General features: G+C 40.1%; 1 long non-coding RNA gene across 1 annotated transcript; it reads right to left on the bottom strand.

Moving 5' to 3' along the window:
* Positions 1-36,630: 36,630 nt before the first annotated feature.
* Positions 36,631-123,114, bottom strand: LOC146518888 (uncharacterized). Its single transcript, XR_014874168.1, has 5 exons — positions 122,332-123,114; positions 119,624-119,737; positions 47,361-47,417; positions 47,053-47,169; positions 36,631-45,450 (listed from the first exon to the last, which is right to left on the bottom strand). It is a non-coding gene; the product is annotated as an uncharacterized LOC146518888 (long non-coding RNA).
* Positions 123,115-144,179: the final 21,065 nt, after the last annotated feature.

Raw genomic sequence — 144,179 nt, 5'->3', positions numbered from 1 at the left:
TTATGTGGGTTTTTGTATGTTGTATGTGGTCTTTTTGGAGACAGGGAATATGTCTGTATGCCTTTGGGTCAACTTCTGTTGTTTGATGGCTCCATCACACTAGTAGAAATTGGACAGAACTTCCTTACCTCTAGGAAAAATCTGTGACTACGCAGTGATTAAATTAAATTTAATAATTTAAGCTGCATGCAAGTACAGTTGCAAGTACAAATTGCAGCCAACTTGTTGCCCAGCAGGGGTTGAGCTTGCAACACCATCGGCCTCTGAATGACCACTTTTGATCACATGGGTCTCATGGTGGCAACCAGTTGGGATCCAACTCAGGTTGACTGCAGTCACTCTCAGACAGATTATAGGTTTGCAAATAAGTGGTGCCTAATTAATAAATGTAGATGGATTGCCAGCATGTTGCAATTAATCTGAGTCTATCTGAGCCATCTGAGTGCAACCCGTCTGTGACAGGTCAACGGGGAACTTGATTCAGCTGGTTGCTACTTGAATGTATTCTGATTAAACTCCTATATAAAAGTCACTGTCCTGCACCCTGTATTTTGGAAGAATTTCTGAATTCTTTTTTTTTCCAATTCTGTGGACTTACCACTTACTACTTATTGAATGTACGTTATTTTGAATGTCTGTTTTATGACCATTTCTGTGTTTGTAAATGGCAATAGATTTTCACCACTTTGGTGCAATCTGTGTTTGGATATACAGATGTAATGCATGTAATTGCTAACTTGACCACATTCAATTGCAAACTGATAGCAGACTGACCCTGTCTTATTGCCATTTTATTATTAAGGGTTCAAGTTTATTGCACACTTTTATAATAAAGGTATATTTGGCCATGCCGCAGTTGCCAAATCAATCTTTACAGAGTGTGACTGTAGCATAAATAGAAATGACCTGACTTGACTCGATATGTTTTTACCATATTTTTAAAGTTTGGGGTTTTTTGGTTTTTGAAAATCTGTAGCATCACCAAAATTATCAACCCTATGCTTTGATTATACATATATGTGTGCTTAAAGAAACATATCCAAGTTAATTAACCAAGAAATGTTTTGCTTTAGCTTTCTGTATATCTGTCCTACTGCTGAATGTCAGAGGTATAATGTTTGAAATTCATTTCATGTATTTTTTTGAAAAGGTCCTGGTTCAGTGTTAGATATTGTTGCATGAGATGAGGATGGGCAATGTAACACAGCCTTGGAGGCAAGGCTTCTCCCATCGTTTCATTCACAGGATTGAATTAATGTGTTCTGCTGACCCCCTGACCTGCTGATTTACATTGCATCTCAAAGACACGATGTAATAAAATGCCGGCAAAATGTATCTGCTCTCTCTTGGCTAACCGGCTAATGCAATGCATGGTGTGCGGAGCTCCAACAGGGAAATTTAATGAAAATGAGGAAGTATGGAGAAAAATTGGAAAAAGCCTTTCTGAAATTAATCGAGGACCTCTATTAAAGCAACAAAGGTGGAGGGAAAAAAAGATCATAATTGAAATCCCACACAGAGGGCTTGTCTTTCTTTTACCCTTTCTAAGACAGAACTTCTTTATTCAATAACTTTTTGATGCCGTGCTCCACCAGTGAGCCGAGACGCAGCTCAACATTACACAGGTACATTTTCCTTTAGGTGGTTTTAAACAAAGTGAGTTCTTTTGACAAGACACACAGTGGAGGTGACATATGTTCATCTGCAAGCATATGATAAACATCTCAAAAGGGAACAAAACCAAAGAGACCAAAATACAGCTGGAAGGAAACTCAAACTTTAAAGTAAACAGATTTTTGTAAAACTCTCATATGGGTGTATGCGATGCCTAAACTTAAGAAGTAAAAATAAAAGAGAGAGAGAGAGAGAATATCTTAAGAGTGAGTAAAACAGAACATCAACCACAGTTTCTTGTGTATTCTGAGTTACAACATCATAACAGTCATCACTTCTTTCTGGGTACATTGCCATGGTAACTTGTGCTGCTAACATCACCTGCTCCAGAGCAAGTTAGGTTGTAGATTAGAGATCACAAGGCATGAAATCACCACCCACTGACCCATCAAGCGTCACCATCCCTGGAAGATCCAGGAATACAGACAGCGATAGGGCCAAGTGTGTTTCCCTAATGAGCATTATTAATATATTTATTATTAATATATATACATACAACATACATGGAGCTTAAATCTTGGCTGCAAACAATTTAAATACATTTTCATTGTTCTATAAGGATTCATATCTGATCCTAAACCCCGTACAGTGCTTTTCCTCTCACCTAGTCACACTCAGCAACTGTGTTATGTGTTTATCTTCCATTGTAAAATCAGCCACTCTGCTGCAAGTACACTTACCCATGTTTGTGATTGGTCAGATACCGTCACTCCCACCATTTTTATGTGAATGCGCAAAACCTGAATTAACTTAGCAAGCCAATAACAAGCTTCTTTGGACTTCTTATCCTGATTGCCACTTTTAGAGTAAGTAAATCGAGAGAACGGAAAGATGCCCAGGGTATGTTGAAGATGGTTCATGGTAGAGGTTTGATTGCAAAGGTATTTTTATATTTGCATTGTTTTTGTCTTTTTTGTCTTTTGGCCAATAGATGCTCCAGCAACAATCATTGGCAGTCCGTTAGTGGCCCAATAGGCAAAATTCGGAGCAAAACCGTAAGCAATGCCTGCAGCACCATTGGTATAAGGCGTAAGTGTGTTGGTCAGTGGGAGGTTAATAAGGCTCGATAAAAGCACCTGTGTCTCTTTCACTTTGTTAGTGATGTGACTGAGGCCTGGGCAGGACCCCAAATCCCAAGGTTGAAGGGGATGTCTGCTGATTGGTGTAGACACTTTCCAAATAAGGGCCTCCACCTGCTCCATTCTCTCACACCCTATATTTACCAGTTCACACAAATATAGAGGCATGCACACAGACACACTGTAGTTGTATAGACACAGACAGCGGTTACAAACACTCCTCTGGGAACAGGTGGCACAGACCATGCGTGGGTGATGCAGCGACCACAGAAGTGATTCTTTTCTGCTACCATCCTATCTGATTCTACAGGATAACCTTTGTAAAGCAAGGACACAGGAAGACAGAGACACTGTCTGACAACATCAGCCTCTTCAGATGCTGAGGTGAATAGAGGAGTTTTTCAGTGCACCTGCGCTCAGTTTTGTTTCCTAAAAGGAGTATTTAGCTTTGTTTTTTTTTTAAATCCCTAGTTTATATCTTTTATCTCATTCTGTTTTTTGTTTTTTATGGCGTGGAAGGGGGTGCTTTCTGTAAAATCATATGAGGAAGTCTATTTACATGTGTAAGAAACAAAAAAAGTAATTACTGGATCATTTCAATTCAACACACAACAACTACACTTCTCTCCCCCCCCCCCCCCCCCCCCCAAAAAAAAAAAAAAAAAATTAAAGGAACGCTTTTAAAACACATCAGTGGGGAAAACATGCTGGATATCTATACTGGTGTGGACGGAGTAATGTGTTAGGAATGAAAGGATGCCACACTGTCTGATGGAAATAAAAATGATCAACCTACAAAGAGCTGAATTCAAAGACACCCTAAGAATCTAAGTGGAAAGAAATGATGCTGCAGGCTAGTCTATTTCACCCAAATTTCATTGCAGCAACTCAAAATGTTGCTCAGTAGTTTGTGTAGACCCATGTGCTTGTATGCACAGCTGACAACATCAGGGCAGGCTCCCAATGAGGCTCCCTGGGGGATCTCCTGCCAGATTTTTACCAGCATATCACTGACTCGTGGACAATCTGGGGTGCAACCTGGGGGCACCGGGCGAACCAAAACATAATGCTTTCCATGTACATCAGGTGGAATCCAGGACCCACTGCACCAGGTCTGATAGTGGGTCCAATAATTTTATCCCAATGTCTAATGGCAGTTAGGGTGCTGTGTCCTAGCCTGTCTGTGGGTTCCTCCATGGATATTCCTCCCCAGAGTATCACCATCAGACTGGTCATGCTGAAATATGTTACACATCATTCTCCACAGCTTCCTCAGACCCTTTCACATCTGTCACATGTGGTCAGGGTAAACCTGCTCTCATCTGTGAAAAGCATAGGGCAACTCTGGTGGACCTGCTGACTCTGGTATGCTATGGGAAATAAGAATAGGGCTCCATGGTACTGGGTAGTGAACACACAGCCCACTAGAGGACGTCAGGTCTCAGGCCACCCTCATGATATCTGTTTCTGATTGTTTGATCAGAGACATTCACACCAGTGGCCTGTTCGAGGTCATTTTGCAAGGCCCTGGCAGTGCTCATCTTGTTCCTCCTTGCACAAATGAACAGATACCAGTCCTGTTGATAGGTTAAGGACCTTCTACAGCCCTGTTCAGCTCTCCTAGAGTAACTACCTGTCTGCTTGAATCTCCTTCATGCTCTTAAGGCTGAAGAAAATCTCCTAACAATGGCACATATTGATGCGCCATCCTGGAGGAGCTGGACTACCTATGCTCCAACTGTAATGCTACCAGCAACGACCAACGCAAGTGAAATACAAATCTAGTGGAAAAACATTCAGAAAAGATGAGGAAGGAAAAAAATGACAGTGGCCTCCACCTTTGCATATGCTTCCACACCCTGTCAAACTGGAATGTCTTGAGACCGTAATAATCAAAGCGTAAGATGCAGGCATTTAAATGGCCAAGGCTGATAACTGAGATTTTCAAAGCACATAATTTGGAAATCTGTTAGGAAGGAATCAGAGTGGGCAGAGGAGAATGCCATACTGGAAGAAAAATATCACCTATGATGTGACATTTGAATAAGAATGGAACACATTAAACAATTGCTGAAATATCTCAAACTTTAAATAAAGGAAAAGTGACATGACCTGAACCTGTCTACAGATTGCACACCTGCAAGTGATCAATACTTACATTGTACTTCGCTGAAGCCTGAAATTATTGCATATGCCGTAAAAGGCCAAGATGTAGAGGTGGGTTTTTTTGGAAGAACAAACATTTGAAAAGGAACAAATGTCAGTGAAATTTACATAAGTTAAAATGAGCCGCAGGAATTTTTTTCTTTGCCATTTTCTTTTATAACTTCTGCATTCTTATTTCCACAGAACACACATTCACTCGAAATGAAACTATAAATTGCTGTATAGTGATGAACTCAATCTTGGCAAAAGAGACACGTAGAGGGATAAGGATAATGAAAGAATTAAAATACAACACAAGTCTTTATGATGATTGCAGCACACACTCACTAGTTGTGCAATGTGACAATAATACATAACAGAATTGCCAGTAGCATTTATTTCATGCTGTGTTTAATTCTGCAGGAATAATGATAAAAGGAAACAATCAAAATGTGTGTGAACACAATAAAGAGAGTGACGGAATGGGCTATTGCTCTCCCACAGGGAATAATTGAGCCCTAACCGGGGGTCGGCGGAATAAATCACCCTCCTATCTACAGTAGCTTATGACCTCCAGTACACCCACCAGTTTCTCCTCTGAGGTTCTATCCTTACATGTGTGAGGGGCTGCTTCTAGTTCTGGATATTTCTATGCCCAGGAATCATTTTGTGATTATTACCAAAAGACCTTGTTCTGCATTAGGATGTAAAATTCAGATGAAAAGTCAATGAGCTTTATCTATATAGTGCAACTAAAAGTGAAAGTTTTTGCAATAAAACATGTAAATAGTCCCCTGAATGTGACTGCTATAATTCTTCAGTACTAACATTCATTTGTGTCTTCTGGTCTCAGATTTGCTTAAAAACCTTTCATCTAATCAGAAATCCCAGTCTTCAATTAATTCAATACAAAATACTACATAGAGTGCACTATACAGGTCATCGGATGTTCAAGATGGGCTTTGCATCTACCAACAACTGCTCACACTGCCAAACCAATTCACCGGACAATTATATCCACGCTCTTTGGTTCTGTCCACCAGTTCAGAAGTTTTGGCGCGAGATATGTGAAGACTTATCAAAGTGTCTGAAATGTAACATTCCAACTTCCCCCTTAGTGTGTTTGTTGGGCAGCTTAGATAATGTCACTTCAGAAAAGAATATAGCCCATATGGTTTTCACTGCTCTATGCATAGCCAAGAAAACAGTCCTCATGAACTGGAAAAATAAAAACAATCTTAATTCTAACCAATATAGAAATTATCTATTAGATTACATTAGTCTTGATACAGCCTCTGCCACCACATCAGATCAATCGCTCTGGGCTCCTCTGATCAGCTCCATCACCTAGTGGGGGTGGGGGGTCATATTTTGGTCTCGCCTTCACTGTTGTGATTGGTGTGGGGGTAGGGTCAGGCTTGGGGCGTCGGGGGGTTCCCCAGGAGCATCTTCCTTGGGGGGCTCAACCCGGGGTAGCGGTCATGGCCAATTAGGGGCTCTGTTGGCTCTTAGGTGACGGCTTCCTCGTGGCTACGTGCAGCGGGGCTAGGGGAGGGTCTGTGCTGACGGACGGGGGTTACTGACCTGGTAGCCTGGCTGCCCCTGGGTGGGTCCGGGACGGGCGTGAGGTTCTGGGGGCGCTCCGGCTCTGGCCTGGGGCCCTGGCCGGGCCTCGGGGGCCTGGGTCCTGGTTGGTGTGTTGCCGGGGTTGTGGGCCGGTGGGTATATGGGGGCCCGCCACTGGCGCAGGGTGCCGCCGGTGCGCCGAGCCAGCTGGGGGGCTCTTCAACTGGTGGGGGGGGGGTTGTCACATCTTGCAGGGGCTTTCCTCTCTCAGGAACTCTCTCTGCAAGAGGGGGAGATACAGGAGAGGTGGAGGAAGATCTCAGCCTGGGCGTCTATTGTCTTATGTAGTCTGGAAGATGAGTGGATGATGGGGTGGGTGCAGTTTTCTCTGTTGTGGGGTTGAGTGGACTGCCCCGGGCTCTGTGGGGCCGGGCGGCGCCGCTGCGCTGGTCCCCGGTTCGGATGGGCCTGGGCCCCCCTTCCCTGGTGGGTCGCGGAGTATGGGGGTGCCTACTGGGGTCAGCGGGGGAGCTGGCCCCAGGGAGGGGTCACTTGCTCCTCCCTTCCTTCCCTCCCCATCTCCAGCTGCCTCCCTCTTCCCGCTCCACCACAACCACCCACACATGCAGGGCCTTGGAGTGGGGGTGTGTCACCAGGGTGCAGAGGAGGTAACCCCCCCCCCTCTGTCCCCTTCTGGCTGCCTCTGCCTCAATTTTATCCCGCAACTTAGACATTCACATTACTCACATTCTCATTACACATAAATATAGGATCTTGGGGGTGGGCACGCTACACGGAATCCCAATTACCATCAGGGTGTACACCTCACCCCCGGCGTCGTTGCCCACCTCTCAATTTTAAATACACGTAGACATTGAGGGCTAGCAGGAGGGACTATGCGCTTACCTGCTGCTCTCTGGCAGGTAGCTCCATGCCCTCCTGGGTTTTAAACGCACCTTAGAACACACATACATCAACACTACAATGAGCGGGTGGAGGGAGGTTAGGAGTCTTCTCTCACCCTCGTTCTCTGCTTTCTGCTGGAGCAGGGGGGCTAGGAGGAGGAGTTGGCCGTCCGACTGGGGTCCGGAGTGTGGGGCCTCCCTGCTGCTGCGGAGTCGGGGCGGTCTGCTTCTCCCCACTGCAGGGAAAAGGGTAACACAACCTGGGTCTGGGTGCAGTTCCCCCCTCCAGGGGCAAGGGTACCTAGACCCGGTTCGTAGAGTACGCTTGGGGAGTGTGATTGTGTGTACAGCGTCTCTTTATGTCTGTCTCCACGTTGGTTGAGTGTGGAGTAAGTGCATATGAGAGCATGAGGGTGGGAATGGATGTTTGTATCTGTGTGTGCCTGTATGTCTGTGTCTGTATGTCAGGTTGGGTATCAGATGCCACCTCTCTGAGGACAGCTCAGGCCCTCCAAGGTTTGGAGGCCTATCTCCCCCCACCACTTCCCCTGCCGGGGGCGGACTCCCTCAGACGTCGGTGCGTTGGTGGTTCTTTGTGTCCGGGGGTGGGCGTCCGGGTACACACCGGCTCACTCCTTGGCGGCTGCTTATCGGGGCCTGGAGCCTGGGGCTCGCTTGGGCCACTTCGGAGGTGGGGTGCCCCCGGCCTCTCGGCCTGGGGCTCGGTCACTCAGGCACAGCTGGCTGCCGGCGGAGCTCACGGGCACGTCACTGCAGCCCCCCCTGGCTTCTGCTCCGTGGCTGCTGGGTGACCCCTCATCTGGGACTCTCCTCAGCTCTTTCTGGGACAGTGGCGCGGCTGCCCCTCTGTTGGTCTTCCTTGGTCTCTTGTGTTCTGGGGGCCTCTGGATGTCTGGGGTTTTGATCTCCTCCATACCTGCTTCATGCCCTGGAGGACGGGGCAGTGGCCCCCCACACCCTCTAGCAGATCATTACATGAGGGAACCTTTTAAGAAAACAAGCGCGTCCATGCTCACAGGTGTACACACGGGTGATCACACACACAAACTACACCCTTTTTGGCTCCTACCTCAATGCACACTGTGCTGTCGATCTTACGTGCTGCACAATAATGTTTAATATTTAGTATTTACTGTCATATTCCCATATATCATTGTGATGTGGTTTATTGTATTACTCTCGTTTTCTTCTGCTTGTTTTCTTTTTTCTTTCTCAACAGGTGATCCAGGTGATCGATATATGTATTTTTTTTTTTTTTTTTTTCTTCTGCTTATTCTGTTGGTTTTTGTTTTTTGCCCTTCTCCCCCGTCCCTCTTCTCAACTGTTTTTCTTCCCCTCTTTCTTTCTCCCTTTTCTTTCCCCCAGTCAAGTCTGTCCCGTATTCAGCAAGTGAAAATAAAATAAAGAATAAAAGGTGAATCAAATGGACCATTACGGCAAAGCTGGGATGGTCAATTTGGTAAAGAAAATCCGTTGGGCATCTTTCTTCGCCTTTAGACAATAATTCTGATGGCAAAAGAACCAAACGGGACAGGCAAAAGAAAAAAAAAACAAAAAAAAAAAAACAAAACAAAAAAAAAAACATTCATTTGTGTCCCCCTTTCCATGTTTCAAGTTGTGTGTTTCTTTGTGGGTGCCGTGTGCATGTTCTCGCTGAAAAGTTGTCTGCTTTTGAATTATCGTGTGCCTCTGCATGCCATTGTGTTGTTATGCTCACATCAACCTGTTTGTGTGTGTAAGCGTTCATTTACGCACGCCCGTGTTTGCGCGTATGCATTTGTCTATGTATTTGCATGTGTCTGAGCTTGTGTCACCTACTCCATTTCTATGGAAATCAAATGCGGCAGCAGCCACAAGTTTACACATTCCCCCTGTTTTGACTCCATTCAATCAACTGTGTGCATAATTACCCTGGTGCCGTATGGTAATCTATTGGGACCCAAATATTGCAGTTTGACAAATCCTTCATTTGTATTCAGTCGCTACACAAAGCATCAATCGTGCTTTAGCACACATGCTGCCCACCAACCCCCAGACTTTCTCTCCACACTCACACACGCACACCACACACTACACCAACCACGCCCCTCCCCTTTTCCCCAGAAACACAGAGCGGTGTGGAACCAAAAGCTGGCTGATTAGAACAGCGAGACACGCTGGGATCTGGGTTTGTCATTAATATTTCTCTCTTTCAGATGGTACCTCCTACAATGCAAAAAGATACCACCACTGGGCCAGAGACAGGGATGGGCCTTTTTATTGGGGGAGAAGGACAAACAGAAAAGAACAGCACAGAGGTGAAATAAACATCTTTTTTCATCCTGAAGCTGGAGGGTTAGTTGACAGCTGTTGAATACTGCCTCTTGTTTCAAACGCTCATAATATTAAAGCAGTTTTCTCTTCACTTTATTTATTGTTCACCCTTGCTATTCTTGACAAAAGATGCTCATCGTGTGACAGTTATGTTATATAAGTGGTTTTCATCTGTTCTCATCTCAACAACAAAGAAATAAAGAGATCCTTCCAACAAACTCCGGAGTGATTCAGCTCTTTTAACCCTCCAAAATTATGTGTACATCTAATCAATGCACAAACGTAAATCCCCACAATCCCACGCTGCCTGGGGGTGCCTGATTGAACTAGTGACATTTTGAGCCTTATTACATGCTCACAACACAACAAGGCACAACAAACAAGAAGACCAATTTCAGTTTTCTCTCTCTCTCCCTCCCGCTTCAACCCCCTCACTGTCATTTTCTTTCCTCTTTCATTCTGTTTGGGATTGAGGATGAGGGTTTGGGAGGAGAGCTGCGGTAAACAAGGGCGGAGAGAGAAAGAGAGATTAGCACCAGCTAATAATCCTCTCTTTCAACACGTGCAGCTTCATATTTCCAAATTAAAGTGGAGTGCAAGGAAAGGGGCTTATTAAACATTAAACGTCATCTAGCTCCGTCGCACTGTTCACATTCAACCCCTCCCAGCTCTGCCCTGGAGGCTTGCGGAATACTGTGCAGTGCTGGATTTGCAGTGCTGAAGTAAACTAAAGCCATACATCACCCAACTGATCAGGCCTTGGGAGAGGGGCCTGGGCCAATCATTTTGAGGTTAAACAATGTAATTTGGATCTTGTAAGTGCAATTTATTTTGCCCGTCAGACAGAGGCATTGAAACATTTTCTCTTTTTTTCTCCTCCTCCATTAGATAAAAAGAGGATGGTATTTGGAAGAGAGTGAGGAGGTCCCACAGAGGTGAAACATCAGCTGTCATTTGCTCATTGGTGAGAAAAGAGTAGATAAGGCAATGGCTCACTAGCTCAAACAAACATAAGAAATATTTGTCTGGGAACAATTACAAAAGATCTGTCCTTTTACAGGGATTTCAAAAGCAAAATACAACAATACTTCCATCATTACGGTAAATAAATTGGGGCGACCGTGGCTCAGGGGGTTGGGAAGCATATCTGTAACCGGAAGGTCGCCGCTTTGATCCCCGGGCTCTCTGTCCTGGTCGTTGTGTCCTTGGGCAAGACACTTTACCCTACCGCCTACTGGTGTTGGCCAAAGGGGCCGATGGCGCTATATGGCAGCCTCGCTTCTGTCAGTCTGCCCCAGGGCAGCTGTGGCTACAACCGTAGCTTGCCTCCACCAGTGTGTGAATGCGAGTGTGAATGAATAGTGGCATTGTAAAGCGATTTGAGTGCCTTGAAAAGCGCTATATAAATCCAATCCATTATTATTAAATATGCAGGAATTATATTCTATATAAGACGTACATAAAGTTAAACTTGACTTCTTTACCTAATTTACCTCATTTTAAGACTTTCAAAGGACCAAACGATTTTGTATCATGTCTTGTGCTGTGCTTTCCTTTCACCTGGTTTCATGGCTGTAGGTTTATTTCCAAAAATATTTATGTGGTGTTATCTATAGCTTCTATAGATAACACCATTAAGTACTGCATGTTCTCTTCATATACTGACTGTAAGCATAGTAACACAGCACATGCATACTCTTTATGTAACAGGTAAATGCAACTGAAAGCTTGTCAAGTTTAAGCCATCCTTGTTGTAAAATGCTTTTTTCTCCTTTTACTAGCACTAAAACTTCTCCAAGGTCAAAAACTAAAAGAACATATCTGTCTAGTACCCACTACCACAGTATATCACTCCTAATGACAAAATATCACCAATTATCTCCACTGAGACATCGCTGGTTGTCTCAACAAGAATGGGATTATACATACTCTCTGAATCCCTGCTGGAGATTTGCTGACCAGAAGCCCAGTTTAATGTCCCCTCCAGTGAGAGCTGTTATCCTCTCCTTGTGAACATATTGTGGTTATGTCTCTTAATGTGTGCTGGGGTTGGTGCCGGTCAGAAAATCTCCTGCAGTTTAGAGGATTAGAGCTACAAAGTGCCGCTGGTGGAAAGAATGAGCTAGCCATTTGAGTGATACAAGTGAATTAAGAGATTAAAATGGTTTAGAAAGACTGATTACAAAACCATAGGGGTTTAGAAATGGAAAGACAAGCCTTGAGATGGGAAAAATCCCTTGTACTTTTCTTGTAGGTGGTGGCTATTATTTTGCTCTTTTGCAAATACCAGCGCTCGATCTTCACCAAATCCTTTTGAATTCATCGAGTTGCTAGATTGAGCAGACTGATCTCAATGAAATAAGCACAAGGACTGCAACCTCTTACAAACACATTGTCAAGAACATTGTATGTTAAAATTACTTTCTGGCTCTTTATTTCATATTTAATCTGCAGTAACTGCAATAATTGTAAAGCTTGTGAGCAGATATTACTATAAGTGTAAAAGTCACTAAAACACTTTGATGCTCACTGAAGTATCGCAGGAAATACTGCACAGACTGACATGAAATTCAGTGCTGCCCACAATGAATCGTATTAATCCTTTAAGACCTACCATAGAACCAAGTCCGCCAGAGCTTATCTTTATATTTTTACATGTTGTAGTGCCATTTTTGGGAGCATTTCAAGTTGCTATACGTCAATACAACCGTTATAGCCCAAATTTTAATAATATGTGTGCATTAAGTCCATAATAACTACATAAATTGCAAAAAAGTGCAATAAAAAATTATTGCGCTAGCTTACGTGGTTCCGGTTCTACAGGGATTTAAAAATAGTTACGCAAAACGGAGCGTGCCGGCTTTAAAGGGTTAACTCCGGTGATCATCTGGGTGGCCAAACTCCTTTCAGTTTGTGGCTTACAGTTAAACTTGTAAAAAACTTTTTAGATGTAATTTAGATGTAAATTGGTTGATATCAGAGGAGGCCCTGATATCTATAGGGTGTTCATAGGTTGCAGCTTCTCTATTTTGAGAGGCACAGGGGATTTCATAATATAAAACAAGGCTAATTGGTTGAAACACACCAGAATAATTCATAATTAACTGTTTCTCTTCTTTGAAACAAATCCAGGTCCAGTACTGAAATTGTGATTTAAACGATGGATATATTATAACATTTAAAGCGACTGACTTTTTATGCGAATAAAAAACACATAAATATTATGCACCGATGGATGAAATTCTCTCTAATCAATCAACAATCAATACTGATGTGCATTAGTCTAATGATCATTTTCAGATATTTGTTTAAGTTAGCTAATGCAAGAATTTGTCGAATCAGCCTTACAGGACTGTTTAGTTAATGGAGAGCATGGATTTGGATAGGGGATGTAGCAGAATGTGACAGCCTGGCTCCTGGCATAGTCCTGGAAAAGAGCTGATGCACAGGAAGTATATCCTGGAGGATGTTCAAGTGACTCCAAGACATCAGATGAGATTTATAAGTGTAAACAGATATTTTAATGAATTTGGGATCGAGCTACTATAAAAGTACAATGTTTACCATGTTGTTTCCAGGGAATACCATTGCCAGGGTCCATTAAAACGGACAAGTGCTCTATGAAGTACAGCCAACCTCTTGGATGACTGGATATAACAAAACTCACAGCATCTATGAAAATGTAAACTACTGGAGTACTGTCACAGGCAGAAATCAAAACACACTACATGTTTCATTTAAATTGATTTACATATTTTTAGAATTTTATGTTTTGTTTTTCTTCTTCTTCTTCTTATTATTAGCCTTTATTGGATCATACAGCATGTAGCAGCTTCTAGTGCTGCAATGTGTGCACACAAGGTTGTAAGTTGCACCCGTACAGGTAGAGCTGTACTGGTGTTTTGTGCTATTAAGTGTTGGCATGCTAACACAGTAGATACTACTTGCTAAATCCAGTCCATCCATACAAAATAATATTAACCAAAGTAGAGCCAAGAATTCCCCAGCACCCAGAAAGCAGGAGAGATCCCTCCTGTACCTTACACCGATTTCTTCTATCAACACTGTTATGCTAAAATGGATCTATTATAGTTCTGCTCTATGTTTAAGTTCCATGTCTTGTGAACCAAAACTTTTTAATGACGTATATGATGGGAAGTATATTACTGGTTCCTCATGACCTTGCTCGCTGTCATTTTTTTTACAAAATTTCCATGACCCTGGTGATGTCTTCTACTCACCAATTCTTTTTCTGGTGAGTGTTTTATTGTGTCAAGTTTTAGCACAGCACATACGGTGGCCCTGAGAGGCCAAACGGACTGCAACTTAAGAAAACACCAGCAATAAGAAAAACGCTGCAAAAGCACACAAAACACAACGGAAATAGGAAAAAATAAAACAGAAACAGGAAAGAACACAAGGGAAGTTTTTCTGGGGAGACAATAACCCGACAGACCAGTTCCCAGAACCGAAAAAATCATGATTCATGATTATCATGATTCATATGATACTGATGATTGATTTTTAGGCTAATAGTTAGGCTAACACACTTCCCTGTCATCTCTTCTTTCCTCACAAAACCGATAGATCCTCCACTTCTTTTAAATGTCTCCTAGTGCAATTCTTAGCATATTTTCGTTCCTGCAACTGGTCCGTCGGGTTATTGTCTCCCCAGAAACACTTCCCTTGTGCTTTTGGAAATCAGTTTTTTCCTATTTCCATTGTGTTTTGTGTGCTGTTGCAGCATTTTTCTTATTGCTGGTGTTTTCTTAAGTTGTAGTCCATTTGGCCTCTCAGGGCCACCGTAAGCACCGGAGTTAAATGATCACAAAATTAAATCTATTTCAGAATGAAACAGATGAAAGGGCAAAGGTTATCATTCATAATGTTAGTGCAAAGGTGTACATTTCCCATGTGTTACAAAGTACCTAAATTACTATGACTTTAAATAAAGATCATATTGGACAAATTAATATTAGTCTTAAAGGAAGAGATATAATTATCTTGAAAATCTAAATGAATCAATGTTACAAAGTTACATTCTGTTTCTCTGAACCTTAATTAGGAGAGGTCACATGTTGGTGTTGTTGCAAAAAGAACTTTAATAAATCAAACACATGGCAGTAGGGTCCTTTTGTGTGAGATGAAACACTCTCCTCGTGAAGAAAGAAAAAAACAAAAACAGATTTCCCAGTTCCAAACAATGGCCACATTCCCACAGTGAAACACTGCTAATACAAAGAGCAACAGTAAACTTTAGCCAAAGCTATACTGCCAGAGATTATTCTGGAACAAATCGATCCAAAAGTAGCCTGCCAGGCGTTGCAACTGTGTCCCAGGAAAGTGTTGAGGAGAAGAAGAACAAACAGAATGAATAAGAAAATGAAAAAAAAATGGAGAACAGATAGGGGGGGAGATAGAAAGTGCTGGCCACTGCAAAGTCTCCAAACAAAGAGGATATGTGAGGCGTGTACCTCAAGCCTTTCTCCTTTACAAGAAGAGCCAGTAAGCACTTTTCTCTGCGCTGAAAAGCTAGCTCTCGCTCTTCGTGTCACATCAGCAGTTTTTTAGCGAAGCTCACAAGCACCATATCCAGGTGAGGGGTGTATGTTAAGGATTTCTTCCTTTCCCCTATCAGTCTTTTTCACTCTTACAGTCCTCTTCCTCAACCCGCCCCCGCCTCTCAGTTTCTCTCATCCTCTGCCAATATGTCTCTTCCTCGTGCTCCCCCTCTCCTTCTTGCACTTTACAATTCTCTTTCTGTCTCCCTCAAGATGTTTCAAAGCTCATATCACTCCTTTCAATCTCTTCATGTGTGCTTATGTGTAAGCAGATTTCTTTACATTTAATGTCCATGTTTGCTCTTTAGCATCTCCTGCTATCTGATCAGTTTCTTTGAAATAAAGAAAAGAAAAATGAAATCGATAAACTGCATATTCGAAGCACTTAAAAGTTATCCTATCCTATCCTATCCTTCTCTTATTGTTTGTAGGAAAATTAGTATTTCTTAAAATTATTATTTCGCTTGATGTATATTCATAGCTATTTTTTTTTATTTCTTTTTAAAAATGTTTCTTTGATGTATAATGGGTAATCACATTGTGAAATCTTGTGTACTGAGGAACGACAAACAAAATATATGAAATGACTTTGTGCTCACACTTGGACACAAAAAATTGGCATATAAGCTTACATACGCACACATGCATGAAAGGGTCCCTGGGTGGCTGAATAGCAAAGCTATTCACGCGACTGGAACACTCCTGACTGTGAACACCACTTTCCCTAGAAAGTGAGGCTGGGGCACAAATCACATTTTCTGCACAATTAAAGCAGGGCTGTGGCTAAGTGTATCAGAGCCTTGCTCTCTGCAGGAGCCCAGGGAGTCAGCAGGCCCGTCCCCTCTCCCCTTGTAATGGCAATGTGATGAAGATGGTTTCCCTGTAATTAGTTTCTGAAAGTTTTCATTCAGTGAGTGAGGCCACAGACTGTGCAGCACAGAAAAGACCAGTTCGTTCTGCAACCCAGCGCTTACAACACAAACCAACTATAAAAGGAGGCTGATGATTAATCATATTGGCCAGTTGTGACTGTAAAAAAAAAATCTGTTTTTTTTAACTGAGTAGTGTTTTAACTAAAAGTATTTCTATTCCTTAATAAGTCATCTGTGCGCTTGTAACAAGGTCAGTGTATTTCTCCTGTTTATTTTCCAGCATGTTTAACATAATAGACTGTAAAAAAACAACTGTAACAAAACCCTAAGTAATAAAAGACTGCCAACTGCAGACTATTTCCTGATTCAAGTAACATAAATAGCTATTAGCTTCTCTATCTAAGGACATAGAGCACAATAGTCCTCTAGAACGCCGTAGATTTGAAACCTGTCACTTTACTGTAAGTGTAAAACATGAACAAGGGCTTTGGGCTTTGAGATCACTTGCAGCAATAAAAGCCAGGTAGTTAATATTATATTACCCCATTACACCATCTCCTACTATTACAGTGGTCTTATAAGGAGAGAGTTTTTATGAATTGAAACTTTCATAGTTTTAACGTACTTGTAAAGCAAAGTTTGGTGTAGACTCTGTTTTAAGCTTAACGTGTAATCATGGGGAAGAAAGTCCAAAGTCAGTCAGCAAAGCAGAGCCTTTTACATTTATGTGGATCCTTTTAATTTATGGTTAGGAATACATTGTGCATACAAAGGATGTGACCAGGGTCTGGAGTGTGTCTCTAGAGTCCTGTTAAGGTTCAGGCAACAAAAGTACTTGAGGTTAGCGAAGGGTTGTGGCTTTGATTTGATGTAAATAAGCATGGTGGACTATTTCTGTATTCAAACTAGACCTATCTTTAACCACTGCTTCCTAAACACAGTAATAAAAATTATGAATACAGTAATGCTTTGTTACTTGAAGTGAAAAGTGCACAGAAAGATCAGACACTTTGGATAAGTAAGTAAATTTGTTTCTTATACATTCAGAATTAGGGTATTTGTGTTTCCAGCACAATGTTGCCTCTATATATTAATAGAAAACACATTTCTGTCACATTTGAATTTCCTTCAAAGCATATTTACTGGCTGAGATCAACCTTCTGCAATTCAGTCTGGACTTTTGGTGAGGATTGAGGTTCTGAGTATCTAATAAGTTCTGAGTATCTTCTGTATGGGTTCATTTTATAGTAAATTTACTTTATTAGGTGATGTGAGGACACTGGAGGATCACACTTTAGCAATCATTTCAGGGTCACTGGAAGAACAACAACATTTCCAATCTACATTTTTGTGAGTGTGGACAAATTTTCAAACTTTATAAGATTTTATTCTGATAAAAATGAAGAATTTTTTAAGGCGGTTTCCTACTTTATTTCTATAACAATATGATTGCTTCTCATCCTGATTTGTCTATTAAAGTAATAGTTGGTGTGTCGTTGATAGCTGTGCGCTCAGATTTCTAAAGATGGTCCCACTGGTTGATGAGCAGCATTTGAGCACCCACAGCCAACATGTATGATGAGTGTAAGTACTGAAGATGATAAATGTAGCTGAGCACTTTGCAAATGGGCATGGGAGAAGTTTCTGGTATAAAAGAATGGAACTCATTGATAGAAAAACAATAGTGTAGTATAGTGCAATGAAGCCATAAGTATGAAAAGTCAATGTTTCTTGCTAAGCAAAGGCTGAATCATCTGGCAAGGACTTTCCAATATTGTGACACCCCTTGAAAAGGGAGTGCTACAGGTCTAACTCAGCTGTGAATCACAGCGGGAAAACTGGGTTGTGGGTGAATTGGGACCATGCTTCTTCCTTTGTGAATGTCAGAGCAAAGGTGCAGTCTATCTAGCGACAGAGGCAGAATGTGCAAGAATTATTTTCTCTACAGAGACATCTTGAGTGTGACAGAAGCCCAGATGAACAGAAGATGCTCATTTCATAAAATAAAAGTGCCTTTATTAGCACCTGTGTGGGTAAACGACAGGGAGTGGAAATTTTTTATTTTACGTGATTGCATGATTCAAAACAAAAGCGAGTTGCTGCTTGAATTTTAAACTGACTGGCAATGTGAGACACAGAGGAATTTATGGGGAGAAGCCGAGAGGTGTGGCTTTACTGATTGGAGAATAAAACGGCGAGCATGAAAGATTTAAGAGGGAAGTCTTTCTGATTGAACTACTGCGAACTCCATAAAGTGATGCTATATTTCACTGCAAGCAAAACCTCAATGGAATCAATAGAAAACAGGTTTATAGTGACTGTTCTATTGTTAACTGCTGTCATTATTAACATTGTCGTTATTGTTTTCTATTATTAGAAAATGAAATAATTTCAACACATTTTTTTCTCCATAGTTGATATTTAAATTTGAAGCTCTGAGTTTTATTGTAGACCCATGATGACACACGGTTTGTGAGGTAAAGAGGTAAAGTTACCGCCAAGGATCCGTGGTTGAAAGCTACATCCATAAATGCTTGACTCCAATTCGGTTCTCAATATGACATCTGTGAAGGGGGAGATTAGAGCATGAATCACAAATACTTCCTGCTGCCGCCTGGGATAGCCCAGAGGAAAATGCATGTGACCCAAGCATGAGGAATTCTCAGGAGCTGTCAGCCGAGATCAAACTCATTTGCCGACCACAGGCTTCAGTGTGCAAATATCCCGCTACCGTGGACAAAATGTCGGATTGCTGTTGCCCGTTTTCCTCCCCCCTCGTATTCTCTCAGTTTCCATTTAGAATCTGCACTTGTGAAAGCAAAGAAGACGGCAATTACAGGGCGAGGATTTGCACTTTTCAAGAGCTAAAAACAAAATGTAAAAAAGGTTTAAGGTTTAACATATTTCACGTCACATTTAACGAGTATAGAATATATGAAAGTTTGCCTTTTTGTGTTAAATTGATATTTGAGATTTTTCAGATGCACAAGTGGATTGTCATAAACAAAAACACACAAAGTGTGCACCTTTGTCTACGTTTTTCACCCAAGGGCAACCTTAAAAACAAGCAAATAAAAAAACTTGAACAATGAAGAAAAGAAATTGGACTGGATTGTCTGAATGGTACGTTAGTCTCCATTCCTGTTTTTATGCTTTATTACTCTACTCAGTTTTTATGCGCGTGTTTGCATGATTCTGCAATTACAATGCAATTCTTGAAACATCACAGAGGTGCAATCATTTCTCATCTTTTAGGTTTTAATATTCTCCCGCTCCTTCCTGGCTAAATCATGCCCTGTATCTACCTATTCCAAATACAGATAGCAGCTACAAGACACAAGCTGCCTGGAGAGGATACACAACATACAGCTGTGATGGATGGTGTCGTACAGGTGTGACTGAGGCTGTTCTTTTCTGTAACCAAGCCCGGAGTAGAGGAGATGAGAAGAATGTATGTGACCGGCAAAACTATGATGGCAACACGTTGAGCGAGACAGAGCGGCAGCAGGGTTGAACAGGTGAAGCCCGCAGGTTCAGTGATAATCTCGACGCACACCTAGCCCAGAGCTTGGGGCTGGCGGCCTTCGGTTTGCGGTGATGCTGCGCCTGTCACGTTTCTGCAAGCTCCCAGCAGAAATAACCAGCGTTGGCAGAGCTGGTGGCCGGATGCAAGGAGGTGCCAGTGGCTATAACAGCAGATATATCGCTTATGAGATCAGATGTCTGCGGGGCTGGAGAAGCCATGAGAGACTGTGAATGAGAGAGAGACAAAGGGAGACGGTGAGAGAGAGACATACGGCATTCACATCAGGAGGAAATTGCTTTGCTGCCACCAGCCCCTTGGTGGTAAACACAGCAAGTTAGTGTGTGCGGCAGCGAGTGGTTATAATTGTCTTGACGTGAACATTGTTTCGATGGACAGAGTGAGGAGTGAGAAAGGAAGAAAGGTGGTGGCGGGGAGGGGGAGCAAGGGGGTGCCTGTGAAGTATGGATTCAGGAAATTGGCATGGCGTTCACACAGTGCCCGGGTAAAAGTGGCTCAACGGCAAGGGGAGAAAATTGTTTATGAAGCTTTCCATCCCCGAATCTAAACTGAACAGCAAGGGGTAGGAGGGGAGGGGCAGATGGGAGAGAAAGGGAGAAAATTGGATGGGAAAGTGTCTTGGGGAGAGAGCTTTGAATAAGGAGGCAGCAAGAGGAATATATGGATTACAAATCAGATATAGCCCAGTACGGACTGTGAATCTACTGCAGCCTAGGCTACAACTATTCCAGCATAGGAATATTTCCTCTATCCCTTTTCTTTCTTCAGAACCTATGGTTATGCACATTACATTATACACTCTCGTAATAATTACTACTATAAGTCACAAGCTCAACCATTGAGGCTAAATTTATGGCACCGTCATTTACGGTTACACAAAAATGACGCTGTATAAAAAAGCAATTGCGCAGTATAGAGGCCATTTTGCAATGTGAGAACCACATTACCTCGGTGACAAACATAATGCTTCTGTGTGGCTTTGATATCATTAAATATTGAAACATTCAGTACTGATGAACATGATATTATCATCATTACTGTTATTATATTTATATTATGGGTTTTTATACTCTGTATATCACAAACAGGACTTCCGACTGTCAAAATCCCCAAACTTACATTTGAATTTCAATCTGAATGCATTTATTTATCAAGTAACAAGATTGTTGTTTGTATTACTTACAATCTATTGTATGAAACTGCACGTTGCCCGTATGAAAAGAAAAATAGATCACATTTGTAAACCAAATATTGTGCATCAGTAAACAAAACATACCTTTGGAACATTTTTGGTGGAAGACTTTGTTGCAGTCGATTTGTTCACCTGCAAACACTTTATTCTAAATAACGTCATCAGCTGCTTGTCAATCACAACCTCGAAGAAAACATACTGTGGCATATCACTGCATGTGTGCTTCAGCGTGGGCCCTCTGTTTCTCTCCCTCGTCACGATCCCATCTGCACAGACAGTAAAACACAAACAGCCGTGCCAGCTTTGGCTCACTTGGTGGGACCTAGCTAACCAGCCTTAGCAGTTTGTGTGCTGGGTTTCCCTTTAGCTGTGGCACTGGGCCGTGGGGGCTGTGGGGAGATAATCCCGGGCACTGCTGAGTGGAGCAGGCATCAGACACATAGGGAGAAGTGGATTACCCCGACTGGTAGAGATAGCAACAAGCTGGAAGGGTGGAGTGTGGGGAGTAGGAGCTCCAGCCCAGATAAGAGTGCAGGAGAAGGAGCAGGGCTACAGGAGGGGATAAGAAAGGAGAGGAGGAGGAGGAGACTAATATTGAAGTAGCAAGCAGAAAGTGGGAGATGAGGATCTTATGAAAAGACTCTAAGGGGGGAAGGATGGATTTAGCGAGACTGTTCGTGTGTCTGCACTTTCACTTTTAATAAATGTTTTGATACTTGATATTCTTTTGTTATTGAAAAAAAGAAGAATGCATTGCACTATATGCACCTTATCTTAGGAGTAATTTCACTTTGCTACCACTAATAAAAAAAGGGGGGGATTAGTAATTCTGATAGACAAAAAAAGGAATAACGTCAGTGGTAGTAATGACAGATCATAGCAGACCTCAGTTCAGTGGAACCTCAGACACACTGAATTTATTTGAGCTCTGGGATTGGTCAGTATTCTTTGTATAATTCACAGCAATCCAACTATTGATCATCTCCATTGTGTGGCTAGCTATAGTCATTGACTCATTGATTCACTTTGTTTTATAGATGCAAACAGTGTGCTTTAAGTGGCCTATGTAGTTGACAGATAGTGATTATATGTATAATGTGACACTTATTTTTTACTCTCCCTTCCAATTTTCTTTAGCATCCTTCATTTTTCCTGCTATTATTAACAAGTTTAAAGCATCAGGATTCTCCCTTATTAGAGCTACATTTTTCTTTTCTTTTTATATTCTCTTGTCCTAGATATGCAGCATTTAAAATCTCCTCATAGAGCTATGAGTCACTGTCTAGTTATCACTAATGCTACCTTCAGGCACTGAACTATAAATGTTCAAAAACTAGGATCAGTACTGTATTTCAGATAATCAAATAAGATTATGCAGTTGATGTAGTCTTAAAAGATTTTTCAAAATACTAAAACAATTTGCAAGGTTAATGAGAAAAAGCTGGACAATCATTCTTTCTAAATTTAAGGGATACTGAGATTGAATGGACAGTAAAGAGTTAACCTAACACCATTTCCCTCCTTTATACATCATTGATCTTTTCACACTAATTAAAGCATAGCCAGGACTATTTAACCAAGCTAACGAGAATAGGCAAATTCGGCCTTCATAGCGCTGGGAGATCATAGCAATGGAGTGCGCTCTACCTGCAATTTAAGACAGAGAGAAAGAGAGTGTATTTGTGTGGTCTGTGAGTGTGTGTGTGTGTGTGTGCATGTTTGAAAAGGGGAGTAATAGCAAACTGAAGATAATTCAGCAAAACTCCAACCTAGCTGCAAAAAAACTGAGAGAGCAAAAAAAACAAAAACAAAGAAAGACAAGCAAATATATGAAACACGACATTTTGGAAACATCCATATTTGCTTTTTTTTAATGCCAAGATTATAAAAAGAAGAGGACTCTCGGTATAATGAGGAGGTGTTCCAAGCAGCTCAGTGACTTTGATAAAATTAACTTTCTGTGAGATACCGCCTTGCAAGTTTACGTATTTTGAAGAATAGCTATATGTGCAAACTCTACATAGTTTCACCATTACCTTCTTCTACTCATTAATTGTTTATTCTGTATAGGTAACCTGCTCAATGAGACACAGTAGCTCATCTGGTGGTGTGCACAAAGAGGCATCTAGCAGCTCGGGTAAAATCCCCATACTATGAGAAGTCATGATCAATAATGCATCGGCGTAGATGTGAGGGATGCTGCTCAAAGGCATTTGCTTATCTCAGATGCCAGTTACCGCTTTCATCCCAGGGACACGCAGCAGTTGTGTGTGCATGAAAGTGTGTGTGCGGGGAGGTCGAGAGGATGCAGTATTTACACACTTCCCATCATGTGTTATTTATTTCACACCTTGATGTGTTCATCTAGCCTATGCCTCTGAGGAAATCAGCACTCATAATGCAAGAATCAACACAGAGCTTTTAAGCCACTATGCAACTGTCTGTTTTTTTTATCTATTCTCCTAGTTAGAGAATCTAATTGCACCGAGTGTTTATTTAACTGTGTTTAACTTAGCCTAAAGAGGCGTGGAAAGACTATAAAACACTAGTTTCGACAAAAAAAAATAAGTATAGTAAATTTTACTCTGTGGAACAAACAGGCTGCAAGAGTCTGCAGCCACTATTTGACTTTGCGTTATTTATGGGAACTGCTCTAGTACTGTTGCATTGGATGAAACAACACTTTATATGTGTTTTTCCTTAGAGCTGTCAACAAACTTTTGACAGCGTCATGGAATACTGATTATACACATCACACATCAAAATCTCAGTGATTAGTATAACTGAGATATGGGTAAATCTAGAGACAGCCATACCACAGAGCCCAGTACCACAGGGAATTGAGAAGTCAGATAATCTGATAGGTTGCTTTGCCATTTTGTCTAAACCCTATGAAAACTAGCATATGAAATATCCATTAATATATGCTTTATATATATGTGTGTGTGTGTACAACACTCATCTTGTGACTGAAATGGATCGTAACTACAGGAAGGATGAAAACCTACAAAAGCAAGCCCGAGTTGCTGATAGAGGTTTCTGCAGAGTCCTTGTGAATGTGGCTTAAGTGAACCTCCCCCAATAATTTCTCTATGCTTGTTTGTGAATCACACAGAAAAACAAATCACATGGCCAGCCGCTGAGAGAAGTAGTAGGGGAGCAATCAAAGAACAGATGCTGAAACTCTTCAGGCTACATTTTCAATAGAGTAAGGAAATTGCTGTTGTGGTGTGGTTGTACCGCTGTATGAGTTGCCAGCATGCATGAGGAACGCCAAACTGATAGGTGCATATGTAAAGATATTGAGAAACAATGTCTAATCAAGTATATTTCTTTTTCCTATATAATTATCCTGCTTTCAGAAAATGCTTTTGTGTTGACTATTCATGAGGAGTCAAACACTATAATTTTTTTTCTTTCAAAACAATCTGTGTGCTACACTGTTGGGTCCCTGATTAACAAAATATTGACCAATAAAAATGGTAATTAGAAAGGAAGCTCAAGACTGCATGCATTTCAGGCTAAGACACTAGCTGGAGGTGACTATACCTAATTAAACTACCCCGTATCTTCTGTTTAATAAATTAAGCAAAACTTCCCTTTAAAAAATGTTATTTAACAAGCTTGAAGTCAGTCGTTGCAGTAATGATTATTATATCAATTTGTACATAGACTGGTTTACCAGAACTAACTGTACAACTGGGCAGTTGGGGGAGGAGTAGCAGGAGGACAGGAGAGGTGGACATTGTCGACCCAGTGAAATAACTAACTAAACAACACAATGACACTTTGCCACTGTATTACACTTACACTTTAATCCCTGGACTTTCTTTGAATATTACCTTTTAAATTCTGTTGCTGCTGATATTTAGTTCTTAATATTCTATTCGTAATTATTTGTACCTGCTTGGTTTTTATTTTTCTTATTTGTGTTTCAGGTGTTGAGCTGCTGAAACCATAATTTCCCTAAATTCTATGTTAACTACTGCGACCTCCCTAATCAGCACTATTACTAATAAAATAGGGCAACAGGCAGTGAGATATGGATGAAAATAAATGTTGGTAGCACTTTTTTTATTACAGCTTGGTAAAAATGTGGTTATAGTATGGTTTTAAACTAGGAACAAAAGGTTATAACACTGACATAGATGTTAGTGCTACTTTATTTTCTAAAAATGAAGCCATTTCAAAAGTGATTTAAGCTGAGTAATATTACACTGGAACGTATTAATTGGATAATGATCAGTCTGAAACAAAAGAAACATATTTCTATGTGGCAAAACCATTTTGTAATATTATTGTAAGACCCTGGTAATAATAAGATAACTTAGCAATAAAATAGTGCCATCTGTGCATTAAGATTTTGAAGTACTGACTTTAAAATGATAGTAAGGTCATAATAACAATAAGGTAATACTGCTTCATGTTTTCCTAAGATAATATACTACTACCGTGTTATAATGCTGGGATTAGTCCTAGCTTGTGTCCCCAACATTAATATGTGTTTGAGGGTAAAAGTGTTACCGTCAAACACAGAACAAAATGTTTAATGCTGTGGCTTATTACCTAGAAACACCTGCGGTACTTTCCATGTTATAACCAGCTATCAGTTTGCCAAAATGCAAAAGTAAACGTTTGTACTAAATTCAATAAACCAGAAAACCATATCTGTATATGCTGAATGTAAATGTTATAATCATGAATCAAACATTGCTTTTCTTGCCATTTTACATTGTACCAGTGGGGAGTAAATTGTTTCTATGTAGCTATATAGGCAAAATGATGATCTAACTCTTGAAATCATAGTACACAAAAGATTTATTGATGAACAAGTACCAGATGCTGTGGCTCCATAAACACATTGTGAAAGGCCTGCTGTGCAGCAGTTTTGCCAGCTTACACAGTCTGACTTAGAGCACTGAAAATCTATGGAAAAAACAAATAATAACCAACCTTGTTCCATGTGCTCATAAAACCAAAACTGTCCCTTCGTTTTGAAGACCCGCCTGTCTAACATAACATGTGATTAGTATTCTGTGGTTGAATGAATCCTGTAAGCTATGTTGTTCAAGCATGTTTTACAGAAAACAAAGCATGTATAAGATCAAGAATCCTTAAATTAAATAAGAAAAACCTGCATTTTACACATGATGATACAGCATGATTATTTTAGTTAACGGCAACTGTACATTAATGAATTTTCATTTCATTATTTTTTGTTAAATTGGATAGATTTCCCAATAACACTTACCCAAAGATTGCCATTGTTGATTAAAATAGTGTTTAAAGCAGAATATTACTATTAATGTTTGTTTTCATTATTTTATGAGTATATAGCAGCTAAACTGAACTGCCATATGATCAGGATGTATAAAGTATACTAATGTTTTGCTTTTTTCTCTCTTTACATGTCTTAGGGTATGATTAGACTTTTTTTGAAGCCACAGAATCTTATATTTGCTCATCAGTAAATCTTTTGTGATCTATGGTTTAAGGAGTAAAGCCTGGATTATACTCTGTTGCAGAAACGGCTGGAGATCTGCCAGCCAAGTAGTCATTCCTGTTACACCTTTTCGAAACTCGCTTGAAGTCCGCTGCATGGACGCATGCGTAGTTTATGCAATGATGCAATTCTAATTCTCCTCAGATGAGTCTGCGCAAGGACCCAGACATCTGCACGGACCCTCATCCTTACCGTCTGAAGGGTGGACTGACAATGTATAATCCCTGGCATTAGGCTATCATTTAGCCTGTATTAACACATATACAGATACAGCCACTCAAAACTGCCTCTATGTGGTAAAGAGACTGAAATAATTTGTGCATGCTTCTCATCTTATCTGCTTTGCCACAAATGGTTCTTTAATTTATTTAATGACTGAGTCCTTGCCTCTGGTTTGATAATTAAAGGCTCCACCCTAAAACAGGCTGAATATTTTAAAATCTCTGATTATTCGTTCTGAATTATTCTTAGATGCTACAATAGGTCATCCAATTAATTAGGTTGTTTTTGAAGGTTTCATTGTAATGTTTATCCAGTTGAATTGAGGTTTGCAAATGTTAAAAGGGTTGATTACATTTGGAAACAGCATACTCCATTAATATTAATTACAAGGAACTGCATGCATGACATTATGATTGGGAGCTGAGCCCCCCTAAAAGTTTAAACCTAGAATTGCCCCTAGCCCTTAAAAAAATCATATTCTGTGAGGGCAGGGTGTTTGTATAGTCGCTCATTAAGACCAGGTGAATGCTAATGACTGTTAATTCTCACCTACCTGTCATCTCACATTTAGTTTTTGCATTTATAACTAACTAACTAACTAATTAAATAAATAAATACTGCGGGTTGGACACTTGTTGGCAGGACATAGACCCGTTGTTGCATTTGGAGTGTCTCTTTTATAGCTCAAAATTTTTCAACCAGGGTATTAAAATGAATCGCAAAAGTGAAATAATAAGTGGCAGACTACTTCAGTAAGCAGTCTGCCATTTATTAGCAGACCAACGCGTTTTGGCTTGTGGCCTGACCCTGATGAAGGCCACAAGCTGAAACGGGTTGGTCTGTTAATAGTTGTTGCCTAGTGCAGCGGTCCCCAACCCCCGGTCCGTGAGTCGTTTGGTACCGGGCCGCGAGAGTTGAGGCTCAGGTGTGAAATGTATAGTTTTCAGGGTTTTTATCGGTTTTCAGCGTTATTTTGTTATCGTTTTTAGCGTTAACTCGGTTTTCCTTGGTCTTTTCACGTGTGCTATGAATAAATTTTCTTTTTTTCGGTACCGGTACTGGTTTTATTTTGTTGTATTTATCCGCGACACCTTAAAGGCCGGTCCATGAAAATATTGTCGGGCATAAACTGGTCCGTGGCGCAAAAAAGGCTGGGGACCGCTGCCCTAGTGTTTCAAGTGTTGCTGGAGTCTTTACCTCACCAGAAATACACACACATGCATATTGTTGTGCAACTGAAGCGAAAATGTGTAGCAAGCCTGTAAATGAATGAGCCTCCACACTGTTCCCTGTGGTGGATACACAAGACATTACCATCGGTTTTCCTAAAAGCAGTATTTGGGAAAACCGATTGTAAAGTCTTGTGTATCCGGGGTGGATACACGGATCTGCTTAGAGGGGTTACTGCTCATGGTTGCCTCGCCCATGTCACTGATGGGGGATATCATTACCGTAAACCAATTAGCCAGTATTTGGTCAGGCTTCTACCAGGCATCCATCATGGTCCTTTCACTGATCATTTTAAGTGGCTGTATCTGTAGATGGTTTGCTTCCTGCTGGTGTAAAATAAAGTAGGCAGATATTTCAGTATAGTTATAGTTTTATTACCTTAAAGTGAAACTTTATCAAAGATGCCCACTGGGTCCATTGTTAGTTCTTACTGTTCGAATGAGTTTGACCCAAAGGAAGGACGGTACAGTCAGGTTGCAATGGTGATACAAAATACACAAAACCAGAATTATAAACCAAAGCACAAGCTATAGGCAAGAAGCAACAGCAACAAAGGAAAGATAATACAGAGGTAACAAAACATAACAAAGAGCGTTGGCATACTGAAAGCTTCAAGGAGATGTACTAGACCATAAATATAAAGGGACTATTACAATAAACAGTCACAGAAGGCAGAAAAGATCCAAACACAGGAAACAAAGCCACAGCAACAGACAAGGTGAGTGTGTAATAAAACAAAAACAGGAAATAAAGGGTCTGAAACAGTTTTATGATGTAGACACAGTTTTATGTAAAATGTTATCATTTAATCGTTGTTAGAAACTTAAAATGCTTACATTGTTTTACATTTCCCAGATGTATGCAAAATAGTCCTCGTTCCTTCAGAACTATTTATTTCTAACACAGACCACAGAATGAGGAACCATCATTGATCACTTGGTCATATACAACTGATTAGCCTTGTGTGATATATGTATATATTTTTTTATCAGAGAGACAGTTGAGAAGTGATGGACACAAATTGTATATATTTATTGTTATTAATCTTATTTTCTTTTTGTACAAATCAAAACGGAAGGCAGGACACATAAAATAGGTCAAGAGCTCAGAGGGGTATAAGAAAGATGACAAATATATTTGAATAAATTACTGCACGCAGAATATAGGTCAGTGTTCAGCTTGCTGATTCATTTAGACTTGGTCGTGTCAAAGTAGCTTGCACCATATTTCCATGGGCCGAAATCAAACGCCTACAGTTCTGTTCCTGTATTTGGGGGTTTTTTTTGGAAAATGTTTATAGTGATCTTTTAAATTGTACATGGACTGCAGTCTGCATTTCAGCAGGACTGTTAAGGAAATCCCTTATGGATCTGTAAAGTACAATCTCTTTTGGGTAATGCTCCAGTTGGACCAGTTCCCTGCAGCACCCCTCCTGCTTCCCTCTCAACTCCCTCTGAACTGGTTAATCACATCTCCTAAATCTGGGCCCAATGAGCCCAGCAGACAGCCTCTGGGGTTTTGCACACAGTTCAGAGAATACACAAAGGCCTTCAAAGTGTGTTTGCAGGTGTTGGTGTGTATATGTTGAGTTGCTCTGGACAGGGTGCGTTTCTAGATGTCATATTTGGTTTTCCTTAGCCAATGGATAACCTTGCACTCAACTACACATGCATTCACACTCGCACTTACACACACAGACACATGCACATGAATTCATTGCATCCCCTTGGCAATGTTTGGTGAAAAACCAAGGTCAAACAGAGTTCATTGTACACACACACACACACACACACACACACACACAAATTCAACAAATTCAGACAAATGTACACTGGCACACACATTTCTTGATTATTATTTCTTTTTGGTATAAGAGCATGTGGCCCCTGCAGTCAAATTTCTTAGATCTTATGCAGCCACTGAGAATAGTTTTCACTCTGTTAACTGGATTTGGTATTCAAAGAAATTCATGGTGTGGAGATGGCTGCTCAAGTAATGCTCACATGCACCATAAACAAAAAGGACATAAAATATTCATGCAGCTCAAACAAGGATGGGAAGTACAGTGTAAGCAAATCAACTAACTTTGTTTGCTTTTGGGCTCGCCTCTGCAGAAGTTTAGTTTGATTAGGTGTCTCTATATGCTTAATTGTGTGGATTAAGTTGTGTTCGGTATAAGCAAACTTTTTTGCGTGTTGAAAAATGCAGCACGGCAGAGGAGACAAATTGTACCACAAAGTAAAAAAAATGCAAAGTTGGCAAAGTAGAAACAAAAGGAGACTTAAAATGCTTGAAGAAATCATAGAAAAAAGAAACTTTTTTTCAGAAAATGCAGCACAGCCAGGCAGCATGAAGGAGGGAGGATGTGAAGGCACATTGATCAGTGCAGATTCGGGAACAACTTGGCTCGCTGGCTCAGTGTGATGCGGGCCTGGGCCCAAATCAGTCAGACGACACCTTTGAAATTCTCAATAGCTTCCTTGTGAATCAGCTGTCTCCTTTCACGGCTGCCTTGGGGAGATAACAGGCTCAACTCTGTTAATGATCTCACCTAATAGACTTCTCCCTTGTCAATCACATTTCAAAATACCAATACAGCCCAGAAGCCCATTCACTCATTCACACACATGCATTCACACGCTCACGTTTGTGCGCCTCACTTTCAATGAACGTCTTCTTCCTTACGTGAGTCAACAGCTGCATTAACTAAATGAATGCCTCACTGGAAATGTTGTGTAACCTTTGTATCTCAAATGTGTCTTGAATGTTCCTTTGTTTTTAACAGGTGCTATATACCATGATCTCACAATGTGCCCGTATGCTTTACATGCAATAACGAAACAAAAACAAATATACGATGAAATGCAACATAGTAATAGGATATGACACAGTGCGATACAATATGATAGATCTAAATACAAATGTAATGCAGTTAATTGTGGAACACAGCACAATAAAATTTGATTACTGGTCTATAGTATCCATAAGCAAAATCAGCTAATTTCTTTTGATTAAATGTAAGTCTCCCACAGTGGAAAAAAAAAAAGATTTTGCAATTGTTCTGCTTTTGTATCTATGTGTATGTATATGTATATGTATATGTGTATGTCTGTGTGTGTGGGTGTGTGTGTGGGTGGGTTAGTTACAGTTCATATTGTCTCAAATAGCATAAAGCCCCCAAGGTGACACCCCCCACACGCCTTTCTATCAGCTGGCACATTTCTACAGGATGCATACTGCTACAACAGACGGGCTCCTGACGTCAAACTGTGAAGGAGCCACATGCTATGTCTTCTCCTGCCCTATCAAACTGTATCCCAGTGTCGCGGGTGTGCATCAAGTGGAACTTAAATGAAGAGCATCTTTTAGGTAGCAAGGAACCCCTAAATCCCTGTCGTGATGAACCTCTTGCATTTATGTTTTATTTTATAATTATTATGTTGCCTATTATTAAATGTGCTACTTTAAGGATCGTTAGACTGCTTAGTACAAAAGAAAATGGTCATTAGCCTTGGCTAATATCATGACCATTGTAGCACACTGATGAATTATAAGAAACCCAATAAATGAGTCTGTCCCATGCTTCTAAAGATGTGCATGGTTACAGGAATATTACTTGTTGCCATTTCTTGTTCTGTTATATGACTTTACAAGAGAAAGTAAGAACTAGGTTATTCTTGAGCTCCCTTCTTGCAAAGCACATGAGGTCATCACATTGATTGTAAGGCTGTTTTTTGTAGTCAGCGAAGCTTGAATGAAAGGCTTTGAAAATGTGTCTTTCTACTTTTAAAACCTATTCTTGAAGAGAAAACTTCACCTTGATATTTCAAAACTAATAAGTCTTTTGCAGCTGGTTTATTTTGCAGCACACTAAACTCTGGCCCTTTCCATTTATGATCTTTATAGAACTGTGTGAAACAACAGTTTGAAAGCATCTTAAGCCCCAAAACATGTACTTTTCCAAATACTTAATAAACTTCACAGGAGTAAGAAGAGTAAGCACAATGGTTTGATAACTAAAATGAATATTATGCATGATATGGGACATACAATGCTAGTTATTACATGTAATACAATAATCTAAATTGAAAGCTCAAACAGCCCCTTAAATAATAATCTAATTCTTTAAAATTATTGACTCTCATTTTTCTATACTGTAATGATGAGAAGTAAAAGAATAAGGTGTATCAGTCTGAATAAAATAAAGAAGTTTTATTGTTGGTACTCTTTAACCTGTAATGGGTATCTTCTCTATTCTAATATCACGAGTGATATAGGTCTGAGAATGGTAAGAATGCAGTAAATACTGGTCCAAACACTGACAGACATTTTCTTTTTTGCTGACAATGTCTAAAAGTATGCTGATGTGTTAATTTTATTTTTGTTTTTGTGTGATATTTAAAGTTTGTGTGTAACACGCTTTATAGAACAACAATGGAGGCCAAATTTCTTCTCCGAGTTTGTCTCAAAGGCAACGCTTCTCCACGGACTTCTTGAAGTTTTACCACTTGTATTTGTGTTGCCCTGTAACAGACAGTGCTTAAAGGGTACTGTACATCTCAATTTTCCTCAGCGGGTCATACTTTAGCCTTTAGGTACCAAAATACCTTCAATAAGCTCTTTGTAGTTTGTAGTTTGAAGGCTTTACTTGTCATGACATAATAAAGATCTTCTGGTCCTTAGTGGGTCTTAAAATGAGGTAAATACAACCTCAGATGAGCAACAACACATTACACAGCACCTAGTACCATTATTTATTTAACAAATAATAAGCCAAAGTGCAGAAGCAGTATGTGATCATCAGCAAGTATGACCACCTTTATAAAAGCTAACATTTTGGCAGATTTCTGGCCTGGGGCATTCAGGTGTGTGTTAATGCAAAGGAAGAAAGCCTTCAGCAGAGATCTTAGAGAAGCAACTGTTGGTGCCCATTAATCTCCAGAAGGTTATAAGGTAATTTCCAAACAATATGAATTTCATCCTTCCACAGTGTATAAGCTCATTCACAAGTAGAAAATAAAACTTGTTCAAAAGTTAGCTCCGTAGTTACCATGCTGAATGTTAAACTTCAATTAGAAGTATGGCATAATTCGAAGGATTTCCAGCCTCTTCTCTCTAAAAAAGACACATGGCAGCATGGCTTAGGTTTGGAAGTTGTGTCTGAACAAACCACAAAATATCTGGAACAATGTCCTATGGACAGGCAAAACAACAGAGGAAATATTTGGCCATAATGTGTACACATGTCCACAATCACAGCATGTCAGCACAGACAACCCATTATAACTGGCAGGCATGGTGGTGGAAGGGTGATGATTGGGGCTTGTTTTTCAGCCACAGGAATTGTATAACAAAGTATTCTAGAGTCAGACGTGAGGCCAGCTGTCCGACAGCTAAAGCAAAAAAAGAAGTTGTGCACAAGTGAATGCCAATAAAGCTCAAAGAATTCAAGCTGCATTTTAAAGAACAGTGGGCAAAAATAATTACACAATGATGTAAGAGACAGCTAAATTCATATGTGACTCTACAAGCTATTGAATCATGGGGTGTACTTTATTTTTAATGTACCACTTCTGCATTTTGGCTTAGTCTTTACTAAATAAATGATGCCATATAATATGTCATCATTTACTCTTCATATGAGAGTTATTAAAATATTTTTAGAACCTAACAAAAACTGGATGCTTCTTTTCTTATAAGGGCCAGATACATAACGTTTTAGAGAGAGGGTTTACTTTACCATGACTGCAGAATTTGTGTGGATAAAGTGTGATTAGATGACCTGCTGCTGTTGGTTCTAAAGTGTAATGACTGTGGATTTAGGCAACTATACTCTACAGAATATAAGCAGATGTTATATAAGCTACTGTTTTATGGCTGATTTCTACATCTTAGCCAGCAAAAAAGAGCTAAGTGTTATTAAAGTCAGCAGCATACTGAAACACATCTGGGCACGTATTATGAAAAGTTATATAAGTTAGCTTTTATTTTCAGTGACCAAACCAAACCATGCATCTACTGTGTTGAACATCCAATCAAATCTGCTAAAACTTTTTTTTTAAGTTTGCTGACTTTGTACACAAATAAGCAGTTTTAAAAGTTTCTTCACCCAGAAGTTAAGCTTCTACCACCATTTTTGCTGTTCTCCACTGTATTTTCATTTAGAAGTCTTTGAGTGCCATAATATCTCTGTTGCTACTCTGGACCCAACTTAACAGCAATCATGGATATCACAGTCTACCCTGCACCATTGCAACATAGTTCATCATTGTGCAATAATATAAAAAAGAGGTTTTGTCTGCATTTATTGTCTGGTGTAACGACAGAATACCATGAAATGATCTTTTACAATATGATAGATAACCAGATAAGAACAAAACAACATAAACAGATCCTCTGTTTAAAATGGAATACATTAAAATTCATTGGCATATAACATGTAAGCTTCGAATTTCCAGATTATCAACTGCTACATGTTGAATAGCTTATAAACTGCAACTAATAAAAATGTTACTTGTTTAAAGCTTTTTTCTCTCCAGCTGAGCAAGATGCTGAAATAGTGCAACTTTACTGACATTTGTGTGCATGGAGACAAAATAGGGAAGGGAAGGAAAAATGATGAGTAGAGTGTGCAAGCAGGACCATGTCGTGACTTAAATGTCTCCATGGCATCAGCTGCAAGAAAGTGAAAAAATGATTGATTGATTGATTGATTGATTAATTGATTGATTGATTGATTGATAATACTTTATTGATCCCGAGGGAAATTGTTTTAAAAATGGGTTGCTTGATGGTATTTTATATTTAACCATCAGATATACTTCTTTAATTCCAATTCTATTGCATGTTCAATAGTTGGACATCACAAAAATAATTCTAAACTGGGAAGAAATTACACTGCGATCTAAATAATTGACCATGGAACATTTAATCAGTGAAAGAAAAGATGCACACGCTCATAAAAGTTGATGGAATGTCTTGTATAAACCCTAGACAGTATAAAACATGCACACAGCCTAAACTTGCATTCTGACTGAAAGCCCCCAGATGACGAAAGCTGAAGTCACAAAAGACTGTCTATCCTGTGGAGGTCTATTGGAAAATGGCTTTCTGACCTCACCTCTGTAAACAGCTTCCTGTTGGGTTTAATGGTTCAGGAACTCAATCTAAGTTGTACTGAAATTAATTCTATTTTGTAAACTTTGTTCCTACCATGTTTCAAATGAAAAATTATCTCTGCCACAAAACCACACGCTTTCTGACAAGTGAGATGTCATTCATAGGTCTTTAGCGAGTGAGCGTGTTTACACCAAGACCCGCCCCTTATCTATCCTCACAATCAGGTTCATGCAACCAAAATGGTGATGGCAGGAACACTCATCTCAAGGTTTCAAAGCTCAGAAACCAACGGCTGATATCATATTAGCTAATCTTTTATTTCATTTATTGGATAAACTTAAAACATCAGCATTATCTATGAAATTTGGAATCAAATTTTGTCATCTCAAATACTATTTAAGGATCAACCTCTGTGTGACTCACATCATCTGGCAGTCACTGAACTTGGTAGAAGGTGTAACTTTCAATTCCTGGAAAGATTTTGACATTCAGATAGTGCCCATATGCTTGTGTTTCTTATGCAGGGTTTAATTGGATATATGATTTGTATGAATGGTGGAAGTTGCATGCTACATTTATTGCAGCTGTTGAGTTTCGGCTGCTGCAGTTCAGCACCTGCCCCACATGCAAAATTATTCCCATTCACAACCTCGTGGATGAGCATCATTATCAGGACAATGTAAAAGCATCAACACCATCGTACCTCATGCCTTGCACGCCATTTCACACATCAATCATATGACTGTAATGACTCTATCTCTGACTGCTATGCAACTTCCCTGACATAGTGGAAGTGATGATGCATCAGCTATGTGAGATTATTTCTTTTGTAATCTGACCAGATGAATGACTGATAGGAATCTCAAAGAGTGCAAGCTTCGTTTCTCTTATGCTCTTGTGCTCTCTTCTGCCACACACGTGTGGTAGTGATGCATTTTTCTCTCACTGACACAAAGAACCCCCCCCCCACTGCAAGATTAACACACACACACACACACACACACACTGTCACACATTCACTCATACATGCAAAACTCTTTCTTTCTCTCCCTTTTCTGGCAGTTTTGCATCAGTGCTAAGACCACAGGGACGGTTGACATTTCACTCTGGCTCCGTTTCCATTCCCTGTGATCACAGCCATGCTGCCTCGCCTCCCTTAAAGGTCACTGTTGTTGTTTGTCAAAATCCCAACAAAAACACACCACGCGATGCTCTTTGTGTGTGTGTGTGTGTGTGTGTGTGTGTGTGTATGAGACAAACAAATAAATTGAGAAAGAGGGAAAGTTTGTGTGTTTAACCTGAAGGATCGTAAAACAAGAGCTGTCAGTCAAATTATATCAATTTTATCCAGACCTAACCATAATGCGGTGTGTGTGTGCCAGCAGTAGGTGTGATTTCTTCCTTGTCTGGTTGGTCACTGGTTAAGTCTCAGTTGTTGTTGCAGTTTTTTTTTTTAAATCTGTCCCAATCCTACCAGGAGTGCCAGTCTAGCACAAATTTAGCACAGAAATGTCATCTGGGAAAAAGATCATCTTATATCTTGTGAATTACAAGAATAACTCTGTAGCACACAATTTTACTAGTTTTTCTTAATATATATATATATATATATATATATATATATATATATATATATATATATAATATCGACTAATATCTAGTAATAATCAATAAAAAATACCATAGATTTTTTTTAAATTCTAAAATGTATACAGATCAGCCACAACTGTGATTTAGTTGGTGAAAAAAATCAAATCTATCTAGTGCAATAATTTGCTCAACTGGCATTAATGAGGATGTAACTTTGAAACACATGACCTACCTAACCATTGTTGGAGACCAAGCACAACCGCTCAAGGCAATGGCACTGCAAAAAAACAACAAAAAAAACAACAAAAAAAACCAAAACAAACAAACTGAGTAGGAACTGCTTGAAGATCATGTTAAACTCTCAACTGTGCAGGATGTTCTGGAATAAGCCACAGCAAAGGAGGCAAGAGGATGTTTTCTATTAGGGAGGTAGCTATTGAACCACAGCTTCTGAGTGAAGTAGGTAATAGACTTTTTTGGACATTAAAATTCAAAGAAAAATATAACCTCTTGTATTAAAATCAGTGTTGTTTATTTTCTTTTGCATTGTTTTGTTGTTTTTTTCATTCCCATGTTAATCCGTCTTTAAGTCTGATGCCATTAGCTGTTTCCAAGTCTAAACTCTGCTTCAGGTCCCAAAGTCAAATGAACATTGCAGCATCACTGAGCGTTACAAACTGTCTAAATTCTTATATCTTAATAAATGATCAGTGTTGCTGCTTTACCAGGTGTAACAATTAAGTTTAACATACAGGCATCCATGAAAACAGAATTTTGAAGTTTAACAGAGTTAGAAGTTAGCAGGGCGTTAGCTTGCTAGTTTCCACCAGAACATAATATACCATGTTCTGACTGAGGGATTTCTGAAAAAACATAAACGTATAGCTCTGCTATCACTACTGACAGGAATGAAGACCGAAAACCAAACAGCAGTGCCTTTTTTAGCGTTACTGAAGTTGGACTACCTGGTAAATAATGATGTGCTAGCTACATAGCTATGGTTAGCATAATATAAACACATTAGCACAGTGAAGCTAGAGGATGAACGCTAACTTTTTTCCATTCAATAATTCTTAACGTGAGGGTTCCTGATGGTTAGAGACAAATGCAGTCACATGGCAGTATCCTGTAAACAGACCAAACTTCAGTCAGGAGAACAACTGAGACAATCCATCCACAATATGAGGTTAGGTTATTCATTTACTACTGCATGGGCTGGGCTGTAGTTACATCATAAGGTTTTAAAAACTGAGCTTTAAACTAAATAGTGTTGATAAAAACTGAGAGAGGCCGACAGTGATCACTGCGTTTTTTAGGAGCTAATGAAAAGCTATATATAGTAAATAATGGGTGTTTCTTATGATATTGGTAATTAAATATTATGTATTGGAAGGTAACTATTTTTATTTACTGAGCCAAAAACTTTTCTTTGAAATCTAACAGCATCATTACGGTTATGGGAGGGAGGAAGATTATTTTCCTATGAGGGAACTGCCTGAGAGATGTTGCATGCCCAGCTACAAATTCTTGGATGTTTCCAAAATCAGCCCCAGGGAATCAGTAGCACATCTGCCAATGCTGTTCCTCCAAGACACGGATGGACGAAAGGGAGAGGAATCCAGACCGAGGTTCGTCCTGATTGTCTGCCTTGCTCATCTTACCCCACGGCAACTGTAGCTGTCCCTGAATAATGTGTTTTGAGTCCTGTCTGGTAAAAGTAATGTAAAAGTGTTAATCACACAGCTTATGTGTTACACATTAATGTACTGGACTAATGTAACAGACTTATCTTACTTAATAGCCTTATAGGTATATTAACAAGCACAATATTTTTAATAAATGCAAAATGCTACATTTGTTGCCTTTACAAACATGCCATTGCTTGCATTTATCTATCCTATCCACACTGAGTGGATAGAAAGAAAGAAAAACATTAAGCATTTATTTTCCCTCCTGGAAATGTACACTATCATTAGCTGATGTGGCAGGGAGCAAAATGGTGGAGCGTTTTTTAAGAGTGGCGATATGGACATTCCTTTTATTTTCATGTACAAAACAGTATAATTGTAAAGTGCAAACTACATCCACGACTGAACTAACTGCATGCTAGCAGAACATCGGCTCTTTGCAAACATCTGAATAGAGAACATGCTAACACAAAGCTTGCAAAGAACGCAAAGTCATGGCCAGCACCCAGAGCCTGATCTTCAACAGGTAACAACAGGAGTAATGAACAGTCAGAAATGCAGCACTGTAGCATCAGTATTTCTACAGATAAACTGCAGTAATAGTTGCTTTGAAGTTTATGGGGTGTTTTTCAATTTTGCTTTGTGTTGTTAGCTTTGTGTTCATGCCGCAACTCTAAAAGAAAGACCGTTTGTATTTCCTTATTAGGGTAGGGATTTGTGTGATGTTGTGGGACTGTAGCTTCAGGTTTATGTTGTTAAATGGTAATTATGTGACAATGTGTGTCATGCCACATTATAAAGTATAGTAATGAGTAGTATAACAGGGAGTAATTAAGTAACGTAACACATTACTTTTCTTAACTAATGTATATCTTTTTGTATTTTTTTATTTTTCAGCACAGTGTTAGCTGTGGTTTCTGGACTTACATTGATGATGAAAAAATATAAATTTGTTGATTTTGTGAAGTAATTAAAATCACAATAGGGTGCATTTGGTTTTCAGGTTTTATACTAATGAAGACAAAAAATACTAACAATTGCTTTACACAGACAAAACCAAGGTAAAGAGTGGGCTGTATGAACAAGAGATAGACAACTATTATCTAATGTTAATTATTAAAAACATGATGTTAGGTACACATATAAATTTATTGTCTCTTAGAGTTTTTAAATAATCCTATGTGGGTAGTTGTGGTATTGACATTATTATTAGAGCCAGGGTAAAATTTAGATTGGTATGACTAATTCATGCAAGCGCATGGGCTGATTTTTGCTGTGTACAGTCCAGCACCAAATTATGTTGTTAGCACAAGATGGCAACGTCCACATCAGCAATGGGTGGTGGCTGATTGGATCAAGCGACAGTAGGTGGATGTTCTATTTTATTTCGGTGTTATGCGATGTGAAGGCTGCTCGGTCGTAATCAGATATGACATAACTATTAATAGCCTGACCATCTGTAGGCACAGGCAATGGTCCCACCAAAAAAAAAAAATTTTTTCCAGGAGTTTCCCCTCTATATGCACAATTTGACTAAAATGAACAATGGTTTTCAGCCATTTCAGTAGTAACCAATCACCAGTCACAAGTCAGCATAGTATTATTTTCGGTAGCACTAACTTTTTATTTTCATGTGCATTCAAACTTTAATGTGCTTATGATATTGTAATACTTTAATCTACAAGCAGTATTAATGTAATACATAATATTATATGTAATATAATTAACTTCATACCTGATGTGTTCCACTTGTAGAAGATTTTGCATTAATAGCTTTTTTTTAGGTGTGTTAAGGGGGCATGCATTATGTACAGCAATATCTTAATTCTGTCAATCTAGTATCCAGACTGGATAAGATAAGCAGAGCACTGTTAAAGACATTTGAACTAGCATTTAATAACATTTTTAGACATTATATTGTGTTTTCTGTTATAATCATGGAAATAGAAATCAGTAGTGATCAGTGTTAGAGCATTTGCATCTTGCACTTGAATTTGAACTAGAGCTACATGTTCTTGTGAAAGACTCTGAAGCTCTACGGTACCCATTTTAATTGTCTCTCACATAATAAATAGAATGCAAATAAGGCACAATAACTCATCACATCAAATTCATATTCAGGAGTTGGACTTTTTTGTTCTCACATGCACATCAGGCAGATCATGTCTAGGAAAGTTCAGGAGTGCAGTGCATGTGTAAATCCAGCTCAAGTTATACTACTTTAATATCAATCCTCCTGACTGGACATGGGTGCATAACAGGGTACTTTTTTGGGTTTTAAAAATGTTGTTTTGTTTTGTTTGAGCACTACTAAAAGAATTCTTAACGAAAAATACATTTAGCATCCAAGATTCCTCATTTTTGCTAAACAGGTCAAAGTTTAAATCGGCAGTCGGTTTGTGCAAACCTTTTAAAAAAGCAATGAATATTTTCTTGAAAAAATATTGGATATTGTTTTAAAAAAGAGTTTCCTTTTAATTTTCCCACAATGAATTCAAATTATCATCATTAAATAACAGCATTTAGTTGAATTCTGAAGAAACATTTCTACTCATTTCTGCCTAATTGCTAACATTGAATGAAGAATAATTACAGTAATCGGTAGCCAGCATTCCAAGTGTATTTGCATTTGCCAAGTTATGACTCACCAAGTCTTTATATTCATATTTAACTGTTTTATTTACCCTTTTTTATGTCATTTTAGTTAAAAGGATCTTTGAAAGAAAAATGTCCACAAAAAACAGGAGCACATTATTAAGTATAAAACATAGGGGTTTAGAAAATTAATTAATACGTTTCACTGAAGCATTAATTTAGTTTGGGGGTCTAATGCTACTCTTTGTGCATGGGCTGCTGTTGTACGCACAGCAGCAGTAGCCTTAGGCGGTTAAGATTTGGGTAGCATTGTACTGTTTTGTTCCTGTTCACTCTCTCTACACACCCGAGGGGGAAATATGATGTACATGTCTCATATAACTTTAAATTTAATCTGGTGTTTTTCTTATCAAACAGATAGGGCAATGTTACCTGTAAAAAAGGATTTCCATTACAATTATGGTAAGCTGACAACAATGCGCACATGTGTGTGTAACTGCCACGTATAGGCACATTTTCTTTCAACACATTGATTTAAACCCTATGATGATTTCTTATGGATGTTTCTTGTACAGAGACAGCAAGACTGAGAGAAAGGGGGAGAGAGAGAGAGAGAAATGGAGAGTGAACACAACTCAGCCCAAAGTGCCTTGAAAAAATGAAGAAGGGGAAAAAAAAACAATTCAGATGACTGATTGACACAGCACCCAATTCATCACAATGAGAGATGGTGGAAAGTATCTGACAACCAAAAACCACAGTTGGAAGGTAAACATGCACACACTGCGCTTGCACACAGAAACCAACATAATCGGGTGCATGAATGCACACACACACGCGAACGCACGCGCTCATGCACGAACGTCAAAATAGTTCAATAGCTATTACACTGTAGCTTTGTACAAATCTGGTATCAATGATTTGCTGCAAACAAAAAAAAGTGTCCGCACTGTTGTGCCTGTGTATGCATGTGTGATTTGTGTGTGCACGTGCAGCAGCAGGCTTGTGTGTCTCTCCCCACCTCTCCCTACCCCTCTGTCGCTCACGTCCATAGCCATTAGTGAGGCGGCCGTTGAGGCTGCCTTGTTTTGACAGATGCTCACTGTGTCCAAATGCATCTCAGAGGACGTTATGGCGCTTGTCACACTCACCCACCCTCTCTCACTCTTTCTCTCTATTTCTTCCCTCGTCTTCTTTACTCTTACTTTTCCTGCTGTTCCTTGACCCATTCATGGGTTCAAATACAGTATTCTTGGTCCACTCTTGGTAGTAATGCTGATATATTATTCAGTATACCCTGCACTCATTTTCCTAACCCCAGTACATATCTATGTCTTCCTATATGATCTTACTGTGATATATCCATATAACTCATAAGTCAAGGTTAGCACTGTGTGTGCACTCAGGCGCTCCGAGCCCCTCAAGGCCTAGATGTGGATGAACTGTAGTGAACTGAGTGGCAGGTCAGCCTTTCATTGTTTCTTTCGTGGAGGTTGGGTTTTGAAGAAGGAGGGGGAGGGTGAACAGAGTATGAGGCAGAGACGGTCTCTTGGTCATTCAAGGAGCACCCTGCCACAGTGATGTCTCAATGCTAATCTACCTGGACACAATGAGGCTAATGCTAAAGCAGACATCCTATTGGCTTTAGGACAGAAAAAGAAGCTAGTCTGGGATTTAGAAAGAAATATAAGCCCATATATAGTAACCAGTAGTTCAGTAATGTAATGCATGTATTATTAATGTATAAAGAATAATGTGTGTAATTTGAACTGATTACTTTTTTTAAATAAGGGCCCCAACACTGGCAGTGACATGCTTAATGAAAACTTGACAAGATAAACCACAATAAACTCACCAGGATTGTGACCTTTTGGTGCTAAATGTGAAGTAAAATGTAACACGAGCACACATTCAGTAGACTGACTGAATAGACTTTGAAGCTGAAGAATGTGACATGAGTTATTAGGTCCTGTGAAGTGGGAGCACCTGCACGTGGTAAACAAAGCTGCTTGTCATCAAGCTGAGTGCTAGTGGCATGTCAGACTGCTACCGCAAGAACTGCTGAATCCAGGCCATACGAATATTTGAAGATTTATGTATTTATTTGCTTTACGAGCAAATCAGTCAATATTGTGAAAGGAAAAAATCTTGCTCCTTAATACAACTTGCTATGATACCTCATGTGTTAAAAGAATAATGCGTAATAGAAATCTGTCCATAATATTAATCTAGCATTTGGAATTTGAAAATAATTCTTTATTTAGCTTGGGATTGGCTGCATGGGTGGGTTAAGAGTGTTAGGGTACGTTGACCCAGGGTTTTCAGTTTTGTACCTTTATTTGTGTTCTCATCTTGGTTTATTACTGTGAATGCTCTGGTATCTGTTTTGCATTTCTATTTTCCCCGGTTCTTCTTGGTTTGTGATTTTGTAATTCTTAAATTTGGGTTTCCATACTCCCTCTGTTCTGTGTCCAGTCGGTGTCTGTGTCTGCCCTGGTCCCACGTCTCTGTTCCTTCTGTTGCACTGTCTGCTTGTGAGTCTGTGACTGTAAGTCCAGTCTGTGTTTCTTGTTTTACTTAAAAGTCTGTGTCTCATGTTAATGTGTCTGGTTTTACATCCTTTGTCTCGTCAGCCCTGATTTGCCCAAGCTGTGTTTCCCTCCTGTCTCCCATCCCCTGATTGCTTCCTCTGTGTATTTAAGCTCTGAGTTTTCCTTTGTGTTGTGATCTACCCTCATTCTGTACTGTGTGTTCTGTTTGCTAGCCTGGTTAGGTTTTGTATTTTTTCAGTTTAGTTTTTGGTCCGGTTCACCATTAAAGCTGTTTTCGAGTTCACCTTTTTCGTCTCTGAGAGTCTGCACTTTGGGTCCACCATTCCATTTCTGCCTGCCCACAGCCTTCACTTGACAAAGAGGAGTTTCTAGTGAAGGAAAACACTCAGAGGAGCTCATTTAAAAGGCATAAGAAAATCATTAGATGCAAAACAACCTTCATTTTACATCCAAAGAAATTCTGAGTGAGAACTGCTCTATGGCACCCACTGCTAACAAACCGCAAAAAATGTCCATGCCAAAATCCCCATGGCTTATAGATTCGTGCTTATCAGCTGTCAGTCAGTTAGGTCTTTCTCCCCCAAATCATGCATTCAAATCTAGAAAGATGACAGTTCCTCATGCTTGTAGATCAATATATGCGTTTGCCCTAGAGGGAGTCGAATCTGTTTGTAACAAGACATACTGAAACAAAAAAATTCCAATATTTTTGAAACCTGGTGGTATTTTTCAAACTTTATGGGGTCTAGATTGTTAATAAGGACAAAAAATGTTTGGAAGAAGTCCAATACTGAGAAAGATACAACTGGCTACCGTGAAGCGGCTCCAATGTAATCCCACAGGGCAATTGTCATTCAAGAAAAGTGCTTGTTTTCCCAGGTTCAGATTGTTGAGCAAAACGTTAACAAAAGATCCCAACAGGGACAGACCAGTACCACAGAAAATGTAGATATTGTTATTGAAAAAAACAACAAAGGCAAACAAATGGTTTATGGGTGCAGATTTCTGAGTTGTGGCAACACAATGACACACTACCCTTCACAAAGCTTTTGCAGAGTAACTTTGGGCAATGGGGACATGCCTAAGATGTGACCAGCTGTGCTACAAATTAACAAAAACACTCCTGTTCGTGCACTGCACCTTGGAAACCATCTGGTTTTGTGTGACCATTTTATCTGAGATTACTGGGGTCAATCACAGAGAACAGCAAAGCACATTTTCTACAAGAAAAATGCAAATGTACTGGAGTTAATGTTATTGCTCAAGATATTTTGTTGACATGGCATCACTGCAATGCAAAATGCTTCCAAAAAAGGTACGCTATGGAAATAGGTTGATTTTTATGATTACTTTTTACTGCTCCTTATTCAGATACTTATTACCTGCACACTATCACTGTCTTAATATGTATTGGAACAAAATAAAATCAATCAATAAATCAAAACCGTGGCAGGATAACTTGACGATTACAGACACTTACCGTAAAGTATCAAATATAAGCATTGTGATGTTGGGCAATAGCCTCGTAGGATTATTTTGCACTGCTGGTTATTGCTCTGTAGTGAGCTGACTCCAAACATCTTTGTCCCTATTAAAAATTTAAACCCCAAAAGATGGGAAAACAGGGCCCAAGTTTTAAAAAGACCAGAATCTTTTTTTTTTACCTATACCCTCCTCAGTGCTTCTATCACTTATGCGTGCTTTTAGCCAGGCAAAAGTGACCTTGCCTTGAGGATTGAGATCTGCAGAGCTACCCTCCACAACCTCTTCTTTGTGCCTCTCCTCCAGTGCAGCTTCACTGTGGTGACTTAAGAGAGGAAAAAGGATGTCTGTGACTTTCTCACCGAGTGCCTTGTGTGTGTGTAACTGCGTGTGTTTGTGTGAGTATGAGTTGGCCGGGCTTCAGGAGGGCTGAATCACACCGTCTGGGCTCTCCGTTGGATGGACAGGACTTGGCTTAGGGCTGAGAGGGTCCTTTACGCCTCAACACACGCTCTCCCACCTAAACTCTCCTCGATCCTCCTCACAAGTGGTGGGGTGATGAGAGGAGACATGCCAATACATCCAAGATTTCAACCACTGCTGGAGAGAAGAAGGATAGAAGGGAAAAGTAGGAGAGCAGACAGAGTAGATGGAAGTGAAAAGGGTGTGAGACTTCATGTGTGCATGCACATGCAAGTGCTCGCGCAAAAAAGATGGAAGTGCAAGCACTGTACTCAAGACACGTAGTGCAGGGGAACAATGAATCACAGCGAATGCAAGTGGATGAAAATAAAGAGACAGAGGCTGAAGTGACTACATGCTCACAGTTAACAGCATATTTTCTCCCACCTTGCCAAGGAGCCTGCTAGTCTCAGCTCTAAACGGCAGGAGGGTGAAAAAAAAAGGTTGGGGTCAACTTCATCTCTCTGCTCATATTCTCCACTCTATCTCACCTCAATCTGGCCGATGCAGACTCAGCCCTGGCCTGGAAAGTTTTCAATTCAGATTCCAAAAAAACAATCTGGTGAACTTCATTTCCTTTTCCCGAAGCTGAGCACAAACAGCCCTCGAGGGCAGTCCAGTGTTCAGTGTGTGGCATCAGTATAGAGAATCCTTAGAAAGGTTTTCTTTTCTTTTCGCCCTTATTCCCATCTATTAGCAGTAGGTATATTACACATCATATCAGCATTGTGATAACAACACAGAGCTGTTAAATTACATCATCAGAGGTATTATACTATTATTATAGTCACATATTTTCTTCTCTTTCCATTTTTAGGAAAATATGATCATTTATTGTATTTTTTATTTTTATTTTATTCTCTTCTGTTTTTATTTTTAGTGCCAAGGGACGAGGGCTTGTCTGATTATTATGATTGCCATATAACTACAAACACCTTTAAGTCCCACCTATAAACATTTTATCTTGTTATAGCGATGACAAATGTTTGAAAATAACAGATTGTGATTTTCCACAGGTTTATGTCCTTGACTTTACTTGGTTCTATCAACATATTAAACTGCTTAAGGTTTACAAACATGGCAAAAACAGCAACTTAACCTCCTGTTCAAAAACCTAAACAGGCTGACGTTGGTGTTAATTGAATGAGACTGTCCTCTTACAGGCAAATACTCATCAGATTACTGAAATGAATTAATTAAATGCATTTTTTTTTTTAACTAATTTGTTGATGTACCCATCCAGCCAACAACAAACTTATGTTCCCAACACTGGTACATCTTTCATTTCTGAGCTATTGGCCTAGACGACGAGAAAAAGAAAATTAGCCGACGGTTATTCCTCTGTGAAATATTTAAGCAAATAGCCAAACAGAGAAATGACATGTTTATTAGTGAGGTTTGTAGAAGCTGAAAACGTGCTAACCAGGAGCTGGCTGCAGAGTCATTTCACCATAGCCTACAGAAATGTTGATGGTGGTTTAAATTTTCTCTTGTAAGTGTTGGAAGCAGAAACCTAATAAGCTTATTTCCTCAAATGCTGAATTATTTATTTCACTGGGTAATCCCTTTAAGGTCAGAGTTAAAAAAAATGGGGGGGAACAAAGAAGGGAACATTAAAACAGACACACAGAAAAACTGCAACAGACAAAAATACAACAGCGCACAACAAACATTAACATAAAGCATGCCAAAGAAAAAAGATATTAAAAAACAGATAAAAGCTATACTCTAACTTACAGGTATAGGCAGACAGATTTTCTACCTCTTGGCCTTTCCCTGCATGCTTCGCTGTGATGGGTGACTTGATCCTTGTTCCAATCCGAGCACACACCTCTCGGAGGAGCGGCGATGTCACTGGAACATAGAGGAATAGAAATCAAATCTGTTTGAACTGAGAGTAAGCGAAGGAGAGTGTGCCAGAGGACAAGGCAGTGATAACGGATAAAAGAGGAGGGGGAGTATAAGAATGATATTTGAATTATGTAACTCAGCTCAGGGATGATTTGGACGATTCCACCATTGACACCAACATCATTTCTCATTACCTGAGAGCTGTGTGTGCCCGGCGCTTTGCCTCGTCCCGTGAGTCATCTCACACCCAGCTATCAGAGAAGGAGAGAGAGTGAGAGAGGAGGGGGAAAGGAGCAGAAGGAGGTGAGATGTTTGCGAGATGAGAAACAAAAGAGCTGAAAGCACACATTTGTGTATACTAGAAATATAAGAAGCAGGATGTTCACACGTTTAAATCACAGTGGAACACTGACTCTGTTCGCAGGTATTTTACATAGTGTAGCCGGCCTCATATACACTTCAATCTGCTGCAGACGAAAGCCTGAATGTTATGTATGCATGCGTAACATGCGTGTCAGCACAGAACTGACAAGGTACTTAAAATAAATCACAGTGATACTTGCTGTGTTCATTGCAGATCAAAAGAGGAATAAAACTTTTTGCCCGTGTACCTGTGTCAGCATATTACATGTTCAATATGATGTTTTAAAATCAATAGCTTATAGATCGTGCATATATTGTATGGGGTGTATTACTGTATATAAATTTGAGGGGCTAGTGATAACTGTTCCTAGTCGTTCAGTTAGAAAAAAAGCCATACATGTGAAAGACTTCTTCAAAGTAACAACCATATAAATGAAATATTACTAAGTTATTGCCGGTGTTCTGACAAAACACCCAACCTATCAAGCTGTCCTACTTGTTGTTGCTGCGCATGCGTACAACTCAAAACGGCCATGTTTTTGGTGTTAACAGTACACGCCTATTATTTGATTCTACCCCGATCTCGTGCGTGCGAAAAACAGTTAGTATTATATGTTTTACTGCTTTATTACAGTCGATACTTGTTTTCCTTAAGCTTTTGTCAATTTGTTAACTTTTCAAGCTAACATGCGTTTTGTTTTTTGTGCAAATACTCCAATTTGGAGTCTCAATTTAAGTCATATTTCAAGTCTTGATTTAGTACATCTTAACTTCTGTAAACTGGCATACAACGTAAACCTTGTCAATTAATGTTAGTCCTCCTGCCTAAATAAATCCATGCAGGAAGCATGTTTTGATAAGTGTGATTTGGCCATCAGAACATCCTACCTATAGATATGTACGATGGAAGCAAAAAAACCCCACGTAAGGTAGTATATTGTGATAAGGTAGCACGGACTGATAGACATGACTATAAATTTACGCTACGGTAGGATGTTTTGACAAAGTAGGACGTTTTGTCAGAACACTGGCACACAAAAAGAAATAGGAATTAACATTTTTTAGATGGGTTATTGTGTAAAAAAAGGGGATATTAATGTCGTAAAAGTGAGGTCAGTTGAAGCAATTAAAAACTGATCCATTTTGCATCTAATGGAGAAGGTGTGCCACACTAAATCAGAGATCTCATTTAAAGAAAAATGTACTTTTTGATGTACAACATGAATAAATGTATATCCAATATCAAATGAGAGATGCATGTATGTGATACATTATTAGATATGGTATTAAATGCCAGCTACTGAATGAGTTTATAATACTATCAAGCGGAATTTTATAAGATTCTAATATTTGATATAACAAGTGTTTTCCCATGATGCCTGACTACTGAGTTGTCAAATTTCATACATTTTTTGCCATTTCTAACCAAAGTAACTGCTTCTAGTGGATCCTTAGTTGGGCTTAGAAAAGAAAGAACTTATATTTCCCAGCCTGTGAGTACTTAGTTGTATGTTTAATTTAAAGCATGTATAATAAACATATCAGAAACCGTGACATCACCGATGCTTCTTGTGGCCCTTTAGGCTGTGTTTTGTTGAAGTTATGAAAAGAAAGGGAGCATGATCTTCCCAGCACAGGGCGCACGAGCACCCAGATACTTATACACAACATGCTTGAGTTGTGCCAGTCTTCTCCTCTGCGCTGTGTCTGTGTGGGGGTGGCTGGTGCATGACACATTGCTTAAAATAGACATTCGCTCTCTTTACAAGAGGAGGTTGACAAAGAAGTGAGAGGGAATGAAAGCTCATAAGGGAGCGAGAGAGTGTGACAGACAGAGCAAGACAAAGGGGGGAGAAAGAAGGAAAGTCAGGGAGGAAGAAAGAAAATCCTTCCACTGCACCAAACTAGAAGTCAGAGGAAACAAACAGATGCAAGTTTGAAATGGAGATGGAAAAGGAAATGAATATTTCAGGTGAAGGGAATGAGCCAGATATCCAAGAATGTAAATGGGGACAGATGTGCGCAGCAGAGATGCAACACATTTAGAAGACACATAGAGAACCCAGCATGATTTGTGCATTTCGTAATAACTGGAAAAAAAATCTGCGCAGTATGTATTAATTCACTGTATTGATTCACTGTAGCTCCATCAGTATGTCATGAGTCAAAGTTGTGATAAAACAGTTTAATCATTTCAGCTGATCATCACTGACATCTACCTAGCAAAGGCTATTTAAGCCTTTTATATAAGATAAAAGGTATGTATGCAAAGACTGCACAAGATGTATTAATAATAATACAGTACGCAGTACATGAGCATCAAAGATCTGACAGCTCTGTGTCAGAAGAGACTTAAGTTAAGATGACTTTGGATCTAGAAGATGAAAAAAGTTCAAGTGAATCACAGTTTACGGTGGATGGATGTTAGTACCTTCCGTCATTGTTAATCTGTACTCACCAACACCTAAAGTTGAGCAGTCAGCAGAATGAAGCTGGCCCGTGTGTCATCTCTCTCTCTCTCCTCCCCCTTCCCCCACATCTTCCCAGTGCTTAAGATAAGTGACAAGGCATCAGAGCCAAAGAAGTGCTTTAATACCAAGAGAAAACTCTGTGCCCATACGTGGGTGGATGCCTCCATCTGCGTGTGCAGTTAAAAATGTGGGTCTGTGCGTGTGAGCGAGCCTACATCGGTTACAGCGAGAGCTGAATATTGCGATGTGCGTGCGCACTTTACTCTTTCTCTCTGTAAGAGTGCACAAGTTTGCTTCTACTGTAAATATTTGTGTAGAAATGCCTATATGCGTTTGTGTGTTTATGTGTGCCCTCTAGCCTTGGTAAGGTTATCCATCACTCCAAGCATCAGATGACATCACCACCGACCCCCATCCTGCAACTCTTACCCTTCCACCCACCACACACTCTCCACTCTAAAGGCTTGGCTGGATTCCACCACGCACCTTCCTCCTCCCCCTCCTCCTCCGTTCCTCATGCCCTGCATTTAACTGAACTCTGGTTCTGTGGTGAAAGTGCTGAATCATCACTGCTGGCCTCACTATATACAAGGCTGACATGGGTCAGGTGTAGGGTGTGTTCGTGTGTGCCTGCGCGTGTCTATTTTTCTATATGGGGTGGCGGTTTTGTAATCAATACAGTGTCACCTCTCAGCCCTTATACTCTTGTAAGGCTGTAACTGCATTAATGAACTGTGATCCACAGAGGGTACATTATGATGGCTGCTAACTTTATTATTAAACCTCATGGTATGGCCCTGGGAGAGAACTGCAGCTTCAACTGAACCCTTAATGGACGGGCTTTTTTTTCTATTCTCCTAGTAATATAGACTTTTGACAGTGGGTCTTAATTGCCAATCAATGTAAGGGGGAGGGATTTTTTTTTTATCCTGAACTGAGTTCAGCATGCCATCGTTGGACCTTAATGGATCCGCTAACCTCCAAGACTAAAAACATTATTGCTTTCATTCTATTTGAGCCATAAAACAGTTTCAGATACAACGTGAGCCGAGGGCGGTGATAACGTAGATGTTTTAAAACATCCCCATGGCCTGAAATCAAACGTAATATGTCACAATTAGACTGACATGATGGGAAACCCATTTCAGAGACAATGTTCCTTTAAATCTTGGTAACATGAGGTGACACAAGTGCTGCAAAGTGATTGGTATTGTGGTGAAGCACAAGTGAGGACAGTCTTGATTACTAGTACTTATAGCTACTTCCTGACTGGTATAAATGAATAACGCACGTCTATTTTCATCTTTACTTATAACCCAGACTTCACCTGAAGTATCGCTTAAGCCCATAAATATTCTTAAAGAGAAATCCTCCAGCAGGTTGATTAAGCTGACTTTGAACTCAGTATAAATGTTTATATAGTGCTGAGACAGACCCATTCCTGTCGCTCAGTGTCTCTTGCAAATATTGCCAAATACAAAACACTTTAATTTAAATTATGTAACTAATGCTTCTCTTTTTGTGAAATATTAAAACATGTATTTGCATTTTGCCCTCCACACATGGTGTGTGGGATTTTATAAATTCAAATAGAGTTGCTGGATTTTTTTTTTCAGCTTTTGCAAAGACCTTTTCATTATGGAGCAGATGTGGTGATTTTCACAGTACTGTATACTATTATGCATATCTGATGCTGAAGGCACTCTCTCTTCTTAAATACCCAAGCATATAAATGAATGTATTTATCAAAGCAGTGCGGGGCTGCTCTGTTTAGCTGTTGTTTGAAATGAATATGTTAAGTGGTAGAAAGCACACAGTGGGTTATGACATTTCATTTACATTTGGCAGTATGAATTTAAATGCTTTTTCACCCAAAACATAATGCATTTTAAATTCACCCACAATGCTCCCACAACGGATACTGTATATTATGATGTTTCTGACCTTATAGAGATGCTAGATAGATTTCTTTCTTTCTAATTCGGTATTCAGCAGCCTCGTTCATGCTGTTCAGGTTCAAAATTTTAATTTGATGAGCGGCGACAAGGTGCTAACACCTTGCTGAAATCGGCTGCTCAAACAAGGTTTAAAATATCAAGCGGCATACATGATTGCTTACTGATTCCCATGTGTCCCCAGTGATAATGGGGTGGTTGCATTTGATATTATGTTTATAATTACAACCGTCACGGCACATTAACTAAGTCATTGTTGATGAAATTAATATCAGAATAAGAGTGTGGCCAGTTTAAAAATAGCATGTGGGGTTTGCATATGGTTCATCGTATAGTGTAGCTCTGACTTTGCTATGATTTGTATTTCACTGGATTTGTCGTAGTACTTTAATCGTCTATGCTTACCAAATTATCTGAGATTACACGTGAAGTAAACACCAGAACAAAACACAATGCCTTGTACAGTGTGTGATTACAAATCAGATCTACATATCAAATTTGTTTAAGCTGCATAAAAAATTTATCCCTTCCCCACTTACAGGAAATAAACACAAGAATAGAAACCAGGACTGAGGCTGAAGTTGACTTGCTGATAGAGGTGTTTGTCTTTCCAGCCCATTACAGGAGAACCTGTTTGGAGAAATCTACTAGAAGCAAAACAATTTGTGAAGAACCTCATTTCATAACTTAATGGGCCATATCATTACATTGATTCTTGATTTGCTCACACACTGAACTGTTTCCTCATGGTTCAGCTGACATGATTGCACACAACAAAGAGAAAAATGTGGATTGTGTAAATGGTTTGCACTTGTCTTGTCTACAGAAACGAGCGGCTGTCTCTTCTTCCAACAATTTGTATTTCCATGTGTAAACTTCATCTGCTGGCCACCCGGTTACTCGCAGTACAGTGAATTAGAAAAAGGCCACTGGTAATGCGCTCTTGCGGGTGCGTCTGTTCTACAGTGTCTGGCTTTGTGCATGCATGCATGCACGAGTTTCTGCATAAAGTACACTGTGTGCAATATGACCTTAGTCAGTGTACTCCAGCTGCCCCTGCAGCATGTTGCATGATTGGTGTGTTGAGTTAGTCTGGTCAGGAGAGCAGCAGCTGTTTGGCGGTCTGGTCGGCTTCTTGAGAGGAAGGCATATGTGGGTCTGACTGGCCAAGCTGTTCAAGAGGCACACCAGAATGAACCTTTGATAAGGTTAGACACAAACAGGAATTGCAGTCACCAAGGCACAAGATGTATACCGTGTGTGAAGAGAAAAAAGATAATTAGAAGTGTTTTGGAATATATTGTCAAGTTATTTTCGGCCACGCTAATAGGAAACAATTAAAACAATGTTTGTTTGTTTTTTAGCATTTTAACCACACACTGCAATGCACTGCAAAGACATCTCAAAGGCATCTGAAGGTTTTAAGGGCCATGAAAGGCCTCAATAGCTGCAAATTTGTTCAAATTACATACAAATCTTATTAGTTAAAAGATTAGCAGTCATCTCCAGCTGTTATCCCAACAGTACGGCAATAAAAATAAACTGACTTTAAAGTTTGCTCATTAAAAATGCATTTTTTTCTGTTAGCATCGGAAATGCCAAAACACAACAGTAAGTAAAGCCCACCGGACATGGAAAAAAGAAACAAAAATACCACGTACAGCAAGTTAACATTTCTGAAAAATGAAAACCTCGGTATCGAAGAGTCACAGCTCATTTGTGGAGGTGCCGTTTTTTTTTTGTTCTCAAAGGAATCAGGCAAATCCACACTACAGGAAATAAAAAAATCCTATAGTAGGAATGATTTATTACTAGAAAAATATGTGACAGCCTTGCTCACCTAAAAAGTCAGAGCCCCTATTGTGGTGCGGTATTAAGATGCACTTCATAAAAGCAGCCACCCTAAAATACTCAGAGAGAGAAGAAGAACGCTCCGGACCCCCAACATTCCAGCATCAAAACCATCTCCTGCCTCAAGTCATTTCATAAAATGGCAGCGATAAAGAGATAGACTGCTCTTTATTGTTTTTAGATTGCGGGCACTTTGCGAACTCTGCTCGCCTGTGTCTAGAATAATGTAAATATTTCACAGCTATATGCCTGCTAATACATAAAACAGATATATAAGTCCAATAAAGCTGCATAACTGTTTGCGCCTGACTTCCCCGGAGGGTCCAGACACTTTAGGAGGAGGGGATATTCCCCACTCAGCTGACAGTGGGGACACTGAGACTTCCCTGATGAATGGTACACACCTGCTGCAGTTCCATGGCCGTCTTTTTGATAAGTAGCTTAAAGCATATAGCAGAAGCTCATAGCCTTTAATAAAAGAACAACTGACACATGAATATATGACTGTGTTTGGAGCAACTTAATAAGGTGCTGCTTATACTATATGTTAAAGATCTTCTTTGGATTAGAATAGAGAAGACGTGTGAACTAAAATCCTTTTTGTTTCTTGGTCAGCTGTCACATAGGTATAGCTGGTATGCATGCAAGCTCATGCTTGTAAACAAAGAGAAAAGGAAATGAGTTTGTTCAACTCATGCTTTGTGGCGCTCACTCCAGCTCATAACCAATAAGGCACAGAACAGACGAGTATATTGTTGCTTACTGCAGTGCAATTGCCCAGGACATCAAAAAACAAAAAGCGGCAATCAAAGTGGATGCCATCTCTTGGAATTACTATAAATACCAGCAGCAGACAAGTCACTCATTAGGAAGATGATGATGGGGGAGGGATTGAGGGGTATTCAGATGGACTTGTGGTGGGAACACAGACAAAACAATGGGCTTGAATAGAAGAAGAAGATTAGCATCATTACCAGTGTCATTCACTTTGTTTTGCTTTGAAAATATGACAAGGAGAATGAAATATGAATTTTCTGAACTGTTCTGAGAAATGTTAGGCATACATCAAACCGCACTTGAATGCAAGGGTAAAAAAAAAAAGTGACAGGAAGCTAAATTTGACGCATTTTGTTTTTATAATTAGTTCTGTCATTTTGAGAGTTTCAGAAATTTCCATAAACTTGTAAACTTATTTTAAAAATCGCCCACAAAGGTGTTAAATCTGGACTTTGGACAGGATTTGTAGTGTACTACTCATCCCACCACGTGTCTACGCATGCTGCACAGTAATGTGAATGCTATTGTGATCTACAATATCTATTATCTACTTTCCATCAAATGGGTTGGAGATGAAAAAGCACAGAATTGCAGAAAAATGAACCCATTGGTCACCTCATCTTTAAATCTAAGCCATTGTTTTCTGTCTTTGTCAATTACATCAAAATGAAAACACACGTGGGGATTTACAGGCATACGGTCTGACCTCTCATCCATTTTACCTACCACTGGGGCCTATTGTGACCCTAAAATTGCCAATATTGAAGCTCAGTGGGGTGAGTAAGAATCAAGGGCGGGGGGCTAAAAGACGAGACAGCTACAGCTGTGCTCTGTTCTTGCCTCACAGAGACAGAAGAAGAGGGGAAAAATCATAATCTCACGCTGTCTGATGCAAGCTTAAATGCTCTATTGCTTTGCCGATCACGTTGCGCTCCTATCATCTTTCCCTGGCGTCTCCAAGACAAATCTGGGCTGCTGCCATACACACACGTAAACCACTATGCACAGCAACAACAGCAGCTGAGGCGTGATGAATGACGCTCTCGTCCCGACGGATCCCTGTCGATGCATGTTCAAGTGGATGGGATTGAATTTAACCATAGAAATGACAGGCCATTCTTTTTTGGGGCACGGTGCAGGCTACATGAATGGTTTGTGGCGATGAGGGGCTTGGTGATTGATGCCCCATGAGGAAGAGCCGGAGAATCTGCGGCGAAAGACGAGGGAAAACCACCCTTGTCATAAATGTGAGCGTCTGGAGAATCCATGGGTCGTGGCACTTTTCTTGAACCAAGCCACTTCTTATCCTCTTTACCACCTGATCCCTGTTTGAAGGAGCTTACACCTCTCCTCATCCAACCAAAAATGGTCCTATTTATCACACGCTGACGTTTCTATCATCAGTGGCCGACAATGTTGTCGGATGACACACTTGCGCTAAGCTCTAGAGAGCTGCTGGAGAAGATGCGGTCTGTTTTGTTCGTGTACTGTGGTCAAAGGCAGTATACAATTTAAACTATGTTGTCGTTCATAGTTTCCTTTGTCTGCTGATTAAGCCCCGCCCACTTAGAGTATGTTGATTAGATTACAAATGTGTAGTCAATCTCTAGCTAGCCTGTACCTTTGAATTTGTCACAAAATGCACTTTATGGCTGCAAGCTGACATTATTATATTGAAAAAGGAAAAAAGACATTTGGGAGTGGGTTGAATAGACACGTCCATCCACTGTGTCCATTACACGCTTTGCTTCTCCAAAACATGTAAAGGACACGCATGCAGATGTTGCAGAACCAGCTGAGGGGAGATAACATATTTAAAGCCATGAAGTCACTACTGACCAAGGAAGGTATGAAGTACGTTCCAGGGTCCTTCTGTGCCAGAAATGATTAAGCTAGCTTGCTAATCTGTATTTACGTGTAAATGTGTTAATAAAGTCTTAAACGTTTTCCCGTGATTATTTTATTTGTTGGCTTAAATTAAAATATCTCCCTCTGCTGGTACTGCAGCTTACTGCAACTTCTGCTTGCGTGTCCATTTCACGCTGAGGCAAAGTGCGCCCTGCTTGTGTATTACATGTTTGTCGTGATATCGGTTGGACGATTGCACCACTTTGCAAAATGTGCTGTAATACTTGCTCAGAACATAGTAACTCTTGCTCCTGACACCACAGATATATGTAAACAAAAACAAAAATGATAAGAATCTGTAAGTGCATCCTCCCTATGTAGTTTTTCTTAATTCTTTTATTTTTCTTAATTCTTTTATTTCTTTTGCTATTTTATTTTCAAATAGTACATTCTCCTGTATTTCTTAAGATTTTTTTTTTTTTTACGTGTAAACCATTTTTGGCCTCTAGAATCAATCTTTCATTTGCAGCTCAGTGGGAAAATAAAAAATCGCTGTTTGACCCATGGTGCACTGAAGTAACAACCAAAATATTGGAAATGAAAATTAATCAATAAATTATGAAGTAAGTTATTTCTGATGGCTGCTTATTCTGAATTTTGTGGTTTTTGTTTTCCTTACATCACTACAGTTATACTGTGCTGTTGAGAGGCTGTGTATAGCAATACGCAGGTGGTGAGTATCAACCTAACATCTTCACGAAACCCAAGACCCAAGATTTCCCAAGAGTGGCTGATCAGCATGTACCCAGTGCCTTCTTTTTGCAGGTACAGAAAGTCAGTTTGTTTTTCAGGAAATGTACATTTGTTATGTAAAACATAACAAATCTATTTCTCACCTATCTTCCACAGTTAAATATTAACATATATACAGCTTAAATACATTTATGTTAATGTTTAAAGCCTGAGTTCAACCATCAGTGTTTTAGTTCATGACTGAAACTGGCTAGTCAAACTCAAAAGCCTGACATTCCAGAAATGTCTCTTAACATATAATCGTTGCAAACAGTTACAAGTGGATCTGGTATCCCAGAACAGGGACTTCAGTGCTTGCAAGAAAATGCTGAAGCCTTCAGAACAGTGGAGGGGTTAAGAGGGTGAGACCCTGGGAAGAATTAGGAGCATGTTTTCCACTATCCTCACTTCCGCAGGCATCTCCACAGACTTCTCTCGAGCCCTGTAGCCCGTCTACCGGGGCTTCATTTTCTCATCTACTGAAGTTATGGAAGCAGAAAAAACATTCAGAGATCCCGTCTCCACATCAGCTGGTTTAACTCACTCCAAATGCATGCACATAAACAAAGAAAGAAAGACTCTCGCTAATTCGGAAACATCATCGTAGTGACGAAGAATGCAATTAAAACTGCTCTTGATAATTAACCCATATCCATCTCCAACCCCATCCCCGCTGATTATATAAACGGCCATTACCAAAGAGCTATGAATATTCATCATTGATGAGCGGTCTTCACATGGTAGTCATTTTACCTTTTTTGGGGTGGGTGGAAATGGGGGTACGGACAGGAGGGGGGTGAAGTGGGGTGCTATTTGGCTGTGATTATACCGCAGTTAGAGAGAATTTAATCTGTGACTGCAACTTCAAAGCCATTTTACTGTTAATAAGTAGTTTGTTGTTGTCTGTTTCTTGCTAAGTAGCGCATTACTTTATCCTGTTATTTGTTGATTCTGGTGGAGATCTTAAGTGTTTCATCGCTGGCAGTTGATTATTAAATTCATTACATTAAATTGCATTTATACAAATTCAATTCACGCATATTTGCTGTTGCTTTAGAAGACTATGTATTGTTGACATTCATCAAACAGGACCTACAGATATTACAGAAAACAAGAGAAATCTATCAGGCTCAAAGTTTGGGTGAAGGAACTGACAGAAATAGGTTTCAGTACATTATAAATGGGGAGGGGGGTTAATCAGTCTTGTGAATTGTGACCACATTGTGTCACCGCTGTGATCTTGCCATAAGACTTCAGCAGCGGCAAACAGAGCAGAACAGAGAGGAGAGAGAACGACTGTCGGAGCAAAGGAGCAGAGAGTGAAAGAGGCGGAGAGAAACCTTTCATGATAAAAACTGCCCGCTCACAGTGCGATAAATTGGGAGATGACACAAGTCACAGCACAACAAAAGGGGAGAACATTGGATGGGGACCCTTCACTGAGAAATTGATGAGATCGAGCTGGAAAGAATTGTCTCTGTGAGCCAACATTGGGGCTTATCCCCCAAAACACTCCAGGATTAGGACAACATCCCACTGGAGGTGGAGTTGGCATGAGCCCATTAGTCCCTCATGAATTCTCTGACATGTTTCTCACTTCTTTGAAGTCACTAATACCTTGTCTCATACTTGGCATAGCTTTCTTTTTGTGAAAAGAAGATAAATACAATAACACAGATGCAACTGCAGCCACGTCCCAAAATAGTTGCAAATTGATTGTGGTTCGGTGACGGATTGTGTGAGCGAATGCAGGATTTGTGATAAATGGCTCACCTGGCTTTGCATCTGAATAGAAGATTGTCAGATGCTCGGTAGCTCATCAGATGAATTCAACAGTCCTCATCTTTTAAAAAGTCTGATGTATTTGAGATCAGTACACTTCCCCAGCAGGTCAGTGCAGACACTGACACTTGAATACAATACCTCATGGATGCTACATGAGCTCTCACATTGGCTTTTTTACCTGGGTTTTTATACACAGCAAATACATAAATACACATGAAACAGTAACATTGTGCTAGCAGGATAGTAGCATGCTAGGAAAAAAGTGATAAACTTTGTTTTAAAGTTAATGACACCAGTTGCTCACATCTTACTGGTTCTGTTGTTAAGCGTGACAAAGTTACATTATAGCTGCAGGGCTCAATCAGGCTTAATTAAGATAGTAATTCATCAAGTGAGATACTAACCTACATCTTTCATTTGAATTCTACTCAAGATCTCAGATATTACAAAGATACAGAAAATGACAGGCTCAGTTACAGAGGAATAATGCGTGAAATGATGCAATGTCACCTTGAAGGTATCTGTTCAGTGGGAAAGCATGTTATGCAGTAGCTTAAACAGAGTGATGCAATGTGTGGAGATGAAAAGTGATTTGCATTAAAAACACTAAAGAGCAGATTTTTTTGTTATTATTCTATCAAACCTTCTTTAGTTTCAGTTAAAAAAAAACATGTTGAATATTCTCTGACTGATATTTTAAATGAAAGAACAATTTAATCAGGTGGTTGTGTTGGCGTCGGGGTTAAACATTGATGTTTTTGTGTGCATGGTTGGGGATTGGTGCTTGCGAATTTGTCTGTCAACATTAGCCCGCTTGGGTGCGTGTCTCCATGTGGGCAAGAATGGAGCATAAACTCTCATGTTTTATGCTTTACTATAAATGTCAGGGTCTTGAGACGATACGCTGACTTATGATGATGCGTTCAGGTTTCATACACATGCGCTTAAGCGCTCTCTGAAAACAACACAGTACTCTTCATACGCAGCCTTCACTGAACTGCCAGTGAATCCATGGATCTGGTTATGGAAACGTTTTGAAAATCAATGGAGCATTTGATTCACAGCTGTGTGCAGAGAGACACTGTCAAGAGTTCAGTGTCTCTACCACATCATGTAGTCTCACATGTACTGTATGAATGAATGGAACACCATCTGGAGTTAGCAGTAAAAAAGGTTGAGCCCTTACAGTTTTTTCAGCTTTACTATGAACTAACTCTAATTGTAATCAGTGCAGAAAATATACATTTTCCACTTATGCCAAGTTTGATTATGCGTTTCTCTATTTATCGCTGTCTAATGTTCAAGCTATTAAGCTATGCACTTGTCGAGATTTAAACGAAAACATCTCTCATGTACTCCAGATCTGACACGATGACAGTAGAATAAGTGGCCTGTAGTAGTGTTCACGGGTGGGTTTGTACCATATACTTCCTACAACGTTAGAAAGGCTTGAATCAGCATAAAACACCAGGCCCTGTTAATGTGTTGGCTGATTTATGATCCATCAGACAGTTAATTAATTTGATGAGACACAGCAGAGTGTCACTATCAAGGAGGGTCATTCGAAACAGAGGTCTACATTTTTTTTCCCTTCCCAAGGATAAAATTGTCAAATGGTTCTGTGCAGGAATGTGCTTTATTTTGGTCAAACATAAGTGGAGAAAAGGGGCAACAGGGAGGACATCTTTTGAAAACAAAACTAGATGGATGGAATACTCTGTCAAGAGTTCCCATTTTCATTCTCACACAGCACTTCAATCCAATTAATCAGCAGAAGAAGACAGTTGTATTACACAGCATCCCTAACATTTCTGGGCTGAGTGACAGTTTCAAAGATGTAGATTAATTTTGTCAAAAATATGATGGGGGTCTTGAAGCCATTGGGAGAGGAAATGAGGATGTCGGAGTCAATTTTTCCACCAAATGGAGTGGCCATCATCGCAACTTTCAATCTTGTTTCTCTCCACATACATCAGTCATCTTTTTCTTTTTCTTAATGAAATGAGAGAGGGGGGGAAATAAGTTGAGGGGTGAGCTTATTTTTTTTGAATTCAGTTAGTACACAAGTGATGAATGGGAAAATGTGGAAAAAAGTACCCGCAACCCCTCCTACAGCCAGTTACTCTACATGCACCTTTAGCCCTCTATCTGCCCCTCTCTGTATGTGATTTATCTATCAGTGTATGGTAGGATTGACTCTCTGCTGTACAGCAGGCCATTAATGCCTGGGGGAGATTCACCTTGCCAGGCAGCTGGCTCAAATGAAAAGCTAAAAGAACACATTAACTCATCAATATGAGGGCATGAGATGAAAACAGTTGTCAAAGGCCTGCCAGAAATAACTGATCACATAATGGCGCTCTATTGTATGTAAGTGAGGTCATGGGAGTCAAACAGCAGCTAAAGACACAAGGAAGTGAGAACATAGAGTCCTCTGAGGCTTTGATAGGCTCCCAAAAAACAAACAAACGGTGTGTCATCTTCAAAACACGCTATTAATATGTCGTGCAGCAAGCTGAGATTAGAGCAGTGCTTTTACTTAGTGTTGTCAATGCTTTTGAAAAGCCATTAGGCAGCACTTTCAATAACCATTCAGGCAGTTCTAATTTGTGGTTAAAATACATTTTTATTCATTCACTACTCTTCATCAGTGTTTGAAGCCAGATAATGTGGCTCATCCTTATTTTTATCTTTGGCTATTTTGCACAGCACAGATGGTATGAAGCCAGAATAGAAATGATTTCAAACATTTTTTTTGTGGCTTTTTTGTGGTTTTGTGCACACACAAAGACATTTTCTGAATGATACTCTGTCGCTATGCAGCATGAAACACTGTGTGCAGAACACATTATCGTTGGGTATCCTAGAGCGGGTGCATCACTCAATACCAGTCACAAACCATTTACCACATGGTGGGGGAAGCTGCTTCCATCGCAGAGAGTCCCTCACACTGTCGTGAGTATCACTGCACGCCTCGACACAAACTGCTGGAAAGGCGTGTGCACGTCTTCAAGCATAATTTTTGTTGATTTCGTTCTTTTACATTTTCCTCATTATCGTTTGCGCTGAAAGCTATTCCAGCATCAATCAATTTGGTTAATTGGGCTTCAGTTGGAAAGCGCATATTTGCAACACTTGAAAATTTAATTTTATACCAGGACATATTAAGCTATGTCAGTTATAGCTGCAATTACATGTATCACTAGGCAACAAACCCTGCAAACCTGGAGAAATGCCCATATTCACTCAGTATGTCAGCAGTTTATTTTCTTTCTTGTACTTCATCCCCTGACTAGTTAAACGCTGAACCGTTTCCTGAAGAGTTTATCACTCTTGTACACCAATAACAATCGGATCTTTAGATTTGTTACTTTTCTAGGAGATCATGTCTGGGTTTAGCACTTGAGCATGGAATATATTTGCATATCGTATTACACGTACGCCTTCATTTTCCAGTCTTAATACAGATAAAACAGCTTCATGGTGTTTCACTTTTTCGCAGCTCAACGTGTACAGACAGATCCTGGGAGACAAGCGGTTCCATCACATGCCTTAAACTTTTGTCTTTTTCTATTCTTCATCTGAAAAACTGTCAAATTAATTCTCATAATGTACCTACCAAGGCTTATCCCTCTGTGCTTTGAGCGGAGGTCATTTCTGCACGCAGTTACGTCAGAAATGAAGTAGACAGAGGAAAGAAATTTATTCGTAATGTAAATCACTCTCCCACTTCCAGCTGAATGTATAATGGATAGTGTAACCTCGGTAATAATCCTGTTAAACAATTCCTAAGAACTTGGGGACAAAGGAGACTTCAGATAAGGGCTGTTTTAGGAATCTCTTCCTCCAGAAAAGCCTCTGTGGGACTGAGGTGCGAGGGGGAATCTTAATGAGTTGATAAATAAATAAGAAGACTTGAAATTTTGCCAGTGCCCGCACTCAAAGAGACAGAGGGTAGAAAGACAGAGACAAAGAGAGGAGAAAGAGAGAGAAAGGGCAAAAGAATGGGAGAGAGCGAATTGGAGGCAGAAGGAAGCCCGAGGCTAGGATTCGTCTTGTCAAAGTGAGACCTTTAACTGCGTCCTGAATTCTGTCAACAAGATTCTTTCACAGTCTTACACCATTTCCATCTGGGGCCTGTTTCAGTGAGGAGGATAGCTTATGGTTGGAGGAGGTTGATGGGAGACCTGCTGCCTTCCGATGCTGAGGCTGACACTGGCTCCAGACCTGCGAGTCTGAGCCAAGGATATGAAGCAGCAGATGTGGGAAAACCAAATAAGCCTGGTAGTTTGTCTATTTTGAATTTAGCCAGACAGGAAGACGGCTTGTAAACGATGGGGGGCAAAAAAAGGCTTATAAAAAAAGGCTATAAGGACACATTAAAGAACCACCAGCAGTTTTATCTGTATTAAGCAGAATTTGTAGTCTCCTTCTCGCCACATCTTTTATTTTTTTATTTATTTATTTATTTATTTTTTTTTTTTTGGGGGGGGGGGATTTTTTCTTCTTCCCCCAAAGGAAACCTGACTTCAATTTGTACACTTTAATATGAAACACTTCCAGTTTAAAAGTTGCCATTTTGTGGAGCAAAGCACGCATGGGGAGAAATGTTGTGGAGCAAACAGATGAGAAAAAAAAAAGAAATCTTAAAGCATAAACAATTATATCGTGCACTCGACTCCCTGTGTCTTAAAGAAGGAGGGGAGAGAAGAGCCTGGCAAGGTCTGATAAGGTCCTGTAACAATTATAATAACATTTTCATAAAGCTCATTAATTGAGAGTCTAGAGGTAATTGCTACGTTTGCTGCAGGCTGACTATGTTGTTAATGCTGACGACTGTCAAAATGACAAACAACAAGTTGTAGAATATGGATTTTCTTCCCTCTCAGCATGTGTTAATAACCTACCATCTGAGCATTGCCAAGGGAGACTGTCAAGATGGCATCAGTGATAAAATGTTCACATGTGACAAAACGCACCTGCCCGCAAGAAGAACAATTCAATTTGAAATTGAATTTGTACGACTATCACGAAAACCTTTTTCTTAATCCTCCCCTGAGGGAAAGTAATATTGATTAAGAAGAAAGGAACAGAGGGAAAGTTTTTTTTTTCTTCATTTGGTTTCTGTCTGTGAGCTGCCACACACATTCAAAGTGAGCAGACTGACATCAGTTAAAACAAACGCTTGTACAGTAATACCCGAAGTTAATGAATCTTCCTGAAAGGATGGCAGTAGCCATGTGTGCAGGAGGTGATGTTGTCTTTTATGCCTTCAGAAACTAGAAGCCCTAATTCGTTACATTCATTACACGTTTACGGGAGTCCCAGAAATGAACGCGGCACGCCTTAACATTACATTAATGTCAAGTGTAACCTGCAGTTTGACAGGGTAGTTTGTTTTCAGTATATTTAAAGTTCACAAAATTAAGCTTTTCAGCCAATTATCTCAACCAAATTTGACTGATTTCACATTAAATGATCACAATGATAAGGCCAATATGAGGAGTGAAAAGGAGTGTGAGAGTTACAGGGCTGTTTTTTATATATATATTGCTATCATCCTTCTTCAAACATTTCTTCTTTCTTTCCAGTCACATCTCTACTGTTACACAACAGGGTTGTTCAGGCTGAGTTCTTGTTTAGCAGAGATTTGTCATATCTATGTAGGCATACGTTATAGACACAGTGTGAAAGGCTGCTGGGCTATGAATCAAATGTCCCATGGAGTAAACATGTGCTGTGATTCTGGCAGCCTTACAAACTACCTCTATGTTGCCTTTTGCAACAACAACAACAAAAAAAACACCCAGAAACAATAGGATTGCCAATGTATGTACTATTTCGAATTCAGCCATAGGAGACACAGAAAAATAAACTAACGCAGCAAATCCTTGACTCTTGCCCTGATCAGTCAGAACAGTACATGCTACAACTGGCCTATGATAAGATGCCTAACATTCAAAAATTCATACATTGTGCTCTTCTACTACTTTCCTCCAGTGCAGTGCTGTCAAACACTTTACTAATTAGGTCATCATCAGGGTCATCATTGCTATCTCAAACAGAGCTCCCGTCATCTCTATCATCCTGCAAACACCGGCTGTCACCAGTTGATGCGGCGGGAACCAGGCAATGGGCAGCGGCGCTGGTGTGTTCATGATGTGTGATGTGTGTTGATGAGTGATGCTGTCTGACGGTTGATGTTGGGTGAAGCGTACAGTAATGGGGAGACAGAGGTCAGAGAAACCATTACCACGGTGAGGGAGGAGGAAGGGGTAGGGGAAGTGAAAGTGGGACGTACACTGTTGTCTTCAGCAAGTGTAAGGCAGGGCTGTTGTCCTTCTGTCATGTCTGAACGTCTGCTCGCTGGCTTCGCATTCATTATGGCGGGAGACTGCTCATCATAAATACATGACAGGGGTGGCGTGGCATAAAATGTTGCCGTGTCTGCTCTTGAAGCGAAGGGAAAGGATAGTTACGAAGCGATTCGGTTTTGTTTGTCTCTTTGTCCTTTCTCTCCTTCGGTATTTGGTCTGTGCTACCAGAGGTGACAAATCTGCCAAAAAAGCATGAGATGGGTCTGCAACAGTGGCTGAGCACCGTACACCAGCACAAAAACACAAGAATATGATCTCTCTCACACACTGCAGTCCTGCCTTCACTCCAAAGATCTGCTTAAATAACATTTTACATTTGCATTCATTTTCTGAACTGAGTCAACTGAGACACAAGTTGACCCTAATCCTGTCATGCAAATAACTCTAGCGTGGAATAATAATAGCTCCTCATATGAAGTGGCGTAATTACTATGTCTGACCTCCCCTAGCAGTTACTGACTAGTCACCACATGCACAAAACCATTTAGTGCGTTCAATCTATCAACATGTGTCACTTTGTTGTCCTCACGACAAGGTTACCATGGCATCACACTGACGACCCTCCGCCAAGATGCCACGTATTGTTGCAAGGTTATAACTCAATGACTGTTGACGCCAATGGATCCCTCTTATTATGAGTTGGAACACCTTGATATCCACCGCAACATTAGCGCACCATCTGGAAGGGTAATGTGACGTCCTCCGGAGCCATGGTTTGGGCCCTTGCTGCGCACAGCTTTGTTGACTAATATTTCTTTGTGAAAAAATAAAGAACAGAAGCGTGGAGATATGAAGGACACGGAGGAGCAAAGGAGGGAGGAAAGGGGAGGAAGGAGACCCTTCGATCTGAAACAGGGGATGACAAGGCAGGCGGCGAGGGGGATTCATCACACAGCCGGGATGTCTTGTACCGACACTAATTTTGGGCCCAAAGCTGTGGGTAATGAACATATCCTGTGACAAATGGGCGAATCGTAACAGTTCAGGCGTTGTTGAGAACACATTTGCATTCCAGCAGACTGTCATGACACCACCTGGTGTCTGGAGACGGAGGAAGGTGCCAGGGGAGAGAGCATGTCCCCAGAAGCGTGAATCACCACTGCCCTCCCAGTTGAAACTCGCCAGTCGGAGGTTTGTGGTTTCACGTGCAAGGCTCCCTCGATTGCTCACGACAATTGCACCCTTGATTTATGAATCAGTTCCCCCGAGAGCATAAGTGTGGACTGATATGATTAGAAGGCATTCAGACATAATCAGACCTGGTTGTCACTTTCATCATTGTGATTTTGTCACAACCCCTTTCTTTCATGCACTATGACAAATCCTGACCCGCCCACTTCGAATTAGCTTAATTTTTCTTTATCCTCAATGACAGTGTGAATTGTTACAGATCTGTTCTTTTGTGGCTGATCTTTACAGAGGCTCCAAACAATTCATCCTGAGACTTATGAATGATGGAAGCACTGAATCTTCAGGAGCTTAAGACTTTAGATACGTAGTCAGTTGTTTCCTGACAGTGGACTTTTTGTGGCTGAGAAACAGACATTGTCAAATTATATCATAAAAGTTTGGGCAGCATGGTGACATAGTGGTTAGTACCTTTGCCTCACAGCAGAAAGGTCCTGAGCTCAATTCCACAATCATGCCAGTGTCTTTGTGGGTGGATTTTGCATGTTCTCCTCATGTTTGCGTGGGTTATCTCCGGGTACTTCGGCTTCCTCCCACAGTCCAAAGGCATGCAGTTAGTGGGGATAGGTTAAATGGAAACTCTAAATTGCCCATAGGCGTGAATGTGAGTGCGAATGGTTGTCTGTGTCTACAGACAACCATGCTGCTATCTCTGCAGCAGACTGTACCCTGCCTCTCACCCTAAGACAGCCGGGATAGGCTCCCCGCAACCCTGATAACAATAAGCGGAAGAGAATGGATGGATCCTGAGAGTTTGCTCTGCTCTTTCTTGCATAGTTTACGCTATGATGAAATGAAAACAAGAAGCCTTGATGGTTAATGTTCTTTGATGTAGATCTTTTAAATTTATCTTCAGGTTGACGCAGTGGTCAAATCCAGCATTTAAGTTTGTTTCAAAACTGATAACAAGGCCAACAACGACCAAAAAACAGAATAACTATCTTTTTACAAGACTTAAACTGGTTGAAAGTCCAATGATTTATTGTAAATGTAAATAAAATATAATAGTGTGGCCTGGTGCAGAGAGACCACAGGCTTTCTTCATAATTCACTATTATACGTTCTCAAGAAAGATCCTGAGTCAATGTGATCGTCCTTGTAAACTGAAAGCATCTGCTACTTGTTTCTTATTAGTATGTGTCGACAGCGAGCTCATCGGTGCCATAAGTTAAAACTAATGGTCTGAAGTGGAGGTTCACCGCAGGAAGTAAAGAGCAATCGAACAAACATTGTTGAGACAACGATACTGTGTAATAAAAGGTCATGGATACCCAAATCTGCAGCGCAGTTATGCGGCAGACTGCCAGAGGGGACCTTGTTTTGTGACTAATATTGATCCAGACAGACTTTCTCTTACAAACCAAGAAAATAAAAAACATGCCTCCACAAACTGCCAGTTTACACGTTCAGTTGTAATCACTTCGTCTTAAAGTCCAAGTGAAATTTTGTGCCAGATTTGAAGAAATTCCCATGTTATATTCAGGACATATCGCATCCACAGGAATAAAAGTAACATCTGCCTGACAACCTGAAAACAGTACCCGTGCTGAGGCGTACTCAAATCTGGGGCCAAAAAAATATTGGCAAACGCAAACGAGACACTGTTCACTGGAGCGAAAAAGGCGTTCCCAGAGTTATCTGAGCTAGACCAGTGCATCTGTGCTATTTGCACAGCGCTCTTTGGTGTGCCATCAGCTGAGCATTTGAACCTGTCCTATGAAGCAGAAACTGTGCTGTAGAGCGCATGTGCGTGCAGTCTGTTACGCAGATGGTGTTAGGTTGACCGGCAACAGCGTCTTCTCTTGACTGGGACCTGTTCTTGTGCTTTATGGGAGAATTTTTTATACTGTTTGGCCAGCTGAGTTCTTTCATCACCAGCTCATGGGAGTGTACTGCTTATGAATTCCTTTCATATTCCGATCCTAGATCCTAGCTTCCTTTTAAATTTCCCGTTGTCTTTAGAGCACAAAGCAGACACTAGTAGGCGCATATTTGTGGTACAGGTTCAGAATTTCCAGGGTGGCTCCACAGTGCTGGCTGTAAAACATTGCAAAGTTTGGTATTGCATTGCTGTGGAAGATGCTTTTCTTTCTTCGGTCAATCTGCAACATCTTTACGCAGTAGCGAATATACAGGGTAAAGCACAGAATGTGGAAATAGACCTACTTTGGGCCTATAAATAATGTGAATAATTCCACAGATTATTGCGTGATATGTTCCTAATTAATACTGAACACATAAAAATTTCTTTTTTAAAAAGCAAGTCTGCATGAACTGTTTGAAATGAAGATATATCATTTCTTCTCCCAATGTTTTCAGTATGGCAAGTAGGCAAAACCCAGTTTTTCAATGAAATGATTAGTTTTGTGAGCTACTAAAATAGGGCCAATACAGCTGTTTCTGCTCTGCACCCTTTCTGCTTTGTGATTACACGGTTGCTGGTGGTCACATGTTGAGATTACCTCCATACAAGGTGCTGTCATTTCATTCTATTGAGACCAATGGCATGCTTGATCCAGGCCCTTTTCATTTACTCCCACAGATCCCCTTTTCTCACCCATTCAACCTTGATGGCTCCTTTCACACCACTGTCTGCACCCTCCCATGGTAGCACAATGAACACCAGTCTGTCGCTCTCTCCCAGACAGACTTTTATCTGTGAAGAAGCCCACAGCTCGTGGAAGCCCTTTTGTTACCTATCCCCGAGGTGGCTGAATGGCTTTTTCCTTTGATTTGTACTTTGCCATTTCCCCCCTCACACTAGATATTTCTCTCTCGCACTTTTCAGATGTGACAAAGTAGTCCTATGTCTTGGCTGTTGGATACCATTCTTTTTTTATGATGTGGTCCCATCCTCTGAAATTTTGTCTCGGGCATCTTTATAGCAGTCAGTCACGGACAGAATAAGTATATAATGTGTGGCATCATATTCATTGCAAAGATATTTTGATGAGAAAACGTATTACAGAAACTATGCTACTGGTATAAAAGAATAAGGCTGATACGGCTTGGTGTTTATAAGATTCAAGTCTTTTAAAGCAAAACTCATAACTAAATTGGATCAACTGTTTTACAGGTGGTAAAACAGTGGGCTGCCTTAAAAAAGTCTTCTGCCCTCATGCCTTATAAAAGAAAAAGAGTCTCTTTTTCTTAACTCTACTGTTAAGAGAAAGCCGACAACAATCTTCTCTCAGCAGTGTGAGTGGCGGTGTCGGACAGGAATCAGCCTTTATATAGATTGTAATTGTTTCTCCCTGGTCATGCGTCTCTCTACCCATCCATCTCTCTTTTTTTTTCCTGTTTCAGGCAGGTTTCAACCGCACAAGGTCATTGCTCTTAGGCAGCCGCAACTCGGCTTTATTGTTCCAGCGGGTCAGCGGGTCCGACACACATCACAGCTATTATTCCTCAGGAACAAATGGCCGTCCCACGCTTTGATCTATGGCCTTCCTTCTCAGACACTTCCATAATACCCTTGACAGGATTTCTTTTTTGCCCTGTTCCTGTTTTTGGTTATGATCCATCTCTTTTTACCACCTCTTCCTCTCAAAGTGCCATATTATTGGTAAAGGTGATTTATAATTGAAGATTTGATGCAATGTTTGACATATTTTTACATGACGAATGTTGGCTATATGACTCAGAGAATAAATTTAAACAATACTGAGGTAAGATGCTTTTTTCTATCTCTGGGATGCAGACAACATGGCAATGAGATCGCAACTTCTATGTAACAAAACTTTTGGCTAAAAACAGTAAAGATGTCTCAGCTTTGTTAGAGATTTATGGAGGTGGTGCAGTGTGTGCAGCTTTGCTTTGCTCAAAGTCCAGTCCATCCTGACTTTCTGTGATAGTAAACTTGACCGTCGTCTGAAAGAAACTACATGTCAAACTTTTAAAAAGCATATTTAACCTCCAGCCGGGACTTTTGCTGCATTCACCTACAACTGCAACATCAACTTGTCCCTGATTAATGAGTTTCATGTGGCATTTTAAGCCGCTCTCGTCAGAAGTCCAGCAGTAAGATCATTTGGGTGACCCCACAGCTCCTGCTTTACATATGAATAAGAAGCTTATCATGTGTGGCATTGCAGGCTGGGGATGGTCAAAGGCGGGTGTATGAGCGGGGGCAGCGTGGCACTGCTCAGTAGTGTGATTTCTTTTTTTGTAAAATTTCACATCCTCCGATGTTGATGTCAGTGCTGGAACCCCGCTTTAAAACACCAGGGTCCTCCAAAGCAAGCTTTGAGCTCATTACTGAAAGCCCCTGAAAAATACCTACAGCATGCATAATGCATGACAGTTGGGGGTCTCTCACGTAACACTAGCGTGCGTAAAGTTTAATAACGCAGAACTGCCCGGCATCAGTGATGGATGCACTGACAGGCTGGCTGGGTGATTCACGCTGAAAAAAGAAACACCTCCTTTCTTTGAGTCGCCTGCAGGAGTATCGCTTACATTTCACCAATAAGCAAGGAAAAGTATGAAAACTGTACACAACTCATAACAAGAAAGAGTGAAACTGTGTTGTGAAAATATTTCAGGGCATGTACATGTGGGTTGTGTCACAGGAAGGCCGTGAATATTGAAGATGAACAAATCTAAGTTCCCCCTTGCCATATGGGCATTTGTGTTTTTGTAAGACGTACAAACCCACTATTATACCCCAAGTATTATCTAGTTGCACCTGAATTCCCTGCAGCCTATCCACATGCATAATAAATCTAGGAAATGTCAGCTGTGAGGCCTGAGGGAGACGCGTGCCATTTGTTTAAGCTCTAGCTGGTGATACAGCCTTGTGCCATTGATGTTTGGATAGAAGTGAATGAATAAAGAATGCCGGCGCTTGCATGTCAATCAGGTCTTTACAGCGACCTGAACACGGCGAGCCTTAAGCCAACATATGTTCCTGATATACAATAAGCCATCAGAAATAAATAAATAATGCAGGTGGTTATTGGGTATTTTGATCAATGCTTCTGCCATCATCGGCTTGCTCACATCAGGCTTTTTTTAGACGTCTGTCAAATCAACATGTCACAGCAGAAAGTGATTAGCAATTTCATTAACAGGAGCAAACATATCATTACCAAGATGTCCATGTACAAAAGGACAAGTAGTTTGAATATAAATCTGCTTTAAACTGTGTGCTGAATCTCGCTAGCATGTTTAAAAGAGTACCTCGGAGCTTTTCCTCTCTGTCCGACTGACTGACTGTGGGTTTTTGGTTGCTGACTCCTGGAGGCCCAGAAGTTTCCACTGGCTTGTTTTTCATTCCCACAATCCCTTTCCCTGCTAGCCAAATCACTGAGCTATGACTACAGGCCTGGTTGGGAGTCCTTATCTGCTATCATTACAGATGCATTTATTCCATTGCCTCAGGTGCTTGTGGGTGTATGTGTGTGTGTGCATGTGCATGCTTGTGCGCTTTCAGATGCCTTTTCCTTGTTTGCATGTGTGCACATGGTTGATGTATGTGTGTGAAAAGAGAGAAGGTGCAAAATAGATGAAGGGGGTATAAATGTTTGCGTGTGTACGTGTGGGCGACTTCAGGGGGGGTCCTGTGTGCGGACGTGGATAAGGCTTTGTGTTTTTCTGTGCATCTGCCTGTGATTTGTGTCTATTCTCCAAGGTTAACACAGTCCTCCCACACTAGACTGATCTAAATAGAGACAGAGCAGGGTAAATGGGGATCAGAAGTCAAGCGCTGGCAACCATGCTAAATTATCGGTGGAAATCAACGCTGTCCTCATTAATTACACAAAAGGCCGTTAGTCATTCCCACCCTCCCCCAATAGCCCGCCCTCCCAACGCCTCTCAAACTAACTGATGCTTCTCCAGTGATTTCTCTCATTTTGCACACACATACAGCATACCCACAAATTTCCGCATATTTTATTCTCCCGCACAGACGCGAAAACAGAACAAGGGCAGAGATGAAAGGAGAATCTGTCTTTGCAGCTGACATTGAAACAGAGCAACCAAAAGATAATGTAGTCTGCGAGTCACCTTGAGTCCCCCCCCTTTCATTACAGCTTTCGTCTTTCACTAAAGGTAGCTGTGTTGTTGTTCTCTTCCCAACAATCACCTCAATAATTTATGACAATGAAACTAAGAGAGCTGTGCTCTGCATAAAACTGTTGATAAGGCACAAAGTGTCTTCATTCGCCACAATGAAGAGCCATGACTGTGTTTTAAAGTGGATGCTCTTTTGCCTTTTGTGAAAAGTACGAACAGGCTCACAGAAACTTGGTTTGTTGTTCAGAATGATTTTTTTTGAATTTCACAGAAGCAGTTTGACGCTTAATAAAATGGAAAACCCAAGTATCTATTCCCATAAGTTTGTTTATGGTTTGATGTTGCAGATCCTGTCTGCAAGTGTTGGTTGCATGTCAGTCAGCACAGAGCGTAGGTTTGACAGTCTGTGAAATACACTTATTTGTTTTTGGGGTGTGGTTGTTTTGTTTTTTGACACTAAGTTGACTGATACCACTGTCTAGCCTTTGTGCTAAGAATGATGCTCAGACCAGCAGGTAGTTAGCTTTGCATAAACAGTGGGGTGAAGCAGCCACCTTTTCATTTTTTTAAAGTTTCAGAATAGGCCTACAGGTGCCTCTCCAACTCACTAGTCAACACATTGCAGTTTGTTTTTAATCCGCGCACAAACAGAATGTCAAGTTGTGCTTTCACGAGGATTTACTGTTTCTTGCCTTGTAGGAATTTTGTTGTTACTATGAGCCAAGCAAACATCAGAGGCTCGGGGAACTCGCTGCACCTTTGGCTGCTGGTTGCCAAGATATAGTTACAGCATTTAACACCCTACAAACACCTAAATGGTTCTTCTTGCATTTCAGTGTGTGTGCACTGTGAACTAACAATAATCAACATGTTGAGTGGGGATGTTTAGCATTAGAGGTGCTGCTAGCTGTAGCCTACTTTTTGTACTTTAGACAGAGCCAGGTGAACTGTTTCCAGCTGCGACGAGTTTTTGATGTAAGTTGGCTAGAAAGAGTCTTCTTTTTTCTAGTTGGGGAAATGTTTGCTTAATAAAAGATACCGAGTATAATGAATCTACGCTTTTAAGGGAAGAGATTGGATATGCTTGCATCTTAGAATAAAGATTATCCTCTGGGATTTCTCAGTGTTTGTTTATTCTGTATATAAACATATAAGGGTACATTAAAGATACAAAATGCACTACTTGTAAATAGGATATTGATGCACTATTACATCCAGAACTGTGTGCTGTTCTGTAACTGTGGGTATTTTCGAACACACTATAAAATAAACCTACACCAGGGTTGTGAAGGTTAAGAATTCTGCTCTGTTTCTCGTAGTGTGCAATTTTCAATTTCAAAATCAGCCTTCAGTTATGGTTTTACTGCACTTCGTATCACACTTGTTAAACTTGAAGCCACAAACCCGAGTGTAAGACACAGAAAAGGCTGGTTGTGCCTAAACATAATTCAACTGCATGCTGATTTCTCCGTTCGAAGGAGTTAGTTGGGGTCTTAAAGAAAGCCATTCATTATTTCCCAGAGGAGGTGGATTACTCGTCAACGGGTGCTGTTTGACATTTACCGTATGCATTTCATTATTGGAACTGACCTGGAAATTAACGGCAGCTTCCCGGAGCCTCAGCTCCAACCCCCCCATGTGCAACTTGTCAAAGGACTGACCCTCTCCCCATCTCGTTCCTGACCTTTCAGTACTGCATTATTTAACGCACACAAATCCCAAACAGACCGCCACTGAATGCTAGGAAAAAGTATTGACAGAGACATATGGGTGCTCTTGGATAACATGCATAATTGAGGGATGGAAAAACAAGTTATATCCCTGGCTACGATGTGTGTGAGTCAAATACACCGACCTTGGTCCTCTGTGCCCACGGCAATGGGAGTAGACCTCTGTTTAAACGCCTACTGCTAATTATTCAATACTGTCAAACTACGCACTGAAAAAAATGCTGCGCACTGACCAGAGTTCTGTCTTTCAGCACACAAAGATGCAACGTCTGCAGATTTTTATACTTTTCCAAAACTTCTGATTCAAATGCATTTTGCTTCATGTCTTTTTCATGTTGTTAAATATGTGGTTTTAATAGAACCCTTCCCTTATGGTCGGTTGCAGTGCACTCTCCTAGAGCAAAGGACAGTTTCCTCTCGGTGGCAGCGTTCGGATGAATATCTGAAAATTGTCACAAGGGGTCCAAAAAACCTATTTAATAATTAACAAGAGTTTACAAGAAAACCAAAGAAAATAAATGATAGCGTGGTGGAGGAGGACAATGAGTCGACATTAACAATCAGGTCTGCCAGTGAATAACGAGCTCGCCCCCAACATTTTAATTAGCAGCGCGCCGGACGGCACAGTGATTAATGAACACTATTTGATTTCAGCGTTGCTCTGAATTAATAACAAATTGACATTTAATGAAAATTACTTACTGCAATTGGAATTAAAGCGGTTTCTTGCCCCTTTATGCACATCAGAATAATAATAAATACAAATGTTGTTATCCCCAATTGATCATAAACATGCTAAAAGAGATATCAAAGGTGATGGGATTGAATTATGGCAGGATTTCGCAAACAGCATTAACAGCCCCAATTATAATTTCATAGCCTTCACTCAACTGTTTATGAACATCTTCCATCATTTCGTGCCTCAACTGAGAGCGTTTTACAGGGGTGATAACAAGAAGCTAACAGATTAAAACCTCACAATGCTGCAGCTAAAGCACTTATCAGATCATCTAAAAGTGTCTAAGCTGCCCTGTTTCAAAACGTACATCACAAATTTAACAGTTATATCCCACTGTGGACAGTCAAATCCACTATGCAGTGCAACTGCAGGGTGTAGCTGCTGTCACAATGTGTTCAACTGCAGCATTGTACAAGTGCAAAATCCACCTAAATATATGAAGGGTTACTTCTATTTATATGATTAATTGGCACCAACAATAGTATAAAAGTAGTTACCACAAACATCAGCCACTGGTATCTGAAGGCTCCTTTTGAAGCCTCGAGATTAACATTTGTGCTGTTGCCATCTTGGTTTCAAAATTGCAAATCATCATCTAATGAGCGTACCACGGATAATCTATGGCACAGGTGTCGAACTCCAGGCCTCGAGGGCCGGTGTCCTGCAGGTTTTAGATGTGTCCTTGATCCAACACAGCTGATTTAAATGGCTAAATGACCTCCTGTCTTGAAGTTCTCCAGAAGCCTGGTAATGAACTAATCATTTGATTCAGGTGTGTTGACCCAGGGTGATATCTAAAACCTGCAGGACACCGGCCCTCGAGGCCTGGAGTTTGACGCCCCTGATCTATGGAAACATGGTATGACCAAGGTTTACAAAACAGACTTAATTTTATATTCTATATGAACCAAAGTGACTAAGACCATATCAGGTCAGGAAGTCAAAAAGCTGTTTTCTCATAGATTTGGATGGGACTGAAAGTCTTTTTGTTATAACCACAATTATCTGGTGCCCTTCAGTCTTCCACACTGGCCTTTTCCCAAACCAAACATTATATACTATCTTTGACTGAGACCGGTCCAAACGGTCCAAATACATAATCATCATAGGGCGATGAACAGTTTGTAGTTTTCTTTGTTTTCCTTTTAACAAGGGAGTTATAATAAATACGTTTTACTAATCATCAATAGTGAAGTTTTATCATCATTTCACTAGTGATCAATGAGAGCATTGTTTCAGTTTAGCCACACTAGTTATGATTGCCCTGCCCGAGCACGATTCTGCCCCCTCCCCTCTTGGCCTGCACACACACTGCACACACACTGCTCTTAATGATCCAGGACTGAGTGAACTACAGCATCAACTGCTCTCTCTCTCTCACACTTGCTTTCACTTTTACACACATGCGTGGCCTTGAAAAGCAATCTCGCAGAGAACAGAGGCTTTGTGATTTTATGCATTTTGTAGGTTAATCATGAAAGAAGTGACACAGTGTCTTCTCACATGCCTTTTAGAGTAGTTAATTACCTAAACTCAGTTTTATGAAGGCAGCTGTCATCAGTGAAGAGCTGGATTTCTTTGATGAAAGTAAACAAGGTACAGTTTACTTTATCACACCAAGGCACGCAAGTCAAACAAATTGTGCTTTTCAGGTCAAACAGGGCAGGTCACTGATCCACTGATGTTAGCACACCCTGAATTGAACCCAAACCATTTTCTTTAACTTAAGTCTAGCTAAATAGTATTGTTGCAAAAATCTAACCAAACAGTGAGTGCAACAAAACAAGAACCAACATCTCCAGAATTGCAATTGTAACCTACACCTCTAACTGCAGAAATAATAATAATAAAAAAAAACCTCAGTAGGTAAAAATATTGCTAAATCTAGCCAGTTGGTAACAATGAGGTGAATACCAATACCTACACCAAATATGCAGCTGCATAACACAATTCTACCTTTTCGTTCAAATCATAATAAAGCTGATCTGATCTGGCATGTAATGCCTTCTACAACGTTTTCTTTTAGACATTAAAATATTCTGCAGTACGCAAAAATCATCAATAAAGTTTGTCAGGGAACTGAAAATATCAACTGAAAATATATACTGAAAATATCAACTTTAAACTTGTAACACTGTATTTGTGTGTTTGCTCTGAGCCACTGAATTCTCCTCTCATAGCCTCTTGCTGGAGATCAAACACTTCATTTTTCTTTGTAGGGGTTGTGGCGCAGCATCCACCAGGTGAGTCTGTACCCTGAAGCATGGTGGCCACCTGTTGGCTCTTCAGCCCATGATGCCTTCGACACAGACACATTAGCCTGAGGTTCTCTTTGCCTCAGCTGCTTCCCTCGCCTACCCACCGCCAAGCTCAACTTTATTTCTGAATGCAGAGCCTAACTGACCACATAGAGCTCCAATCAATATTTTTGCTTCTCTGAAGATCAAAAAGGGCTTTGTTTATGTGTATTTTCGTTTGCTCGGTCCTCCAGTTGAGTAGCACCCCCTGTGATTACTGCTCCATGCAGAGTCCACCCCTCTTCATTTGTCTGTATGAATTTCTGCTCTCCTCTTTATTACTACGCCCTAACTTTCATGCTCTCCTTTTGTCTGAGAAGAAGGATGATTTATTCTGTGTATAGCAAGTGTGTTGGTGTTTTTTTTTTTATTTTGTTGTCGTTGTTGTATATTACTGATTGCTTTTGTCCATTTCAAATAAGACCTGTTTCACCTTCACAGTGTACTCCAAGGAATCACACTGTTAGTACAGCCCAAAAAACATGGCACCTACAAACTCTTTATGTTCTTATTTTTTGTTTTTCTTTCTTTTTTTATCAGTGTTTGATAAATTCCCCAAACTCCGCACCCGAAGAATCTGTGCTTCAGTTTAGCTCAAGTTGTCCTGCTCTTCTCATCCTTTTGCTCTGTTTTCTCCTGCTCCAGATGATTTATAGGGAATATCATTGTCACGAATTTATTTTGGCTTGGGTTTTTGGTATACCTGCCAGTTTATGAAATTACCAGAGATGTTGACTGAGTTGGTATAATGATGATACATCCACCAACAATGCCTCTATCTAGAAGAGTAATATCTAGCTCAGTGGCGACGGTGGGTCTGCCACAGCTGTTTAATACTGAGATCGAACTTGCAGATCTTCCATCCAAATTATTGTGATTTACATGTTAATGTTTCACATTGAATTCTCTGTGTAATTCGCTTATCAAGGTTAATCAATTAGTTGATGCTTAAGGTGTATGTTTATCTGTGACCAACAAAAAAATAGAGAAAATAGAAAACGCTTCAATCACTTAGTACGTGACAATATGTAAACCTACACTGAGCACAACCCCAAGGTGGCCCTTTAATCTTGCTTATTTGCACACTGCATCTAACACCATGGCCTCTATTTCCGATCACACCATAATTTATATTTACATTGAATAATCAGGAACAATTTCGGAGAAAACTCGCACAACGCAATGTATTATCAGAAAATCCCTAAGACATTTATAGAAGGCTTTATCAGCCAACTGGCAATGGCTCACAATGAGATGCTTCAAATCGCCCTGGGAAGCGAGGTGTTTGGCACAATTACAAACAGACAGTGGAATAAGAGGCACAAATGACAAACTGCCTGATATGGGCAGTTCTCATTAATTCTGACTATGCGTTTCTTTACCACACTCTGCATATCTTCTGTATATTCCACTGAACTGTGAAAGAATGAATGTTTTGATATGAAGAGGGCATTTGGACTTACCTTTTTACATAACACAGAGGTTGTCAATGAATATAATAATAAAGAAAGTGGGCAGCATGCATGAGATATTTACCACAACCCAGCAGATCTATTTTTCTTTGCCACGAGCCCGGAGGGTGTGAAATCATTCACACATGCTGTTCTATTTCACATCCTTTTTAAACAAGACAAAAGGTGTAAAAAATAATGGTGGCTTTTTTTTTACATGCTATGTCCAAACATGTCCACTATCATCAGATGTAACCACAAAATAATGATTGCAGATAGAGTAAGTGAAACACAGCACAGTCAGCTTTCACTAACTTAATAGAAAGTTATATCAAGATGTTGCTGTGTGCAAGAGAGAAGTTTATGATCATTCAGTGCTGATGACAGCAATCAGAAGCAAAGCTCTCTGGTTGCTGTGGGGTTTGGGTAATGGTAGTGGAGTACATATCTAACTACCATTGGGAACAGGAGACCTGGCAAGATTTAACAACTCACAATTCACCATTAGCCTCTATAGAAACAAAGTTCTGACCTCAAACCTTATGTGCTGAAGAAATGCAGTTTGAAAATCTACTCTAGGTGCAGTAAAAGAAGAAGTAGCTGCTGCTATGACATCCTGACTTTACAGTGAGCCATACACAGTCCAGACTGCATAAAAGAAATGGACATTAGTTATGAATGAGAAAAAATATTTATTTTTTTCATAATGTATCATCATTTTATACATTTTATTGGAAATGTGCCTAAAGAAATCATTCAAATAAGTTGTGTTGGCAGAGGATTATAACTCGAGCGAAGACTTTAGCTCTGAGTTGAGTGCAGAGGATGAGATAGCTGTTACTATCTGACGAAAACAAAATGTGCCAAACAATGACCTATACTGTAAGTATGCCACATTGCTAAACTAAAAACATTAGTTGGACTAATGAATAAACATATATTAGCTATTGGTACCTTTTTTGTACAGGGGTATTGCTTATCCCTAGATAAGCACCCACACATCTATATCAAGAACAGGCTGGCGGAGCCGGCGCTGGTGGAGCCGGCGGGCACGCCGGTGCAGCCCCCTCTAGCTTCTGCCCGGTGGCTACTGGGTGACCCCTCGTCTGGGGATCCTCAGCCCTTCCCATGAGGGTGGAACGGATGCCCCTCCGGTGGTCCTCCTTGGGCTCTTGCACTCTGGGGCCTCTGGATGTCTGGGGCCTGGATCTCCTCCATGCCTGCTTCATGCCCTGGGGGACAGGGCTATGGCTCTCTACATCCTCTTGCAGACCATTACATGGGGAAACCATTTGAATACAAGCGCGCTGATCCACACAGGTGTGCACATGGGTGTTCACTGTTCGTAGACTTAAATCACACCTTTCTTGGCTGCTACTTCAAAGCACATTGTGCGCTGTCTGTCCTGCATGCTGCACAACAACATTCAGTATTTAGTATTTACTGCTGTTTACACTTAGCTAGATTAATGTGATGGTGTTGTGTTTAGTATGTTGCTTTGTTTTGTTTTTTTTTGTTTGTTTTCTATTCTTTTTCTCTCAACAGGTGATCCAGGAGATATTTTTTCCCCCTTTCTCACTGTCCCTCTCCCCTTCTGTTTTTCTTTTCCTTCCTCTTTCTTTCTCCCTTTCCTATCCCTCACTCATGTCTGTCCCGTCTGTAACAACTGAAAATAAAATAAAATAAATAATAAAAACAAAGGTCGATCAAATGGACCAATACGGCAATGCCATGATGATCCATTTGGCAAAATAAATCCATTGGGTATCCTACTACTGGTCTTCAGACAACAATTCTGACGGCCAAAGAACCAAATGGGACAGGCAAAAAAGAAAAAGAAAAAAAGAACAGACTGAACTGTATGACACAGAAGCTGTAAGACGTGGATGAGCAGGCTCGTCTTAGGAAACTGAGATCCTTTGACATGTATAGGAAGATACAGCAGATGTGGTGACACCAACAACGTGAATAAAGTGATCAGGAAGGCCTGCTCTGCAATTGGCTGCAAACTGAGCACTTGAAGCTGCGGTGGAGTGGAGGTCATGGAACAAATTGTTATCCATTAAGGATAATTCTAACCATACTCTGCACCATTTACTGGACAGGCAGCAGAGCACCTTCTCCAGCAGACTGATTCAGCTCCACTGCCACAAGGGCAGATAATGGAAAGCTCTTCTTCCTCATGCAGTGATTCTCTACAAGGCAACACATCGGTCGAGCAGAGAATTAGCCATTCTCTCATTTTAATTTTTTTTTTACAACCCTACACTGTCGCACCTTTTCTACACACTAAAACACTTTATTGCACTATTACACTTTCCACTGCTGTACTTAAGCGCCTCATGTCATCTGTTTTTATATACATTGAGTAAGCTTTTTAGATTATCGTCTTGCTTTGTTGATTTTGAAATAGTTCACTTGTCACCTCCACCAAGGAGACTGTGTTTTTGTTAGTGTTTGGATGCATGTCATTCTGTCTGTCAACATGACAGCTCGAAAAGTTTGAAATGAATTCTGATGAAACTAGAATCTGTGACTCTTACTAGTGTGTATTGTCAACACAGAGAAAGTACAGTATAAAAATGTAAAAATATCAAGTCACACTTTGACCTCTGACCTATCCTTAAACGTTAATAGTTTGATCATTTTGCCATTTTTGTCATTTCTTTAAGCAGTCTTCTGGAATACTTCTCCAGGCTTCTTGAAGGACCTTCAAAGCTCTTCTTGGGCTTTGCCTTTTGTTGTGTTCACTGTCAAGATGATCCCACGTGGCTTCATAATGTTGACATCCAAGCTCTGGGGAAGACAGTCTATGTCTGATCGTCTTCCACTGTGTGTTTTTCTACCCAGGTGTGCTTTTACTGGACTGGCAGTGTGTTTGGGATCATCGTCATGTGGAAAATCAAGACATTTGGATTCATCACTCTGTCAGAACCTGTTGCCACTGATTTGCAGTCCAGTTCTTGTGTATTTTACCTCAGCCTTTTCTCCCTGTTTCCCTTCCTTAAGAATGACTTCTTAGACTAATTCTGATGAGGCTTCACTGAATAGAAGATGGTTTCATATTAATGGGTCAGATTTTTAACACTTTTAACACAAATTTCTTAACACTTTAATGCATGAAAATTTAAAAGAAAAGTGTTTTAGTAAACCTTCTGACAAAATTATAAATTAGAAAAGGAATGAATTAAATTTTAATTTGGATATCTGAGTATTAATTAGTTTCATATTTGCTACATCGGGCACTTCTTGTAATTTGTTTTTTAAAAATGTATCATGCAATTTATTTTAGTTTTTCTGACTGATGATGCGGAAGTCTCAAAAAGTTATGTATCAAATACGATACACTTGGCTTTAAAGGGTTAAGGATATGACTTTCAGATTCTGTTTTGTGTGTTTGTTAATTTCTAAGCCTGCCACTTGTTCTTTTGTCCTCTACTTGTCTAGTTTCTCAAATTTATTTAGCACACCTAAGAAAAACTGCCTAGAGAAACACTTTAAAAGACCTTTAGAAAGTCTGAAGAACTTTTGCTTTTTTTAATATAAAAAAGAGAGGAGTGGCTTGAGACTGTATTTAATTCTTAAAAGTTTCTTGTGTTTAATTTTTTTAACAGTTTAACAAAAGAAATTTCAAAATCTGGATATATTTCTTATCTAAAAAAGGTTTATTTAGACTTACAGGATTTCCCAGTCCTCGTGAGTTTGCTTGTTCGATGTTGTAGAAGTAGTTTTATGGAGAGTTGGTATCAGTTTTGGTTAATGGGCAGACTGGGTGTATTAGCCTGCTGCAGAGGTTGGTGCCATAAGGAATCTTGTTTAAGAATCAATGAGAAGAAACAAAAGGTGACTTAAATATTTGTTCTTTGTTGTGTGTTCTTACATGCTCACATTGCTCACTGGTATGTTTACATTGAAGACACGATGATCATCGAGACCGATCACTAATAATCACTAATAATCCCAGGTGATTACCTGGGCACAGTGTTTGTTTCTTTTGCCATAATGTCTGAGGGGTTCTGATAACATTGTATTCACCAAAATAACTTCAGGGATAGAAACATGTAATCCGAAAGGGCAAGCAGCATGACAACTCTGATAATCTGCAAACACAGTAAGGTGACATTTTTGCTAGATCACTTAACCTTTGTTTTTCTTCAGAGATGCAGTCATTGTGCAGGACATCTCTGTGCACCACATGATAATGCAAACAGTAGATCACTGGAAGTTGTAAATTGTGATAAACTGTCTGTATAATTGCTTTAATGTTTATGCCTATTTTTTTCTTGAAAAATAATTTTCATTAATAATAATAATAATAATAATATTTATTCATAACGCATTATGTATCAGCAATGGCAAATGTACGAGACTCTATGTAATGTAAGCAAACTGATCAAACAAACAAAATCTGCAACAACAAACTTTCGAGTGTTATAGGGATAAGTTTATGTGAAGAGCGTGGACTACATTACTCCCACAGTGTGGACGTTGGGTGCTATAGGGTCTTGTACAGTGGGGCAAAAAAGTATTTAGTCAGCCACCGATTGTGCAAGTTCCCCCACTTAAAATGATGACAGAGGTCAGTCATTTGCACCAGAGGTACACTTCAACTGTGAGAGACAGAATGTGAAAAAAAAATCCATGAATTCACATGGTAGGATTTGTAAAGAATTTATTCGTAAATCAGGGTGGAAAATAAGTATTTGGTCAATAACAAAAATACAACTCAATACTTTGTAACATAACCTTTGTTGGCAATAACAGAGGTCAAACGTTTACTATAGGTCTTTACCAGGTTTGCACACACAGTAGCTGGTATTTTGGCCCATTCCTCCATGCAGATCTTCTCAAGAGCAGTGATGTTTTGGGGCTGTCACCGAGCAACATGGACTTTCAACTCCCGCCACAGATTTTCTATGGGGTTGAGGTCTGGAGACTGGCTAGGCCACTCCAGGACTTTCAAATGCTTCTTACGGAGCCACTCCTTTGTTGCCCGGGCGGTGTGTTTTGGATCATTGTCATGTTGGAAGACCCAGCCTCGTTTCATCTTCAAAGTTCTCACTGATGGAAGGAGGTTTTGGCTCAAAATCTCACGATACTTGGCCCCATTCATTCTGTCCTTAACACGGATCAGTCGTCCTGTCCCCTTGGCAGAAAAACAGCCCCATAGCATGATGTTTCCACCCCCATGCTTCACAGTAGGTATGGTGTTCTTGGGATGCAACTCAGTATTCTTCTTCCTCCAAACACGACGAGTTGAGTTTATACCAAAAAGTTCTACTTTGGTTTCATCTGACCACATGACATTCTCCCAATCCTCTGCTGTATCATCCATGTGCTCTCTGGCAAACTTCAGACGGGCCTGGACATGCACTGGCTTCAGCAGCGGAACACGTCTGGCACTGCGGGATTTGATTCCCTGCCATTGTAGTGTGTTACTGATGGTGACCTTTGTTACTTTGGTCCCAGCTCTCTGCAGGTCATTCACCAGGTCCCCCCGTGTGGTTCTGGGATCTTTGCTCACCGTTCTCATGATCATTTTGACCCCACGGGATGAGATCTTGCGTGGAGCCCCAGATCGAGGGAGATTATCAGTGGTCTTGTATGTCTTCCATTTTCTGATGATTGCTCCCACAGTTGATTGTTTTCACACCAAGCTGCTTGCCTATTATAGATTCACTCTTCCCAGTCTGGTGCAGGTCTACAATTCTTTTCCTGGTGTCCTTCGAAAGCTCTTTGGTCTTGGCCATGGCAGAGTTTGGAGTCTGACTGGTTGAGGCTGTGGACAGGTGTCTTTTATACAGATGATGAGGTCAAACAGGTGCCATTCATACAGGTAACGAGTGGGGGACAGAAAAGCTTCTTACAGAAGACGTTACAGGTCTGTGAGAGCCAGGGATTTTCCTTGTTTGAGGTGACCAAATACTTATTTTCCACCCTGATTTACGAATAAATTCTTTACAAATCCTACCATATGAATTCATGGATTTTTTTTTCACATTCTGTCTCTCACAGTTGAAGTGTACCTCTGGTGCAAATTACTGACCTCTGTCATCATTTTAAGTGGGGGAACTTGCACAATCGGTGGCTGGCTAAATACTTTTTTGCCCCACTGTATGGCTATGCAGTCATGCATGTACAAGGCAGATGGCACAGTATGGAAGACTTCCAGGTTGTTTGAATTTCCCTGATGACCCATTTTTCTGACAAATAGACAAAAAAGGGTAGAGAGCAGATGGAATAGTGAGAATAAGAAAGAAGTGGAGGGGATGACCACCTCACAGGGGAAAACAAAAAGGTGCCAAAGGTGAACAGGAATGACAAGCAGGATGAGCATGGAGGTATACGGTATGTTGTCCTGTTTCTGTACATATAGAGGTAAGCATGAGATGGGTTTACATGTTCTTTATGTTCTTTTTCGTATTTTGTTTTGATTTAAAGTCTTTAAAACTCCCATCTGGTTTTTCTGTTTTAACAAATTAGCATGCTCCGCGCTACCACTGCATAATTCATTCAAGTACACGGAAAGGTTGAAGGAGCATAAAAGAGTAAGTCGCTAAGTAAGAGAACATATATGAATTTGATAATATGGGATTATTCCTCCTCCTGTTGCTCAAACTCTAAAATATTCTATATTCATCTCACACTTTTTCACAGTCTCTCTTTCTTTATTCCTTTATTTTGTTTGTCATTTTTTTTAAATCATTCAGTAAGTTTTAGCTGTACATTTAGCCTTTGCTCTTAAATGCTAAATCCAAGTCTGCTAATGGCTGATTACTTTAGGCTGTGTTCAGTAATTTGAATAGTACAAATGCAACAGCGCAAAGTGAATAGAATGATAATGACTTTGGTAACCATCAGGTTTAAGTAAACCAAGCCAAACTGCTCATGCAATGCAAACATCAACTCCATATCGATTCATTGGCACAAGCAATAATTAGTGGGGCAGCGGTTGCTATAGAAGAGCTATGGTGTGCTGAATTTGTAACTATACAATTGTCATGTTATGCGGAAAAAAAGGTTGATGCAGTTTCATTCCCCAAGGGCAAAATCAGTTGTAGCTGAGATTAAGTTGCAAACAGTCATTTTAAATGAGGAATATAAATGATGCTAACAAGCTGTGACAGTAAAGTATTAAAATTGCCAGAGCAATCTTTTCCCTGAGTCTTCCAGCCACTGGATCTGTCCATGGTCCTGACATGCTGCAGTATTGAGAGACAGAAAGCAGGAAATTGCTCAATAAGTATTCTGTGTCCTGAAAGGTACAAGGATAGCTAGAAGAGCAAGTAACAATCAGCAGGCCAGATGTTTCCATAAAGAGGGGTTTTAAGGAAAGCTAGAACTGTCTAGACTTGGGGTGACTTTTGCTGTTAGAGAAGTTGGAGCTGATAAAGTAGAAGTCTGGTATTTCTTTTCTCCTTCTATCCAGGTAAATAAAGTGGTGCATTTGTACTGAAGCTTCATATCAATATAGTCGTTTGTATCCTGCTTCAAATGCTATCAGTCTACTTAATACCTGTTATCAGTTGTAGTCACATACTTTGTAAGCACCGCTCTGTATCTACTGGTTAAGCAGAAAAATGCATGCAGTTATCAAGATAACATAGGGGTGTATTTAAGCCCCAAAATGTTTGGGGTGATTTATGAAGTACGCTTTTATGACACCGTGCCAAGTCCACCTTTTTCCCTGGGAAAACAGCAACGAAATAATGCCAAAACAGCCTGCATTTGGTAAAAACAACAACAACAACAAAAAAACAATAAGTAAAACAAGAAAGCTGTTCACTGGCAAGAACTATTTCATTTTGGGAAAATAAGTTGTTAAAATTTACAAGATGGCTTTAACAATTTTAATTAATTACGGATATAACACTAACTCTTTTTTAGGTTATCTTTGGAACTTGCTTTTGTTTTTGTTTCATGGCATTTAATTTTCTTGTATTCTTTGCTCATTTTGTATTTTGTGTACAGCAGTTTGTGACCACAGGTAAATGTAAATGAAAAATATTAAATGTTATTTACTTTATCTTAAATACTTGCAGAGACACAAATGTCATTCGTTTGTTTCTTTGTTTCTATTTGTTTTAATCATTGATGTTACAGGCTACAGTTGCTTGGATTTTTAATACACTAGCCACAATCCAACTGTAGTTAGAGAGCAGTAAAAGTTGAGTTTCTCACTTACTTTTTGTTAATCAAGTTGCAAAAAATGTTCCTGTTACATTTGCACATGCACCTCAGATCTTTAAGGATCCTTACAATTAAGCCTGCAGACAGAAATCTGATTCCTTCTTCTAAATGATGAAAATCTGCATTTAATTACCAGAAGGGAAAAGCCCCAACATTTGACATGCACTTCCAGCAGACAGTTACTGTCAAAGAGTTATCGTTTATTATAAATGATGGGAAAGTTTCTTCTCTCAAGGGAGCTCCTTAAAGGATCTAAGCTGCCCACAAGAGATTCTGCTGGGAACACTAAATCCCTCAGGGCATACAGACAAATCAAATGAGAGCATAAGCCTGAAACTTTTAAACAAAACATCAGCACAGAGGATCTTTTTTACATGCTCAGTGTGGCTGGATATCTCTAGTCATTAAAAGGGCATATCCGCTGATATTTTATTCACCAATCAGCCATATGAGAACAAATAAGCTCCTGATCAATAATGCATCTATGACTTTAGTGTCTGAGCTAAAGTGAGATTTTATTTGTATATGATGTTATTTGTAGGTGTTGTCCGTGCATTTAAATGACCAAAAAGTCTCTTTTTTAATTTTTATTTAATGAGTAATTAAATAGTAGCAGATGAAAAATTCAACACAGATTGCAGGGAGGCAAATTCAGAATAAGTGAAAAGAGCCCGTGTAATTTGAAAGAGAGTGCTAAAGCCACAGCTATTGCCCTGCATGTAAGAGATGCTCATTTACTGGTAGAAATGAAGCTTTTATTAATGTGCACGGTTCACAAAAACAACACATATGCAGACAAAAAAAGAATACTTGTCTGTTCATAGTATCAATATCATATCATTAATGTATTTGATAGTAGTGAATAAAAGATATGAAACACAAACACAGTAAATTCTTACTGTGCAGGAAACATAACATTTTCTGGACAACATTTGGACACTTTTTAGTATGAATTTTGGACTCTTTACAGCTAATTTCAGCAACTTCATTAGTTCCATTGGAACGCATGTTACAATGAATCCAGCTGCTAAAATCATTACTCCTCAGCAGCTCTCAACTTTTCACCCATCCCTAGAGCCAGGTTAGTTAAGTTAGTTAGTAAAGATCCACAAAAGTAATGGGACATCTCAGGGGAATGTAAAGAGGGTGTTAAAAAAACAGCAAATGCAGAAGGAGAGGAAACCTATAGGTGCTTTTCATTATGCTAACTATCCCCTTCCGTGACTCAGAAATTGTTCCTCAACTGGTATCGTAAAGGATTTCCCAACTCCTTAATTAAACATGACTCTTCCATGTGAACAGCATGAGGAGAGAGGAGCCTTCTCGAAAAGATAAACCTCATCAGTACAAAGCCATTTGGTCTCTTTGCATGGCTTAGCTGATGATTTGTTGCTCTTAGACGTTGGTAGTCATTTCAGGCCCAGCCCATCAACTAAGTCCCTCATGTTATTTTCTCATCACTACAAGTTTCTGAATTTCACTGACATTCCACAGTTTGGGTGGTTGCCACATTGCTGCTAGCCTCCTGTGTTTACATTCATTAAGGGCAATAAAGCACAGTTAAATCCTATGCAAAACCTTTCATTGTATCACATGATGGATATATTCTGCACTTCCACGTGTGAGCATAGACTGTACACAATTCATTCTCACAGTGCTTAATTTATTTTGTCGTTAGAGTATAATACATCACAGTTATATTCTGAGGTGCAATATAATGCATAATCAGGCAAATGTAAATCAAACACAGTAGATTACAAAGAGTAATTTGCTTGCAAAGCATTGCGCATTTTTGTTTTTTAAGCTTCCACAGCTCATGCAGATGTTGTGTCATAATTTGAAACTAAGAAATATTCAAATAAATAAATAGTTTCATAAAAATCAAAATCATTTACAGTGACCATGTAACAAGTGAGTCTAATGCAAGCTTTGTTTAGCATGTCATATCATAAGAAGCTGGCTTTGCTTAAGTGCTTAAGCTGACTTTGCTCTGGAAGCAAGCGTTTCTCATTTAAGAGCTTCAGCCCCTCCATCCTTTCACCACTCTGTCACATCAGTGCAAGGAAGAGCTGAGACATGAAGGAAGCAAGGGAGCATGTTAGCCTAATGAGACATAGCCTAGATATACATATAGTTGAGACAACAGGGTGGGGTAGTGGAAAAACAGAGGAGAGAAGAAGAAAAAAAAGATACTTTCAAAATAAAATGCTAAACTAAACCAAGCAAACCAGAAGTCTAAATGTTAGCAAACTCCGAATAAAATCAGAGATTACCTGGCTGCAATAGCGCACACTTAGCAAAAAAAAAAAATGTGGCAATTAAGGAAATGTTAAGCAAAAAAAAAAAAAAGTTAAATCACACATTAAATCTTAGCAATGTTGTTTACTCTATGTTTTTAGAAGATAAAGTAGATTTTATATGTCTAATAAGCTTGTAAGACAAACTGTTAAACACTCAGGGAGAAACTAGAAGAAAAAAAACTGTAATAAAATGCAATAGTTTTAAGATCCGACCAGTGCGCTGGGTTTCCACTTTGGGCAATCCAATTTCTAGCCTAACCAAGGTGAGTTTTCTGCTTCACTAGCATGAACAGCCCTGGCCACTCACCTGCAGTGTAATTAAAGCAAAACAAACTCCATCAATCAGCTGCCATTACCACGAAAAGGGGAGGAGGGTGGAAAGGGAAGTGGGGAAAAAACTGGTGGAAGGAGGTAAAGAAACGCAGGAGGTATGCACAGGGGTGGGGGTGGGTAGGTGGGGGTTAAGAAAAGGATGAAGAGACAGGACAGAAAAAGAAGAGGGAGGGTAAAAAAGATAGGTTGCAAGCAGAAACCGGGAGGATTGGGGGCAGGAGCCAGGAAAAAGAAAATGAAACAATCTGGCCAAATCAGGTTTGGAGTGGAAGGTAGTGAGCAGAGTGATTACAGCAACTAGACTGACTCACACAGGGAGAAGGCCCCAGGGACACGAACACACACACACACACACACACACACACACACACACAAACGTGGAAAAGCGAGCATTCTGTGGAAAACTTATACACAAACCCTGGTCGCAGGTGGTCTCTGTAAAATTCAGAGCACACTACTATTGTCAAAAGGACTTCACATTCGAAGTGGCGTTTTCATGTTGGACCTCATAAACACATGCACACCGTACAGACACAAACGGTTATTGCTCAGTTTAGCGCGTTTGATATTTTCTAGTCTTCCCTTTCTGGAGCATCTGTCGCTGATGTGATGGGTGGGGGGCACGTCACTAACTCTGTCAACGGTCCTAGCCTCGTTTCCTCTGAAGTGTCGAGCATCATCTGTGCCGAGGTGCTCCACAGTTTATCTTCTGCCTCTTCTCGGCACCCTGCTGATAGATGCTATCTGCGCTGTTATTACCCCTCAGGTAATAAAACAACACTTCTCTCTTCCTGGTTCAGGCTGTCAGGCATTACTTTCCTGCGGTGTTTTTTTTGTTTTGTGTTTTTTCCTCAAACAATCACCAACAGTGACTCATATTCACCCAAACAGATAGCGTGGGATGGAGGTTTCTGCATCAAGAATAGCTTTGGATGGAACCGGAAAGTTGTATAAGATTTTTTAAAAAAGGGCCAACATCTTGGACTTCCAAAGACCTCACTGAAGCATTCACAACTTTGACTCTTTTTCTATTTGTTAAATCCTGTTTTATATTTGATATGACTTGTATTTGAAGAAATGTGGGCTTATTTCTCAGTTCAGCTAAAATGTAGCTTTTTAGAAAGAGCTGTTAAGATAGGATTACAGTAGTTGTCTTAATGGTGACTGATCTCATTTCAAGTGGAAGCAAAAAGTGAGATTATTAAACACGACTCTAAATAAGATCTCCAAAAAGTATACATGACTTCTTAGATGACAGTAGAAGTAACTTGCATTTCTCTGCCTTTCATCGTACACTAGTTAAATAAGTTGACTTCTCTCACATTGGTGCTCAGTGTGTCAGTGAGGTGGGTGAGAAGATGGATGCTATGTTTGTACTGGGAACAAGCCTAGCTCGTCAGGACACGAGGACAGTGACGCTAGCATCCTGGGCCATGTGACAGTTAGCTGTGACAGTTTGCTGTAATGACCTGAGCTCCTGCGCTCTCGGCAGGGTGAAGCTTTTGGAGACGGGAAAGAGTGAACGAGGGGTGAGGGGTGGTGGCTGTGGGTGAGGCGCACAAGGGAGACAGATGCCAGCTGAAACTGTGGGAGGGGAACGAGTTTCTCTCCAGCCCTCAGGCAGCTAACACTCCAACCACATTACTGTCATATAGGAGTCCATTCTGGCCAAACATTGGCCCGTCACCCACTTTGACTCCCCACTGTCTGTTCAGTCAGCCAGTGACAGCAGTTAAACAGCTTCTACTTGAGGCACTTTTCCAGACTTTAATGTGGCAACTTTTGACTTAAACTTATACTGCCACACACAGCCCTAATGCATCTGAGTGTGTGAGCACTCGCAATTTAAAAAAAAAAGAAGTGTTGGCATATTTTTATTGATTGTGAACAGAAGAAAAGAAAGACGAGCGACATTTCCGTAAAACAGTACATTAGGAGGATGCCCCTCTCTTTCAGGCACCCAGCATTAGGTCTGTGCAGTCGTTAGAGGCCGACACAGAGTGACAGAGAAACAAAGTGAGAGGAGGGGAGGGAAATGGCTGAACAAGACGGGAGGACGAGGACTATGCAAGCCAAAGAGGAAACAGCGAGAAAATAAGAGAGAGGAAAAAGAGAGAGAAAGGAATCAATGGCGGGGCGCCTGATAGATGCTGTCTACGGGGTCATTATTGGCCATTGTGTGTCTTTGGCATGGGATAGGAGAAAATGTGACAGATAATTAGGAGGTGGTGATTTAAAGGGAGAAAAGCGAGGCTTGGCTACGGGGAACACAGTCAATGGACAGAACAAATAAGTCAATAGAATAAACAAAGCCAGCGTGCTCAGTGTACATATGCACCACTAACTCAGCAGCACAGCAAGGGTAGTGTCCAGCCTTGTGAGTCAACCCTGCATATGCATGCACCACTTATGAGCTAAGAGCTGTTGGGATTGCACACAATGAATCATTCTACCTATGTGTGAAAATGCTTTGCATTTGTAAAAAGCTTTTCGATTGTTTCATGTATTCACAACAGTAACTGCATTTGTTTTAACGCCGATACGATAGATCATTGCATTCTGACTGATATTTAAAACTATTCACCTGATATTTTATGTGTACTTCTACCTTGGCCTTGGAACAGAAGTTTTCCAATATTCAGAATACACCAGACTAGATAGTGGAATAAATTTGTATACCAAAACAGAGTGCAAATATTGTTGAGGCAGAAATGGTTGAGTGCCTGTCATTTCAGATCAACCTCCTCCATATCTAGCCCAGTGCAGGTTTGGGATGTTTGTCTGTCTATCTGCTTATCTGTCTGTGTGACTGGGTGTCTGTTTGCCTCTGTGTCTGTCTGTCTTTTCCTCTATCCAGACAGACTTGGCACATTGCCTGCCCTCTGCCACATGATTAGCCTGGAAGCGGCTGGGGTGAAATTGATTTGAAGTGGCCTCAAAGCATATGAAAGATTGATGCTTCGCATCAACTGCAGCCACTTGAATAGTCCCTTCCCACCTCTCAAATGTCCCTCTTGTCCCTGTTCTGCTCAAAACATCCTGATTTAACCAATGACAAACAAAACTGAAAAGAAATGTTATATATGCTTTGGAAAGTGAGCATAAAACCAAGACTGCATTTCAGAGAGACAGAATACAGATGAATGGCACTGTTCGATGTGTCACTCAGCATTGATTTTTACACATTGTTTATTAATATGTAGGTTTTTGGAAACTTTATATCATTTAAATGTCGATTATACTCGCACATTTATAAAGATATCGATGGATAATATTGTTTATGGCAGTGAATATTTATTGGCATCGGACAGAATTACCTAATGACTGAAAAGAGTGCCAGTTATTTTGGTAATTAAAAAACCTTCAACCTTCAAGTCAGCAGCAATCATGTGATGATTTTAGGCTATGCTTTCTTATTTGATTGGGCTGTTTTTATGCACAGGGAGATGTGCTGCACGGTATTTTAGAGAAGTAAAGAGTGGTGTTCTTTCATTATGCATCATCTTTGACGTAGATAGGCTGTACACTAATAATACCTATTGAATCAGGCTCCGGTCCATGGCTGCAATTCCTCTGCTATTTCTTTTCATGCACAGTCATGATAATAGCTGCAGGAAATATCACAGAAACAAGGCTGTTGCTGCCACTGTTAGATTTACATCCTTTTTTGGAACTAAAAAATATTTTGTTTTGCACATTTTTACCTCAACCTATTCCTACTGGAATTTCACTAGGGGACTAGTTCTGCATCGATAGGTGCATCATTTCATGCTGCATTCTTATTGCTTGGTAAGCAGATGCAAGTCATAACAGCTGTCACATTCTGACACTATCGGATGTGATAGAAAATGCTATATTAAGAACTATTCTATTTTTTTCACAATACCATTATAGTTTTCATATGGACGCTGTGTGTTACTGTTTTGGAACCATAACTAAAAGCTACTTCTGTGATTCTTTAACATTTGTCATCTTCCTTTAGCCGTAAAAAGTCAGGAGGATGCAAAGATGTTAATTGTTACTATCATTAAAAAATATGAGGGCAAATGAGTGAGAACCATTTTTGTCTCTCAGTTTCTTTGCAACCTAAAAAAGTGAGCTGCATGCACAAATTTCACTTATTAGCTTTTAAGCTAATGACACATATGAACAGTTGTACTTTTCATGTCTTTATTGATCTGGCTAAGTAGCCACTTTCAGTGCGGGGTGGAAAAAGTAAGTCAGTCTTCTTGCTAATGACTTCTTCAAAAGCTACTTGGAATCAGATGCTCCAATTAAGGACGCGTATTTGAAATGTGGGTTTGCACTAACAAAGTTGGCTCTTCTCAAGAAAGACTGGCTGGCGTGCACCATGCCTTGATCACAGCAGCTTTCACAGGGCAATGGAGAAAGGAGTATAGACGTGCATAAAGGTGGAAAAAAGACTCCAAGGAATTTATCAACACCTGGCTGTTCACTGAACAAAAAGGCAAATTGAGTACAAATGAAGAAATTTAGAATTGTTGCAACTCTCACTAAAAGTGGATGTTCTGCAATGATAACACCAAACGTGTTATGCAACTGCAATGTACAATCCTGAAAGAGATTAAAAAGAACCCAAGAGCAATGGTGACTGCTACAATTTACACATATTTTTGGCTGTGTGCAGTGTGCAGTGTTGGGAAGGTTACTTTTAAAATGTATTCCACTACAGATTACAGAATACATGTTCCAAAATGTATTTTGTAATGTATTCTGTTACGTTACTCAATGAGAGTAATGTATTCTGAATACTCTGGATTACTTAATATATTATCAAGCTTTTTACAACTACATGAATGTACTATTGCTGTGGGATTTATTACTTTTACTGAAGGTTACTCGCCATACCAATTCCAACTAGATTTTTAAATCTTAATATAAAATGAGTAACAGCCAGTGTTGGGTAAGTTACTTTAAAATAGTAACTTAGTTACATTACTAGTTACTTCTATCAAAAGTAACTCAGTTACTTCAAGTTACTCGTTACTTTCAAAGTAACTAGTTACTAGGGAAAGTAACTTTGGTTTTACTCAGAATTCTCTTGTTAATGTGTTGCTTCCATAACTTTGCCAGTCTTCTAGCTTGCTTACTTGCCACAAGTGCACTGTGCCACCTACCAATAGAAAGGAAAAGATAATGTGCATATTTCCATGAGAGAATGCCATGATTCTAGCCTACGTCACAGCGTCATGTGCGCCTTTTACATCCAACACAAAAACTGCAGTCGTGGTGCTTTGATTGTACTCAGAACTCGGAAATTCTGCCTTCTGAATAGGAAGATGTAGGCAACACCAGACTGCAGATGAGCTGCATACAGAGCTGGACTGGGACAGAAAATTGGCCCGGGCATTTTGACTTGAGACTGGCCCGCCATTATAGGAAAAATCATAAAGCCTTTGAATGAAAACAAACGCTGTTGTGACAGTGATGTTCACTGTTTTGATGGTATATATGCACCAATCTATCAATCGTTTGTTGTAAGATTCAGATAATTATTTTTTAAAAGCTAGACATTTTAAATGAGAATAAGAAAGAAAAGTATTTCCTTGTGCCCCCCTCTCCCTGTTAATGCCCTACCTGGCCCCCCTGGCAAACCTTTGCTAGACCCGCCCCTGCACAGTTACCAGCTGTCAACTACTTAGAAAAGGATCCTGGGGTTATTTGTCTCTCAGAAACAGTTCATAACTTCCCTTCAACTCATTCATGTCACCTAAAAGGTAAACCTGTTTCTCCATCACCTGTTCAGCTCTGATGATTCAGTAAGGACATCTCCTGGTTTCATCTTCATGTTTCCCTCTCACCAGATAACCAAACCGATATTATGACCAGCAGCTTTTTTGCAGCTGTGGCTCCAGCAAACATCAGCTGATACTAGAAATTAATATTAAATAAATTCTAACAACGGCTGCTCAAGCTTAAACGTGCTGCTGTTGTTTAGCGCAACATCGGCTGGTTTCCTCTTTCTGGCGCAAAGTGGGCGATAAACAAACAAGAGAGAAGATCAGCTGATCATTGATCAGTTTTCATGATTGAAGTAGAAACAGGAGAGAGAGGGGAGAGAATGAAAGAAGAAGAGGCAGCTGTGCAGCAAAGACACAGAATAACTCCAGCTTTGTGCCTTTTTCATTGTAGCTGATTTACGGGACAAATTGTTCCTTTTCACCTCAATAAGAAACACGTAATATTTTCTCTGAATACCAGACGGGACGGTTGGCAACTCTAATAACTTATGAACAAAATAAAGTTCAACATCATTAACTTCATAGCACCCACCCAGCTGTATAGAAACTCCGTCATGCTAGCTAGTACGCAGTACGTAAAAAGTCAGAATAACGAAAATAAACTCCACCTAAACTTGGTTTATATCTGACCCAGATAGACTGCAGGTCATAACTTCTTACCTGAAGTTCAGTTCACACTTGGACCGGCGGCCGCCTCGGGTCTCTTTTCCTTCTGCGTCCCCTTTCCCTCATCCACCTGCTGCCTCCACCACTTGCTAATGTTACAGAATCTGTGGAAGCTCCGCGATAGCCGCCACACGAAGTAACGAGTAACGACCGTATCTAAATCCCAGTAACGACTAACGCGTTCCTGATTTTGGCATAATAACTAGTTACCGTGCTCGTTACCACAATAATAACGTAGTTACTGTAACGCGTTACTTAATAACGCGTTAGTCCCAACACTGGTAACAGCAGGGTGGACATTAGGTAAGGCTGCACTTTTTGCAGCGATCTTGTATAGAAAACTATTCCGCACGTATATAAAACAGGTCCGCGGCTCCGAACCGTAGTAAAGGGACCTCTGGCTAATACGTTGGGTTCCGTGTCGGGCTCGTAGCTGAAAACTAGCTTTACTTTGTTGTCTGGGTCAACTTTGCTAGCGAGAGACAGAGAGAGGCGATGAAAGGCTGCTCCAACGGAACTTATTGTTTTTGGAGGAAAACACGAACACGGTGTACAGTCGAGTCTTAATAGCCTACTTACAACTAGGCTACACTGCCCATGAGGCTACATTCTTTAGGGCTATGCCTGTAACACTCTGCCTATTGCCTTCATATTAAATAATTTTTTGAACAATAATTTTTAAAAATATTTCTTCACGTCATTATGCGGGCCGCAAGTAGAGGTGACATAGGCCGCGAGATTGAGACACAGGCATTAGAGCCTCTTAATGCGTGTTTTGTTTGGGTTTCTACCGGCGCCGTGTAATCCATTTATTTCAACAAAGTAACTGTATTCTGATTACCACCTTTTTAGATGGTAACTGTAACGGAATACAGTTACTCATATTTTGTATTTTACATACGTAATGCCGGTACATGTATTCCGTTACTCCCCAACACTGGCTGTGTGTTTACAATAAGTAAAGTTTTTACCCCTTTTCAGGTACTACCATGTTTCAATGGTTAGCCTCCAGCTCCTTCTTCCAAATTCCACAGGATTTCAGTGTTGCTGGGCTAAACAATGATTTGGATGGGTCAGTTCAAGATTTGCAATTCTTGCAGCACTTCATCTTGGAGGACTGTCTTCCTGATGGCTGTGAAATGATTTAGCTGTCACTTATCCTCATCATGGTTCCTGTTGGCCTTCAGGATACCCAGGTACTTATAGCTCTCTTTTATGTCTTCTGTATAGCTTCTGGTACCCTAACCTCTAAGGGTGACATGGCTCAATGACTTTCACTCGTACAGGTTGATATCATCAGGAGGTGGCTGATCACTCCGCTTAAGAATTCATTCTTTAGGATGGGTTTGATAGGCGAGTTAATGCTTATGCAAAGGTGGCTTCCAGTGTTGAGTTTTTCACAGCTGCATTGCAATCTCGATAAAAATTTTCAGTAGCTTGCCATCAATCTAGTCACTGCTCAGAATGGTCTGCCAAAAGTCTTGGTATACTTCTCTAATAGCCAGTAGCTCGTGCATCCGTCATGATCAAGATTATTCTGCCCTTCGCTAGCCAGTCTCGGTGAGCGCATGTTGTTAGCATGTATATGTTAGTATGTTGGTGTTACCAGGTTGCATATAATTTCATTAATTGGCTACTGTTATGTTTGCATGACATCAATTCTGTGTTCTAGGTCATTGCTCATTTGGACGTTGCAGAAGGAAGGTCTACTACTGTGACTGTAAATGTTAGAAGTGTACACAAAATGACTCATTTTGATCCAAAATAAGACTTGTGCAAATAGATTAGATGAATAACACCAGCACATGTTTTAATTGTATTTATCCTTGGCTTGTTTCCCTTTATTATTTCACTAAAATAACACAGGTAATTTTTACTCCAGAATGTAGTTATTTATTATTATTTAAAAATTTAGAAAAGTTGTTTAAGTTGAGCCTGCTGTTAGTTTACAGATCATTAATTTAACATGACCAATATACTGGTTTTGGACCTGGCGATCCCTGACATGTATGTGTTTTGGGGCAGGTTTACAGGTTGTTCTTTGGAGGTCTGGTCCTAAACTTTTGATCAGCTGTAAAACAGCCTGTTTCAGTTTAAGTGTTGTGCTCAATAAATTGCATGGTCAAAAAAGTATTTTGTGTCACTCACATTTCTTATGGTTGCATGCTGAAGCTCTACTTGGAACATTGCTAACATGCAAAATATGATTTTTTTGCCTTCTTTTCAAGTGGTCTTACACTTTTGATCGAGACTGTATGATTGTGTGTGTGTGTGTGTGTGTGTGTGTGTGTGTGTGTGTGTGTGTGTGCGCGCGCGCGATGACAGGGTGGACAGTCACCACCATGCCCAAAAGGGCTATCAGCACACATCAGCAGATGCTCCCATTCATTCCATTCACTCCCAGTTTAATGTCTGACTGCAAATAAATACGAACATTTAGCCGTGTCCCAGTCACTCTGGGCCTCAACAGTAAGTTATTGCCAACTTCCAGATGGGCTGCAGAGCTGTAGAGTTGAAAGATGAGATGGAGGAGGGGAATAGGTGTAATTTATCACTCTGTTCAGCTAATAAATGCTAGTATGTTAGTAACACGTCAGCTGGTGCGTTCATAATTCCAAAGTATCAGTTTAAGTGTTTGGGGTGTCTTTGCCATCAAAATGCCTTTTTTGGTCCCATAAAGTTCCACAATTCTTTCCCATTTAAATCAGAGAAAATCGTCATGCTGCCTTTTATCAGTCATAGTAAAAAGTGTGTCTTTGAAGAGTTTCTATAAATCTTGCAAGAAAATGTAGTGCTTCAAATTCACATGGTAAACTGTCACCTCCCTGCGCAGAGGCGTTCACACCCACATACACACACACACACACACACACACACACAGGCATGTTGGCATTCGGGGAATCTTTGTCAAAGATTTCCAGCTAATCTCAGTGTGATTATTGCATTAGGAAAAGTCACAGATTCCTGCTTTGCCACAATGCAATCAGACCCACTCAGAAATGACATTTTGATCCAGGGCCCAATCTTCGCCTCAATCATCTCACCCTTATTATACCAATCAACATGCCTTGTTTCAGTGCCAACTAAAGGGATTCAGTCAAATTATTGCCAAGGGAATTTGACTTGGAATTGGAAAGGGAAAAAGAAACAAATAACAACAAATGCTGGTTATTTTTGACAAGGACACTGATTGTGCCAATTTACCAAATGTAACGATGCCTGTCAAAACTCAGATAAGAGCCGGCAAAAAAGGATCTTTGTTGGAGCATTTGAGGAGCACTTTGCTGTGACACTTAGCACTGTCTTCCCATTAGCCAAAGAAATGCCCTTCACTGAAACTTTGAAGATAATTAAACACATAATGGATATCACTGTCACTCTCTGACTTGTTTGCTCATTTGTCTGAGTGTGGCTGCCGCAATTGAGACCCTATTAAAAGGGAATAAATCGCCTGGTTACTAAGTCATTTCACCATCTAGGAAATGATGTGTGTGTGTGGGTGTGGGTGTACGTGTTTATCTGACTATCGTGTATTAAGTGGCTCTCAGTATCATGAATAATTGATTCCTTTCCTTCTTCAGCTGTCATTGTTTGGACAACTTGCTAAAATGCCCATTTGATTTGACAAGACAAAACAATGGAGTGTGAGCCTCTATCATTCATTCGCTGAAATTCTCTGTATAAAAACTGTCATCGCAATTTTGCTCTCTTCCCACTTGTGTGCTCTGTGTCCATCAGGATTTACAATTCTCCCCCACGCCGCTCTCTGTCACCACCCCTCATGCTTTGTGTTTTATTTCTTCCTTCCTTCTTTTTCCATTTGTGCGTTTAGCCATCAGTCGCTTTGCTTCAGTTTCTCTGTCTTTGTTCTGCATCTATAGGATTCCAGAGACTGTCAAGTTCATTTCTCAGAGGCAAATGGAAGAAATAAATTTTCAGGTTGTTACACAACGACACTGTATTTGCTGTTTCTATATCACAGAGTAGCTGGGTGCAAAAACGCATTTGTGTCTGCGTTTCGATGTTTTACAAGGACGTTCTTTATGACTGCTGCCCTCATTTGTTTAACATGTAACTGACAAGGAGACACTTTGGGCGTGTTGTAATGATGTCCAAGCAAACCTGTAAAACTTTACTACTGCCATTATGTGCACTTAAACTGAGGAAGTTGTGGCTTGCAGCTCTACACCAGATTTTTTGTTGTTGTTGTTCCAGTTAGAGAAATGTATCCACGGTATGTCCTTACATTGCCATGTTGCTGCTCGTGTCAGCATAATATTCTTTAAATCTAATTTTATTTTGGAGGGAAGTCTCCAGTTAGAACAAACACATAATGGACATTGCTGCTGTGCTGAGTTTTTACCTGTATCTACAGGGAAATGTTAGCAAAACATCCAGCTGAGTTTAAGCTGCAATGTAGCACAAAAGGCAACACTAAACACGAATCAAAACCAAGCGCTTTTGTTTTGGCTTCTCTTTATTGGCGCTCTTATAGAACCAGAATCAAATTTAAAATCCTGCTGCTCACATGCAAGGGGTTGAATATCAGACCTGATCCTCTTGGTGGCGCTGTCACTTGGTGTTCGCTCGCTCTGTGGTATAGTATCACTTCCTGTTCCTGCTCAAACACAGTGGTGTTTCTGAGTAGCTTATTTGCTTAGCAGTTTAATTAACAACTTTTAAATACATTCTTTTTTCATAGTATAATCTTCACGTGCTTCATCCGAAGCACACTTTCTGTGTACTCACTACCTAATTTATAGCCAAAGTATTCACTCACTGTCTCTGTACTGTTTTGCTAGCTTAGCTCGTAGCCAACTCGTTAGCACCATGGCTACTTCACCTGTCCCTCCTGCACTTTCTTGCTCATTGTGTCAGATGTTTAGTTACTCCTCGGCCTCCTTTAGCAGTAATGATATCTGTAACAAATGTTGCATATTTGCAGCTCTGGAGGCCAGGATTACTGAACTGGAGACTCGGCTTCGCACCCTTCACTCACCCTTAGCTAGCCAGGCCCCTGTAGCTGGTGCAGCCGAAGATAGCGTAGGCCCCGCTAGCTGTTCCCCGGCAGATCCCAAGCAGCTGCGGAAAGAGGGCGGCTGGGTAACGGTGAGGAGGAAGCGTAGTCCTAAACAGAAGCCCCAGGTACACCACCAACCCGTTCATGTGTCTAACCGTTTTTCCCCACTCGGTGACACACCCGCTGGGGGTCAAACTCTGGTAATTGGTGACCATAGTCAATTGTCTTCCAGGGGCCAGAGCAGGCGACATTGAAGGAAATTTAAAACTGCTGGCTAAGGGTAAACGTAAATTCAGTAAAATCATAATTCACGTCGGCAGTAATGACACCCGGTTACGCCAATCGGAGGTCACTAAAATCAATATTGAATCGGTGTGCAACTTTGCCAAAACAATGTCGGACTCTGTAGTTTTCTCTGGTCCCCTCCCCAATCAGACCAGGAGTGACATGTTTAGCCGCATGTTCTCCTTAAATTGCTGGCTGTCTGAGTGGTGTCCCAGAAATGATGTGGGCTTCATAGATAATTGGCAAACCTTCTGGAGGAAACCTGGTCTTGTTAGGAGAGATGGCATCCATCCCACTTTGGATGGAGCAGCTCTCATTTCTAGAAATATGGACAAATTTATTAAACCCCTCAAAATATGACTATCCAGAGTTGGGACCAGGAAGCAGAGTTGCAGTCTTACACGCCTCTCTGCAGCTTCTCTCCTCCTGCTACCCCCCCAAAAACCCATCTCCATAGAGACTGTGTCAGCTTCCAAAAAGACGAAAAACAAACTAAAAACCAGCAACAAAGAACTTAAACATTTACAAAGAAAGAACAATACAGTATCCACATCTGAACCAAAGAGTAAAACAGTGAAATGTGGATTATTAAATATTAGGTCTCTCTCCTCCAAGTCTCTGTTAGTACATGACTTAATAATTGATCAACAAATTGATTTACTCTGCCTTACAGAAACCTGGTTGCAGCAGGATGATTATGTTAGTTTAAATGAATCAACACCCCCGAGTCATTCTAACTACCAGAAATCTCGAAGCACAGGTCGAGGGGGCGGTGTGGCAGCAAATTTTCACACCAGTCTATTAATTAATGAAAGACCAAGACAGACTTTTAATTCATTTGAAAGCCTGATGCTTAGCATTGTCCACCCCAGCTGTGAAACTCAGAAACCAGTCTTACTTGTTATCATCTATCGTCCACCTGGGCCTTACACAGAGTTTCTGTCTGATTTCTCAGACTTTATATCTAATTTAGTTCTGAGCTCAGATAAAATAATTATTGTGGGTGATTTTAACATCCATGTTGATGCTAAAAATGACAGCCTCAACATGGCATTTAATCTGTTGTTAGACTCAATTGGTTTCTCTCAAAATGTAAAAGAACCCACCCACCACTTTAATCACACTCTAGATCTTGTTTTAACATATGGCATAGAAACTGAACATTTAACAGTGTTTCCTGAAAACCCTCTCCTGTCTGATCATTTCCTGATAACATTTACATTTACAATAATTGATTACGCAGCAGTGGAGAGTAGACTTTATCACAGTAGATGTCTTTCTGAAAGCGCTGTAACTAAGTTTAAGAATATAATCCAGCCACTGTTATCATCGTCAATGCCCTGTACCAACACAGAGCAGAGCAGCTATCTGAACGCTACCCCAACAGAGGTCGATTATCTTGTTAATAATTTCACCTCCTCACTACGTACGACTCTGGATACTGTAGCTCCAGTGAAAACTAAGGTCTCTAATCAGAAGTACCTGACTCCGTGGTATAATTCTCAAACACGTACCCTAAAGCAGATGACTCGTAATCTGGAGAGGAAATGGCGTGTCACAAATTTAGAGGATCATCATTTAGCCTGGAGAAATAGTTTGTTGCTTTATAAGAAAGCCCTCCGCAAAGCCAGAACAGCTTACTATTCGTCACTGATTGAAGAAAATAAGAACAACCCCAGGTTTCTCTTCAGCACTGTAGCCAGGCTGACAAAAAGTCAGAGCTCTTTTGAGCCAACCATCCCTTTAACGTTAACTAGTAATGACTTCATGAACTTCTTCACAAATAAAATTTTTATCATTAGAGAAAAAATTACCAATAATCATCCCACAGACGTAATATTATCTACAGCTACTCTCAGTACCATTGATGTTAAGTTAGATTCTTTTTCTCCAATCGATCTTTCTGAGTTAACTTCAATAATTACTTCCTCCAAACCATCAACGTGTCTTTTAGACCCCATTCCTACAAAACTGCTCAAAGAAGTCCTGCCATTGATTAATTCTTCAATCTTATATATGATCAACCTATCTCTAATAATCGGCTATGTACCATAGGCCTTCAAGGTGGCTGCAGTTAAACCTTTACTCAAAAAGCCATCTCTAGACCCAGCAGCCTTAGCTAATTATAGGCCAATCTCCAACCTTCCTTTCATATCAAAAATCCTTGAAAGAGTAGTTGTCAAACAGCTAACAGATCATCTGCAGAGGAATGGTTTATTTGAAGAGTTTCAGTCAGGTTTCAGAGTTCATCACAGCACAGAAACAGCTTTAGTGAAGGTTACAAATGATCTTCTTATGGCCTCTGACAGTGGACTCATCTCTGAGCTTGTCCTTCTTGACCTCAGTGCAGCGTTCGATACTGTTGACCATAATATCCTATTAGAGCGATTAGAACATGCTGTAGGTATTACAGGTACTGCACTGCAGTGGTTTGTATCATATCTATCTAATAGACTCCAATTTGTGCATGTAAATGGAGAGTCCTCTTCACATGCTGAGGTTAATTATGGAGTTCCACAGGGTTCAGTGCTAGGACCAATTCTGTTTACATTATACATGCTTCCCTTAGGCAGCATCATTAGAAGACATAGCATACATTTTCACTGCTATGCAGATGACACCCAGCTCTATCTGTCCATGAAGCCAGATAACACACACCAATTAGTTAAACTGCAGGAATGTCTTAAAGACATAAAGACTTGGATGGCCACTAACTTTCTGCTTCTTAATTCAGATAAAACTGAGGTCATTGTACTCGGCGCTGAAAAGCTTAGAAATATGGTATCTAACCAGATTCTTACTCTGGATGGCATTACCTTGGCCTCCAGTAACACTGTGAGGAACCTTGGAGTCATTTTTGACCAGGATATGTCCTTCAACGCACATATTAAACAAATATGTAAGACTGCGTTCTTCCATTTGCGCAACATCTCTAAAATTAGAAATATCCTGTCTCAGAGTGACGCTGAAAACTAGTTCATGCATTTATTACTTCCAGGCTGGACTACTGCAATTCATTATTATCAGGATGTCCAAAAAACTCACTGAAAAGCCTTCAGCTAATCCAAAATGCTGCAGCAAGAGTACTGACAGGGACTAGAAAGAGAGAGCATATTTCTCCTGTTTTGGCTTCCCTTCATTGGCTTCCTGTTAAATCCAGAATTGAATTCAAAATCCTGCTCCTCACATACAAGGTCTTAAATAATCAGGCCTCATCTTATCTTAATGACCTTGTAGTACCATATCACCCTATTAGAGCACTTCGCTCCCGCTCTGCAGGCCTACTTGTTGTTCCTAGAGTATTTAAAAGTAGAATGGGAGGGAGAGCCTTCGGTTTTCAGGCCCCTCTTCTGTGGAACCAGCTTCCAGTTTGGATTCAGGAGACAGACACTATCTCTACTTTTAAGATTAGGCTTAAAACTTTCCTTTTTGCTAAAGCATATAGTTAGGGCTGGACCAGGTGACCCTGAATCCTCCCTTAGTTATGCTGCAATAGATGTAGGCTGCTGGGGATTCCCATGATGCATTGAGTTTTTCCTTTCCAGTCACCTTTCTCGCTCACTATGTATTAACAGACCTCTCTGTATTGAATCGTATCTGTTATTAATCTCTGTCTCTCTTCCACAGCATGTCTTTATCCTGTCTTCCTTCTCTCACCCCAACCGGTCGCAGCAGATGGCCGCCCCTCCCTGAGCCTGGTTCTGCTGGAGGTTTCTTCCTGTTAAAAGGGAGTTTTTCCTTCCCACTGTCGCCAAAGTGCTTGCTCATAGGGGGTCATATGATTGTTGGGTTTTTCTCTGTATCTATGAAGCGCCTTGAGGCGACTTTTGTTGTGATTTGGCGCTATATAAATAAAATTGAATTGAATTGAATTGAAATCACATCCTCGACCTCATACTACCATATCACCCCATCAGAGCACTTCACTGTCACACACCTGGTTTGTGATTCCTACAATATTTAAAACTAGAATGGGAGGCAGAGACTTCATCTTTCAGGCCCCTATTTTTTGAACCAGCAACTTGTTTGAATTTGGGTTAGACTCTCTACTTTTAATAAGTCTTAAACTTTCCTTTTTTATAAAGCATATAGTTAGGGCTGGATCAGGAGACCCTGAATCCTCCCTTAGTTATGCTGCAGTAGGTCTCGGCTGCTCGGGGCTTCCCATGATGCACTGAGTGTTTTTTCTTTACTGCCTTTTTTCCACTCACTATGTGAGTTTATAAGTCACTCTGTATTTAATCATTAGTTATTATCTATAGTTTTCAGTCACATGACTGACTCACTACCCTTATTCAACATTATTATAACATTATTCCATCGTACCGCCAATAATGGACAGTTGGTCATACTGATGAAAGGTGTTTGGGGTTTTTTCACCTGTCTTGAGCCAAGGAGGAAAACCAAAGGTATGAAGAAAAATTATAAATTTTAGGGACTTGTGATCCATATTCTGCTCCGCCAGCTTTATTTAAATCCCTGAAAGTGGCGACGTCTCTCCCAGAGCTCCAGTTCAGTGACATCTACGTGTATCTTGTAGAGAATCTCTCCCCTCACACTGCTGCCGGGATAAAAGCTTTCAAAGTATGGACAGCTACATGTATTTTTGATCTGGATGAGTAAATAATGCTGCCATGTGGGAGGTGATGAACAATAAATTGTTCATTGTTAAAGCAAAAGTAAGCCCTACATAGCCAGCTTAAATGAATTGCGAAACATTAATCGTTTTGTTGACTGGGACTTGTAAGGCCAGAAAGGTTCTGGTAGTATTAATCTGTCACATTAATGTGGTGTGATAATAGTAAAGTTGAGCTAGTATTTCTCCAGTGTCAAAATTAAAAATCATTCCTACAGTTTAAATGATCCACCACTGATAGCCTGAGTTGCTGTGGTGAAGTAGGAATTGGTGCAATTTAGCCTGTAAGGCAGGGTTAGAAGAGTTGTGTGACATGTTTGTGCCATACTCTACACCATTCTGGCAGCTGTAAGAAAAAATGTATTTATTTATTTTAAAAACCTTGCTTACTGCATCCAATAGCACAGCAACTATCTTGCATTTAGGCTAAGTTAAATTCTGACATTCAAGACATTCAAAGGAAAGCGAGTGGCCCTGCCTGTGGTCCTGGCAGAAACACAGAGAAAACGCAAAAAAATAATTAATTAATTAATTTTTTTAAAAATTAAAAAATTCCTACAGCGTAGTGTAGACTGTGAATGCAACACTCCTAGTAGCCTAGCAATATTTAACCCACAATGCACCGTGATGTAAACATATTAAACAATCATCGTAATATATGATGCGACAACAGCATGTCTTTCTCACTCCAAAAGCGCAAAATTGACAATGAAAACTGTCGGTTTAACCCTGCCTGGACTGACAAATACTTATTCATTAGTTTAATAATATTACAACCGGAGTTGTACTACCATGGTGAGGGTCCTGTACAGCCCAAGAGACAGCTGCAGCATCTTCCCTTCGTGTTTGTTTCTTGGCGAAGAAGAAAAGGCCTTTCACAGATTCTGAAACGGTGAAATACTGCATGCTGGCCGTGGTGGATGCGGTGAAAAGTGATGAAAAAATTAAAGTAAGTGTGACATCTGCTATTAAAAACGTACCCCTGTAGGACAGTTCAAATATTAGTAGAGTTGAAGTTCTGGCATCAGACGAGTTTGAAATGCTGTTAGATGACCTGAAGAAAACTGATGTAATGTCTATAGGAGGAGATCACAGCTCATGGCTTACTACCGTTAGGGGGACACACAGCTGGTGAAATAATGTTTGAGAAGATTTAAGCTCTTTTTGAGGAAAATGGTCTGGATATGTGTGTCTGTATACTTGTGACGGATGGGGCTCCATCCATGGCAGGAAAAGTGAGTGATCAGCGAAATATTTATTTTAATTTGAAAGGGAATTATCAAAATGTTTTTTGTTATTATTATTATTATTTCAAATGTGCAAAAAATAGTTTAGTTATAGCTCCCTTTTTTTTAAGTGGACCTTTTGGTGTGCATTTGTGTGAGGTCACCAGATTTACAGGGGAAAAGGAATAAAAAAATTACTTGTTTTTCAATACAGTTGTGTGGGTTTGAAATTGATCATGATCTGCTGCTTACTGGCTTCAAAAAAAAAAAATCTGGCCCAGATAAATTCCTCGGTTTGAAAATCTGGCCCAACTAACTTCGTAGTTGAATAGCCATGCTGTATGGTCTTTACCTCTCAGTACAAAGCATCTTGAGGCAACTATTATGATTTGGCATTATATAAATTAAATTGAAAAAATTTGAAATTCCAATCTTCTTAAAGTTCCTACACTTTCTGAGCTAGATTTTCAAAAGTTAGAATAGAATAGAATAGAATAGAACAGAACAGAATAGCCCTTTACTGTCATTGTACAAGTACGACAAATCAGTAGGTGCTCCACAGCTACTGTGCATGTAATTCTAAGCCATCAAATATTCCAGTTCTCAGATGGTGAAAGAGCATTTCATCTCTGTTTTTCACACTTACAGCCAACAAGAAGACATAGCCTATGATTCACATCGTTTTCATAGTCATCAAACCATTCAGTGACCCTCTAGCACTCAATGGATACATGGCACATTGTGTTTCTGAAAGAGACCACTAGCAAGGGTGATCACTCAGAGCATTTTTGCATTGATTTGCTTTGACTCTTTATGGGGACAAGCGAACCCAAACCATGGCAACCAGCTGCTCTCACAGCATCCTGTCACTTTAGGTAAGGGGTCAGATTTGTATCAGACTGCAATGCTGTTAGGCACAAATACACAGTATAATAACCATAGACAACTACAGTGACTTTCAAACTTTGTTCTACATATGCAGGCAAACTGAGAGGTTAGCTAGGAATTTTAATGACTTATTTTCTTTTCTGCCCACATTATATCTCCCAATCTTCTTTGCAACCCACTGTATAAACTCATGTCGATGCAGTCCGGTGGCCTTGGGATTTTGTTTCAAACATTTGTGTCAACTCCTCTTCATCACTTTCATCTCACCTTTTTCTTTAGCACCCAACCCCCACCTACACAATCCCCTCTCTGGTCTTGGCCTTCCACGCTTGGAGGAACAGCATGAGGCGGCATGGCCTCCGTGCGGCTGACTGATTATTGTAATTCATACACTTTAATTAGCTGCACAAACCATTAGCCACAATTAGACTATTACAGAACGTTTTGTGGCAGGAGCCAGCCCCAAGATTGGCGTTATCTGCTGGAGGGAAAGAGAGAAAAAGAGGAAAAGAGAAACGGAGGGAGAGGCAGAAGGGCATAATCTATTTAGCTAAGCATTAGTGTGTGTGTGTGTGTGTGTGTGTGTGTGTGTGTGTGTGTGTGTGTGTAGGTGTGTGTGTGTGTGTGTGTGTGTGTGTGTGTGTGGTGTGTGTGTGTGTGTGTGTGTGTTTAAATTGTGTTTTTGGTATGTTTTAATAATGCTACAACAACCAGGCATTGTTTATGTGCATGCTTAACAGTATTCTCAACCTTATGTACACGATCTTTGATGAAATGCAGTTACAGACACATGCATTTCTTTGTTCTGAATCCTCTTCCCTTCTAGATGTAACTTATTTTTTCCTTTGCTGGCATGGCAGCAAGTGCAACCTCGCATTTTCTGTCACAGTACTGTAAGTATGAATCACTAGATCATTTGTGCCACAAGTTTTGCCTGAAATGGCAGGGTGAGTTGGGTTATTAGACCTTTAAATCCATTAGAGCACGCTTGACATATCAACTTGATCCTGCAGTACAGATTAGAAAATATATACATCACCCACATGACAGCTGACATTACATGGTTGAGTGGATTGAAGACTATACAAAAAATATGCACTGAGTGCTAATTTATATTTACATGCATTGAAACCATCGTATTGCTGAGAAAATGTATAGGTGGCTTACATTTTCTCTGCAGTAGTGTTGTTAAAGATGACAGTATTAATATTGTTATGCTACTTATATGCTACTAACTTCTACATGCACACGTGGGGTTGTGTTTGGAAGTGAATTGAATGTGTAAAAGCAATTTTCCAAAAAGCTCCCAATAAAAATTGGCCTTCTATTCTTTTTAATGAATTATTTTTACTCTTGGTTGTCTTTGTCATAGTTTCACATGACACATGATGATTTTCTGTGCACAAAGCTTGACCATAATCATAACAATTTCCACTCGGCATCCAATCCTTTTCAGCATACCTACCCGTGCTCTCCCTGTACATTGACTTTTTATGTTGTCATTAGGCCACACTGCAATTGCTGTAAGTGAAGGCACAAAGGTTGCACTGATGGCTATTAGACCTAATGCCACCAATAAGCTCTGCTGTGCGAGAGGAAGCAGCCCTTCAGCACTGACAGCATGGCTCAGTGCCTCCACATCGGATCTATATGTTTGAAAATGGCAGAAACCCTCAGGCACAAAATAACATTCCCAATTTTTTATTTTTTTTACAGTAGAAATTCAGTGCATTAAAACTCTATAAGACACTGGAGAAGTAAGATGTGTGGCTCAACAGTTTTCATCTGAAAACATATTTTAAAAAATGTTTTCCAAACATGTAAGAAATGTATTATTTGTGAATATTTGTGGAGTGTTTGAAATATTTACTTTAAACCAGTACCAATCAGCAAAATGGCATTCAGGTCAGTTTACAGTTAATAGACAGTTCTGGTGATTAAGACGTGGTTTATTAACTATTAAAACAAGTAATAAAAGAGCCATCCATCCATACATGATTTAAAACATCATCTCAGAGCTGTGGATGGATGGGCTATAGAGAAAAGAGAGGTCCGAGAGAATCACCTTAAAGCACATGTTTGCCTCATGTCTGCACACACTCACTAAGGGGCATTTCAAACCAGGGTGTGGACCCCAGTTTAGACAATTAGTTTTTGAATAGCACAAAGACAAAGAAGTTATTAGTTTGTCCAAACCATAAGGAAACAATCAAACACACCCTTAGTGTATTTAACCTTACTGCTATACCAAATATTAGTAATATGAGATGATTAACCAAACTCATTTACTTTGAAATGAACCGAAGGTTAATATTTTGAAACTGTCATGTGTCATGTATCGCACTATGGCTCACTTATTGATTAATGCATTACATCAAATCTTATAGAACGTTACAGGGTCACCACTAACATTAAGTCAGCTGTACATGAAGAGAAAAGGTGAGTAAGATGTTAGCCAAGGCCCAGCAGATCAAAAGCAACACAAAAAGCAGCGCTCATGCACTGTTGGCCAGAGTAGCAGTTGCTGCTCCTCTATAACAGCTGCCAAGTCCCTGTGACAGATAGTAAAATAATGTTAAGGCCAAAGATGAAAATAAAAAATATAAATCTAGCATTGCAGCAAGCTAACATAACATACAGGTCAAATGTACCTGTGACAGCTTTTGCAAATTAGGTGATCAGGTGATAGGTTGTGCACTACCCACCATTTATAATGTAACCATATACCGTAAGGCAGTTGGCTGATAATCAGGCAATTAAGCAAGGCAATGCTGCTTTTTCTCCAGAACATAAACACACATAAGAATGTCATGAACAAAGGTACAATACTACTTCTACTACAATATAAAACTATATCCTATTTGGCCTTTTTAACCCTGGAGAACCCATGGGGTCAGAGCCGACCCCATTGGTTTTCTAGGGAACCCATGGGGTCAAATTTGACCCCATGGGTTCTCCAGGGTTAATGAGTAAGTCCAGTGTTTACATTTAACTCCATGAAGAGGTTGGTTTATTTGCTACAACTTCTAACATAGTCCCAGTAAGATGATCATATCAATTCAGCAGTGAGCTTATTTATCACTCACACGTATTAATGTTTATATGCACCCACTAACACCTATGCAGTGCGCACACATGTCAAAGCTCAGAGGATTAAGGAAATTCTAGCAGTGCACAGCATCCCCCACAGCAAGCAGCAGAAGGAAACCTTTGAGACTTTGTTAATGTTTGTCCAGCCTTTGGCATACTGTCTTCCTGTATCAAAATTGTTGGGTTTTCTATGAGCCGTCAGCAAAAGTGACTCCATCTTGCCCTGTTCTCACATGGCTACATTGCAATTGTCTGCTCCAGTGAAGCCTATTGCCGTGTGGGAAAGGTCTGCTCTTTCATGGACACACATACACATGCACTTACCCACACATACACTTTTGCATCTGGCTGATTCACTTTGCTGAAGCCCACAGACCCCCGACCGCATGATTTATCTAAGCCAGCGAATCGCACCATTCAGGTTGTTGCAAAATCATTCCAGCTCCTCCAGCACTCCAGTCTATAAACGTTTATTCTTTGCGCTAAGAGATTAGCGGTGCAGTTTTTTGGGGGGTTTTGTGTGTGTGTGGGGGGGGGGGGGGGGGGTATTTTTGTTATAACTCTCAGTTACATTTGTCAAAACATCAACATTTTAGGTATTTTGGCAATGCTATTACCAAGACAAAAATCAATTATCATGGGTCACTGCATGACGAATTGCTTGAATTGACAAACGATCGGTCTTTCGTATAGCTATAAGACTTGAAAATCCAATAATTAAAAAGTTGGCAGACTATTTAGATTTTAGGTGTACTCAAAATATCATTCAGTTAATGGAGAAACTTGATCAAAATCTCGGTTTGATTCATTTGGTGGAAATGTAAGGCTGATGGGAAAGCTTTCAGATGGGACTTATTTAACAATTAGCAATTATTTCATGGTTCAGGCTTTACAGGGTTAAGTACTTTCAGTACTGTAGTAATCAGTCAACATTCGATCATATTAGTAGGTATTTTAGCCATATTGATTATTGCCTTCCAACTTGCTGTCAGCAGTGGTCAGCTTTTATCTACAGATTCCACCTCTCCTGTTTTCCAGTGGTAGATTCGGGTCAGTAAGTGTGGAACAAAATGAAGAATTACCTCTTTTGTAGTTTATGGATTCTGTGTGGCAAAAGCCATTTTTACAATTACACAATAAATTCTGTGGGATATTATTTGACAATGACATTTTAGATCATTACACTTCTATAAGCCCGAGTCACTTTGTAAAAGTTGGCTTGTCAGGTTTTTTTGTTGGTTTTTTGCAGAACTTCTGTTGATAGTTTGTTATGAGCAGCTTTGGGGGACAAGTCAGTGGACTGCTTCACCGCATCTTACACAGAATTTTGCCCTGAGTTCAGAGTAAAAGTAGTGGTCACACTAACCACTGAAAACCACCTCCGTCCTTATGTGCCTGAATGTCCTGACGGGGCAAAAAAAAATGCCTCTGATTGAATTGTGGCTTTTTGTAAAGAATCACGTCAAAATGGCCTTACAGAGGAGAATACTTCTAACAGCCCCACAGCGCTAACGGTACTGGATGTCAGAATAACAAAGGTTAGAGTTGTTAGTATTAGTAGCTATGATAAAACTGTTCCCCAATTAAACTGCCAGACTAAACCCAAACCTTTGTCTCACCTTGAATTTCTCATCATCAGATATTGGGTAAATTCTGTCAGCTTACCATACATTAAGCTTCGAGTTTCCAACCCCAACAGTGGGCTGTCCACACATTAGCTTTGCAGTCATGTGAAGGGCAGATGCTACTGAAGGGGAGATAATTGGTGGCGAACTGTCTGAAATGCATAATTAGACGGGACAAGACACTCCCCCTCTTTTCTTTCTTCCCTCGTCACTCTGCCTTTTCACTGGGTGATCTGAGTGCCTTAGCATGAGCTTTAAACTGGGCTAAAGTATCCTGAGCATTTTCGAATAGGATCTATTTGCTTCAACAGGCATCACCCTTTTGTTTTCTCATCTGGCACAGCACGGCTGTTTGCGACACGTTCGAAATCACGCGTAACTCCAGGAAGTATTGTTTCTTTGTCTTTTTTTTCTTTCTCCCCTGCTCATGTATGTACCAAAGGGACTGTGTCTTTGTAGTCTCTGAACTACATTATGAATGATTATCCTTTTACATGATTATTATTCCTCAGCACACCATGGCACATCAACACAGACACAGACAGAGCGCCTGAACTCCTCAGTTTTGCATTATGGCTTCATTATATCCACAGTTTCATGCCTTGAAATGTGCAGCAAACACAGAAGTTCATCCATTACAGTGAAAAGCTGAGATGTTAAACAGTTCATTTACCAAAGGTTTTATTGGTGACTGAAAAATGGCGTCTGTTGGTGATTGCTTTTCAGTTTCAAATATGTAAATGGGTTTCAAATATGCAAATGGTTTTCTGTTTATGATTTCTGGCTCGAACAGGCTCACAAGGGTTTGATCTGAGAGTTTAAAGTCATCAGTTGTGCCCCTTGTGCCATGGCACATTACCATCTCATCCTCTCCCCAGTCCAATAAAAGCAGCTTGAGTGTAATGAAGGAGAGTTAGGAGAACTAGAGGTCATTTGGCCTATTACTGATGGTCACAACAAGAGTGAAGGGACTGGTATGAGGAGGGTAAGGAAAAAGGTCAATTATTAAGATAACTGACTGTTAGCAGATTCTTAAGGGAACAGTTAAGGATTTGGGGACATATGTTTACTGGATTGTCTGATGAAAACATCAAAAGTGATCTTATCTGGGAAGTAAATAGAAGCTACTACCAGAACAAATATGAGGCACATATTTAGGTTCATCAGTATTTGGACAATGAAACATTTTTTTGGCCTCACAGTGGATTTCAAATCAAATGGTTAAAGTCCTTAGCGTTGAGCTTCCTTTTGGCAGATGTCCAGTGAAGAATATTCCAACCCTTTGATTTGAGAAACTATTTGGTGTCATTGTTGTTTACACCATTAAAACTCCAGGCAATCAGTTTTGCTGAACCTGAGAGTATAGCCCTGTTCACTTCACAATTCAACTTGCTACTTTTATCAGCAGTCACATCACTAAAAGCACTTGTGACCTGATTCCACTATAGTGCCTCCACTATGTTTGACAGATGATGTGATATGCTTCATATCGTGAGCTATTTCTCTGGTTTTCATACTTTTCTCTTCCTGTCATTCTGCCACAACTTAACCTTGAGTTCATTTTTTGTAGAACTGTGCGGATGTTTTCTCTCAAACTCTAATCTGGCCTCCTTGTTCTTGAGTGCAACCAGCAGTTATACCTTGTTGTGAACTATCTGAATTTCCATTCACAAAGGCATCTCTTGATTGTAGTCGATGACAATGATACACTCAGGTCCTTGAAGGTGCTCTTGAAATGGCAAGATGCTGTGAATGGGGTTTCTCTTACCCAAGAAAAGACTACTGCAATCGTCGGCTTTAGTTGTTTTCAACACCTTTTTGTGTTGCTGAGCTGGCTAGTTCATTCCTTCTTTTTTAACAATATAAGAGAATGATGATTTAGCCCCTTCTGAAGGTTTTGCTATCTCCCTGATAGGCCTCTAATCTTTTTTTTCTGTTTAATTGTGCTTAATCTATCATGAAATAATGAGGGAACAGGCCTTGCTAGGCCATGAAACTGCTTGTAAGTCAATTGTCCATATAATTTTGAGCCTGAAAATGGGGGACTACATATATAAAATGGCTGTAATAAACTGGAAGTACTTTTGTTAAACTCCCTGAAGGCTGAATGTCTGAACTTCAGTCATATATTTATTTAATATCCACTATGGTGGTGTACAGAGGCAAAATTGTACTCATGTACCAGACTGAAGAGTCTAATTATCCAAAAATCTTAATTCAGAATCAGGAAACTAAGTTAATATTTTCAATAATGTGGAATTTGTACATTCAAAATTCAAAGGATTATTGTGAGTTCTAGCTTCTGCTGTGTACTTAAAATGATATTTTATTGCTTAAAACCAATTTAATTCATCTAATTTGTGTGTGCCTGCATCAGTGCATGCATGTGTCTGTGTATCTGTTTGAACTGTGAAAATCCTAATATAGTGTTTATACTGTAATCCTAATTCTGTGGAAAGAAAGGTTGTTAAATGTGCATCTTGCATGAAATTGTTAATTATCCACTAGTTACTGACTAGTGTTGATCACATGACTAGTAGTCAGTAAAGTCTTTTTGTATTGTGATGTACATTTATTTTAGTTGTTTTTTTTACCTAATTAAAGTGGTCACCAGTTTTTTGCAGGGCTAGCACAGCGAGGCAGACAACCATTCATACCTATGGGCAATTTAGAATAAACCTAACCCCACTGTGGAAGAAAGCCCCATTGGAACCCACGGCTTTCTTGCTGTGCCACTGTACTGTCTAACAAACCTCACAGCTCATAGCTTATCTTATCATTCTCTATGGTTCTCTGTGGTGCTCTACACTGACAGGTGAAGTAACTAGCACTTATCATCTTGTCATAAGTCAGTTCTGCTGGGAAACTTTGAGTATTTGCATACATTTGGATGTTATTTGGACATTTAGCACCCACCTAAATATCTCTTCGTGGCAAGCAGCCCACCTCCACCCCCCTTGAATGATATTCCTGGATAGCAGCAGCCTCCCATAGCAGGCGAATCCTCTTGTCATATGGCAAAAATAATGCTTAGAAAATGTTGGATGTACACAAAGGAGAGCAAAAAGGTATTGTCCAGACCTCCAAGCTTCCCAGATTACAATCAGATTAAGCATCCAAAGTCTGCATCTGAGTCATGCATGTGCCACCTTGCAATGGACACAGGGAACAAAGGAGCCGCTGCCAAGTCCTGGTGCCAGACACCATAGAATATCCCCAGAGGTCCCGTGTCTGTCTGTGACAGAACAGAGCTTTTTCAGCCATCCGAGGGAGCACCTACAAAGCATTAGACCGGTGGTTTTAATGTTTTAGCTCACCAGTGTTGTAATGTTACACAAAAATATCTAATATTATATTGTGATTAGGGCACCTTAATTGTGGTGCGGATTTAAAGCATTTAATTTGAGTTGAATAAATTAGGTGAAGAAAATTCAGTAGCAGCATAAACAGCAAGCCTCCCAACCTGGTCTCAGACTTTATAGAGCAGCTGAAGTAGTCTAAGGAATAACACAGAGCCTGTGTAAATATTGTGCATGTGCGTCCCAAATCTTAAAGCTATTTGTTACATTATAAAGAGCAAATCCAAACAGTCTTATTGGACGTTGTCTTTCTCCTTTCTCATACTTTCTCACGTTGCATCAGCTGTAACACATCTGCACGAAGGCCACCAAACTAAACTCTGTTGGGCGTACAGTAAACTGACAGTACATACCCATAATGCTTGTGCCAGGCTCTGAAAAGGGAGCTATTTCCCTCCCTCTTCTCCTTCGCTCTCCTCTCTCCATCTGTTCCTGGGCTGAGGCAGGGTGAGGAGCCAGGGAGGGCTACGAGCTGGAACAAGTCTATCTGCAGCAGCAGGCCTGGCCTCAGCAGCCACAGAGGGGCTCAGACTGAATGCTAGAGCCCCCTCTTCCTCCATCCAGATGCAGATGACTTCGCTTTTCCTCCGCCTCTCTGCCGCACAATAATACCCTTTTGTAGCACAAGGGCAGAATCCCAGCTTTGTCCAGTCAACCTTAATTTATGGCACACATATTCTGGACGCACATATTGTTGCACAAGCTACAAAGGCATAAGCTTTCAAAGAGGCAGAGAGGAAGTGCTGGCAAGAGGATTCTCGCACTTTCTCTGTTTGAGAAACGGTATAAATCATTCACTACAACATGGCATTTGCAGCTTCACCAGTGCATTGATTTTCACAACTTCAAAGAGGTGTAGTGAGTCAGAGGTGATTTTTTTTTCTCCCCTCGCGGTCGTCTTATTACATTTCTATAACTTTCTATTTCAACGGTCACTGACTGCCAATCATGTTTCAGTGTGGCTTCAGATGTTACCATGACCCCTATTTACAGAATGTAAAAAAAACACAGATCCTTTGTAATTTCTATCTAAAGCAATATTGCAGTGTTTGAAAAAAAAAACAACAACATAAATACTCAAATATATAATATTGCAGTTTTTTTCTCCTCATTCATACAACCTTTCTCAGCATGTACGCAAAAATCTATCCACTTTCATTGAAAAGATGTTTGCCTGTGGCCCTTACGCATTTGGTTCTTTGGCCCGTCTCACCTTTTTCTCTTTCTCAGCTAAGACATGTGCGATGAAAGAGAACTGTATTCCTCTTTGTCTCCTGTAGAGACAGTTTTTGTTCTCCTTGACCTGCCATCCATAGTCTAATCTAAAGTGACTGACTGCCCCCTGATGCAGAGAGCACCAAGCTAGACCTTTCAGATTTCTGCTTTTACCATGAACATGACAAGAGAAACAAAAGGGAGAAAGCAAAACCCGCTGATGAACTGATTGGCATCACCTGCGATACGTGAGTCAAAACTATGTCGGCACTTTGAAAAAGAAAAGTTTACTTTACTGAACTGGCACCACGTAACACCTTGGGTTTTGGAGGACGCCTATACATGGCAGGAACTGCAAGGATTTGTGCGTGGGCGCCTGTACCTGCAAAACGTGGAGGCTTAAAATGGATGTGCAGCAAAATCACAAAGTAAAGACGCATATTACACATCTTTAAACATTTCTTCTGTAGAAATCCTCTTAATAAAGCTCCTTAGCTGAACCCCAGTCCACATTTTTTTATTAAGAAAGCAGAATGTCACAAGGACTGTCTTTTTAAAGGGCAAAGATGACCAGCAAGTCTAACAAGGAGAATATGGTCTGACAGCAGGTGCACAGACACGGCATTCAACATTAAACACAAGAGCGGCACGTTAAATACGTGAATTGAGTATCCTGATGTAGCTCAACACTGCTCGCTAAATTTCATTTTCAATCACATTTTGGCCTTTTGCTGGGAACTTAAAATCAATGTTAGCCTTCAAAGCAAAGTGCATACATTAAATGATTCATGTTAGATCAAGTAGCTCTGTCAGAGAGCTGCAAAAATATGCTTTTAGCCAAGCAAAAACATATTGGATTGCTGCACCAGTGGGGACCCTTATTCTGATCCACATCTGAGGAACATTACATTTATTTGGCAGACAGCTTCATCGTGATAGCCTTCTGTCCGAGACTAATACACACTAAGCAATAGTCTAAGCAAAACTCAATCATATTTGATCAAATAACAATATAAATCAGGAGCATATCCTCCTCTCATAACCAACTGTATAATTAAAAGACCTCTATTAAAATGTCTTGATTAACAAATATGTGGCTGAAGCTCTTACCTAGTTGCTCCAAATTGTTCCATGTATATGATGGCTGGAAAAACAGCAACCTCCAAATTAGAATTTAAAGACACAGCTAGCACGTGAATAATGGCATCCATTATCGTGTCTTCTCCATAGTGATCTAATGGCTATCTAGCATTAAATAAAGGGAGGGAATTAAACTGGAGCAGATGGTGAGAGTACATCACTGGCTCAGGAGCTATTTATTAAATGCATTATTAATTATTTTCAACATGATGAGCTCGGCTGGCTTCCTTCTGGATCGACTCTGAGAAAGAGTTCTCTAACCCCCAGTGTCATTAGGTGGGTCTTTCACACATCACCAACCCGCCATCAGGTTAGCAACTCGTACCTTTATTCACATGCAACATTCAGTGATTTCTACTATTTTGAGGAATTTTCTGGGTAATAGAAAATGTGGGGTTTTTTTTACCTGTACTAAAAAAGTTGTATTTGTGCACTTTAGATTGAATTGTCTGGCAGCTTGTACTCTGTCCCCATGTCACTGGGCAAAGCTTATGCACTTTAAACGACACACAAACATTTATGCACACTGAGATGCCTTCTTTAATGCCTGAAATGCTTGTCCGAGGTAACAGTTTCCTCAGTTGCCACAGGCAGCGAACCACCTGCCATACCACTCCCTAACCCCAACAAACAGACACACAAATTGAAGCCTTTATCCACATTCAAAGAGGTGGCCGAGGACACGAATGTCACGACTGACAGACCCTAGTTCACGCTCTGCTGCTTCCACTAGCCAACTATCATTTCTAAACACCTTGCATGCCATATCCCCGCTGCCTGTGGGTGTTTTATAGAGCACAAATCTTTTGTTTTTGTTTAGACAGTTGGATAGGAAACATTATTTGACTTACAATCATGCAAAAAGGGCACAGGGATAAGATAACAGCGACAGTTTTAATTGCTACATGACATGTCACGCTTAAAATATAATTTCACGGTTGATCTTAAACAGCTGCTATTTTTTAGTCAAAGTCATTTTAAAAACAGAAATATTACATTTGAGACTGTTTTTCCTGCAAGTGTATTATGCAGCAGAAGCCAAACAAAATTATAAGAGAGGTTCAAAAATACTGTACACACCTTCACTCTGTCTCCTCCACTCTTTCGTTCTCTCACCCAGTCAAGGCCTGAACTGTAGTTGAACTGAGCCTCTTGGGATATTTAGTTGGCCAGATCGTTAGCTGGCTGACCCACCTGGAAAGAGGAAAGAAGTGAAGGGTTAGAGGAGAGAAGAAAAGAGGTATAAAGTTAGCAATGGGCGAAGCGGGAGAGAGAATTATCTGAGGTATGCTCTGGATCTATGGTGAGACCTGAGAACAACAAGGTAGCTTCAGAGCATGATAAACTATGCACTCAGTATTCCAACCTGGCTGTGGTATTGCATGTCAATAACTTACAGGTGCAGAAAACTGTGACACCTCTGATGCGTATAAACTACACCTTTAGAAAAAAAAATACTCACTTAGGGCTTTACCTCATTCCTCTCTGGTCTGTACTTCTTCCTACTCATAAATAAAAAGCCAAGTGTCTATATCTAAACAGCCTTCATTAATATTGATGTTTTTCACGGTAGTTTGTGATCATGCTCAGATTATACAAGCAGCACATTTACAATGAATCATAGGCCTTTCCAGCCTGTCACTGAATCACGTAGAATTGATACATCTTCTACAATGGTAATATATCATTGATCAAATGTGTCTTTCATTGGTGCTTATATAACAACAATTGGGTGATTGGTGGAAAGCTGTCGAATAAGTCCTCAAAAAAACTCATGTTTCAAGATTATTTTTTAGAGATGCTTCTACTATAACTTTTGATGATGCATTGCTTCATGGTGTTGAGTATTTGAACGTGAATCTTCTATTACTTTAGACATTTCTACAATCATCCTAGAACTGGAGACCTTATTTAGACATTGACATTATGAAAAAAACTGAGTCTTATTTTATTATTTTTTGTCACACGTCTCATAGCAACAGCAGCGAATGTGATAGGGAAATTTGTAACTTAAGATCCTACTTACACACACAGATTTATAGCCCTGCAATTTCCCCTACAGCCAACATTTCTATTGCTTTGTCCAACACAGGTGGCTCTATAATACATTTCAGTCTGATCTTATCTAGAAAAGTCTCAGTTTTGAATGCTTAAAATACAAAATGTCATTTGAATTTTCAGTTTGTAGATTTTTCATTTTCGGTCAAATTCCCAAATTTGAAGCTAAAGTATCAGATGTTGACAAAAATGGGTACAATTTGATCTGAACAGCATGAAAGGTTATAATTTGTTAAATCATGTCAAAGCAATTCTGCTAAAAACAAATGGTTACTGGAAAACGGTGAAAAGAATGGGTTATCTAACACTTCCCTAGTTCTTGTAATGAATCTGTGTTTGTTGCACTTTTGATTTTTCCGTTTGGTGTGTCTGCAATTATTTGTGACATTGCGGGTCAGTTCTCCCGGACAATTTGCAATCCGTATGATTGCTCGATCATTCGTGTTTCCACTTTCATTCATGCTTTTTCTGTGATTTCTCCATGTCAGCCAGTTATTTTCTTGGGCATAGTGTTATTGCAGCTGCCAGCACAGATCAAATGAGCTTTAAAATTAAAAATCCATGTTGTCATAAGTTTTAGATTTATTGTAGCGCACTGAAAAGACTTGCAAAATAGAGATTTTCTGTCTCCTTCTTATCAAGAGGCATTGTTTCTGACCCAGTTAAACATTCAAAGAAGAAATTTCGGGGGGGGGTTTCCTCCAGCAATCTACTCGCTGATATCTAAAGTTGCACATGCATGTGTAACCTTTCCACCTCATATGTACGTGATATATAATAATCCAGTAATCAGACTTGTGCGTGCTATTTTATTTTCACATACAGATTGTGATCCCTTTGATCGTGGATCAAAAATGATTTGGACCAAGTATTGCAGAGACTTTTCATCATTTTTGTATATAAAATTTAGCATCTGTTAATAGATTTTTCTGCTTTTTACTTTTTTTATGTGCGCTCTTATGCTTATCATGCTTCACTAAGAGTTTCACAGATGCCTTGCAGGGACTTGCAGTTATTTGCCTTGTGTGGAAAAAAAACATTCTGTTCATCTGTTCATGGTTTTGTCATGTAATTCCCAAATGCCAGCCAGCGGGGGTCTTTATTTTTTATTTTTTATTTTTTTTTCCCCCCAATGTTTGAACATTTTCCCAATGTGCAAATGTTCAAACTAACATTATTGTTTCTTGATACTGCTCCCATCTCCTTAGCCATTTGGAGAAACAGATCTGGGGAATGAACCAGCCAAGAGGGTGTCGTGGCGAATGTCTCCAGGTCCTGGCATGGGGCCAAACTCTTCCTCAGATGTGACAGTTCTGGGCTTCAGTCTGAAAGAGCCCTAATTTTGCCATTTTCAGCACACTGCCTCAAGAGTTACAATGTTGCCACAGCATGAAGACATAACACTGAAGGGAAGTCGGTGTACTAAGTAAGTACTTGGAGATGAAAGCAGATGGCAGTGGTCATTAAAACATTTTTGGTGGTGTCAGTGAAAATGAAATAAAAATGTACTTATATGCAAAAAAGCTTGCATTTGTCTGTAAGGCCTGTATTTTGTTCTTGGCTTACCTTTATGTGCATGTAAGCATATACTGCAGAGACAGCTGTTTGGATTGTTTGAATTAACAGTTAACAATATGTACAGTGATCCTTGTAGTTTAATTGAACAGTTTGAATCAAACTCTATCATCTGAGACATCTCCCGGTGTAAGCTGTATATAGTGTCCTCTCACCACACTTCATCTAGCTATTATCCAGCATTATCCCATCGAGGACTGAGCTTCTCCGGTCTACGAGGCAGAAAAAAATCCGTAGACATGTCGGCTGCTGGGGACAGATTTGTTCCTTTGTCAGCAAAGAAGAAGGGGATAGCTGGAGGACAAAAAAGGGGAGAAAAGGGCTATGTTAATACTGAAAGTTTACAGGGACAAACAATGAATGAACATAAAACTGTGAATAAACAAGTTATGGAAGTGAGGAAGACTTAACAGGCGAGGGGAGACAACAAGTTGTGAACAGTTATATGGGAATTTCATAAGGAATGTGGACAAAGAATGTCCATTATAGCTCGATCGAGGGAGTGAGGGCAGGCGATACAGCAAGAACAGGAGGCGTGGGATCAATTAGGTTAACTACTGAAGATGCTGGAAGACTTTGAAAGCAGCCACCATTTTGCCATTCCCTGTTGTATTCTTCCCTAGCTTTCTTTATAGTATCTGTTCTCCCTCGTTCCTTTTTTTCCTTCCCCGCTGCCATTGTTCCCCACCCGCCTTCTCCTCCCCACCCTCTCCCTGGCAGAGTGCTCGGGGAACACAGTCCTCCTCTGTCAGCCCCCCACACCCCCGTCTTCTGCTTCACAGGTAATTAAATGGATTTCCTGTCTTGTAGTCGGCGAGAGAACATGACCCTGCACTCTGCCAGAGCGTGTCCAAAGGCACTCCAGGGCCGGCTCCCTGCACCATCTGCATCTCAGTGTCCGAGCAGAGCAGTGGCCCTAAACAAACACACTCCACCCTGGGGACTGTCAAGCCACAGGCTCCCCGGCTAAACACACTCCACAGATACAGTGAGTGGTAATGAACTATGGGGAAATAGAGCTGTAAATACCAAAGAGCTGAACTAGGGAAGGACGGTACCATACCATACCACCTTTATTTATGAAGCACTTTAACATAAAACCAGAGTTCACAAAGTGCTGTACATGCTAATAGCATAAGTAAAGAAAAATTAAAATGAGATAAGATAAGATAAAATAAATAACTAAAAAACTAAAATAAATTGAAACATGTTAAAACAAATTGAGTCAACCCCTCTAATCAATGCCAAAGGCTTCAGCGAATAAATATGTTTTAAGAAGACTTTTAAATCAAAAGAGAAGAGGCCTGCCTAACATGCAAGGGTAGATCATTCCACAACTTTGGAGCAACTACAGCAAAAGCACGATCACCTTTAAATTTATATTTAGATTTTGGTACCTCAAGGAGCTGCTGATTGGCAGACCTACGGGAACAGTATAAGCATTAACAATAGCTCAGCTGCAGTTATTATCCAGTTCAGAGCAGTTAGTGCTGTACAGAACTACTGGAAAAAGGGTCTCTTTTTTTTTTTTAGAAGTCCGAAGTAAATATTTAGAGAAAAATGCATAGTTTTTGTGTAGATTGACTAAGAATCAAAATAAAGATGAGGCGTGTTTCTAAAATGCACACTGAGTGCACACAGGTGTCAACACAAACTCTGTGTGGACGCTAATTTCTGGTGTTGTGCAAATGTGTCTCTTTTTTTCATACCACCACGCTTTCTTCTGAAAGCAGTGAATGCAGAAGACAGGCAGTCAATAGTTTGAAAGCTCTGCTATGAGCAGTGGCTCCCAAGGGCAGCAACTTACTGTCCTACACCCCCCCCCCCCCCACTCCCACCCCTCACCCCCCACTGTGATGAACTTACTCCATCAGCAGGGCCTGAGTGCACTTCAAATACAGGCCCGAAGATTAGCGGCGTGGGAGCAGATCTCTCTTTTAACCTGCTCTTCTTCAAGCATCTTGACACAAGACTTCATAGCTCTGTCACGAGGAAGAATTACACCTGACAAGTCTGCTTACGGGCATGAGAGAATGTGTACATGCGAGCAGGAGCCCGTCAAAAGCGATGGCATCAACGCAAGAGCTCAAAATGTCTGCTGATTTTTTTACTCCCAATTTAAATAGTGTTAGAAAATCTGAACTGGTGAAATGTTAAGAGTAAGTCTGAAAAATGCTAACACCCTTTCAGACTATTCTTACAATTTCCCATTTTCTTTGGGGTTTTCAATCGACAACATTCAATACAATTTATAGGAATAGACTCAGTTATTAAATCTAGGCAAATGTCCCTTACCTGAGACACAAAACTTGATGCAAGAGAATCTCAAAATACTATAAAGTCAGCATTTACCTAAAATATGAATGCTTAAATCTAAATATTTTTGTATTCTTGACGATTCTACTTCTTGCTGAGGAAACAGACAAGCAGTCGAGCTGAAATCATCGAATGAATATTAGAGTAAAATGACAAAAATCCACTATAGTTGCAGTCAAAGCCAGTGCAATTCTGGGACCACATGTGCATATGTAAGAGAAGGCTTTAGTAACTGTACCACCGCCCAGGTAAAAAATAATCACCAGACACCACTGGTAGCCATTTCAACAGGTCACAGCTCAAGGCACTACCTTCCTGTAGTAAGCACCCCTGAGTCTGAAGGTGGACTTCGCTATTTCGCCGGCCTTATGACCCTGCCATTAACAAGCAATTGAGATGAACCAATAGAAATCACAGCTCGCGCTCAGAATTCATTAACAGCAAAAGCGTGACGAGTCACAAGAAGCACATTGATGCGGAGCAGAGTAACACTGCTTGGCTTTTTTCCCCCCACCATGACTGCTGAACATAAATCAGACAACGAGACACTGTCATTGAGACAGAGGACCCCTGAAGTCTCTGTACTAGTCAGAAAGGAGTATGCAAATGAGGACCTTGACCCAAATCAAATTCCAGAGCCCGTTTGTTAATTGCAAATTACAGACCTTGGCACCCCAATCAACTGCCTTTTAAGGGAATGATTTCAGACTCATTTTTTGCCATCCTCTGAAAAATATGAAAGGGCAATAAGAAAATGTAAATGTCCCGGTTTTGTGATGCACTCGCTAGCGTGAATGAAGTGGAAACCTCAGCCAAAATGCTGCCGTTCAATCCAGTTTGCCAATGAACACAGTGAAAGCTATTAAGAGGACAGTGGAAGTGTTCATGCTTGTAAATCTGACCATCATAAAGATGTCTTCCCTGGCTGGCAGAATGCTCAGAACTGTCATCTAATCCTCCTCCTCGGTTAGCCAGCAGACACAAGCACTGCTTTGTGGAGCCAGTTGTCTTATTACCCCATTAGCAAAGGCCAGAATGTGGCAATCTTCCTCCAACATTAATATAACATGACAGGCCAGGAGACATCAGTTTGTTAAATGCAAATCTCCCCAGCGTTCCTCAATGTCTCCATCACTGTTTTGTCAAGTACCCTGCAGGCCCAAAGACAGCAAATGAGTTCCAATTCATTTTTTTGTTTTCCAGTTTTTCACACCTCAGCTGTTTTCTTACAGACTGCGAATGGGGAAATAGAATATGCGCAATTTACATATTCCCTATGAATGTGGAATAGTGCATGTTGTTTCTTTCTATTTGGTATGTGCCCCTTGTCACCTAAGTGATTGTGACAGGTATTTTGCTTTCATTATTTTCTACTATCTGTTAAATCAGCAAAATCGTCTCTTGGTGCCTCATAATGCAACCGGTAAGAGGAAGAACTAATCATGTCACAGTGCCTATGGCAACTCAACTTTTCTGTATTAGCCTGAGCAGAGAGGTGCACAGACCGCACACAAACTCATGCTGACACACCCACATGCACACACATCCACTTATCTCTGAACAAACTCACAAACACACACACACAAACACATACATTGCTCGAAATCAGGCGGTTGGAAGCTGTGAATGAAGCGATATTGTAACCTCAACCTATATGGCGGTTTCCCACTGTGGGTTCAGCCAATGAATTATCCCCTCCAATAAATCCTGTTTGGAGGATAATCCTTTTCCCATCTTCTGGACAGACACTTTCTGTAATGAAATGGCCCCGGGTCCTTCCCTGTAACCCAGTCCCATCCTGGCCCTCTAACTCTGCCTGTCTCAGGGGAAAGAACGGCTTACAGTGTGGCTTCAACCCCACTCAACCTCTGCTCGGCTTCAATGGCTTTCTCACCTCCCAACTGCCCCCACACCTAACCCATCTTCACGTTACTTCTTCCTTTTCTTGCTCCAGGTGCAACTTCATTTCCCGCAGAGCCACACTACAGTGCCTCTTCTGCAGATCTCTCTGTCTGCTCTCATTCAAACAAGTTTTCCCTCTTTTTTCTCTTCATTTCATTCTTTCCTCTTGTTCAGCAAAAAAAAAAAGATGCAGCAAAGCTCTAGCAATCTTTCCACGTCTGATGATGTGATTCGAGCCAAACACCAGGCAAAAACCGCCCGTAATGACATGTCTTGATGTGTCGTATTTGCTGTCCCCAAGAACCCAGTTTCACTTGTGTATTGTGTGTTCCTGGTCGGCAGGGGGGCTGTTACACAGCAGCCGCAAACCAGCGTAAACCAGGGTGGAGTGGGAGGTGTAAATGACATTGGTGGAGAGCTGAGCGGAAGCTCTCTGGGGTCTGAGATGGATGCAGGATGCAGTGGAGAACTCTGGGAAGACTAAGCCAGGGTTTTACCTGGTAATTGGGTTGTTGGCACAGCAGGCAAGCTGGCCAAGAAAAGATTCGTAAGCAATAATACATGCTGTAGAAAATGTTCTTCATCAAAGCAAATTCGCTTGTTTTACTGTGTATCAGAGCAAAATATAAAAAATACATTATGTGAGTCCTAGATTGACAGAACATCCTTTTGTCAGGAGATACATACACTCACCCAACATTTCATAAACCACACTTTGGTTCGTAATTTAAGTCCATTTGCTCCATGTTAATGACCACTAATAACAGCTAATAAAAAACTAATAATATTAACTAATATAACATTACTGCTTACTTTTCTTAAAAGTAATTAATTGTCAGAGAAAATAACTCAATACACTTCTCGTTACATTACTCCATAACATGACCTGAAACACACTGTCATATAATCATTAGTTAACTTTATAAACCTGAGGCTACAGTGACAGACACTGACAAAACTCCCCATCCTAAAAATATACACGTACAGTCTTTCTTTTAGTGTTGTATGCCCACAAAAGCACACAACTAAATGCAAAGCTGAAATCCAGCCCAAAGAGACTTAAAAGCAATCGCCACAGTGATTCCACTTTAAAAACACAAAGGTACAAATGGATGCTACAATCATGTAAGCCTGACTGCTCATCACTGCCTTTGTCACCTGTTGAAGATCACGCTCTGGCAGCTGAGCTGGGGTCAGCATGCGCTCAGCTTGAACATCACTCCCTGTTCTTCACTAGCTCTGTGTTAGCATGTTGCCTGTGCAGATATTTGTAAAGAGACCAAGTTGTGTTCGCAGTATAATGTTGTTGTTCCTGTTCTAGATGCAGTCTGCACTTAATTAACGTGCTCTTGTTGTTTTGTGCGATAAAAATAAAAGCAGCCATTCCACTATTTTCCTCCTATCTGCACATGAATAGAAATCAGCTGATTGTAGCACAAGTACACATTAAGAAAAATGAACATATTGATTTTTTTTGTTCTAGTTGCCCGTTGTGCAGAAAACCTTTTACATCCGTAACCCAAGCAACAACACATTTGTAATTGCAATGTGATTACTGGATTTAGTACAATGTGCTACATTACTGTTCAGTAATGTCTAATCCTAAAAGCAGACAGGGTGTCTGTCTCCAAACTGGGAGCAGATTCCACTGAAGATGGTAGTCTCTGCCTCCCATTCTACTTTTAAATACTCTAGGAGCCACAAGTTCACTCTGAGAGGGAAGTGCTCTATTGGGGTGACACGGTGCAATGATGTCTGTAAGATAAGATGGCGCCTGATGATTCAAGCCTTTGTTTGTGAGGAGAAGGATTTAAATTCAATTTTGAAATTATAGGGAACCAATGAAGAGAAGCTAATATGGGATAAGCGATGGACATAGCCATGTTGTTTTGTTGTTGTTGTTTTTTAGTTACTTTTGCTTTCCTGTCAGCTCAAAGCAGGCCAGCCATTCTTCTTTAAACTCTGGCATGACCAAGACATTATTGCTCAGAGAACTGCCGCTCACTGGACATTTTCTCTTTTTTGGACCATTCTCTGTAAACCCTAAACATGGCAGCCTTGTTTTTCCACACTTGCTGCAAGAAACCAGAGCTCAGAAGAGATTTTATTAAACACAAATATTATCTTGAGACATTAAAGGGTTAAATCTTTCTCACTTTCCCCAATATAAGTTACCCTTTATGAAGCAGCGCCCCAAAGATGGGCGTCTTTTTAAATCTTATCAGTAGTCAAAAGAGCTTGCAAGAAAAGTGTCTGGACTTCTTTAAGTTACTTGAAGACGTTTCACCTCTCATCCGAGAAGCTTCTTCAGTTCTAAGGTCAAATGGTGTGGAGTCCCAGATTTAAACCTAGTGGGAGTATCCCCCCACAGAGGGACAAAAGGACCCCTTGATGATCCTCTAATCGCCTGAGAAAAGGTGTGAAACTGGGTGTGGGTCCCAATCAGCCAGAGTTTCAGGTGAGCTCATTGTGAAACCTGGCCCCACCTTATCATGCGAATTCCTGAGGTCAGATGGCCCAGGATGTATCAGTAGTAAACTCAAGTTTAATGAAAAGGTAACTCTACATCACTGCAATGGATAACATTTGATATTAAGAAGCCTACTTATATAGAACGTAACTACAGAATATTTAAATATTGTTCAACATGGAGTACTTAGGGTAATTAAGGTAGCAATGCTTAAAACCACCCTCACACCTAGCCCTTTCAACATGAACACTGTCCAGGTAACAACTAAACCTCCCAAACTATATCTTCCACATACCCCGAGAAAGATGTGGCACTCATGTGAACAGAATTGGATCAAATTGAACAAAGAAAATACTTTCTTGAAACACCATCTTCAATTTAATTCTAAAGACTGAATTACATCCTAGTTTAGAATAGGGATGATAAAGTACTTTTTATGCAACACTGAGTTCGTTTGTGTAACAACAGCTAAAAGGTCTCCAGTGCTGTCCTCCTGTCGAGCTGACACATCCACAACCATTTCTTATCATGTGGCTTAGACATCTGGAAGTTTTTAGCAGCCTTTTTTTGTTCATTTGGTTTTCATAGCATTAAATAACTTCTCTGTTTAAATGCAGTTCAGAATTTAATACTGCATTTATCAGCTCCTTTCAAGGTGATAGTTACTGCTTATTCATTTTGTTTATATGTTGCATATTTTAATATATAAACCAATTCTGGTTAAACAATCATTCGCCCATCAATGGCCTGAAAAAGTTTAAGAAACTCTGTTTTAAGCAGCATTATTAAGGACTGATTTCACAGCCTGTACAAAAGCTGCTCAGCTGAATCCAGTAGCAGCCTACTTGCCTCATGTCTGTGTCTGTAAGTGCTGTCTCTACACTCCAGTATCCTCTCTCAGAGCTGACAGTCCCCCTCCCACCGCTGCCTCAGTCTCACTATATCTCCTCCATGGACACCTGGCTGATATGGAGGCTAGGAGGCTGGAAGCTTCCTCCACTATCATCATCTCTGTCTGCCAGGCTTTTGCCACACCACCAAGTCTGGTAGTGAGCCTGCCCTCTCGCACTCTTTCTCTGTCTCCGTAACGCTGTGTGTGCATTTAGAATAAGCAATCGTCTGACTATAATTTGAGGTAATCTTCACAAACGCTAGATCTTGAGAATTTTAGGGTGACTTAAGGCTCAGTTTCAGAACGGAATTGCAATTTATACATTAGAGAAACATAAAAAAAATCCAAAGTACTTAAAAAGAGAAGAAAAACACAGTTGCACATACAGACACATCAATGTACGTCTTCAATTTCTGAGTGCTATATTTATAACATACGTTCCTTTGCAAGTGTCTGGTGTCTTTGATCATATCACTGACAGCTGTGATTCCCTCTATGTTTAACCTATGTTCCCTGTTAATCACATAGAGCCAAACAGTGCATCACTTGTGTAGGCTCTGATATCCCCTCCCCTAAATACTTTCCCTTACCAGGAAATGCTACTCTTTGAGATGCACTAATGTTTTCAATTAATTGGCATCATTAGCGAAGCGGTCGACCCACAGTGCAGGGAGACATGATAAATGGGCAGACTGAAGGGTGCATACAAGACTTAACCCTTGTTGTTTGGCAGGTGGATGTGTGTCAGAACATGCAAGGCATCATTATCCCATGTTTACCAAATCCAACAGTGTAACGTGTTTACCATCCAAAGAACAGGCTGCACATATTTCAAACTCTGAAACAGGTAGAGAATTTCTATATTTCTCCCATTATAGGCTGTCAAGTTTCCTTCTTCAAAGATCATTGACCTAAATGAAATATGTGAAGAACACAGTATGAGTGCACAAGGTTATTTGTGGTGGTCTGATTTTCTGAAAGCTCGTCCATGCAGGAGTGTGTGCGTGCGTACATGCGGGGGATATATCGTGGTATTGTACCTTCAGTCTCTATTAAAATAATGAGGTTGTAATGGATCTCACGCTCCTCTGTCATGTATCTAGTGTATATGCTTATTTATCTGCCCATCCCCATTATTCTTTCAATAACACACGTCTCTCACTTTTCTGTGCTCAAAGGTCATGTGTGGAGCAGTCTATCTCAGCATCATCACAGCCCTCAGGCTGCCACTGCATCTCAGGAGTTTTGCTTAGAAGATGATAAGGTGTAGGCAGGAAAACAGTGAAACTGAGTGTTATTTAGTATATGAAAGCTTTAGGGTCAAAAGCTTATTGAAGTCTTTGCGTTACATACAAGCACTTATTTATATATGCACTCTGTTGGGCCATGGCAGGAGCACGATGGTAAAACACAGCTGCCTTGTTTGCGGACGTCATTAACACTCTAGTCATTTCCCATGGTGTTTCTGTTGAGGTCAGAGGTGAGTGGTAGCCAAAGGGTAGAGAAAAAGATGTGAGAGGCCAAAAAATATATAAGCTCTGCACCTCTAAAGGTGGCCTATAAAGGCACTGCCAATCCAATAAACAGGGCATGTTGAATAAGGACTTAGGAGCCAGTATTTTAAAAGGTCAACAGAGTAGTCTTCAATGATAGCCCTATTAGCAGTTTTAAGGGATCGGACACCCTGTTTGGTGCGTGTCTCATCTGAACTACGTGAAATACTGTGGCGCCATAGTCCAGCAGCAGTTCTACAGCACTGTGACATTTTTTTATCTTGATAAATGAAGCACTAGTTCTACTGAGATTTCACCGTTTTAGCTGATGCATTTGATTTGCAAAACAATCAATGCTCAGAGAACCAAGGAGACCAAACGGAGTAAGCTAGCAGAAAATCTGCTTTTCTTTGTAACTTAGCTAAGCTAACAAGCTAACAGATATTTAACACCGTTACAGTTTTGTCATAATTAACGAGGGGTTGCATGAGGATAAATAAAATATGAGAGGACCTAACTGAACAGCAGATAGAAAACAACTAGAGAGTTAGCCATTCACTTACCTGGCGCTGTACTGAATTGTCGTTTGCTGCAGCACCTCTGGTTGCTGTTTTATTTTATTTTAGCCGCTTTATTACCTGATAAATTTGATCATTTTTGTCCATTTTAATTTATGTAAAGGGGAAATGGCTTCCTTTGTTTCGCAATTCTAGTTTTATAAGCCAATTAGAGGTTTTTCTTAACAATAAACTCATTCAATGGAGAATCTTCATCAGCTGATCTCGCTAACAGCTACTTCTTGGAGCTAGGCCTGTAATCATGTTTGAATCGAGTTTGATTCAACACACTGTTTGGATTCCTCCATCAGGTCACACACGAGTCATCCAAAAGACTGTGGCTGGTTATGGTTAATGGCTTTGGATAATAACCACCCTCAGCACCACTTATTGGGCACGGAGCTGATACATTGTAGTATCTTTCTGAGGTCATCTCCCACAAGAATAGATACAGATTATCTTCTTTTTCAAAATTTGAATGCTTCAACACAGTAATTTTAAAAGAAAATGTATTTTTTTTTCTTATCCAAAAACTAGTTCTGAACATCACCAAGCTTCAAGCTCCATATATTTGCACGGACACAGATTAATTTCACTTTACTGCTTTATGATAAGAGGAGGTCTTTATATTCCTAATATATTGATAATACTTTCCCATGTCAAATTAGTATACATAGTAAAGGATATAAAAAGGTGATAGTAACAAAACACACTGCATGTTTTTATAACAGGTTTGAACACTAAACCTGTACAAACATGTTAACATTAATTAGTAGGGAATATCATTAAATGAGATTAGGATTCACAGAGCTGAGCTTCCTGTTGATTTTCCTCCACATCAATGATTTAACTAATTAATTTTATCTATTAATATTTATGCATGGGGAAAATTATTCATTAATGAAACGTCAGAATTGAATAGATATCTTTTCTCTGTTTCATCTTGACGTGAGGATGTTTTGACAGTTCTCCTCCCATCTGGAGATCTTATAAGAACAAGAACAGACTGCTTATGAATATTGACATTTCTCCAGTCCGGAAAATGGGCAATTTGTGTTGAATTATTTTAGCCTATCAAGTATGTATAATTCTGAATTGATTAAGTAAACTTTAAAGATTGATTATCTTCCAAGTCCATATCTTTTGGCAAATATTCCTTCCCTGATCTGAGCCCTGTGTTTTTTTTTTCTTTTAGTCCCACTTCAATGAACTGTGCAGTGACGGCTTGCTGATTATTGTAGGACAGATGGTTCTCCTCATCAAATTCCAGCTACAGGTTTTTTTCTGCTTATCTAGCTCCAAATTAAAACCCACAGTGGTATTAGTTTTATAAATATGCTATTATTCAAGCACCTCTGAGTTAGCGGGGACCCACCAATACCCTTCAGTAGACCTACAAACATTCTTTTTGATCCCGTTTTGAGCCTCATCACAGTTTGTAAGAGGGCATATTGTAATTAATCTCTTCTACTATCTGACTGTCAGATCTTTCCTTGCTAATGTTGTCCTGCTGGCCTGATCTGGGAAACATTAGTTGTTTTGTTTTGAAATGTGTCAAGCATGAAGAAACCATTAACAGTTAAGCCCCACTGGCTGCCCTCCGGCACACTTTCACATTGCTGCTATATCTATGTGATCTTTTTGTCTATTGTATTTCTAATATTGTCTTCCCAAGGATAAATTCCTTTTGATATGCACTTCTTAGCTCACTTGAACCCTGTGTGTGCATCAGGTAATTCTGTGGCCTTTGTAATCATTTCAAAGCAATTGACAGCAACAGTAGTATGGAGTGCAGAAAAGTACTGTAGTTAAATATTTTCATCTTTGTTTCACAAAAATCCAAAAATTCAAATTAGTAACATTCTCTATTAGAATCTTGTATAAGAAAAACACATAAATTAGATTATTATTAATCATGATAGGACAGCCTCTGCTGTAATGTGACACTTTTTTTTTTATTAAACATGTAATCAGAGATTATTGACACAGCAATAATATCTCACTGCCTAATGATATTCATGTTTCTGTGTGTGTATGTGTGGGCAGGTGTGTGTGTGCCAGTGTGTATGTGCTTTCTTTGTTTTCCCCACTGCTAATGAGTTGACCTCAACCCCACGCAGCCAGGAAAAAATATCTTTAAAGCACTAAGCACTGTTTATTATTTAAGTGTCACCACCGCTGTCCAGGGTATTGGTGGAATACGTTTGTAAGTTTTTTTATTCATCTTTCTGCCACCCCGGTGCTGAGTCCGCAGGCCATTAGTTCTGTAGAAGCAAAGAGGGACCAACTGTGGAGTCGGTGAGGTACTGTAGGACTTCGACGGCACAATATCTCACTTTCTAAAGAATATTACTGGCGGTGGGGGGAAAAAAAGAGCTAGTAATGAGAGAAAATTCTGTCATGGAGGCAGAAGCTATACCGCTGTGTGAGGATTATTTCCACAGAGTAAGGTAAAGGAAAAGGACAACCTGCATTTCACTTGTTAGATCCATTTCAGAGAGGCAAAAGAGGTAAAGAACAAAAGCTTCAGGGCAAGGTCATCATTTTTGTGCACGTGGCACACAGAGAGAATATCTGTGTAATAGTCTCTGCTGGCAACTGGTGTGTGTCTTTGTATGTGAGCCTGAATAGTGTGTGTGTGTGTGTGTGAGAGAGAAAGAGAGAGAGAGAGATGTGTAGAAAAAAAGCAAGTGTACAAGTAAGTACAAAGGAGAAAGAAAGAGAAAGATTCTTGGAGTCATTTATAACGTGGCAGCCGTGCTCCTTCCATCTCCCTGGGTGTGTGGCTCCTCGGCGGTGTGTGTAGCCTTGAGGGAAACACCAGACAAGGACAGAGCTGGGATAGCTGCTGACGCTTTGGCAGGGGAGATACATCTTGTAACACAGCATGCTAAATGACAAAATGATATCTCATCAGAGGGCCACCCCGTGTGTGTGTGTTTGTCTGTATGTGTGTGTGTGTATGTGTGCGCATCTCAGAGAGAAAGTCCGCAGACACCTCAGTGTGTATATGCTTTCATGGTGTTTGTAGAGTAAGCTTTGAAAAAGAGTGCCGAGCTGCTCCCGTTGTACTCCGCTGGCAGACTGGAAACATCGCAGGGTTCCTGCACTGCAGTGACTAACTGTCACATATCACAACATCTGGATAAGTGCTAAAAATTGTTTAGAAATTATGCAGTCACACTGGATGTAGAAGAAATGTTTATCAGCCCGTATCAAAGAATCCACAGAATATCCACAAAAGAAAATACACTATAGATTGAAGCCAAGCAAACTGCAAGCTTGTTAGATTCCACGCCAGCAGCATAATACAAGCAAGATGGTCATGCCGCCTTCTCACCCTTCGAAGAAGCCATCGTGGTGGTACCAGTGGGATCCACAGAGCAACCAGGGCAAAGGTACTCAAGGGGCGGACAAAGCCCAAATAAAGCTTTTAATGCGCTAGCTATTGATCCCTTCACTGAAATAAACTCAGGAGTATTGGCAGGCCCAGAATCCCACTTTGAAGGGACTCCATAATGAAGCTGGTCAATGCTAAGCTGTCCTCAATCAATCCCCCACATAACAGTTAATTACAAGTGAGGCTGCCATCAAGCAAAGAGGGGAGAGAGGTGGGCTGAAGCCAAAGAGAGAGAGAGGGAGAGAGAGGCAGATAGATGTAGGATGAGCTTTGTTAAGGTGAGGGGGTGGAGGAAGAATATTGAGCGGTTCAGGGCAGGAGATATGAAAATGAAATGCACCAAGTAGAGTGTTTGGGTGTGTGCGCGTGTGTGTGATTCTCTAGTATTTTCCCTATGTAGGCTATATAATGGGTCTTTCTGATTAGGCTCTATTTTTAAGGCAGAGTTCGTTTCTTGCTAATAACACTAGAACAGGTACAGCAGCCTCAGACCACACATCCACACATGGATTAATCACTGAGGCTAAAAACATATTTGTTCTCTCATCATTTGTGTGACAGGAGTACAGCTAATCTGAATGCTACTGAGCAGTCTTTCTATTTATATATCACTTATTTAGAGTATTGAAGGGTGAGACTTTTGAATATATACAAAATATATCATTTTTAAGTATAATACAGAAGCAGTCTGTTATGTAGCTCTGGTAAATAATGGTCGTCTCAAGTGGACTGAAGCATTTGTATATGTCTTTTAAATTCAAGCTGTTGACCTTTATTGAATCAGGTATTTTTTTTTTGTTCCATTTCTGAGTCTCTCCTCTGCATCTTTCCTTATACAAAAAGTAGTTTTATAACACTGTGTGTGCTTTGAATGTGTAATGCGACTGTAAACATTGCAGACAATGCAAACAGCTGATGTCACTGGTAGCACAGCACTGAACTATCTGCAAAACCGGGGGTCCAAACACTTTATGGCTGTTGCCCTATTTGTGAGTGTGTGCGCACGTGTTGTGTGTGTCTCCCAGGCTAATGGATTTACTGGAGATGGTGTCGGGTATTTATTACCACGTGTAATTGAATGCAATGATTATCGTTGTTGTGTAATGTGATTTTAATGTGGCAGCGATGGTTATGTATAAGGCCTAATGACTTTGCCTCCAAGGGGGTATGGCTCCCCAATAAAAAAAAATAAAATTAAAAAAAAATGTAAAAAGTGGAAAAATTAATCAGAGTGTGATTTTAATTCCTCTGTCTTTCCCTTTTATTCTCAGGACAAATACATTTAATAATTTAATCAGTGTGCTGCTCATTTAATCAGACTGTTTCCTCAATAACGAGCTTGCCCTTTTTGAGCCTTTGTTTACACGGCCGGTCATTAAGTCAAAGGTCTGCGCACATCTTTGTGTTTGTATTCTGAAGGTATGCATGCTGACATCAAGGCAAAGCGAGAATCATAATTGCTAACATATTTCTGCAGAAACTGAATTAGGATCTAATTTTTGATCGGACAGCTGCAGAGTAAATGCATCACCCGAAAGTCTGAATAACTGATAACTACAAACAGAACAGCAGGTTTTCCCAGGTTTTACATAAACAGTGCAACTTGTGGAAACTGTTTGCTAGACTGTATAGTAGTTATGGCCATAATCCACAGCATAAACCATCAGCTGTTAGTACACTCTTACTTTTTGACCTCTTAGTTAAGTTTGCACCACGCCAACGGAAAATTAAAGCACCTCCAAATGAGAAGTTCTTGTAAGCAGTTGCCGCAGAAATTGAATTCACAAAACGTTGTGTGACACTATAGTGTGAGTACAAGCTCATAGACTACACACAAGTCCGCGTTACACAAAGCTGGGGCTTTGCCTGATATTATTAGTTTTGCATTTGGGCTCTGTGCCCAGAGTAACAGTATGGATTTTTGCCTTGGCTCTCTATAATTGGATGAGTTAAATTTCTCCATTCATTATATGTGCATCTGACCCCCGGACCACTGCAGCTCCTGTGTTTTATTAGCACTCTCATCCCCTGATAATAGGGAACCCGATCGCTCTCACGCACATTCTCTCCTCCCAAACAAAATCAACTCTTTCTGTTGACTGTCCACATCAGACACAGAGAGACCGAGGCACAAAAACATCAGTTTTAAACCTTCAGAACCTTCAAATTCAAATTTTAAGGATTTTGCTGTAAAGTCCTGCAGAAACCAAGAATAGCAAAATTCAAGTTCTCTTGAATTTTTGTTTTTAACAATAATTTGCAGGCAAGCAACCTTTGTAATCAACAAATCGTCCATTATAAGTCTGGCAGCTCACCTAATTTTCAAAAATAAAATGACTTTTTTTTTTTTTAGTAAAATCGCTATTTAAATCAATTTATACAAATGGTGACCCTTTTTCAACAAAAGGTGAGTCAAATAAATCAAGACAGTCACAGATGTTTTCCTCGTGGTTCTGTAGGACAAAGGTGAATTGCAGCTTAAGCTTTCTAATCCTGTTACAGCCACGGGCTTTGCATGCTCACTGTGGTCATGTATATTTCATGGAGGCATATATATCTAACAGAGCCATGTATACCATATGTGGGTATGATCTATGGATACTGACAACAGTCCTTGACATTATATGCACAATTACTCTTTGCCCCAGCAGTAAATCCTCGGGTTGAGGATAATAAACAAAAAAAGAGGGGAATCTGCCTGGGGGTGGATTCAGCATGACACAAGGTCAAAGCCATTGTTGACTTCATCTGCAGCTTTATACAAATAGCGCAGATTGAGAATCCATTTGTCACTGAATATTTCACAGATAATGTATGCTGCAACAAATGTCGACACCCAGCAGCAGTGGCGTGGATATCAAGGGAGGAGAAGCTTTTTATTCCTCCATCCAGAAGTTCAGGCTCTCACATTCAGATCTCACTCCTCCCTAAACGACCAAGTGACACCTTATTGATCGCAGCCATCTTTCAAGGCCAAGATCTTAAAGCCTTGTGTGGCACATTCAATGACCTGTGTAGACAGTAATGTTGTTGGCAATGGCTCTCCGAGGATCTGATGAACAAGTATCTTCCTGACTACTAGCTATTGGATAAGAGTTTCCGACAGCTGCAGAACAATGCTAATGGCTGATCTCTTATAGCAGCCAAAGTGTAATCAGCTCGGCACTCTGCTATTAAAACTTCACAGCAGCAATGTATGCAAACATGAATTCCATTTATTCCCTACCAGGTCCCAACAGTTAGGCCTTAAAGTTGCAAACTGTCTTACATCAAAAACTACTCTGCTGACACTTAATACACTTTAGATCACTCATATAATCCTGATTTCCACATTAATTAGTCTGATTTGCCAACACATGTATTATTTAGTGGCATTAAATTCTTTCTACCCACTTTCAACACTCAGGGGTGGAAATCAGTTTTTACAGGTCTTTTTTCTTTCTTCTAGTCGAATAATCTGCTACCACATAGTCGTGAGTACTGGCAGGAAACATTTTTTAACAGACTGTATAAATATCCTTGTCAATTGCCTGTTTTCAGAGATAATTCAGTTTGCCGGTATCTAAACAGACTTTGAATTCTTGTAAGGCGTCTCGTCCACATAAAAATCCACGTTAAAAGTAAAGTCTAATGTAAATATCAGTTCAGCAGTGATAAAGTGCACTGTCAATGCAACGAGAATGTGAATGAGGTGGGAGATTTTTTTTCTCTTGACAGAGAGTTTCCAAAAGGAGTTTTATTTGAGTGTATGCCGTCCAGCTGTGTACCAGAAAATGTCCCTATCTTCCAGTAAAATCACAGTGGGTGCTGTCATACTGTCCTAGAAGTTTTCCCATTAGTCACTATCTCTGGACACAGTGTGAGATTTTTTATTTATTTATTTAATTTTTTTTTTTTAGACACATCATCACAAGTCACCCCATCATCACTGCGGTTTGTCTCACTGCTGTTTGGTTCAAGAAGAAATGTTCTGACTTAATGAGCTGCACAGTATCACAGAAGAAAAAAAGAGTACTGAGCATGCTGTAGTCTATGGAGCCTACTTCTTCTTTGATTAGTTTAGTTGTGTTTCCATTCCGTGCATTACATCCATCACTCTGCATTGCTTACTGTTAAATGGTGTAATTAAATCACCTCACTTTATCTTCTGAATGATCGGATCATGCGGTTTTATGGTGCTCTGTTCTAATGGTGAGGATGTAAAGTATTTACATTCAGAGTTACTGATATTAGAAATCAACATCACATGTGCTGATAGCTGGTTACTTTTCAGGTTATTAACGTGTCCACTGTTTACAGTTAAGAGTGGTAATCAACCCCATAATCTACAGTTTTGGATTAGTCTCTTACCACATGTTGATTTGAAATGATAGGTGTAAAAAGGTAACAGTTTGTCCCTACACAGAGTTCAAAGGCAGTGTCTAGCTTTAAATCACCTTGGTTACAGCAGATTACAATTGTGATTGGATGTCATTGCATAAAACACATCATCAACTGCTGGCAGAATACAACCATAGAGATTTATGATCAGTTCCTTTGAGTTCATAAGTGGATGTTGATCTGCAAACCTTAGTGTATTTCATCCCAGCAAACAGTATTGCACAGGTTAGGCTGTATGTCTGACTGAAAAGGGGTCCTGGTTGGATACCAAGGAGCTATGATCATAGACTGAACAGATCAAATGTAAATGTTATTTAAGTGATGTGTTCATGTCTTGTATGTTTTATACAGTAGGTTAATGGAAAGTGTTGATATAAATTAGATCTCTCTTAGAATTAGATTAATTGCAATGGCTGTAAATCATCTTCAAAATCCCGCAGGCAATTCTCGCCAAAAGAAAAAGTGAAAAACATTACTACATCTTTGTCAACTCTGTAAATCAAAGGCAAGTGAGTGGGCGATTGTTGATTCAGAGGTGTCTTGTTTGACTGACAGAAACAAATATTTGGGGAATGTCATTGATCTTGCTTCAAAAAAAGAAGAAGAAGAAGAAGAAGTGCTTGATGGATGCACACAACTGAACTAGTGCTGATTCAGACTGACCTTGGAGATGCTGTGGATGTCAGGATGTCTCACACATTCTCATCGACATGCAGCTTATACCACCAACAGCACACACATGATATGTGATGAGAATGGCAACACACACAATATCAATAACTGAAATATGCCTGTGTGTATCAGCTCGCGCATGTGTTCACATCTGTTTATTTGGATTAATGGCAATGCACGCTGCTCTGCAGTAAACACTGAAATAGTTTGAATAGTTTTCTGCGTATTACATTTCTGGAATGCACTTTTTTTTTCTTAGTGGACTGTGATTTGCATGGCAAAATGGCTCCTATACTGCTGCTAATAAGGAGCTGTTTAACTGGGAAAAACCCCAAAACATATTCATGTAATCCTAATTCTGATTGTGATTTCAAGGCTTCTGTCTCCAGGACCTATATGACATTCTAACCCCAAACAAAATAAGTGTATATTCATGGGAGTAAAGAAAACACTGAAAAGAAATCTGATGAGAAAGAAACATTTTTTCAGAGCAGAGCTGTTTGCAGTTACACATTTCCAAGGACTGAGCAATTTAACAATCACTTGATTTTCAAGTACACTTGGTGGACAGTGCAATTAAGTTTTGCTTTCTTGTTGTGAAGTTGTTGTTTTTTTCCTTCTTCTTTTTCGGGATTGTCATTTTGAAAACACAGTTTGATCAATGCATCAAATAATGTCCCGTTACTATAAAGTGTTTGAGCATATTGATTTCTTTTTTACTGACTACAGAAAACTGGGGTCATTAGTGGAAAAAATATCACTGAGTGGCCACCAGATATTACTGCATGACCACAAGATCAATAACTCGTTTCTTGGAGTTTGTAATGCGTGGGAATGAGATAATTAAGTTCTGGCTAAGAGTTAATAAGGCATGGTAACATGATGACTAAATTGTAGCCACATCTTTACAAGGTGCACCAAAAAAAAGGGAAATCTGCTGTGGGGCTAGTATCAAATGAAAACGGGATACATTTAATTTTTTATTAATTTTGAGATGACTAATAGCACTAAACTGCAATATTCAGGCATTTCAATTTCAAGATATCACATGTTCTGTTTTTTTGTTTTTTGTCACACTTTGTAATCTGCCATAAGGACATGAAAGACACAGAGGGTGCTGCTCGGGTACAGGATAGAGAAAAGGTAATGGAATGGACAAAAACAAACAAACAGTGCCTACAGAACACCTAAGTGCTACCTTTAAATAAACAAAACTGTCATCACAAGTACAGCATTGTTTATTCACATTTAATAACTTCGCCATTTACAATAATTTACTTGCTATCAGTAAATGTTGCATTAAAACACCTGTTTATGTAATGATGGGGTTGACAGGTGAAGGTGAAGTGTCTTGCCCAAGAACACAACAACTGAGACTGTCCGAGCCGGGGCTCGAACCGGCAACGGCAACCGGCAAGACGAACTCCCAACTCTTGAGCCACGATAAAGCTAGCTAATTGTAACCTCAAAAAATATGCGCCGAGCCATGAGAAGTACTATTTATTCTAATGAGTATGAATATGCTTGTTCCTAATATCTAAGTCTATGTTACGTGGCTAGAACTGAAGCTAGTCACAGCCCATTTATCAGTGAGAATATTCAGTCTGTAGAAATTATTTCACATTTGACCAAAAACTAATGTGATTTCCAAATGTAACTCTTGCCCCGTCTGCCTGATGTACAATAGCACCAAATGGAATTTCTGCTACTGTAACAAAGCATTTTATTCTATTTTCTATAGTACTTTATTCTATTGTATACTGTATTTTATTCTTGTTGTATAGTATGTTATTCTATTTTTTCTTATCCTATTCAATTGTGTTTTTCTTCATTTTTACTGCTCCTAAACTTTCTACCGTGACCAAAAATTTCCCATGTGTGGGACTAATAAACGTTTCTCTTATCTCTTATTTCTCTTATCTTAAATTCAGAGCTTCAGTTTCAGAAAAGTTATACAATTTATCAAAGCAAGTCATAACTGCCTTGCAGGGGTCAATAAACTACAATTCTGTATCACCAATTGAGCTGACACATTTCTTCACAGTAAAAATATAACATATTTTGAATTTCAATTCATCACTCCAACAGACCTGTTACTAATGATTTTTATTCCAGTTTTTCTGTCATTTCAAATCCCTCACTCAGCTTTTTCTTCTTGTTTTTAGTGAACAATAGATGGATCACCTGAAGAGAGAGATGCATCTCTCGGGCCCTGTATCAGGTCTTTGCTGTATTTTTTTCTATTTCTTAAACACATGACTGTCAGATGCTGCTCATCTCTGTAGATAGCTTTTTTATAAGGTTTTATAAGGACACACCATGCAGAGATTTAGCTAATAGCTTTCTTATTTTGGATTTTTTTTTTTTTTTTTGTAGATTTAACTAAAGAACAAATTGTGTGGTTTTATGACAGGCTAATAGTAACAAAGATATAATTAGTCAAAGTAAAAAAAATGACAAAGAAATGTCCTAAGAAAAGTTCTGATAGGCCTTCGGGAGCTTTGAAGAATTATCACTCAAAACCAATTTAAAAAGAAAATGGAAAAAAAAGTCTGGCTTCTTGGAAGGAAAATATAAAGAACTTTGGGATGGCTCAAGACTTTTGCATTAACATTCAGTATAATCAGATCACAAACTATGAGACGGGGACAATTTAACTAAAAAATTATTTTTAATAAGCCTACACTGGCGTGGTTTTTCCAGAAACTATGTTGTGTGTCAGTGTGACTCATGTTGCAAATTAAATAGTTCAAATGAAAATATGCTATTGAAAATAACTGTATATGTCATATACAGACTATTCAGCAGGAGAACTATTCATTTTAATTGCGCTACAGGAACAACACATCATGCAATCATTTGTTCTAATACGCACAAAAAATAAGAAGTAAACATTTGACAACCTGCAGGTTGGCCAGGTTTTCCAGTGAGTGTCTCACATTCTGTGGAAGGAGTAACACCGCTTTGTCTTGGACTCCAACTGGCAACAGTTGTCCATGTTCTGCTCTTTGGAGATGGTGGTGAGCTAGAGGGCCACTCCATTCAGAGCCTGAAGCAGAGCAGTTTCATGCGCCACTACAACAAGTTAAGGGAGGCTGTAGAGCAGGAAAAGGACTACACTCATTGTGTGCAGATGCTGGAGCCTGTCAGCGTGACAACAGAATCACTGGTAAAGCAGCTGAATGACTCTGAGGCCTACCATAACAGCAGTCTGTCTAGCCTGCAGACAGGGAGCTTAAGACAGGACAGGAAAAGCTGTTTAGCAGCTTATTTTTATTAACTTATTTGATTTGATACCTAAATATAGTATTTTTAACAATAGCAATCTCAGTCATTCATCAAACAGTGAAAAAGACACAGTGATTGGATCCACTGTAGCAAAACATTTGCTATGTTTTTACCTGCTTAAGCAAGTCTTTTAGTCAAATGAGTGAAGTCCAGGTTGAGGACCTGAAGTAAGCAACAACTGACATTTTATAGAAACTACACCTTTTTTGACACATCTGAATTTAGCGCATGAGTTATGTGACTAAGCAACAGACCAGAATTGGAATCCAAATGTCTTGACATTTAATTGCCACCTGTAGGTCACGGGCTTAGCAATCCAAAACCCAGCAGTAGATCAGCTAATCAGACTGCTGACAGATTCCCAGCTTCTCCCTCCCTTCAAGTTCTCTCTCTCGCTTTCTCTTTCTCTCTCTCCCCCCTGGCACCTGATGTCAGTGCGAGGTGCCATGCAGGCGGTGATGACCTGGTCAATAATCAGTAATAAAGATGGTGTGCTGAGCATGATTGTGGAATGATTGGTCTGTCGATAGCGTATTGAGCAGACACACCGAGGGCCAGACAGATGCACATTTTGGAAGCAACTGAAAGGCAGCGCTACATGGCTTGAAATGTGTGAGTTATATTAGAGCAATA

The sequence above is a fragment of the Neolamprologus multifasciatus genome, chromosome 5 (genome assembly GCF_963576455.1).
Source record: "Neolamprologus multifasciatus chromosome 5, fNeoMul1.2, whole genome shotgun sequence".
NCBI lineage: Eukaryota > Metazoa > Chordata > Actinopteri > Cichliformes > Cichlidae > Neolamprologus > Neolamprologus multifasciatus.
This window is presented reverse-complemented; position numbering and strand designations above follow the sequence as displayed.